We start from the raw sequence: 138,458 nt of genomic DNA, 5'->3' as shown, positions 1-138,458 counted from the left end.
GATCTGGGTTAACTAAGTGAATGACCAACTGGTCTTGGTCTCTAAGCAACTGCCAGTTCCCGGCTAGCTGTCAGGGGAACGCGTGCTGGGATCTGAGGGCAGCCGGGTGGCCTAATGACTCGGGCTGACGGGCGGGCCGCGGAAGAACGCGTTCGCTGTCAATGCGGGACCGATCGGCCAGGACCGGCGCCTCCCGCCGCGCGCCGGCCACATCCCGACTCTACGCGAGCCGTCGGGCAGGACGTGCACGGCGGGCGGCAGCCAGGTGCGGGCGCCGCCGCCTCTTCCTCTCCGCGCGGGGAAGGGCGCCCCCGACCCTGGGCGGCCGCGGCCTGGGAACAATGAGGCGCCGGCTTCTTTAAGGGAGGTACCACCGCGCCGGCGGAGCAGGGGACGGCGTCTTCCCAGATGATCGCACTCAGCCCCGCGCCGCCGCCGCCTCGGCAACTGCAACGCCCGCAAACATGGCTCAGTAACTCGAACAAAAGGTGCAGCTTCCCTCCCGGGGGTGCGGACGCCAGGCCTCCCAGCTCGGGCCGCACCTCCTCGCAGGCCTGCCGAAGAGCTCTGCGTCCCGCACGCACCCCAGGCCCGCGCCGAGGAAGATGCACCAGGCGTCCCACCCCAGCGACCCCTGCACACCCGCCTGCAGCTCGGTAGGTATGCCGGGGGGCGAAGGGCAGGGACGGCCGCGCCGGACGCGCGCAGCCCCCAGGCTGGACCTGCTGCGGCAAACAAACCCCGAGGCCGCGGGCCGTGCGCGCCCGCTGCGGTGGGACCACGACCAAGACCCAGGAGTGGGGTGGCCACTCTGAATCCGGGCCTGGCCACCCCTGCGAGGAGGGACACGAGTGGTGCGCGCCGGAGCGCGCACACCTTCCGCGACTCCCGGCTCCTGGAAGCCAGAGGAGCAGACAGGCGGCCACCACAACGCCAGGCGCGCACCCAATAGCGAGCGACCCGGCCCGCGCTACGGAAAGCCGGAGGGGGCGGGGCCGCGAGGCGTAAGGGGGTGTGTCCGCGCACCACGGGGGCGCGCGCCGGCCTCTGACTGGAGGCCGCGGCGGTGGAGGCGCGAGCTGCCCGATAATGGCGGCCTGCAGAGCCCGTGAGAGGGAGAAGCGGCGGCGGCTACCCTGAGGTAAATCCGGCCCTTCGGCCTGGCAGAGAGGCCCTGCTGCAGAGCCGAGGGCCCTGCATGTGCCTCCGTCACTAGGGGGCCTGTCACAGACCTGTCAGCGGAGTCATCCAGGGGAGGGCCCTGCGCTCCTCAGGCCTCCGGCCCGCACCCCTCAGGCCACCGACCCCAGCTGCGGCCTGCTCTCAAGCCTATGGCCTCATCCCCAGTCCCCGGGCTTCAGCCGCCAGCCCCAGGAATCGGGGCAGCCGCAGGCCTGGCCCCCGGGGGTGAAGGGCCTCGGGAGGATCCCCTCCGGGTTTCGCCTGGTCGCAGCTGAGGAGGGGGAGGGCCTCACACTTGGCCAATGAGCGGGACCCTGAGCCGCTGCGTCGGGCAACACCTCTGCCCAGGACTGGCCCTTCCCGGGCACCAGCAGGTGTGTGGCCTGAGCGCCCCGCAAGGCCCGGGAAACGCCGGCCTCAGTCACGGAGCTTCGCACGGGGTGCGTTCCCGTGCTGTGGTTTGATCCCCGATCCCAAGGATGCCATAGACACCCTCCCTCCCCGTGGTGCAGGTGCTCCGTCGTGTGGGGGCCGTGGCACAGCTTCAGACACGAGGCACTTAGAGAGGGACAGTAATGGGCAATACACGGAGAGCAGGGAAGGTCCCCCGGGGAGGTGGGCAGAGGCTTCTGGGCCAGGAAGCCACACACTAGGAGATACACTAGGGGGGAATGGAAGGGTCTTGTCCAATCCGGGGAAGCAGGCCCGAGGCGCCATCTCAGACGCTTTCGTTTTCTTTATTAAATCAGTCTTGTGGACTCAAAGTAGCTGTTGCCAGGTTTTCAAGCTCAAGGGTCAGTAGCTTTGTGCTCCTCTGAACTCTTCCCCCAAACAGAGAGAGCCCCTTGATTTGTAGGACAGGCTTTGTTGGCAAAAATGACCGAGACCTAAAAAGCTGTTGTTCACCACAGGAAGGTCACCACGTTCGAAGTAGCTGACTTCATTCTCAAAGGAACACTTTTCTCCACAAACTTAATTTTCGTGTGTTTGCAAGAAAGAAGGAAGTAACAAAATTAAAACAGGAACACATGCATTTTGACTGTTTACTTTTAAAGAATAAAAGCGACTGCACCTTTTCAGTTCTATGTGCGACCTGGTTCACTCTCAGTCCCTAAGCATAAGCCAGGTGTTTGTATTTCCAACCGTGAAAGGTTTGGCGTTTTGCTGTTTTACGACGTCTTCTGTGTGTGTGTGTCAGCTTTAAAGAGAAGTCGGAATTTTATTTGTGATCAGTAAATGCTGAATTTTTTTGGTTTATTTTTAACAGTGACATTTTAAAGCAGTTTGTGTAAGAGGCAGTATAGCGGAGCAGTTAAAATTATGGATGTCAGAGACAGATGGCCTGGTTTCCAGTCCCAACTCCCCCAGATACTAACTATTTGACCTTGGGCATGTTGTTTAAACTCTCCATACTTTAGTTTCCTCGTTTATAAAGGGACCACAATAGGATCTACTTCATAACCTTGTTATGAGGATTAAATGGATTTAATATTATAAAGTGCTTGGAACAGTTCCTGATACATGGTAGGTCCTACATAAATGTTAGCTGCTTTCTTGTTCCTATTAAAATATTTAGATTTGCCCAAGGTATAGCAAAAAGCACTACGAACAGTGAGACCGATGATATCTAAATCATACATAAGAAGAAATGCAAGCCAGTAGGCATGCTTAATTTTAACAAAGCACTTTATTGATTTTTCCAGAAACCTTGACCTTGAAGATGGTGAGTAGCCAGCCAAAGTACGATCTAATACGGGAGGTAGGCCGAGGTAGTTACGGTGTTGTGTATGAAGCAGTCATCAGAAAGACCTCTGCACGGGTGGCAGTGAAGAAAATTCGATGTCATGCACCTGAGAATGTTGAACTAGCCCTGCGTGAGTTCTGGGCACTAAGCAGTATCAAGAGCCAACATCCAAATGTGATTCACCTGGAGGAGTGCATCCTACAAAAAGATGGGTTGGTGCAAAAAATGTCCCACGGCTCTAATTCTTCCCTTTATTTACAGGTATGTGTGGTTAAATGGGAAATATAAATGATTTGAACATACCTTTGGTGAGCCAGAAGAGGTAGATGAACTACTTTAAATGCAGATGTTTATATAATTAGGACAATTGGGTAAATGTTTGCTTTAAAACAAGGTTTTATTTAAACCTGTGATGCAAATACCTAAAAATAACATAAGCCATCTGTTAGGTGGTGATACTTGCCAATCTACATAGGAATGGGGCAACATAGGAGCTAGAAAAGTGATCAAGACTAGAGTCTAATACACTTAATTGAAATCAGTTTTTTTTGGAACTGAAGGCAGAAGAAAAGGAAACACCCCACAAGTAATAGCAGCGCCCATAAGTAATTGGGCATTTCTTTGTAAGAAATGAACATAAACCTCTGCTGTTTTAGAGTTATATGGTTTCTTAACCATGCAGTTCCACTTAATTTTCATGATGTGGCTTAGCACTTGAATGTTATTAACAGTGCTAAAAGCTAACATTTGGGTTCCTACTTAGTTCCATGCTCTGTGCAGAATGCTTTAAAGGTAGTTGCTCCGAACAATCCTATGAGGAAAGTACTATTATTATCATTACAAATGAAGAAACTGAGGCTTAGAATAGATAGTGAATTTATCCAAAGTCACGTAGCTAGCAAGTAGCAGAAGTGGAAGCTGAACTTAGGACTGACAGCTAAAACCTGTGCTCTCTTAACCTCCAAATTACTCTTTTGCCTACAACTTACTCTTTTATAGACCTGCGGAAAGCATGGGAAAACAAAAGGTTGGGTGTTGTTGTTTTTATGGTTGCTTCTGCCATAGATCAAAATCTCTAGTAGCTCTATACTTGCTGAAGATAAAGATACTTAAGACATAGCTAGTTAAAGGCCAGAGCAAAATTTCCTAAGTCCAGTCACTCTTGGAAAAGGAAGCAACTTTCCATGAGTGTCTAAATTCAGAATTTACCATCAGGGTACAAAAGTTTGTAAAACAACAAAAGCTTATGGCCTAGAACAACAAAGAAAACAAACACATTAACCTGTGTAGTTAGGAACTTGCAAGCTGCATTGTCTGGTGAACAAATATTAGTTTTGAAAACTTAATTTATATTGCAGTTTGACATGCTATGCCCTGAAGTTTTCTAAGTCTGAATATAAAACACAAGTATTGCTTCTATTCGATATATCATTTTTCTAAAAGTGCTTATTTTGTAAGTTGCACTGATAGAAAATATTGGAAACATTCTTACCACAGCATTCCCTCTTAAAAGTGTGTAGAACCATGCTGAACTTTGCATTAACTTTTGGAGACTAAGCTGCATAATCTTTTTTGGAAAGACCATTAAACATATGACTTTGTGCTGATGTTATCCTTCCGCCCAGATCAAGCGACCTTTATAGTAAGTCGGCATTAGCTGGTCTTTCAAGGCTTGAAGATGTAAGTCCTTCCAGATTTAATTCAGTGATTCTTTTTTTACTCTAAAGCACCGTTTTGTTTAGTAATCTCTTTCTTTGGAAGCCTAATAGACCTGACTTGTGGCACTTTTTGCTAGGTGTAGGACCTTGGATAAATAACCCAATTTTTCCTAGCACCTGTATCTTCCTATGTAAAATAGGAATAATAATTTCTACCTTCCATGAAAGTTGTCAGAATTAGAGGTGATGCAGATACAATACTTGGCACGTAGGAAGTACTCCGTACTAGGTAGCTCTGTTAAAATTGCCTTTTCTATGGATTTCTTTAGTTAACCAGACAGTAATTTAGTTAACCAGGCACATTTAGCAAGTGCCTTCTCTAAATTTACATCTAGTAAAGACAAACAAATCTGTGGTGTGACCACAGAGTCCCTATGCCTGGTCTTCTCCATTCTCTACACAAGTCTTTATTTTCCTTCATATTTTTCCATATATCGTCCTTGTTTTCAGTGGGAATCATTAAATCAGTTCCCGATAGCTAAACATCTCACCTAGAAGAAAATGTAAAACAAATAATTAACAGAGGACACCCTCTCATGCATAGGAACTTAGTAGCCAGTCTGCATACTTGTGATAAGTGCCATGAGTGGGAAGTATAAGATGGTATAGGAGCATATAATAAGGAACGTGCCATAATCCTGGCGTTCAAGAATTACAAACTGTTTCAACTAAAACTTGTAGGGTGAAGAGGAGTTAGCTAGGTAAGTAAGGAAATTTCCCAGGAAGAAAGAACTGTACGTACAAATGTCTTAAAGCAAAAAGCATGAGGAGTTCTAAGAATTGAAAGAAGATGGTGAGATTATAGGGAGGGTGCAGGGAGAGTTGTTTTAGATGAGGCTAGAAAGATCCGCAGGGGTCAGAACACACAAGATCCCTTAGCCCCTGTTAAAGAGCTTATACTAGATCCTAAGAGAACAGGGAAACTATTGAAGGACCTTAGGCAAGTGAACCAATGGCTAACCATCCTCTGCACGTGAAAATAAGCAGATTGAGCTCTACATTGCTATAGCTCTCAACCAGAGGCCCTCAAACTATAGCCCTCTACCAGTTTTTGTGTGGCCTGGATGCTAAAAATAATGTTTACATTTTTAATGAATTTTTTTTAAAAAAGGAAGGAGACTATGGAACAGAGAGACCCTATGTGGCTTGTCAAGCCTGAAATATTTGCTACCTGGCCTTACTCTAAACCATTCTTTTGATTGCTAGGACTCTGCATTGCTCAAAGCTATTTAGGAAGTTTGCTTTTGAGAGTAAAGAGAGGAAATGAAGTAAGCGTGATGGTGCTGGTCTTTAATCTCAGCATATTTAGTAACAGTGCACCTGGTAAATAATTATGTGATCTGTACCTTTCTATTCTTTCATTTTCTGTCTCACTGGCAAACACACGCAACACAGAAAATGCATGCAAAAAAGACATCTGCATCTGCTGTTTGCTATCGGGGAGGGGGCATGGAGAGGTGTTCTTGCTTTTGCCCGCCAAAATGATAAGAGGAAGTACATGTAGATTTTAATGTAAAATTAACAGTTCACTCACTCTTCAACAACTCTTCGCTTTCCTGCTGAGTTTCTATTAAACCCATGAGTCTGAAGAGGACTCCATAGGACAAATGTTTTCAAAGCACTATATGCCTGTATTTTAGAATGAAAGAAATATACAGACTCAGATTTGAATTTTCATATCAAAATGCAAATATGATTTTTGTAAATTGGTTTTTAGAAGCCATCCAGTGATAGAGATAGCCAACATATTTGCATTCTGCCTGTAGAAGTGTATGAAGTAATGTCAGTCTTTTTTTATCTGTGACTACAGGAACACTTTATTTCTGTAATAACTGGTTGTTCTATGATCATTTTTCTCTCAATTTCACAGATTATGTTGATAGTGTATGTGCAATGAGCAAGAAGAATATTTCAGGCCGTTTCATTTAATAGAATTTCCTGATTGATGTTTATATCCCAGCTGGCAATCTCCCAAGTCTAGCGGCTGAAACTTCAATCTATTCACAAAGCTGGTAGCTAAGTAGGTAGAGTTCAGCTCCATTGACATGCAGAAAATATATAGCCACTTGGACACTTTTCAAAATAAAGCTATTTTAAAATAAGTTTTTGTCTCTGAACTTGGGAGACTTGGTGTATACTCTTTAGGGACAAAGTGACAGTTTGAAGTACTGAAGTTTAAAATAAAACACATATGAAAGCACTAACCAAATAAAATATTCATAGGGTTTCCACTTAAAATTGGAGACTAAATTCACCAGTTACTTTTCTTCTGTAGCTGAATTGTATAAACTATGTAGATGATTGTAATCTGATTTTGTTCCTTCCTATAGCTTGTAGAGACTTCATTAAAAGGAGAAATTGCCTTTGATCCCAGAAGCGCCTATTACTTGTGGTTTGTGATGGATTTTTGTGACGGAGGAGATATGAATGAGTATCTGTTGTCCAGAAAACCCAATCGTAAAACTAACACCAGCTTCATGCTTCAGCTGAGCAGTGCCCTAGCTTTCCTGCATAAAAATCAGATCATCCACCGAGATCTTAAACCTGATAACATCTTGATTTCTCAAAGCAGGTTGGATACCAGTGACTTGGAACCCACGTTAAAAGTGGCTGATTTTGGCCTAAGTAAAGTTTGTTCAGCCTCTGGGCAGAACCCAGAAGAACCTGTCAGTGTAAACAAGTGTTTCCTTTCCACAGCCTGTGGAACAGATTTCTACATGGCTCCTGAAGTGTGGGAGGGACATTACACAGCAAAAGCTGACATTTTTGCTCTGGGGATTATCATCTGGGCAATGCTGGAAAGGATCACATTCATAGACACAGAGACAAAGAAGGAACTCCTGGGGAGTTATGTAAAACAAGGAACTGAGATTGTGCCTGTTGGGGAGGCGCTTCTGGAAAATCCCAAAATGGAACTTCTCATTCCTGTGAAGAAAAAGTCTATGAATGGGCGAATGAAGCAACTGATTAAGGAAATGCTGGCTGCAAACCCTCAGGATCGTCCAGATGCTTTTGAACTAGAACTCAGATTAGTACAAATTGCATTTAAAGATAGCAGCTGGGAAACGTGACACATACATTATTTGCAAATATCTTGGATGATATGCTGCTTCTGTTTTAACAGTGATGCAACATAATGTGGCTGAAAAAGGATATAAAAAGCTAAACTCCACCTTCTAAGGGTTTAGATTTTATTGTGGGATTTTCTTTTTCCTCATTTTTTTCCTTAAGTCCAAGCTGGCCATTTTGTTAGTACGTTTTAAATGTGTATTACCAATGTGGGTGTACGTTTTTTTTTAAATCATTGGTAGAAGTTGGGCATAAAAATTCTCTAAGAGCCAAGAAGAAAGGAGAGTCCAGTTTGCTGGAAGTATGTCTCTATGTATTTTAGACATTCCTTGTCAGTATTAGGAATTTCCATGGAAGAAGAGGTTTGCGTGCTGGTAATGCAACCTTCGAAGCTTTGTAAAGGAAACATATATGTATATATTTATGTATATGTAAGTATGTGAATGTGTGCATTTTGCATTCCATATGAAGAAAATGCCACTTCTGTTTAAATTATTTGATGTAGGTTTGGGTTTTGAGATTTGCTGGTGAAATCAGTGATGAGAAATTAAAGAACCTTCCCTCATCTTACTACCCCGCCCCTCTAATGAAATTATGCTAAGTTTTTTTTTATTTTTGTAATATTATACAGCTTTTTTTAAAGGCATAATTTTGGAGAGTCTAAAACAATCTAATTACACATAAATGAAATCAAGTGATCCAAAGCTGCTGACGTATGTTTGAGCTCTCCAGTGCCCTATCGCTGCAGGAGTAGAGCTAGCCATGCAATCGTGGCAGCAGGTTAGCAACGACATTCGTGGTGATTCAGTTATACCTTTTTTAGGTGGCCAAGCAGGCAATTCACCAATAAAACCACTGCGTTGGGACATGTCTGCACTTGAGTATCTGCTCTCTGACATAAATCTGAACACAGGATTTTTCTGTTTCTGAAAGCTTTGCTATGTGTATGTACTATAGTACTTGATATATTAATTTTTTATTTCAAGACTTAGGTCTAAGCCTCAGCATAAAGTTGAAGAAACCAAATGAGCTCTACCCTCACGTTGCCTGCCCTAATAGGGTGTCTTGTTTCATCACTGGGATTTCTTTCATTTTGGCACTAACGCTGTTTTGTCTAATTTGACAGTAATGGTAGTGATATGGTTGTATTAAATGTCCATAACCTTTTTCTAAGGTGGGATATGACACCTATACAGTTTGGCAAATGGATAGTGTGGCATCAACTATATCAAGTAGAAAAGTTACAGATTTTTTACAATCACTTGGTATGGTCTATGTCAAACCTGTAGACCATTATTTTTCTTGAAGTCAGTTTGATTTTAACCCTACGTGGTTTCCAGTTTGTTTTTCTGTAAATGCAGATAGTTAAAATCTAAGGAAAGAAGGTTTTTCTAAAACAACATTAGCCTTTAAGGTCAAGATCATTGTATCTGGGCTAATCTTATAAAGCACTAGAATCTTTGATCAAAAGTGAAAAAGAAAAAAAAATTAGAATATTGAAATAATTGATAGTTTGCATAGTCTCCTCAGCTTTTTTGAACTTCCACAACTTCTGGAATATCGCTATCATTTTTTCTTAAAATGTGTTCAGGGGACAATAGAGGTAAAAAAGCACAAAGAAATTGGAGTACATAAAATTTCTGAACGCTGTATTAATATTACTTGATCTGGAAGTTTAAAACTTGGACTGAAAGGTTTTATTGAAATAACGCCTTTTAAAATGAAAGTAAAATCATGTACTTTAAACATTACTATCAAGATAAATTTGAAGTGCAACAATACACTGGAACCTCATAATTGACCCTCTGTATCACCAAATTAGTGTTAACACAGATCTGGCCAAGGGGATTGAGTTACTGGAAGTAAAAAGCATCATTATAATGTCTAGCAACATAGCAGAGATTCCTAATGATTCAGGGGATGGTATGCCAGTACTTAATTTGCTCTTTGAATGTCTGTTTGGTTTCTTAAGTACATAGTTTTTGATCCTGCCTCATTTAAAAGAGTTAACAATTACCATTTATTCTGAAAGATACCTGTGATGTGGAATTCTTTCTTTCATTGGTGGTAAGGGGTGTGAGGTGATCAGGAAGTTTCTTCTGGAATTTTCTCAAGTCTTTGTATTCTAACATAGCCTATGATCCCAAGCAAAATGATGGTAAATTCTTTGTCTTTATTTGTTCTTTCAGTCAGGAGGTATTTATTAAGTACCTACTGTGTGCTCAGCACTAAAGATCAATTGATAAAATGACAATTTAAAAAGAGCGTATAGCCACAGGTTTTATCCAGCCAGGAGTAAGAAATAAAAAATGATTACTATACTTGAAAAGTCCTGGATATTTTCTAGAGGAAAATGAAAACAAGAAATGTGCACAGTGCCTTGCCCATAATAGGTACTCAATAAACAATATTCTTCATAGAGTCTCTTGCCATGGTGTATAGTATTTTATGAAATTTGTCTTAATTGAAAAAAGACCAAATATTTCAAATAAGCTTATAGGCAGCTGTGGCCAGTTAAAATATGGGATTGTACAGTTAGTTCCTAGAATGTTACTTTGCACTAGGTGTCACTTAGAAAGATGGGGTTCCTGTAGATTTTTTGGTGCTAAGGGATACTTTATCATGATGATAAAGTAAGTGTTCAATGTCAGATATAATAGCACACTGAATAGTTCTTTCTGCTGGTCTGTTTTTTCCTCTTTGTTGTTGTTGTTTTTGTAAAATGTTTATCAAACTATTGTAGCAGCTACAAAATAATTCACCAGCATGACAGAATGGTCAAAATATAAGTCATCAGCACTTCAAAAATGAAAGCAACTTTTGAAATTTTCTTTTAAAATTGTCAAATATATTTTATGAAGAATTTATAAAAGGGGGGAAATAATTGTAATTTATTGTTCATGACTTTTTTTTTTAAATAAAGTGAGTTTCAACAAAAAAACTCTGAAAATTCCACATTACTGCTTTGGTGGCTCTCTTAAGTTCTGTAGTGCTTTACTTCATGAACATGATAGAGGGTATATAATTTGAAACAATGTCATTTTCAGAGGAAAAGATGATTAAATTATAAGAGTTCCTTTCAGCATTTCAAGTTCTCTAAAATTTTAACGCTAACTATCTTGTGGTATTTGTCAGAAAAACCTGTATTGCCTGAAATTATTTTTTTTTCATTTACCCTTCCCCCATTAAGCTGAGGATGCATCCCAGACTCAGAATGAAGTAAAGGATGCGGTTTTGCAGCCTATCACTTAAGACCATGGTTTCTTTTCTATGAAGTCACCTCACCCACGTTTTTCTTTCCTTTATCAGTTTTACTACGCGTTATGCCTTCTCCAGAATAAAGTACCGAGGATACAGTGCACTTATTGGTCCAGTGGAACAGCGAGGGAAAATGGGAGACAAAGCATCCAGTGACAAGTAGGACAGTAGGCATCAGGCATTGTGGCTCCTTGCGACTTTGCCACCTTTTCCTGGTATTTCCTTTGTAGACAGGCGAATGTTGCTTTCTGTTTAGAGATTAATTTTTAATTGAATCTTAAACTATACATTTTTGTGTTTACTAGTCTTTTTGTAATCTTTTTGCAGTTCACGTGGTTTTTGCATATCTTTTCAAAGGGTTTTTCTTCAAATAAGGGCTGATTTCTTGATGAGGAATTTTTTATTAATTACCAGTAAATGAGGTAATGGTTTTCTCTTAACACGGTGTCTCAGTGCCTAATCTCTGACTCCAGTTGGAGTTTTCTCTAACAACAAAGCTTTATCTTTCTCACTGAAGTAATGACCCTTAGTTGTTTTGGTCTTTTCTTTGAATTCAAATGTTGCTCTCTTGGTCGACCAATCATAGATGTCCGCTAAAGTGCAGTGTAATGATACACAGTTGGTTTGTGGTTAGATACTAACTCCTACTTGCGAAAACCTATGGGGCCACACCTCTTGAAGGCAAAGTGCGTCTTTTAAAGGCAGTACTTTCCCTTTTGCAATGATTTTTCATTGGTTAGAAGGGAATTGTTTCAAAAAAAAAAAAAAAGCCTGGGCTTTTGTTTGATTTCACACTTTCATTTCAGGTTCAGCCCTGGTATTTCAAACTTAGTTTGTCCTGAGCAAAAGTTAGGCAACTTGATATTACCAAAGGCATCATGGCTTACGGTGTTTCCCCAAAAATAACACCTAGCCGAACCATCAGCTCTAATGCGTCTTTTGGAGCAAAAATTAATATAAGACCTGGTATTATATTTATTATATTTATTATATTATAAAGACCTGGTCTAATATTAAAATAAGACCGGGTATTATATTAATTTTTGCTCCAAAAGACACATTACAGCTGATGGTCTGGCTAGGTCTTGTTTTCGGGGAAACACGGTAGCAGCAGAAGGACAGGCTTTGGTGCAGCAGATCTCATACTGAATACCAGCTTTTGCAAACACTTATACAATTAATGTGTGGCATTGGGCAAGTCACTTCATTTTGAGCCTCAGTTCCTCTATCTGGAAAATGGAGGTGATATTTACATTTCAGGGTTTTTGTAAGGGTCAGAGATAATACACATGTTGACATGAGAAATATCCTAACCTGTACAAAATTTTAGTAAGAGTTTATTTTAGCCAAACTGATGATATATGCTGGGGAGCAAGATCTCAAATGCTCCAGGGAATAACTGTTTCGCAGCTTCTTTTATGCATTTGAAATTGAGGGGAGGTAAGGAAGATTGGAGAAAGCAAGGCAGGGATTGGATTACAGGATAGTTAAGATTATGTACTCTCTTGAGAGAGAATACCCCCTTCTAGCGGTATTACTTCGGGCATTTTAAAAGTGTGATAACCTAGATTCACAAGAACAACGGACAGGGCTGGCTTAAAAACTTTTTACTAAAGAAGTTACAGGCCTGGGGCAGGACTACCCACCATGACCTGCCCAGTTAGAAGTTTATGATCAGATCACCCTATGAGGTTTATTTCCCACAGAACCCTTTTATTTCACCCACACACATAAAGTGCCTGACCCAGCACATTAAGTTCTCAAGTGGTAGCCATTGTTACTGTTCTGATTTTGACAATATGCTGGATGAAGGAATAGATTCCCAATGAGCCGGTTTTCAGTTGTAGCTCTGATTCTTTTCCCCTTTGAGAGAAGCTGATGAAGGCACTACATCCTCTCCTCAGGAAAATGCTTGTCTATATTTTCAGGGGATTTATGGAAGCCCACATTGACCCCAAGTTAAGGGCTCCTGAACTTTAGGCTCTGCTAAGTACCTCTCTGCTAAAGCTTCAAAGTCCAAAATGGGCCATTCATGAGGAGAACTAGGGTACTTGTATTATTTTGTTTCTTTTTTTTTTTTTTTTAAAGATTTTATTGGGGAAGGGGAACAGGATTTTTTTGGGGAAGAGTGTGTACTTCCAGGACTTTTTTACAAGTCAAGTTGTTGTCCTTTCAGTCTTAGTTGTGGAGGGCGCAGCTCAGCTCCAGGTCCAGTTGCCGTTGCTAGATGCAGGGGGCACAACCCACCATCCCTTGCAGGAGTTGAATTGGCAACTTTGTGGTTGAGAGGACGCGCTCCAACCAACTGAGCCATCCGGGAGCTCAGCGGCAGCTCAGTTCAAGGTGCCGTGTTCAATCTTAGTTGCAGGGGGCGGAGCCCACCATCCCTTGCAGGACTCGAGGAATTGAACTGGCAACCTTGTGGGTGAGAGCCCACTGGCCCTTCGATTCCCGATGTGGGAATCAAACCGGCATCCTTCGGAGTTAGGAGCCTGGAGCTCTAACCGTCTGAGCCACCGGGCCAGCCCTTATTTTGTTTCTTGATCTGGGTGCTGGTTGGACAAATGTATTTATATTGTGAAAATTCATCAAGCTGCACTTTCAATTTGTATACTTTTCTCTAGGTATTTTTACTCCAGTAAAATTTCTTTCTTAAAAAAACGTGCCTTGGGGCTGGAGATTACAGACAGCTGTCGACAGTCAGAGGGAAGGGACACAAACTTTGAAATCAGACACTACCCTCTGTTACTAGCCTTGTGACGTTCCTGAGCTCCCTAATCTCTCAAATCCCTAGTTTCCCACATGTATACAATAGAGATAACACCTGACTCAGAGCACCGTGGAGATGTAATGAGATGATGCGTGTAGAAATGCATGGCATACTTAAATGAATGCTTCCCTTTCTCTTTGGAGGACACATAGGGAATGACTCTCAGCTACCTTTGCTGCTAATTTACAATCCTGATAGATAGCAGGTTTGTTTGTTTATGAATTTAGCTTATATTTTTCCACAATTATTTGAGAAATATATTCCATCGCTATAATGTCCTGCCTGGCTCTTTGCCCTGTAGCTCTCCACAGGTTGGTTCTTCACTAACAGTCTTCTTAGCCCAGTTTTTTCTTTCCTCTTTCTATTGGCTAATAACATGATTGATAATTCAGAATGTCTGCTGTCTTTCTGACATAGACTGCCATGCCTGGAAATTTGGAGAGGGCTAATATGTACCAAATACTAGAATGACACATCATTTCTCCTAACTTCACGTAGAAGGCAGGGAGAGTGTTCATTAACTAGTGTGATTTGAGAGATGACCGTAGAAACGTAGCTATAAGCGGGAGAGAGGTGAGCATGGCAACCATGTTTAAAACTGATAAGAATAGAATTAGACTCCAGTAGTTCTCATCTCTGGCTGCACGTTAGAAACGTTAGAATTTTAACCTGAGAAGTTAAAACAAAAACGAAAAACTGATGTCTTCTGGGCCTGCCTGGTGGCTCAGGCGATTAGAGCTCCATGCTCCTAACTGCAAGGCTGCTGGTTCGATTCCCACATGGGCCAGTGGGCTCCCAACCACAAGGTTGCTGGTTGGACTCCCGCAAGGGATGGTGGGCTGTGCCCCCTGTAACTAGCAATGGCAACTGGACCTGGAGCTGAGCTGCGCCCTCCACAACTAAGATTGAAGGACAACTTGACTTGGAAAAAAGGCCTAGAAGTACACACTGTTCCCCAATAAAGTCCTGTTCCCCTTCCCCAATAAAAAAAAAAAAAAAACTGATGACTTCTGCTTCTGGCCATTATGGAGTAACAGGATCTAGATTTCTCTTCCTGCCTTAAACAACTAAAGTTCCAGACACCGGACAATGAGCAGTGCAGGACAATGCTCCTCCCTGGGAATAGAGAATCAAATGAGGCGAGCCCTGTGATTGCCCCAGCTTACTTCCTGGAGAGAATCTTTAACGCTGCCCCACAGAGAAGGGACACCTAAACTGAGTCTAGCAATCTCCCTGAGTTGAGGAGACAGAATTCAGAATTTAGGGAGGCTCAGCCAGTTAGAATTCATGGGGTAGAATATCAGAAAGAGGGAGAGAGAGAGCGAGAGCAAGAGTGCTAAACAAAGAAAGAGCTCCAGACATTTTCAGAGAGTTTTGTTCAAGACATCAGTTAAACACTGATCGGTACATGCTTGTGAGGAAGGAAACTAGCTGAGCAGGAAAGACCATCTGAAAGGATCAGGCAGGACAACCCTCAGAGCTCACATAGTGCCAGGAATAATTGATATCATTATGGAAATGGAATATCAATTCCAGAATGGAAAGACCTCCTAATACATCACAAATGTACATACACAGTTGTGGCCAAATTAGTCCTAGACTTCTGTGATCCTCAAAGACGTGTTAACCCTTTCTACATTGAAGTGTGACAACACTCATCAATATTATACTGTATGGTTATATTCACACAAAATTCTAGAACTAATATGACAGAAAGCAGATCAGTGGTTGCCTAGGGAATGGAGTGAGGTAGGTGGTAGGAGGATGGACTAACAAGGAGCATGAGGACATTTGGGAGGGTTGATGGGTAAGTGCATGGGTTTCATGCATTGATCAGAATTCACCAAACTCTATCCTTAAACCATGCATTAGGTTTACATCAATTATACCTCAATAAAGCCTTTAACATTAAAAAAAAAAAAAACAGATGCCCAGGGTCCATCTCTAATTAAATGAGAATTTCAGTAGGTAGGACCCTCACATTAATATTTTTTAAGCATTAGTGATTCTAAGGTAAAAATAAGATAAAATATTGTAATTGAAATGGCATTGGTCAGACTGTGGAATAGATAAAAAAGGTCAGAGTGTAGTATCTTTTAGATTTGCTTACCTCCCACCCAGCAGCATTTCAGCATCCCACCCCAACTCAAGGCTCTATCTTCACGCTCCCACTCTACCTCATGTTAGAGCTTAGCTGTTTCTGAGAAACAGAAAGAAGCAGTGCAGAAAGAAATGACTATCAGGTATTTTACTCTAGGGCAGAAGGGCTTCTTCTTAAGCAGGAATTCAACAAAGGAATCCAGGATTGTCAGCGGACCTACTGGAATTATAAGCAAAATTTTGTATATATATATATATATGCATTTTTCCATGGAGACAGTTCATAACTTTTAACAGATTCTTAAGCAGTTCTAAAAGACCTTTGAACTACTCTTTTAAAAACCACTGTTCTATTATAGTTACATAAGGAACCATTACATGAAAACTCTGGGTGCAGGGTAAATGGGGTGGATATTGAAAGGAAAAGAATGGACACCAAAGGGATTGGAAAGCTAAGTCTCAGATTAGCCCAAAGCAGGCTGGAGTTGACTGGTTGTCTCCTGGCTGGTACCCATTCTTGTCTAGGGTCTGTCAGAACAGCTACCTGTGTTGCAAGGGCTCTGGTACTTCTCCAGCTGGCTCACAAACTAACAGGCCTGGTCCAGAGGTTTGACTTGGCCCTGCATCTTCCAGTTTAGCAGACAGGATTTCCTGAAGCTAATGAGAGATCCGGTGGGCCCTCAACCTCTCTGATCATATCAATACCAGTGGGTGGGGGAGGACACTTGGTTCTTCTAGTCTTTCCCCCAAAAATGTCTGTACCTGTGGGCTACAATGGGCTGTGGAGAAGAAATAATTCTTTGGGGTTACATTACATGTTTATCTGGGCCTACCTTTTATCCTAGGCCCAGTTCTTAGAAGAGAAACTTGCTGACTTCAGGATTTCTTTCAAGGATATAAGACCGAAAGGGTTCAATTGAGTGATGTCTTTGGTCTTCACATAATTAATCACTGTCAGCACTAACTAGGTATAATTTCCAAAAGTCCTTGGCATGTAGCAAGTGCTTAATAGACGTCAGTGACAGCAGCAGCAGCAGCAGAACTTACTCTGTGACTTGGTGGAGCCACTTCACCTCTGTGAGCCTCAGTTACCTCTTCTAAAAAGTGGCCATAATAATAAATCATTTTTCCAAGTTGCTTTGCAAACCAAATGAGAATAATTTATGTGAAGATATTTCATGAACTACAGGAAAAAATATAAATGAAGGAATTACTTCTCTACCGGTTAGCTGGTATTACCAAGCACCAAGTGTCAAGGGAAATAACCATCAGAGTGGTCACCAGGTGGAACAGCAGTGCTAAGGAAGCCCAGCACGTGCACAGTGGTGCCAGGCAGTGAAGTAGGACTTGGACTACTGAACTGGGGAAAGAGCCAGCCGGTGAAAGCGGATCAGAAAGGCTTCTTGAAGGGTAAAGCCTGCCCTCTGGTGGATGGGCCTAGAACACTTTGCTCAAACAATCAGACTGGCGCTTTTTGGGTGACCTTGGGTCAACTACTCCCCAATCTGAGTCTCTACCTTCCCTTAGTTCCACGGACTTGCTTTCCATAGACATTGGGATAATTTGGGGAACAAAATGATCACTGCAGCCTGTGCCTCACGGTGCCAAGCTCACCTAATCTCAGAGTCTTGTTAGGGGCAATCTCTAAGGGGTAAGAGATTGACCACAGACAGACCCCACAATGTGTCACTAAACAAGAGTTGGCCTAGGCTCCCATCTTCTGATGACCAATCTCTTCTAGATCACTTAGGGCTAGTAAGGGTGGCCTTTCTGACTACGGTTGGAACCTCAGGAAGCCAAAGGGAGCAGACAACTCAGGGTCTTGGCCCTTTATGGCACAAAGATTTATTCCCAGTTCTCTCCTGAAGGTGTTTAAACATTATGAAGGCTCTGTAACTAGTAGGTGCTTCATATTTGTTTTTAAAACAAAGATTGAAGGGAGGAAGTAAGAAAGGGTATCTAAATTTCAAATAGAATAGAAAGAGATGTGTTGGAGGAGCTGCTCCAAAGCCCCCTTCAGATGACCTTGGGATCTCTGAATGGGATCTCAGAAGAAAAGCTGGAGAAAAGCTGAATTGTTCTTGGGGACCGGGATGTAATCCAGGCAAGAGATGATCATGGTTGGGACCTGGGTGTTAGGAATGGAGTGGGACAGAAATGATCAAAATCTAAATGTATTCTGAAGCTAGAGCCAACAGATGTTGCTGATGGATTAGATGTGGAATGTGAAAGGAGATGTGTCCAAAATTACTCCAAGGTTTTGCTCTGAGCAATTAGAAGGATGCTGAGATGGAGAAGGATCACCTGGGATGAGGAAAGCAATGGTTTGGGGGCAGGGGGACAGGAGACAGATCAGTAGTTTAGTTTTGGACATGTTGAATCTTAAGTTCCCAGATTTTAGCATCAATTCAAACTCAATGTCTAATAATTCCTAAAATGTCTAGACTTTCCCTTTGCCCTTACTTAAAGGAAGATTTATGGTATATGCTTGTGGCAGTGCTGCAATTTCCTTAAGGGACCTGGCCTCCTATTCAATCGGGACTCCAGGTCTATGAACTAGATAGATCTGGAAGTCAGCTGAAAGGCTGGGGTGCGCCACTGTGACAACAATTCAAGTCAGGCCATAAGACATGGAGGTTTTTCTGTAATATAACTCAATAATATTTACTAAGCTGCTTGTCTGTTTCATTCTTAGGGACACTCTGATCAAAGATCCCTGCAAGTCAAACCATTCTAATGTCACTTCGTCCTACTGCCCATTACAGTGAAGGGCCCCGCCTTGACTCTGGCAGTTCAGCCCTGCCACTTGGCCTCTGTTCCTCTAAGACCCCATCACCCCCCCACTCCCCGTGAAATCAGGGAGCCCATCTCAGTGGTGCCTCCTCCAATACTCAAGCTGCAGAGGACAGCCACCATACAATTTTTCAAGGATACTCACGCTGTTCTCACTAATGCTTATCTCAACATCTAGATAAAGAACTACCCTCTGAGCCCTCTTGGGGAATATACTCAGTGGGATTTGGGAGTAAACACAATGTAATGTGATAAATCTCCAGCATTCCTATCTTCTTAGATATTAGACACGTTAACCAGGGAAATGCTGGCACCTCAGCCTCATTGACAATGTACAGGTCACGCTGAGTACTAGTTTTAGTCAACCAAACAAGCAAACTATTAGAACTACTTTCAGCTGCAAAAGGTAACTAAAACACATTAAAATCTAAAATCTCTAGTAAGGTCACTCATGTCACTAAATCAGTCTGACCCCGTGTTATCTTCTTTCCTCCTTGACTCTACCCCAGATCTACTAATTCAGGTTCTCCGAGGGTGGAGTCCTGACATCCGTCTTGTTAATAAGCTCCCCAGGTAAATTTTAGGAAGCCAACTGGAATCCACCCGAGGAGTGGTATTTGGGACCACTGGTCTAATGCATTTTCCTCCTTTGAACAGATCCGAATCGGAGGCTTGAGAGAGAAGGTGACTTGCTCTAGACCAAGAGTGAGTTCATGACAAAGTCAAGACCAGAACTTTGGTATTCTGACTCCTTATGAGAACTTCTAATGCCCTTCCAGGCCAGCTTTACAACAAGCCTCGAGGGACCTGCTCAGCATTCCTGGGAAATTCATGTGGAGATGGATTGGAATGGTGAGCAAACCAAGGTTGTACAGGTTCGGTGCTATGGGCACTGTGATGACGGTGACTCTAGTTTGGGAGAGAATTGTGTGCTTCCTTCTGGTGTAGTTCGGTGTAAGTGACTGAAAAATCTACCCAATAGGGTTAAGCCAAAAGGAAATGTGTTTACCCAATTGTGAGGACCACATATAGATTTGCTGCTTCCCTGACTAGATGCAGAGGCTCCACTCATCAGGGTTGGTTTTCACTGTCACCACTCTGTGGGCTCTCAGTCCTGGGCAGGCTGTCCTCTCAGGGCTCTGTCTTCCCAAGTTCTTGCGCAACAGGGAAGAGAGAGAAGTTTTTTCTTAGAGGTCCCAGCAAAAGATTCATGGGCTATGATTTGAGTTACATGTCCATCTTTAAATGAAGGACTGGGGCCAGAGAAGTGTGATAGGCTTGTTGATCCAGGCCTAGGTCAAGGGCTCCACTCTGAGTCAAGTGACCCTGCGCTGGGGGCACAGGGACTGAGAGCAGGAGAAAGATGGCCAAGCTCAGGGTAAGATTGCCAGAAGAAAGACGAATCATTGCTGAAGGGCAGAACTGCAGGTGTTCATAGTGTAGAATGATCAGGAAGCTGACGATGATCACAGAGAAGGTGACAGTTATAATCCAGGGGTAGAAGCAAGATGTTGGTTATAACGCTATGGTGATATTAGGAATGGCAGTTAGAACACCCACCTTGGGGTGTCTTCCCAGCTCTCAACCTCCACCTTCTGTGGGAATTGCCCTCCTCACATATAAAAGTGTAGGTCCCCAGGGTTAGGTAAGTTCGACGTGACACACCTCCCTGGCTATAGCTCACTGCCACCCTTAGAAATGGCTAGCTAGAAGGACCCCTGCCCTTTAAGGGGTCTTTGATATCAGAAACACCCCAAAAGTCATTTATTGAAGACCACATGGTCATCTGCCACTCAGGACCCAGTGTTCCACGCTTCCCAGTGTAAGACGTACCCCTCAACATCTGCTCCGACCTAGCACCTTTCAGCCCCATAGAAACAAACACTTCACGTCTACTGCCCTGCGTCCTCAACACAAAAGACTATACATCCAAGTGCCACAAGGTTTGCGCTGCTGCCAACATTACAAACACGCTGTGTGGAGGGCGGGGAAAAGGAAGACCGAGTGGTGAAAGCACTTAGGTAAGAGAAACGACACATTAATTGACTTGTCAAATCCTTCCTCTCAGAGAACGAATGCCAGAGATTCGTGTACAACAAAGAATTGTTTCCCAGCAAGTGCTGAGCATCTATTTTCTTGCTACACTTCGTGTTCCAATGTGTGTAGCATGGTATCTGCAATAGTAGCACATGATGGCTAAGGAACATTCTGCAATGTTCAACAATATATTTTACTTTTAAATTTGTAAATGAAGACGAGGCACAATAGGCGAGAAGCATGGTGCCAATTGTTTACTGTTATGATTCTAGACCCAGCTGTATGTGATGGTGAAAACTGTGACATAAGAAATAGGGATTTTATATAATGTTATTACAATACACTGTGATGTTTTCTGTGTTAATGATAATTGATTATATATACCCTATTTAAATGTTCGAACATGTTATGTAACGTTCATAGTTCATCTCTAAATGTAAGTATTGCTTTAAGAATTGTATTTTCAATTCTAGCTGCTACTACCTCAGGAGAGCGAAGTTTCACCAAATTGAAATTTTAAAAAACTAAAAAAAAAACTAAAGAGAGGTTATCTAATTAGGCATTACTATCAATAGAATACAACCTATGTGAAACCTTTCATTATAGCAACACAATTGGTAATTTTGCTGAAATCAAGGCAAGAAAAATAATTTTATAGAATAAAGATATAATTTATTAATTATTCACATTATTTCCTTACTCATCCAACATCGATGGCCCTTTAACAAAACACCATACGTGCTTAATAATAATTAGATTGAGTCATCTTTGATATTTTGATGACTTTCTCTATGTAAAAAAAACATTTTTCAACACGTCATTATGAAGGTATATATTTGTCAAGGTAAGAGGACAGATTTCTTGCCACTGTATTCCATGAGAAACCCGTTTCTTTTCCATGTTTTCCCCTATTTTACTAAGTCTAGATTGGACTTTTTTTGTTCCTTGTACTTATCTAGAGGCACCTTGCTGAAGACAGTGGTGGAAGGTAGAGATGGTGGAGAGGCTGACGAAGGTGTGGTCACAGAAGTTGTAGGTGATGAGAACTAGAGTGAGGACGGTCATTGGGGCTGCCCCCATTTCCATCCTTGCTTCCGTCCAGCAGGCTGAGCCAACAGGGCCAACAAGACAGGGAGGCCAGCGGCTAGTGACAGCAGAATTGCTCCAGCCTGACCTACGGTAGAATCGAGGCAGGCAATACTGCTCAGTGGCCAGGAGCCAGGCTCTGGACTCACAGCTCTTCCATCTGCAAGCTGTGTGACCCTCAGTGAGTCACTTCACCTCTCTCTGCCTGTTTCCTCACCCACTTCACATATGGTTCTGTCAGAAGTGACATACTGAGCACAAAGCACTTAGCGCAGCTCATAGTAAACACTCAGTTCATATAGTTGGTTTTGTTATTTGAACACTGGCTGTAAGCCCTGTGACAGCAGAAATCCTATTTTATTCATATTGTTCATTAGGTGTTCAGGAAAAAAAATGGTTAATGACATCTTCCTCTGCACATCCCACTGCCCTCCCTCTCTCTAGTGGCTCCTGCCCCACCCCCAGCCCCCACCCCCAGTGACTACTGGGCAGTGGGTGCTGGGCACCTGGCTCTGCCCAGGGCCCGCCCCGTCAGAGGCAGAGCGGAGCCAGGCTATTGTTGTGGCTGAGATTCTTTCCGAAACGGAAAGCCCTGAATGAGAGGATAGCTGTTCTAATCTCTCTGGGGACTCACACTTGGCCAGCGGAGGGGGGCTCCTCCTATGGTGCTGGGGCAATACAGACGTCCAGTTCTGAGCCCCTCCCTCTCTGAACTGTCCTCCTCTCACTGAACCCCAGACCCCTGCTTGAGTCCCCTTCTCTCATTCTGAGCCTGTCTTTTCTCAGGGTCCCCATCACCTCACTGAACCCATCTCCTCACAGAACCCCTCCCTTCTCTGTACCGCAAGTTCTCTCTAAACCCTCCTGAGTTCCTCTCTCTCTCTCTCTCTCTCTCCCTCTACCCCCAGCTCCTTTCCTAGCCTCTTGCCCTCACTGACACCCTGGCTCCTGCTGTCCTCTTGGCCTATTGTTCTCACTATCCCTCCCCCACCCCACCCCCCACTACCACCTCCAACCTCCCAATCCCCCCCCCCTCCCATCCCACCCCCAGCAGAAATCCCTTCCAGGTCCAGATACCCTCTCCTCTTTGAAAGCTTCCCACCTCACACCAGGCAGAACAAATGTCCCCACCCCCACCCCCACACCCATGTCCCTGGCTTTGTTCATCTTGAGTTGTGATCAGTTCTCCAAGCCTCTGCCCCACCCCCACCCCCAGGCTGAGCTCCCTGGGAGCAAAAACCATGTCTGACCTATCTGCTGACCCCAGGACACAGAGCAGTGTTCAAAATGATTTGTTGACAGCAGCTGAGAGTGAGACTGTGGGAATAGAAAAAAAAGATTTAGGCCAGAGGTGTCAGGAAGGTGTTGGTGGAGGGCAAGAGCTAAGAGGCAGAGTCATCCAACATTTAAGAGCACCTTGAGGCACCAGGTGCTTTCTCAGCCACTACTTCTTCGGCCACCACTTCTTCCTGCCACCCAAGAGCTGGTCTTACCATTTCCATCTTACACAGAAGGAACTCAGGGAGTTTAAGTTCTTGCTAAAGGCCACTCAGCCAGTAAGTGGTAAACCAGGGTTAGAATCAAAGACAGGCAGAGGTGTGCATGGCGATGGCCAGGCGGCTGTAGCTGGCTGGTGAGGAAGGTGACGTGTTTCTCCTCTGTGACAATGTGGGTCTGGATGTGAAGGGCCCCGCTGATCCTTCTCATTATTCCCGACACTGACCAGAGCTGATTCCCACCCTCTCTTGGAAGGAGCTAATTCTGACTCAGGTCCATTCCCATCGATCCTCAAGGTGATTCAGGAATGAGCTCGGAAATAGGAAGGAAACATCTCTCAGATTTGGCCTCCCCCTTCCCTGAGGTCCTGGCTTTGGGGCGGGAAGGAGCCACGTTAAGGATCTCTCTGGGGAGCCATAACCAGAAAGATACTTCACAGCAAGTATCACGGAGAGACAGGCAGAGGAGGCAGCTGCAGCTCCACCTCAGTGCCCTCCTCCCGCCATCTCCCACAGACCGTTTTAGGGCTCCCTCCCCCAGAAAGCCCATCCAATTCGACCTCTCCTCCATGGCCCTGCTCTGCCAACATGGCGGAGTGTCTCTGTCCACTGGCATCCTGGGATGAGGTACTGTCAGCCCTCAAACTGGGAGCTCCTGAGAGCAAGGCTCCTTGACCACCCCCACCTCAGAATCCTGAGGGCAGAGCTGTGTCACCCCCCTCTGAGAGGGCATCCCCAGGGCGGGGGCTCTGTCTCCCCACTCTGAGCACTTCTGCAAGGAGCCAGGCTCACTTCTAGGCACCATCATCAGACCAGCGGCTGCCCCAGGGCAGCACCTGCATTTCCTTCTGAATCCCCTCTTTCTGTAGCCCAGCATCTGTCTTTGGTCCCTAGAAGACAATTGAAAAGGGGGCCCCCTCTGCCCTTCCACCCAACCCGGATGCTCCTTTAAGACCAAAGAGATGGGGGTTGTATCAGGAGTCAGACACAACAGCCCCCTCCTCCCCCTCCTTCACAGGCCAGGTTTCCTGCCATTGACAGCAGCCCAGCTGGGCCCTGCCCAGCCCCCATGCTTAACTCCTTCACGACCAGATCTCAGTGCTACTGGCCTGCACCCCCAACCTTCACCTATAAAATTAGGAGAATGTAAGTACCCATTTCATTGCATTGTTTCGAGGATTACATTTGTTAATCTTTGCGTAAGGTACTCAGAACTGTGCCTGGCATATATTAATCTCTCAGTAAAAGTTAGCCATTATTCCTCGTCGTGTGAGCTTGGATCAGCCATTTCACCTCTGAGCCTCAGTCTCTTCCGCTGTCAAATGGGGAAAATAAAACCTATCTCCCAAAGATTGTCCTGGGGATGAATTGTGATAATGCACATAAAAGCATTCTGTGAAGTGCTGTAACAACGCAATATGGAACTATCATGGACAAAACAACAATAATAATCCCTTTAAACAGTAATAATAATCCCTTTAACTAGGTAATAAAAATCTCCAAGAGATAGGCCTTCTGGTTTCAGATTCATTACCTTACTTGACAGGCAGAAGGTGCAGTGGGAAAAGTGGATTTGGTCTTGGGCAAGTCTCTTCCCTACTTAATCCTGTTTTCTTACCCATCAGGGTGGTCACCTGGGCCGGCCCCCTGTCTAGGATCTTTGGGAGGGACAGAGGAGATCAGACAGCACAGGTGTGACTGTGCTTTGCCAACGTTAAAAAGTGCTAGAAGGGAGGGAAAGGGATTTGTGAAAAGGTGCAGGCTAGAGAGGAGCAGGGACCCTTTGGCAGGGTCTTTGAGTTCTGAGAGCTGCAGAGCTTACCTGCTGGTGAGAGGGGAGGAGCTCTCTTGGTACCTGCACTGTGGGGACAGGGTCCTCCTTGAGACAGAAGATGCCAGATAAGAAACTGTCAGCTTTAGAAGTCCCCACATTGGGGCAGAGGAGGAAGGAGGCCAAAGGATCCAGGCTTGGCCCCAGTATCATCTCTTCCTCCTCCTCCAGCCAATCCCATGTGCCAGCAGAGGACTTTGGGCAGAGGTACCTCCACTGGGCTCCTCGGTGACCTTCATGCCAAGACTTGCTGAGACAGGCTCACCCTGAACATCTGCGGCACCATCGTCCCCACCCTTAGGCTGCAGATTCCTGGCCTCACCCTCAGGGAGAGCAGCTTGACATCATCCTCACACAGGAACCAGGACAGGTCTAAGCCTGCTATAGAGGCAAAAAGGCACAGTCAACTAGAACCCTGCTCTGTCTTCCCGTTCCAACCAAGAGGAGTTGCCAAGGCCCAGCAGAGGGGGCTGACCCCATGTGAATAGCAGGTCCCCTCCCCAAGCCTCTTGAGGAAGCCTGGGAATCAGGAGACCTCGTTTGGGGTCCTGGCTGTGCCCCAAGCTCACTGCACCTCGTGCAAATCACTTTACCTGTCCGGGCCTGTGTGACCATCTGTAAAAGAAAGGAGCTGGACCTGGTCCATAGGCCCTCTCCAACACTGAGACTGTGACCAGGAAGGAGTTAACAGAGGCCAGGCTCTGGGTCAGGAAGGCAAGGGTTAATCTGGGGTAGGTGGAGGCTCTCTCTGGCTTTTCCTGTGGAGAGTGAGGTTTGGCTGCCACCAAAGTTACTTCTAGTCCCTGCTGTCCCTCCTGCCCTCAGTCTGGCCCTGCCCCGGGACCCCTGCATGTAGCCTCCCCAACCCAGAGGTGAGTACATCCTGAGCCCAGCCAGGGCTGGGGTGGGAGGGCACCCAGGGACCAAGGGCAGGGAGGCTGGCACAAGGCCAGTGAGCACAGTCCCCCAGCCTGTGTCCAGAGCGAAGCCTTTGGCAAAGTTTGGACCACTAACCCCAGGACTGGGAGAAAGGGGACGCAGGGATAGAGGGCACAAGCATGTGTGCCAGGCATCTAGGACGGATCATCTGTGGTTGGGCATCAAGGCCAGCGCAGAGGCAGGGGAGCGACAGTGGACAGCAGACTATTTTGATTCCTATGTTTAGGCTCTTTTTATAGCCTCGCGCTTGGGGCTGGGAAGAGGCGGAGGGGAGGAAGGGATGTGAGGGTACCCATGAGATGAGACAAGCACAGTGCCCTCCTGGGACCTTGGACTCTGACCTATTGCCTGGTATAGGAGCCAGGAAGGAGGGCACTGTCAGGCTCTCCTTGCTGCCTGGGTTCCCAGCCACCACTTACCTATGGGCGGGCTTGCCAGACACTAGATGGGTAGGAGTGTGTGTGTGTGTGTGTGTGTGTGTGTGTGTAAAGTTGAACAGGTTGTGCTGAGGTTGACAGGTCTCTGCCTCATGGCCCCTCACTGGGGCTCCCTTACCTCCATGCCTGATAAGTTCTGCTCCTTCCTGGCCTCCAGACCTGAGGTCCCTTCAGCCCCCAGAACTAACTTATCTCTCTCAGATGAATGGAGGATTTGGGGGTGGGGGTAAGGGGACAGGAGTAGGGTAGGGTGTTGTGAGCCGTGTGGGTGGCCCATTCTGTTACTGCCAAGGGAACTGTCCGCTCTTGATTTACAACCCCTTCTGGCCCCCTGCCCCTGCAGAAGGGAGGTGAAGAAGGGTCATGGGTCTCAGGATAAGAAGGGGGCAGGGACCCTGAGGGCAGATTTTTGGGAGTGTAAGTTTTGGGAAGAATTAGTGGAAGAAACATTTTTAGTAAGGTGAGAGGCCCTTCTCTCATGGAAATTGCTCGGTTTTATAGTGGCAGGAATACAAGCAAAGAAAAAAGAGGGATGTTCTGATAGGCACGTGAGTGATCCAGTCTGAACCAGTTCTGGACTGTAAGGCAGGAAACCTGAGTCCCAGTCCAGGCCCCTAACTCAGTAAGATTTGAGCAAGCCCCCTCCTCTCTGGGCCAATGTCCCCTTCTACAAAATGGAACTGCAGAGGTAGATAAGGTGATGTTTATATTTGGGCATTGTGGAATTCCCTTGGCAGGGCACAGAGCTGTGGTGGCTGACATGACCTGGTGACCACCGCCCTCTCCTTCCCAATGGCCCTGCTGGGCCTGGGCAGGGCAGTTGGCTACAATTACTGGAGGCTCCTACCCTGTGGTTATATCCCTGACCTCGGTGCTTGGGGGCGGGAAGGGTGGGACCCCTGGAGCCAGCCTGTGGCTGGGAAGCCTCCTTGTCTTGGACTTCAAGTTGCTGGGTTGGGAAGAGGTATTTTTTCCGGTTGAGGCCACTTTCGGGAATTGGGCCGGGACCAGCCCAATTTCCTTTTTCAAGTGTCCTTCATATTGATGCCGGCTTGGCATGGCATTCTCAAAGGCGCATATATTTCTGGGTAGCTAGGGAGCCCCTGCCCACTATCTTTGAGAGTGGGGGGGAAGGGATAGTCTGAGCCTCTGCCCCTGGGCATGGCACCAGCTGACTTGGATGGGGGAGGGGTGGATGCTGATCTGCTTCCTAGGAATGACTGCAGGAGAGGAGCAGGGACATCTATTCTCCCCGTGACCATTGCTGTTTCCTTGCAGGCCCTGGAGAGCCTTAGCCAATTGCTCTCAGAAACAACTAGCTGCCTACCTCCAGTGGCTTATGGGGCACTGTCCTGCCCAACTCTGCTAAGATGCTCTTGGCCTCTCCCTCGACCCAGTCCAGGGGACGGACCCCCAGCGCGGTAGAGAGACTGGAGGCCGACAAAGCCAAGTATGTCAAGACGCACCAGGTGATAGCGCGACGCCAGGAGCCAGCTCTGCGCGGGGGTCCTGGGCCGCTTACACCACACCCCTGCAATGAGCTGGGGCCCCCTGCATCGCCCAGGACGCCCAGGCCAGCCCGCCGGGGTAGCGGCAGGCGACTGCCAAGGCCGGACTCCCTCATCTTCTACCGCCAGAAGCGGGACTGCAAGGCTTCGGTGAACAAAGAGAACGCCAAGGGCCAGGGACTGGTGCGGCGCCTCTTCCTGGGCACCCCGCGAGACGCCGCCTCGAGCAGCCCGGGCCCAACGGAGCGACCCACGGCTCCTGGGGGTTGGGTCGCGCCCCAAGATGCCCCGGACGCGGCGGGAAAGCGGGCGCTGTGCCCCACGTGCTCGCTGCCCCTGTCAGAGAAGGAGCGCTTCTTTAACTATTGCGGCCTGGAGCGCGCGCTGGTGGAGGTGCTGGGCGCCGAGCGTTTCTCTCCGCAAAGCTGGGGCGCCGACGTCAGCCCTCAACCCGGAACGTCCCCGCCGCCCGGCTCCGGGGACGCCAGCGACTGGACTTCCAGCGATGGCGGCACAAATCGCTCGGACCGTGCGGGAGGTGGCGGCGGCAGCTCGGAGGCGGGGGGCTCCGCGCGGGACGGGCGCCCCCCGGTGTCGGTGGTGGAACGCAACGCGCGCGTCATCCAGTGGTTGTACGGCTGTCAGCGCGCCCGCGGCCCGCCGCGCGAGTCAGAGGTGTGACCGTGGCCGCTCCGGAGCGGGCTCCCGGGAAGTCTGGGGCCGGGAGAGGGGTAGGGGGTGATCGCGGGGCTGGACCCGGGCAGGGACGCCCTGCCTCGGACGCGATGGGTGCCTGTGGGCGAGCCTACCCTTCTGAATCTCTGCTTACCCAAGTGAACCATGGGGGCATAGGACAAAATTATTCCGAAGGCCCTTTCCCAGCACAGACGGCGGAGAGGGAGGGGATGGCCTCGTGACCGGGTCTGGGGAGTGAAGGATGGGCTGGGAATTCAGAGAACCTGCTGAATAAAGTAAAAACGTTATTTAAACGAGTCGTGAGGTCGATGTTGAGGAAAGCGGCGGGACGGCTTGCGTGGCGAGCTGTGTGGGTTTTGGAGTGAGTTCCAGGATGACTGGGAGAGCACTTAAGCTCTCTGGACTGCAGCTGCACCCCTCAGTGATCAGAATATTTTTTAAATGGTCATCAAGCTCATGGCAATGTACCCAGCACATAGGACGGCTCAATAAACGATAGCTGCTATAAGCAACCACCCCTGAATTAGTAGGTATTCACACTATTACGACCACCAGCCCCCAGGGCGGTCCAAACTGGAGCCGCGAGCAAGCGGGGGATAGTGCCTTTGGGGGAATCTAGGGGGGGGGCCTGCTCTAGAAATCTGGGGCCCACCGGCGCCTAAGAAGGCCCCCATTCCCGGAGCTTTGTTGCCCCCTTTTGGTTACTAGGTGTGAAGGGCTGAGATACGGGGCATCCAAAATTGAGGACAATAAAAGGGATCTTTCAAACAGGGATTTTGCCAACCCGCAGCCTCACATATACCACTGTCCTCCTTTCCCTCAATCACACACCAAGTCACCTGTTTCCCTCACACGTTTGCACCTCTAAGTCTTCGTTCACGGTCCTCCTCCCTTTGCCTGGGTTACCTTCCCTTTCTCTCTACTCGTCCTTTCTTAGATTACACGTTCATTGTCCCTCAGGAATTCCTGAATTCCCCAGTCGGCGTCATCTCCCCTGAGCTCTCAACTGCAGCCCTATTTTTGAGCCTCAGTTGTCACCTTGTGTGGTAGTCTGAGTTCCCTCGTTAGTCTCTGACGTCCTAATACAGGGAAGGTGCACACAGTAGGACCACAAGCAACGTTTGTCGAATTAAAAGAGGCTGGACAGAGCGATGGAGTCCGTCCTGTGGTGTTTTCCAGCTTCCAGGAAAGTGGTACCCTAAATCTCACACAATCTATCCTGATAATCGGCTGTCTCAGGTCGTTTTCTCTCTGCGTTGTTTGTGGGGGAGAGAGGAGGATGCCTGGAGCCCACCCTGAGGTTGCCCACCCCAAAGCAGCCTTCCCCGCTGTCCCGACAAAAGTACGCGGTCACACAGGCTATGCGGCCAGGGTTTTTATGGGGAGGAGCGGGCACCCAGGTCGGCCGTCCGGCTAGTCACTCTTGGGCACGGCCTTCACCCTCATCTCTGCCAGTTTGTGGGTGAGGAAGCCCCACTTGAAGCCAGCCGCCGCATCGGCCTCCGCCGCCGTGGCCTCCTCCGCGGCCTCGTCCCCGGCTTCAGGGTCAGGCTCCGAGGTGGGTTCGGCGCCGCGCAGCATGGACGCCGCCGCCGACTGTGGCTGCTGCCACTTGCTGGCGAACACGTCCCAGAATCCGGCCCCGCGCGGCTCCGCCTCCGCCGTCGCCTGCGAGGAGGGCGGCGCCGCCAGCGGGCTGCGGGAAACAGGCGGGGTCAGGGGCAGGCAGGAGGCCCCAGAGAGGACGAAAAGGAGGCGATGGGGTCAAGGGACCAGGATTGGGGCCAGGGGAGCCCGGGCGATGTCTGGTGACTGGAAAGGCCCGGACAGGGAGCAGGTCAGGACCTAGAGGCAAGAGGAGGGCTCAGAGGCACTGGGAAAGGTGACTGGGGTGGGACAGGGTCAGGGGATTAGGTGAGGGGGTCTGGGAAGAGGGGGCTGGGATCAGGATCCTTGGAGAGAGAGCCAGGGTCTAGGGCTTAGGGCAGGGACTCCGAGAGAGGGGCGAGGCCAGGTGAGGGAAGCCAGAAGCACCAGGTCTGGGAAGCTGGGGGTGGAGACCTGAGAAAGGGGCGGGGCCCAACGATGCATGAAACGGGGGAGGGCCTAGGTCCCAGGGGAGGGGGAAGGGGTCAGATTCCGGAAGTGGTGGTCCAGAAAGCCAAAGGTGGACCCTTAGGAAGGAAGTGGGGTGGGGACGGTCCGGTTCTAGGATGCAAGGAAAGTGAGGGGGGAGGATGGATAGAGCGACCCCAAGGGAAGGAGAAAAGGCTTAGAGGTTTAGGGGAAGGGGGACTCGGAGATGTGGGGTAAGGGCTCGAGGTGGGACCTCAAGTCTGAGGAAGAGCCCCACAAGAGCTGGGGGAGAGAAATGATAAGCTGGGAATAGAGATGGGTGTCAGGAAGCCCTAGGGGAGAAAGGAACAGGGGACTGTCAAAGGGAGAGTTGTGACTAGCCTGGAGGAAGGGGCAGAGATGGAGGGTGTGCCAGAGATAGAGCTAGGAGGAAGACTGAGGCCCTGGGTCCAACCCCTTAACCCCCAGCAGCAAAGACCTGCTAAGACTGGTTCTTCAACTGGTGTGCCTTACGTCCTCAGGGAACTTGCGGAAAATCTAGATTCCAGGCCTCAGCCCACACCTGCTGAAGCAGAATCTTTGAAGGAGAGTCTGGAAATTTGTTTGTCACAAGCTCCCTGGGAGGATGAGGGTTTAGACCAGTATTTGGAAACCACTGATCTGGACAACCTTCTGTTCGAAACGTCTAAAGGTTTTCTCCTGGGTTCCCTGATTCTAGGAAGATAACCCCTACCACATGGATAGGGAGAGAGAGCCCATAATACCTTCTAGCACCTCAGACCCAACAGCTGGTAAATTCCTCCTGAGATCTAACCTAATCTTCCAGAGATACGACTTTGGCCTCTTTCCTGCTGAGAAAAATGGGAACAGCCAAGGGCTGGCCCATCCCAGCCCTCTATGGTCCAAAAGACAGAGAAACAGACCAGATAGAAAGGACATGGAGAAGGGGATCCCAGGCCTATTCCAGAATATGCCCCGCCCCCCCAAACACACACATACTGGTCAGCACAGGGATCCGGTGGCAGCAACTTATCTTCATCTTCTTTGTTAAACAGAGATGACATTGTCAGCCAACCTTTCACCCCGACCCCCTGAACCTAGGAGAGGGGCTGAGAGTCAGGGAGGGACCACGGCACCACCTCCCAGGACCCCACAGCAGTCTCTGCCAATCTCCCCAGGAGTGCTTTGGAAGGAGGGAGAACTCACCCGGCGGGCCAGCTGTGTCATGGGATTGAAGGCTTCAGGAGTCTGTTCTGCCATCTCAGACTCCGCTAATGCTGGGGTCTCCCTCTGGGACACAAGATCCCCACTCTGCATGAGAGAGGCCCCAGAGGAATGGCAACTCCCTCCCCCACGGCCAGCCTGGTACACACAAACCAGGCACCCCAAACTCCACAGAACTAAATACACACCTAGTCCCCTCATGCCCTCCACCAATGCATACAGGTATGCCTCTACACAAAGCTACCAGTCCCACACATTACCTGCACAGAAACCCTTTGCAGACACTGTGTGGACACACACCTGCCCACCCACCGACACTTCCGTACACACCCAAAACCATGTAGACATGGGTATGTACACTAATGTAGACATATGTACATGAGCACGCTCCACATGGCTACATGTCTTCACCTGTATGTAGCTGTACCTGCTGTGAGGCACCTACACAAGGACACATACACAATTCTACCATTCACACCTGTGCACCTAAACAACTGCAGACAGCTGCACAGGGGCCCACATGGAGCACACACAACCTCTCCACCTATCCACAGACACCAAGGCACAGATGTACACACACACCCAAATACTCACACCATACAAACCAAACACTGGCTAATCCTGAACAGAGGCATACGGGCATAGATTTCTGCCCAAATTGTACATACCTGAAAATATTTATACCGAGTTCACACCTGCACATACACCTTCACTGGGAATTCCACATGGATGTCAATCCTAATACTGACCCACAAATATTTCTACACATGTCCAACCCTGGACAACAACCTGTCTAGACATACACACATACACACACGCCACAGAATGCGTTCCTGCCTCTGCCACTTCTGTTTGCGCAACTGCCACTTATCACAGCTTCTAGATGTAAGACTGTTTCAGAGCCTTTTCAGGTTTTTTAATGTCAGGACAAACATGGTCCAAGGGTGGCTCTGATCTGATGCTGTTCCAGTGACCCTCAGAGTACAAGTGTCACTTTACCTACCTCTAGTACCAGAAAGCTCACTTCCCCTCAAGGTAAGCCATCCCATTTCTGCTCAACTCTGCCTATTAGAAAGCCTTGTCGAGCTGAGTGTACCTGTGTGGCCATTGCCCACTGAACCTAGAAGGATCTCTTCCATGTGGCAACCTTGGAGAACTCTGGAGACAGTGACCACTCCTCTAGTGGCCCCCCCAAGTCTTCTCTTCTTTCTCAGTTTTCTTGAACCTCCGGACTTTCTGAGACTGCGCCATGCCATTTGTCGTCCCTGAATGTGCTGATTGCTCTTACAAAATGTGCCTCTCTCTCTTTCTGAGCCTGCGCCTTGCCGTTCTTTGTACCTTTCACTCCTGCTGCCCTTCCCAGGCCCCACCCAGCAAGCATGGATGGTACCCACCTCCTCTGCCAGGTCCTCCTCAGATTCCCCACTCAGGGTCTGTAGCACTTTGGATTTGTAGGTTTTCCAGAAGGCCTGGTTCATGGCGGCAGGGAAAACGGGCCTGGCACCCAGGCACAGGAAGGCAGTGGCTCAGTGGGCACCCAGTGGGTCTAGCTTCAGGAACTTGGTGAGGCCAAGAGCCTGTCCCAGGGATCAGGTGACTGCATTAAAGATGCACCAGCCTCCCCAGCTGGCACAGTGCCCGGCAAGTGAACCGATCCAAAAGAGTCTGGCGTGGGGGTGGGACAGAGCAAGCTTATTCCATCTTAGCCCCTTGGCATGACCCATATTGGCCAAGAATAATGAAGACATCTCTTTCTACGGAGGCCTAGGAGTTCTTGAATTTGATCTCTTGGAATGTTTCCAGAAAAGTCCTCTTCCATTCACAAAGTCCATTTCCAAAGTCCTTGTGCCCAGGACCCACACTGGTGCCTCTGTGACTGTAACCACACCAGCTGTACCCTTAGCAGGGCTCTGCTGTATGTCCCCACTTAGCCTCTGTGAACTGGTGTGGGAAGATCCCAAGACCCTCAGTCAGTGGCTCCAGCTTACATTTCACTGTTTTGTCTGCGCTGGAAACTGATTCCTCTCCCCAGGGATGCACGTGCCTACCTCCCTGTTTCCTGGCAACAGGTTCCAAAGAACTGGAGTCCCTGAATTATTGCTGAGCTCCTCTGGTCCGCTTGGAAGGCAGTGAATGGGAAAAGTCTTCTCTGGTTCTCTCGCCACTCTGAGCACACAACACGTAGGCCGTGTCTCTCTTTGCCTTTGCTGCCGGCCCAGGCCTGGGAGGCTAGGGCTCAGAGAAAGTGGGCCAAGGTGGGGGGTCCTTCTCTGAGTACCTCCTTTTCTTGTGGGAGGAGCTGGTCCCTCTTGAGTCTGCCGCGATGCCTGAGCACTGTGAACTCGGGCGAGGAACACCCTCTCCCTCACAGATTTGGCCGGGGGTGGATGGAGGATAAAGATCCAAGGGAATCAATGGGGAGCAGTGAGAAATGGCGTGGGCTTTGTCCGGGACTGGAGGTACCTCGGGAAGCCCTCTGGGGGCTGGCATCCCTTTTTCATTTAATTTATTCACATCACAGACACTTTCCTCTGCCTCCTGGAGATCCTTAAAACATTCCACCCACACCGCGGAGTCTAAGATGTGGGAACCAAGAAGGAATGATAGGGCCAGAAGATGACGCTGAGATAGGTGGTACAGGGCGGCACAGGCAGGGAGGCAGGGTGCTCCGGGATTCCCCCCAGGACACGAACCACGCGGCCCCTCCCCAGCCACTGTAAGCGGGGCCTCCTCACGCCCACAGGTTGGGACACTTCGTTGGGCCCTGCCCAGAGTTCCGGAACTGACATCGATGGCCGCCTGAGGTCGCTCAAGGTGCGGCCCGCGCAAGTGACGTCATCAGCGGCCGTCGGCCCAAGCCTGCCCCGCCCCCGGGCGTCGTGTGACATCATCGAACAGTCCGGAAGCGCCCACACGTGTGCTCCCAACTCCACGCTGGGTCCCCTGGCCCTGCTGTCACCAGCCATGGGTCGTTCCCGCCGTACTGGCGCACATCGAGCGCATTCCCTCGCCCGCCAGATGAAGGCGAAGCGGCGGCGGCCGGACCTGGATGAGATTCACCGCGAGCTGCGGCCCCAGGGTTCCGTACGGCCCCGGCCAGACCCGGGCGCTGAGCCCGATCCCGATCTCCCAGGGGGCGGCGTGTATCGCTGTCTGGCCTGCGCGTAAGTCCCGGTCCGGCCCGGCCTAGGGAGGAGAAGTTGTCCGTGGTATGGGCCAGGGCTGTGAATTCCGGGCCCCGGAGCGCACGGGGTCTCCTCTTTGGGACGCGGGGGTCTGCCGGCCTCCAGTCCCTTTAGAACCGGAGCTTGACGTCATGAAATGAGCTAGGGTCAGGGAGATAGACGTAACTGAGAGGCATCAATGATCTCCTCCCTCTCCTCCAACCCCCCATCGCTACAGGAGGTACTTCATCGATTCTGCCAACCTGAAGACCCACTTCCGATCCAAAGACCACAAGAAAAGGTATGAGGGAATAAGGAGATGATTGATGGATGGATGCCAGGCGGACAGGGCTCGCATCTGGTCAGCTCACAACTCCTTTTCTTTCTCCCAGGCTAAAGCAGCTGAGCGTGGAGCCCTACAGTCAGGAAGAGGCCGAGAGGGCAGCAGGTATGGGTTCCTACGTGCCCCCCCAGCGGCTGGCAGTGCCCACAGAAGTATCCACTGACGTCCCTGAGATGGACACATCTACCTGACATGGCCTGAGGATGCAAGGCAGAGGAGCTGCCCATGGACAGTGGTGTAGGGCTAGGCTGGGAGAGGCTGTGCCAACCTCTTTTGGCCCTGGGTCTGGGGAGTGGATGGCCTCTTCTGAGTGCCTTCCCCCTTGAATAAAGGAACTGGACAAAGAGGGCTTGCTTCTGACTCCCTAACTTCCAGGCAACCCCCACCCCCAAACTCCTGCCCTGTAAGGGTTTCTTTGCTACTCTTGTGACAGGGCCCAGGGTGTCTCTTCCCCACTTGGTCCAGCTTTGAAACCTTGCCTTCCCACAGGGGTCCTGACATGCGAGTTGGAGCCCCCAGGTGGAGCCCAGGTGCAGTGGGGAGGAGTGGGGAGTAGGATCTGGTTTATACTGTCCTGCTTCCAATGAAGATAGTCCCAAGATTGCAGCCCCTGATGAGTTAGCGACCCCCAAGGGCCCAAGTGAGAGGCTGCCCACTTCCTCATGGGGTCTGTGGTGGCGGCTGTTGCTCCACCATCTTCCAGACAGCATAGCAGGAGCCACCTAGCCCGAGGACAGCCAGCAGTGTAGCCGCAATCCCAGGCAGTGGATTCCTGGGCTCTGCCTTCAGCTCCCCAGCTACCTGCATCTGTGAATGTACAGAGGGTCCGCCTGAGGGGTCAGTTGAGACTTCAAGGAAGGTTGGAGGTGGGGGTGGGAAAGGGCTCAGAAGGTACAGCTGGGTGAAGGAGGTGTGGCTGTCATCGTTGCCCTAGGGAGATTCCACTCCAATCCCTTTCGCTTCACTGCCCATCTGGGCCCTGGCTGCTCAGGCAGCAGGGAACGTGACAGCCTGGCTTGGCTGTGGGAGGCAACAACCCATCCACGGTAGGGGGAGAAAGGGGTCGGTGTCAAAAGCCATTGGTTAGGGGTACTTACCTGTAGCACCCGGAAGTAGCCAGGGGTCAGGTGTCGAAATCGCATGCTGGGTGCCACTAGTCTCCCTGGCATCCTGTGAAGTGGAAGCAGAAATGAGGACCAGTGGTATTCATAGTACCAAGAAGTGAAAATCAGGGCATAGAGGTTTCTGACCGCTCATATGCGTGAGCACCATGACCTTTTAGAAGATGCTCACCAGTGTCTGCCTCACGTCTGGCAAGGGACAGGGCAGCTAGACCTTTAAATCTGGTCCCTTCCCCCACCTGCCTGCCCTGCCAGCCTTTGGAGCAGCTGTCAGGAGAGATCAGCATCAGGCCTGAGCAGCACCTCCCCCACCTACCCAGTCGCCAGGCTGGGTAAGCAAGAGAAGCCTTGCCTCACAGGGCTCAGGAGTCTCAGGCCTGGATCAGGTAATGGGAGGGCCTTTGCAGCCCTGGTCTCAGCCCTATCCCTACCTTTGATGATTGGAAGTCACCAATCAGCTCTCAGCAAAGGATGGGGAGGTTACTTTTATCCGATCCCCATCTTCCAAACAGCTGTATGCCTTTTCACTTGGTTTTGGTTAGATTAACCACCCTTAACCTTAGAGGACACATATCACCCATATTCCCCAAGATGGAGTTCCTGCAGGGACTTTCCTACCCTCAGCTTGGGGTAATAAAAGATTTGGATAATAAAAGTTTAAGGAAGCTATCTATAATGTGCTAAAAAAAAAAAAGTAGTTGACTGTGCTGAGCTCTATTCTAAATACTTTGTGTGTATTATATTATTTCATTTGACATTGATTATCTCATGAAATGAAAAGAAAGGCCTAGTATGCAGAATAGTGTGTAGAGTATCTGAATATAGAGAGAACGGAAGAACACCCAGAAAACTTAATAGTGGCTCCCACTGAGGAACAGGATAAGAACATGCTGGGAAAAGTACACGTCCTCCTTTCACTTAATAGCCTACTGTTATGTAATGACCTTTGAAATTTTTGTAGCAAGTATGTAGAAAACACTTTTGTAAACTCATAAAACTACCTTCAAAAAAGAAGCTGCCATTTACTGTGCCCCTAACTGCCTAGTTCTAGATGCTGGGAACACAGAGTGAAGACACTCTAATGGCTATTAGGCCCCCAGTCCTTCTAGGGGAGTACATGAGTACAAGTGGCTAGTTTTTGTCTGTTTGTCCCCTACAGGATTGTGAGTCCAGGGAGGGCAGAGGCTGGCTGGCTTCTTACCTCTATATCTTGTGCCAGCTCAGAGTAGGTGTGTTGATGACATCGGGATGGTAGAGACACATCTGTGTAGTGCAGGTGTGTCCAAACTGCGGCCTGCGATCCATTTTTTATTGGCCCGCAGCAAATTCCAAAAATATATTTAGTTTACTTAAATAAAACCAGGAGAGGCAATACATCCTTCACCTCGAGTGAGTGGCCGGGCTGTTTGTGTATTTTACCGCATATGGCCCTTGGTGAAAACCGTTGAAAAAAGTTTGGACACCCCTGGTGTAGTGGGTCTTCCCCGACTGGCACAGGGATGCTGTTGAAGGAAGAAAAAGGCAAAAACATTACAGAGGGACTCAGCATGGAGGAGGGTTGGAGAGGACACACACAGTGCAGGGTGTGAGGATATGAGGCAAAGGACGAAGCTAGAGAGGTGAGGGTCATGTTGCAAATCTGGAGCCTGATGGTTCACAAATGAAGGAGCCAGACCTGGTGAGCTGCAGTTCCCTTTGAAGGAAGCAGCCTCTGATCTGTACTTGTGTTTGATGCCACGTGTGAAGGTGCAACGGGGTCAGCAGAGCTGGCCAAGTTCCAGAGAGCTCAATTTGTATGTGAAATTATTAAATGACAACTAACATACACGCAATACATGGGCATCTGTGGGCCAAATTCGGACTTTAGGTCTTCGTTACAGGCAAAATAGTGACAGGCTTTGGAGACCAGGTTTTAGGGCACTGGTAAAGATTTCAAACTAGGTGACACAGGCCCCTCTCCATAGAATTAAAGCAATAACTCAGCTCTCCCCCATGTTACATATTTCAGGATATTTAAAGGGCCTCCTCACAGAACTAAGGTCTAGGTGTCCTCCTTTAGAGAGAAAGAAACAGGTTCAGAGAGGGGTAGGGCTCAGGCTCAGTCACACAGCAAGTGGAACTGATTCTAATTCCAAAGTCCTGGGAGTCCCCGAGCTGGGGCAGCTGCCGCTGCTACTAACTGCAAACAGTATGTTTCAGACGTTCAAAGAGGAAGGCTCTTAACCTGGGCTTCAGCATTCAGGGGGCCCATAAACTCGGATGGGAAAAATATGTATTTTTTCACTAACTTTTATAAACAAAATTTGCCATTCCATATGTATTGAAGTATCAGCAGTTCTGTGGCTTTGTCCCCAATAGAAATCACAGATATTTTTATATCAAATTGTAATTATTGCAAATATCTCAAAATATTATTTATGCTCATAACTATTTAAAAATCATGAGTTATTAACCCACTGTTAAATCGCACTGTTTTAGACACTCCTGCGATATAGCTGCCATTGATTTGGCACCTCTGTGCCCAGTAGAGGGTCTCTGACCAAATGGGGACTCCACCTGTTCTCACACCAGTAAGCCAGGCTCCTCCACTACCCTGCATTCTCTCTTTAGTTGTTTTCTGATCAATACATTCCAGAAGTTGAGTCAAAGACCACCCCTCAGTTTTAGTGTTCTTCTAGCTGAACAACAGCACACTGATGTTGTTAAAAATATATAACTAACCTGCCAGTCTTGTTACTTAATGCTAATAAACATACTACTATATCACAGCTTTGTATTTTTAACATTTTTATACTAATTATCCTCCATGCAATCTTCAGCACTTTGTTCTAAATTTTTAAAAGCATTCTTCTGAGAAACAGCCCAGAGGTTTCAGCAGACTGCCGAAAGCGTCCATGATATAAAAAAAGAGGAGCTAAAAATCCCTGTTCTAAAGGTTTTGAGCTAGTCTTTCCAGCAGCCCATTTTACAGACAGGGAAACTGATGCACGATGGGTAGGTTAGCCCCCAGTCCCACAGCTAGCAAGCTGTAGAGCTGTGATTTGCACCCTTTGCACCCAGGGCTCTGGCTCCCTAACTTCTGTGCTTTGTTGCTGCACTCACTGCTCACCTTTCGGCCCCTTTTTGAGGATCTTGAAGGTCAAAGTCCCGCCCTGTGATTTGAGGCCAGTTTGGGGCGGGATCCCAGGCCGGCCCTGAGGTCACGTGGGTCACACACCAGTGGTACCGCCCCCAGGTCAAGCCTTCTAGCTGCTCGGAGATGCCTGAAGGGCGGGGCAGGAGGCAGGCAGGCAGTACACCAATGGCTGTCTCAGCGCCTCACCTGGTCGGCTACGTGAGCCCAGGTATGCTGGTGGCTCCGCCCAGGGCCCAGCCCGGTCCCTCCCCAGCCCTGGGCTCTGGGAGCGGAAATTCCTGCGCCGGCGGGACGGAGCGGGCGTCAATCCCAGCGGGCGGACTAGGCCATGGAACCTGTAGCGACCTGGACCCCCGGGAAGGTGGCAGCATGGCTGAGAGGTGGGTGGGGCCGGGACAGAATTGGGCTTGAGGGTCATTGGGGCGGTAAGAGGTAAAGGAAAAAGGACCTGCTGAGGCTGTCAGTTGGTTAGTCTGTCAACAAGTATTTATAAATGTCTGCCATGAATCGGGTACTGTGCTAGGCAGAAGGATAGACGAGATGACCCCGAGGACCAAGAAAGTGTCTCCAATCGCCCCAAGAGGCACCCAGGGTGGCGATGGGGAGGCGGTGGGTGTAATGAAAACAGAGGGGGCGGCCCCAGAGCGTCCCACGCCTACTTTATCTCCTTAATCTTCCCTCAGCTTCAGGGCGTAGAGGGCTGTTATTAAACCCATTTTTCAGAAGCGGAAACTGAGGCACTGAGCCAGGAAGTAATTTGCTCAGGCTTTGTAATGGGGCCTGCCCTATTTCCCTTCTTCCTACCCCAAGTCTCCCAGTGTGTGAAGCAGAAGCAGAAGCCAGACTGAAGGGGTTGACACAGACCCCCCACCCCTTTCGGTAGGGCCCTCCAGGGGAGATGCCCCCCAGGTTCAGTGAGCCCAGATGGGTGGGAAAGGTCTAGACAGCTGGCCCGGAGAGACTCAGAGAAGTGAAGACGTCTGACATGCAGGTGGGAGGGAAGAGGTGAGTCAAGACTTCCTCCTAGAGGGAGAGATGGAGTGCAGGGGCAGTGTGAGTACACTGGGGGCACTCTCAGGGTGACCAGCCACCGCAAAAGCAGAGATTCAGAGCTGTATTCAGACTCCCAGAAAGGATTCCAGGCCCTGCCCCCTCATTCATCAGCTCTGTGACCACAGGTCTCAGTTTCCCTACCCATCAAAAGAGAATAGCAACTCTGGTGTCATGAAGTGGACAAAATGAAACAATCATGACAAGTGCCTAGGATGTCTAACTCAATGTCGGGGTCTGAAGGAGGCAGCACAGAACATTCACTGTACATGGAAAAAGTTTCTCGAGGGCCATAGCCATGGAGTAACAGGTTCATGAACTCCTGTCCAGTGCTGTTAATGTCACACAGGGAATGAGAGAGAGCTGTTGATCACACACAGGTTCCCCAGTGATGAAACCTGGCTTGGAATTCCTTCAAAGAGTGAGCAAGCTAACTGTTAACCTCTATTTGTATCAGTTTTCCCATCTGTGAAATGGGATAACAATAGTCTCTACTTTCTAGATTCAGTAAGGATCAAATGTGTACATATGTTTAAAGCCCTTAAAATTTCGCCCAGCTCATAGTACGCATTCACTAGGTAATTTTCTCATTTTGGAGGGTCTACCTGGTGCCAGACATGGGCTGGAATTAGAGATGAGCAGTTATTTAAGGCGTGGTCCTTGAAGAGCTCTTGATAAATTGGGAGAGGTTGATGTTCAAGTTGAGAGGTTTGTGGAGGCACAGGGGACAGTGAGAAGAGGAGAGGCCCCCTACCCAGCCTGGGGTGTTGTGGAACACTTCCTGGAGAGAGTTAGATGAAAAAGGGAGTAAAGGAGCTGGAAGAGTAGTCCAGGCAGAAGGAATAGCACCTGCAACGACCTTGAGGCAAAAGAACATGCCAGGAGCTGCAGGGAATTCGTGCTCTGGATCTGAAGTGTTGAGTTGGAGGAGCTGTGCCAAGAGATGAGACTGGAGAGGCAGGTGGCAGCCTGATCACACCGGGCCTTGTGGGTCATAGTAAAAAGTCTGGCAGTAATAACATGGTGGCTGTTATTGACTGTCAACCATGAACCTGGAAATGGGCCAAGTGTTTGACATGTATCATGTCATTTATACACACATGATTAGAAGGTAGGTGCTTTTATTATTCCCATTTTACAGAAAACTGAGGCACAAAGCAATTAAGGTATGTGCTTAAGTGCTGGATCTCCCTGACCCCAAAGCCCCGTGCTCTGACTCCCTATTCAGAAGTTCTTAGAGAAACGAGCGTCAGAACACCTGGAGGACTTATTAAAATGTGGACTGCTGGGCCCTACCCCTGAAGTATACGGTGGGGCTAAGAATTTGTATTTTTAACCAGCTCTCCAGTAAGGCTGCTGCTGCTGCTGCTCGCGGGACCACCTTTTGAGAGCCACTGCCCTAAACTATCCTATTTCTCAACTCAGTGGCCTCATCTGTGAATGGGCAGAACACAGTATAGGTCTCAGGGTTGTCATTAGGAACAGATGGGAGGGAAAAGGGCTTTGCGGAAGTGAAGAAGGGGCCAGAAACACTATGACACTTCCTGGCTCCCTTCATGCTGACCCCTGCTGTCTTTCCAGGCCTCGATGACTCCTTGCAGGACTATTGCTTTGAGGACTGGGAGCTGCCTGGCAAATACCTGCTCCAGCTCTGCCCCCGCAGCCTTGAGGCTCTGACAGTGTGGCCTCTAGGCCACCAGGAACTCATTCTGGAAGGGGTAGAACAGCTCAAGGCCCTGGTGAGTGAATGGTGGCCACCCTGGAGGTTGCTGATGGGCTGGCCGCTACCAGGGAGTGACCTGCCCCCTCTCTGGCACAGAGCTCCGGGCTACAGACAGAGAACCTGCAGAGCCTGACAGAAGTGCTGCTGAAGGGGACCTGTGCTTTCCAGAGCTTAGTCCACGGCCGCCTGGGAGGCTGTGCCGAGCCCCCTGCCGAGGTCCTCAGCGCTGCTGTGGATCTGGTGCATGATGCCCGTACCCTCCTCTTCTGGCTCAACAGGTACCTCAGGCTCCTCTCAGGCCCAGGCTGGGGTGACTGGTGAGGGGACCCTTCTTATCCTTGGCCTCCTCAGGGCCTGGGAGAGAAAAACAGAGCGTGGCTCTTGTTCAGATATGGTGGAGCAGGGCAGAGGTTAGTTGGTCTGTGCTGGGCACCGGGACGCCCAGGTCCCCACCCACCCTCCCAGCTTGTAATCATAGCAGTCATCACCAACCTGCATAGAGAGCTTCTCTACCTCCTTGACTGGTTGCTGCTTGTCCCACAGGCCCCAACACAAATGTCACCCCCTCCGGGAAGCCTTCCTTGTTATATACTCTCAGAGCTCCCTATACTTCATAGCAGTTGAAGTTAAATCATTATTGATGGAATTGCGTGTTTTATATCTGTCTCCCCAGTGTCTAGAACAGAGCCTGGCATGTATTAGGTGCTTGACAAACAAGTCTTGTGCTAAGTTCTTTGTGGTATCAGTCATCTCCTTTACCCCAAACCAAAACCCATCAGAGCAGATATTATCTCCACATTTCAGATGAGTAGTCAGCTCTGACTTATGTGACTTGACTATTAAGCACAGTCCCCTAACCACTGTTTCATCCTTCCCCCTGCCAGGTACCTCTTCTCCCACTTAAACGACTTCTCGGCCTGCCAGGAGATTGGGGAGTTATGCGGGGAGCTGGGCCAGGCCTTGCAGGAGGTAGGATAACCAGGGGCCAGGCTTGGCCCAGGCTGTAGAGACCAAGTCAGGCGAGAGCTTTTTATAACCTGTGAATCAGCACAGGATCAGGTGTGAGGGCAAGAAGCAGCGAGGGCAGGAAGAGAGGCGTCCAGCCACTGGGTAGGGGGTGATGGTGGCATGGGGTTTCCTATCTGGCAGGGGCAGCTCAGGAAGTCTGACTCTCAGGGGAAGAGGGGAGGGCATGTGTGGTGACTTCTGGGGGCCTGGCGTCAGGGGGGAGACTTTTGGGTCAAAGCTCTGAGGCAATGTAGTTCTGGGAAAGAGGTCAGATTGCAAGAGGCAAGGAGGGACTGTAGGGAACCCACCCTGCCCTCCGGGGAAGGCAGCGCCCCTACTCAGAAAAGGTTCCTGCTCTCTCACTACTTCCAGGACTGTCCAGCGGCTGAGAAGGAGAGCCAAATCCTGAGGATCGTAAGTGTTGGGGCGAAGTGGGGATAGGGTTGGGGGATGGGCTCCGGGGATGGGCTCAGGCTGGACATCCCACTTCCTCTCCCCAGTGCAGCCATGTGGCTGGGATCTGCCGTAACATCCTGAGCTGCAGCCCCCAGGAGCTGCTGGAACAGAGGGCTGTGCTAGAGCAAGTGCATCTGGACCATCCTCTGGTGAGCCCTCACCTCTAACCTCTTGCCTCTGACCTTTCAGTAGCCTGGCCTGGGCCCTGAAACATGGTCCTAGGATCCCACTGAATCCTATACTGTTACAGCTGGAAGGCCTTTGTTGTATAGATGTTAACGGCCCAGAAGACTTTCCTGGGGTCTCACTGTCATTCAGCACTTTCCCCAATCCTGAGGTGCTGTAGCTGGTGTGGTCTCAGGTGACACAGTCCAGCCCTGAGACACAGACCTGGCAGGTTAGGAGAGAGAACATGAACTTTTCTGCTTTCATCTCTGACCAATTGGGAAAACCAGAGCCATGAGCCCCGTCCCTGCCGTGCCCGTGTCCCTGCTTATCCCTTCAGGAGAGTTGCTGAGGATCTCGTACCTCAGAAGTCAGCAACCCCAGCTTCCCTCTAACCTTGATTGGAGGAGAAGGCAGAGGCCCACCAAGGAGTGGCAAGCCCAAAGTCACACAGCATGTTGGGCAGTGCCAGCTCCTTCCCCAGTTCTGCCCACCTAGGAATCATGGTGCCCGGCGGGGATCCTACCCACTAACCCCACACCCTCAATGACTGCAGCCTCTGCCTCTGCAGGGCTTGGAAATCCACACCACCAGCAATTGCCTGCACTTCGTGTCCCGAGTGGGCACCCAGGTGAGCGCCTCACACCCTTCTCAGCCACCCACCCCCAAAACCCCCTTACCTGCCAGCCAACCCAGCTTCAGGCCCCAGGAGGGTATACCCTCTGCCATCCCCCCGCCCCCAATACCAGGTCCCCTCTGACTTTCAGCTGCAGATCCTGCCCGGAGACGAGATCGTCCAGGTCAACGAGCAGGTGGTGGTAAGTGAAGAGGAGAGGGACATGGTGGGCGTGAAGGAGTTACTAAGTAGAACCCAGGCCTGGTGGGTGGGGAAGGACCCTTGGGGAGACCAGGGCTATGGGAGCTGCATTGCACGAGGTGAGCCAGATCATACAGCTCAGAGCCGCCTCGGCAGAGCCAAGGTGAGGGGGCTTGTGAAGCTTCCTGGAAGAAGAGGATATGAGGCAGAGCAGGTGGCTGAGCGAGTGCTCTGAGGGAGAGGGCCTCCAGCTCAGCTTGATCCAGCCCAGTGTCCCTGCCCTGCTCTGTCCCCCAGGTGGGCTGGCCCCATAAGAATGTGGTGAGGGAGCTGCTGCGGGAGCCATCTGGGGTCAGCTTAGTGCTGAAGAAGGTCCCAGTGCCGGAGACCCCCCCACAGGTACCTGCTGCCCGACCCTGCCCCCAGCCTGCTTTCAGACTCCTATAGCCAGTTCCATTACCCTGTTTCTGTTTGTTCCCCAGACACCTCCTCCGGCCCTGGACTTCCCACAGCTAAGGGTACCATCGCTGGCTCTGGCCCCACCATCTCCCAGGTAACAGGCTCTGTCCCAGGTGAATCTTGGTGGGGGAGCCATGGGCTCATCTCATCTCTTCTTGCTCTCTCCAGGGCCCCATCCAAAGATGTCTTTGCCTTTGACCTGACTTCAAACCCAAGTCCTGGACCCAGTTCTGCCCCAACAGTCAGTTTCAAAGCCATAGCAGGTGGCAGGTGCCCTGGGCAAGGTATGTGGGATACCTGGCTTTGACCCCTGACTATGTCTGATACCCCCACCCTATTGCCGGGCCCGGGACTGGCCTCATGGACCCTCCGTCTCCTCCCCCCCGACAGACTGTGCCTCCCTTGACCTCGAGCCCTTGTCCATTGCCCCTGCACCCCCAGCCCCACTCCCAGCAGCAGGAGCAGAGACTCAGGGACCCTCAGAAGACCCTGAGAAGGTAAGCTCAAGGGTTCAACAGGAGGGTGGTGGCTCTGGACCCAGACCCTTCTCTAACTCCCTGTGGTCTTTTCAGAGTCCTGTCCCTGGTCGGAAGAAATCAAAAGGTATGAAATGCACCTGACTGGGTGGGGGATCCCCCCGATATGAGGAGCTCTCAGAAGTCTTTAGTGCTAGGCAAGACCACCCCCCACTTACTTCACACACAGGCTCTCCTGGAAAGAGCTCTGTTTCTGGCCTCAGGCAGACCTGTGCTCCCAGCCTGTTGGCTTTTAGCCAACAGCTTGTCCTCTGATCTTCGGTTTCCTCGTCTCTAAAATGGGAAGAGTCATTATCCCCACCTCAGAGCTGACATGTGTAACATTCCAAGCACAGAGTATGGGTTCAGAACTCTCAACTGGGGATGCTCGGGGGCAGGGGGTAAGGGAGCAGTTTTGGGGGTCTGGGATGCCTTGCCAGCACCTCACTGACCCTGTGCTGTGCTGCTGCAGGCGTGGCGACGCGGCTGAGCCGCCGGCGGGTGTCATGCCGGGAGCTGGGCCGGCCAGACTGTGATGGCTGGCTCCTGCTGCGCAAGGTACCCAGTGGCTTCATGGGCCCGCGCTGGCGCCGCTGCTGGTTTGTGCTCAAGGGACATACGCTCTACTGGTACCGCCAGCCCCAGGTGAGACCTATACACACACACAGGTAAGCAAATGAGTCACCCCAGGGTCACAGATCTTGTCCCTACTCTACCATCCACTCCCATCTGTGGTCACAGGTGGGCCACAGACCCTCGTGAGCCCCCGTATTCCTATCTGTAAAACAGGGTCACTCTTCAGAGAGAAATGAGCTACTATGTGTATAAAAGCAGTCTGGAACAGTGTAGATGGTATAAAGAACCACTTTTATTCTGCCCACCTTTCCTTCCTCTTCTGTTATTCTGTCATCCTAGTGATGGACCATGCGTTCAATTGTTTATTCATTCAACAAACATTCAGGTGCTTACTGTGTATCCAGTTCTGGGCTGGGCACTGGGGACACGGAAACCTTGGACGGGTACTGCTACTCCAGGCTGGTGGGGGAGAGGATGGAGATACACTTGAGGACAGTACGGGGAACACATGCTATGATGAAGGAAACACCCAGAGGACGGGTGGCAGCCCACAGAGGTGGCCAGTCCAGCCTGAGGAGTGACGAAGGCTTCCTGAGAAATCAATGCCTGGGGGTTAGTCAGATGGAAAGGAAAAGGCCAAGAAGGGAGAACAGTGTCTGCAGAGCTCAGTGGTATGAAGCAGTTTTGTCTGTATCTGTTGATAGAGCAAATGCATTAGCAGGCTCCTCTCTGGTGGCTCTTTCTCTGGATCTCTTTGGTTCTCCTTTCCTGGCTCAAAGGCACCCCTTGGTCACACCCTCAACCCCTACCCCAGATTCCTGCCCTGCGCTCCGGACACTGAGAGATTTGTGGTTAGAGAGCCTAGGAGATGCCCCTTGGGGAGGTGTCTTCAGGACCTTGACCAGGCCTCAAGGGCATTGGGGCTTTTTGCTGATCTTCACTGTCTTGCCCCCAGGATGAGAAGGCTGAGGGCCTCATCAATGTCTCCAACTACAGCCTGGAAAGTGGACACGATCCGAAGAAAAAATAGTTAAGTCCTGGCTGTGATGGCTGGGGGTGGTTGTGGGGAGAGAAAGGAAGATGTAAGGTGACAGGAGGTGCAGAGTGGGGGCAGCAAGGGACTGGGATTCCCAGTGCAGGCTCGCTGGGTTCTGGATGGGCACACCCCGGCTGAGTGAGGCCCCTCTGCTCCCTGGCAGTGTGTTCCAGCTCACCCACAATGTGTATAAACCCTTTATCTTCGCTGCTGATACCCTGATGGATCTGAGCATGTGAGTGCCACCCCCCTCACCCCTCAACACCCACATGAGTGCTTCGGAGCCTGGATTCAAATCCCAGCTCTCTGATAGTGGTTGATCAAGGCACTCTTCTAAGCCTCAGTTTTATCATCTATAAAATGTGCTAATAAGAGTTCCTACCTCATGGGCCGGCCCAGTGGCTCAGGCGGTTAGAGCTCCATGCTCCTAACTCCAAAGGCTGCTGGTTTGATTCCCACATGGGCCAGTGGGTTCTCAACCACAAGGTTGCCAGTTCAATTCCTCAAGTCCCTTGCGGGATGGTGAGCAGCACCCCCTGCAACTGAAATTGAACACGGCACCTTGAGCTGAGCTGCTGCTGAGCTCCCAGATGGTTCATTTGGTTGGAGTGCATCCTCTCAACCACAAGGTTGCCGGTTGGACTCCCGCAAGGGATGGTGGGCTGTGCCCTCTGCAGCTAGAAAACGGCAACGGGACCTGGAGCTGAGCTGCGCCCTCCACAACTAAGACTGAAAGGACAACAACTTGACTTGGAAAAAAGTCCTGGAAGTACACACTGTTCCCCAATGAAGTCCCCAATAAAGTCCTGTTCCCCTTCCCCAATAAAAAAAAAAAAAAAAAAAAAAAAGAGTTCCTATGTCAGCATTGCTCTGAGGATTATGTTAGAAGATATCAGGGAAAGGACCCTGGCATACAGTAAATGGAAACTCCCTGAGACCCCTTTGCCCCTCCACAGGTGGGTGCGTCATCTCATTACCTGCATTTCCAAGTACCAGTCTCCAGGCCGGGGCTCCCTACCCCGAGAGGAAGGTGGGTGTTTCACAGGGGTGGTTCTCACTGGGTCGCACCTGAGCCTCTGCCTTTCCTGGGATGGGGGCTGGCAACTCAAATGCCCTAGCTCACTTCCTGGCCTTCCAAAACCCTGTGAAACTTAGTGGGTTCCCCAACTGCTCTTGTCCACCTCAGATTGCTACAGCGAGACGGAAGCAGAAGACCCTGATGATGAGTCTGGGTCCCGCTCGGCCTCGGTGAGGAGGGGACTGGTGGAGGGTAAATAGCAGGGTATGGAACTCAGACTGATACTTTCCTCTCCTTCTCCCCTGCCCACAGCCCAGCCCAGCCCAAGCTCGTGGAGACACATCACCTGCAGCCACCCCCATGCAAGGCAGCCCACAGACCTCCTTTGGCCTTCCAACAGGTACTGTACTGGGATTGGGAGCTGAGATGGAGAGCTGAGGTGAGGACGGGCACACCCTCATCCTGCCCCCCTCTCCCGCAGACAACAGTGAAGGGACACTGGAAGGAATGGTACGAGGGCTGAGGCAAGGTGGTGTGTCCCTCCTGGGCCAGCCACAGCCCTTCACCCATGAGCAATGGCGGAGCTCTTTCATGCGTCGTAACCGTGACCCGCAGCTCAATGAGCGAGTGCACCATGTGCGGGCACTACAGAGCACACTCAAGGTCAGCTGGGAGGCACTGGGCATGGCATTGGGCTGGGCTCTGGGCTTTCAGCTCTGGTTCCTGGCCTGCAGCTCTCGTCTCTGCTGTGGACTGGGCCAAGTTCTAGGTTCCTGGAGCCAGGCCCTCGATTTGAGGATGGGGGCTAGACTGGGCCAGTGCTAGGTTCTAGGCACTGGACTCCAGAGTTAGCTCTGCGCTCAGGCTCTGCCCCCCTCCCTGGTGATCATGGCCCCTTAGCCCCTACTCTCCTCATAGGCAAAATTACAGGAGCTGCAGGCCCTGGAGGAGGTGCTAAGCGACCCTGAATTGACTGGAGAGAAGTTCCGACGGTGGAAGGAGCAGAACCAGGAGCTCTACTCAGAGGGCCTGGGGGCCTGCGTTGGGGTGCAGGCTGAGGGCAGCTCCCTAGTCCTGACCTCTGACTCTGGAGAACAGTCTTTCCACCCACTGCCCTCTGACCCTGAGGAAAACTCCCATCTCTGCCCCCTGGCTCCTGAGAGCAACCTCCAACCTCCTGACCTCTGACCCTGGCCAGTACCATAGCCCCTGACCTCTGGCCCTGAGGACCACCTCCACCCCAGCCTCTAACATGTCTAGAGCATCCTTGGATTCTGTTCAAGGTTGGAAGTAGAGCTGGTCCATGGTTTCACCCCAAGCTGAACCCCTCTGCCCGAGCGTCCACCATTTCTGCTACCCTCTCCCCTCTTGCCAACAAAGACATGGGAGGCTGGGCTAAAAGAAACTCTCTCCCATCCATCCTGCCCCCCCCCCCCACCAAGGTCCCTTGGGACTTCTTCCCTCCCCAAACCAGTCTGTACAGGTGTTCTTCACTTTACACAGAAGACCGTTTTCAACCAAATAAAGTCAATTTCTCTAACATGAATCTGTGTGTGCCTTTGACCTCCATATCAGAGTCAGGAATCTCTTCCCAGGGGGACTGGGATGAAAAGCTGTCAGATGGGTGAACGACTTGGTAATAGCCCACTGGGCAGCCCATAGGCTCTGTACCTGAAGCTCCTGCCTACCAGGATGAGGATTGCTGATTCATGGCTCCTGAGGGCTTCCACTCATGCTCATCTGTCCCCAGCCCTTTGGAGACCAGTGGGTGAGCTCCTGCCCCATCCCCAGGGGGGACAAAGTGAGAAATAGAGACCAGCTTTTCACTCTCTAGATGGGGAACATACCTTGCATGGAGGGACAAGGTGGAGTCCTGAAGACAGGCGTGGTAGGATGGGGTAGCTGGTGATGAGCAGGAGTGCAGGTTGTGCTCTGCTAGGAGGGCCTGGAGATAAAACGTTTTTCTCCTTTCCTTAGGCCAGTCTCACCTCCAGCTCCTGGATCCAGAGCAGAGACATACCCCTGTGTCTCCATCCAGGCTGTACAGGAGACCTGACCTGCTCCCATCAGCCTCTGACCTCTGGCCCCAGTCAAGCTCCTTAGTGTCCCTGGCTTCCTCAGTTTGGTCCCAAGAGAGCAGTGGGAGGAGCTTCCCTCAAGATTGGAATTCTTTGGAATGCAGATGCCTAGAGGTCACAGAGGCCTCTATGATATCACCACAAGGGGGAGCAAGTCCGCTTGGAAAGAAGTTTCTTTGAAAAGTGGGAGGAAACTGAGCAACTATGACCCAAAACTGGTGGCAGCAGTGGGCCAACACCACCAATATCAAAACTTTGAATGTCATGGTAGGTGGTCCCTGTCTGGCTCCACCACCCAAGCTGGGCATCCCAGGGTCTGGTAGGGCATAGGAGGGCCGTACTGGGTCCAGAGGGGATGGGGCTGCACTAATGGGCCCTTTCCTTATCCTTGCAGAGGGCCACTCACGAGCCCTACATCCGGCCAGAGGAGCAAGTGCTCATCAACCGCCGAGACATCACTAGCAAAAAAGTAAGGACGAGGCTTTGCTGCAGCCATCCTCACCCCCACAGTGACACTTCTACAGCTATGCCCGTGGGGTAACAGGCCTCATGATAACTCTGTGCCTTCTGCCTCCTAACCGTCCTCCCAGGGGGCAGTCCCCAGCAGAAATCCCTGCAGTCACACCCCATGATATATTAGTAACTGCCTGTCAGTGCCCCCACAGGAAACCCTATATAATGATGGTCACTCACCAGCAGAGACCCTAAAAGAGTCTCCCTTGCAATGACCCCTGTGAAGATCCCAGCAGTGGCTCATTTGGGTTGTGACCTCTATCCTCCTGATACCCCTGTTCCATCCCCAAGAGCGTCCTCCCCAGGTCCCCCCATTCACTGAGAGCAAACATCTAGGCAGAGGCCTCCTACAGTGACACCTGCCTGAAGGAAGGTCCATCGTCCTTTCCCAGGATGCCTGGGACATGCAGGAGTTCATCACTGGCATGTATATCAGGCAGCTGCTCAGACACCCAGCCTTCCAGTTGCTGGTGGCCACGCTGCTGGTGGTCAATGCCATCACCATCGCGCTCCGCACCAACGCCGTCCTTGACCAGGTGGGACTCCAGCCTGACCTCTGCCCCCACTGACATAATAGGGGCCTGGGCAAGGTACTTCCCTCTCCGGGCCTCAGGATTCTCATGTGTTCAAGATGACTGGATTGGCTGCTGCTCTTCAAGGGCTTGTCAGCTCTGACTTTCCAGGGGTCTAGAGATCAAGGAAGACATTGTGGTGTAGGGGGCCCAGCTTTGAGGAATGCACTGTATTTGTCGAGGAAAGGCAGGGAAAAAATGGGGTGAGCAGAAGCAGGCACATGGGTATCTTGTAGGAAAGAGTATTTCATTTTAACCAATAGTCACTAAGAGTGAATCACTCTATGCTGGGAACTCTATGCTGGGTGCTCAGTGCCAGGGTTCCAGGTATGAGCACAGCAGACCCTGTGTCTGTCTCACACAGACACACACGTCATTATAAATACCCAAGTGCCAAAGGGTGTGAGAGCTCAAAGAAGGTATCAATCAAAGAAGGCCTGATCTGGCAAGGAGGGGGTTGTCAGGGAAGGCTTCCTGGAGAAAGGGACACGTAAGCTGAGAATAAAGAATGAGTAGATGTTGGCCAGACAGAGAAAGGTGAGGACATGTGTTTGGGGCAGAAGAAATAGCGTGTGAGTTCTATGTGTCTGACTTGAAGTCCAGTATGACTTTGGCCTTATCCTTGATATTTTACTTTCTTACAAGGAGTATGCTATATACATGGATTGTGCTATTTAAAATCAACATTTTTCAAATGTCCAGTGTGATGGCTCAGAAAGTGAGTTCAGAAAGGTGGTCAGTGGCCAGATCATGCAGGGTCTTTAAGTTATGTGAAGGAGGATGGCCTTTATCTTATGTCATTGGAAAACCAGGAAACGGTGTAAATCATGGAAGTGACGTGACCAGACACGTGTTTTAGAAAACTTATACTGGCTTCCACAGTGCCGATCACGGAAGGGAGTATGTCAAGAACGGGAAAAGATGGAGCAGGCAGGACCGTGTCGGAGATGTTCAGGTGAAAGATGACGGGGCTTGGACTGGGAAAAGGAAAGTGGGTAAAAAGAGGCCCACATACATCTGAAGCTCCCTAGGCATCAGATCAATGGGTCTTCCAAATTTTTTTATAACATATACCTCGTGAGCTCTTATATATGCTGCCTGTTTAACATCCATCAACATCCTCACGCACATAGAGAAAAAGAGAGCAAGAAGTTACGTGTCTGGCTTGAGGAACTGTGTGGGGATGGTGCCGTTTGTTGGGATGTGGGGACGTTGGTGGGTGAGCATGTTTGGGGAAGACGCTCAGGTCAGTTTGAGTTGTGTAGTGTTTGAGGTACCTGTGCAAGATCCACCTACGGATGTCTAGTGAGGGGTTAGAGGCCAAGTGTGAAACACTGCAGAGAGCACTGGGGTGGAGATGGTGACATGAGATTGCCAGCATCTGGGTGGATGGTTGCCAAAGCTAAAGGAATGGATGGGGTTGCCTGGGGAGAGAGAATTGACTGCGAAGAGGCCAAGACAGAGATCTGAGGAGAGCCTCCAGGTAAAGGGCAGGAAGTGGGGAAGGCTGAGAACAAGAGCCAGAGGAGTGGGAGGAAACCCGGGAGAATGTTCCATCAGAGAAGCCAGCACAATGGCAGATGTGGCTAAGAGACGAGGCCATAAAGCATCCCTTGGAGGCAGCTCTTGTGGCCTTGATGAGAGCTGCCTCTGATGTGGTAGAGGCTCATACCCAATTGGCAAAGTTTGCAGGATGGGTAAACTGGAAGGCAGCTCCCACCCACTGATGGATCATGAAATCAGCTCAGAGAACAGATACCAACATTCTCATATAGAATGAAATAGTAGAATGAAAACGAATGAAATAGAAATTGTCTGTATGGGGGGTGGGGGGATGAGAGAGAGAGTGTGCGTTACGTTGCAAACTGTAAAATATATTTCTTATTACGGGTCCCAGTCAAAAATGCTAAAAGCCCTGGTATAGAATATGTGTCGATGACGTTCCAGCCCTAGAGGCCTGTGAATGCCAGACGGTTTTGAACCTTAGGGAGCCATGGAAGGCTTGTGGGTAGAGAAGGCAACTCTAATTTAACCATGGATGTCCATGACTTGAAGAAGGCAAAAGGACTATTTAGGAAGATCTTTCTATAAACAGTGAGGAGAGCCTATTGACTCCAGTGGCCAGAGCAGTGATGCCAAGAAGACAGATGAAGGGACAGACAGCTCTTCCTTGTTGTAGGCTGACATCCCTGACCTTTGGGAATTTGGAACAGGCAGGGAGCTCATAAACCTTAACTGCCCATCTGGGTTTAAGAAACTCTGTGCAGCCTCGCACTGGCCAGTGGGTGGGGGTGGCAGCAAGATGTGGGTAGCAGGAGGCTTCCATGTGTGGCAGCAAGTCTTGGGGCAGAGTCTGTTAACCATGGAAATGAAGAAAGGGGGGAGTCCAGGTGATTTCAGTAACTGCCAGGGGGGCAGCAAGGGCCTAGGAGCTGTTAATAGGGTCACCAACTATAGTGGAGTCACAGCTTAACGGGAGCGAAGGGAATAGGATCTTGATTGGGTGCAAGTGAGTTGGGGTTTAATCAGAATTCAGTCATCAAGTCCTCCAGCCAACAATCCATCCACCCAGGGAAATGACCTGGATCCATGAATGTGGCCATACCCAGGATTTCTGTGAAGTCTTTCTTGCCTGAGAGATTTGGGGAGCTAAATCAGCAGAAGTGGTTGGAACACCAAAGGACGGAGGATGGGGCTTGGTTTCCTCCATCTCAGGAGCCAGGGCTTTTTCTCCCAGTCCAGGAGCCTCTTCTGCCTCTCCCCTTTTTTCAAGTATCTCCACTCTGGAGGTTAGGAGGAAAGATTTGTTGTTAGACAACAATCATTATTCCTAATGTCTGACCTTGGGCACCTCTCTGATTTCTCGTCTGTAAGATGCGAATAAAACCTGCTTTGTAGGACGATGGTGATGGTAACATGAAATGATGCATGTGTGGTCTTAGCACGGTATCTGACATGTACAAGCAAAGTGTGCGCTAAGGGAGCTACAAAGAGGCTAAGGATGAAAAGCAGCAGGAGTACGGGCCTTCCCTCCCCCACAAACATCCTCTCTCCCGGGCCCCTCCCAGGCCCCGCTCCACTGACCTCTCTGCCCCTCTCTTTTTCTCTATCTTCCATGTAGAAACACTATCAGTTGTTCTCTACCATAGATGACATTGTGCTGACCATACTTATCTGTGAAGTTCTCCTTGGCTGGTTAAACGGCTTCTGGATTTTCTGGAAGGTGAGATCCTGGGCCCTCCTTGCCATCACCCCTACTCCTCCTTAGGGACTTCACCAGACCCAGGCCCCACCCCTGTGCTCCTGGCCCTGCAAACTGAGGTGTGTGTGTGTGTGTGTGTGTGTTTGCAGAGAGACTACTTCTGAGATGTCTGTGAAGCACCAGATAGTAACTTGTACTAGAAGTGCAGCCTCCCTGGGTTCCAATCCCAGCTCCAGCCTTCCCCCATTCTGTGATCTTGGGAAAACCTTGGTTTCCATATCTAAGAAATGAATTGAGACCATCCACCTTAATTTACAGGGTTCAAGAAGAGGAATCAGCAAACTTTTGCTGTAAAGGGCCAGATAAATATTTTAAGTTTTGTGGGCCACCCAGTCTCTGTTGCAAACACTCCCCTCTGCTGTGGGAGCACAGAGTAGCCGTAAACCACACATAGATGAATGACATGGATGTGCCCCCAAGAATCTCGTTCATGGACACTGAAATTTGAACTTTGTATAATTTTCATGTGTCACCAAATATTCTTCTTTTGATTCCCCCCTCAACCATTTAAAAATATGAAGACCATCCTTAGCCTGAGGGTTTTACAATGAACCCTAAGGGCTGCTGGAGTTTGCTGAACCCTGTTCTGGAGAGTATCAAGGAGCTGTCTGGATGGGAATGGGTCTGAAAGTTATATTAAATGAGACAAAGACTCAGATTCTTTGTTTGAATAAGATTTCTGGAATTCAGGGATTTCTGGAGCCAAGGGATTTATTTTGCCTTTGGGCATGTTCAAGAAGAGGCTTCAATTAAAAAAAAAAAAAAAAAAAAAGCTATCCAAAAAAAAAAAAACTTTCATGAAAAGGAAGTATCATTCAAATAGTTACCAGAACAACCAATAGAGTTATAAGCTTTCCTTGGGTTAGAGGTTTCCCTTCATAGAACACAGAATGTAGAACCTAGAACAATTCTGAAACCTGGATGTCTTAAAGGATACTTTGGGCAAACAACACTTGCAAGGATGTTTATTAACACAGGTATGAGACAGTGAGTGCATGAATGTTGGTTGACATGTTTGGGGCGCAGCAGGATGAGTAACAGCAGTGGATGACAGATGACTGGCCCTGCTGTGAGAGGAACATTGAGCCCCCATCCTTGGGGTGTGGGGATGGCAGACCCAGGATGTCCCCATGGGTTGGGCCTGACAGACCCCACTGGGGCTGGCCCCCACTCCCCAGGACGGCTGGAACATCCTCAACTTCCTTATCATCTTTATCTTGCTTCTGGGGTTCTTCATTAGTGAACTCAATGTCATCTCTATCACCTATACCCTCAGGTGAGCTGGAAACTGGAGAAAAGAGGGGAACGTGTCTGGATCCTGGGAAAGAGACAAGGGGGAGGCTGTTACCAGCTGGGATTAGTTCTGCCTGTCTGGGCAGGTGGAAGGGGCAGTGGGGAGGAGGGGCCTGGGAAGGGCCAAGAGACACCCCTGAGAGGTTCTGCCACAGGGTGCTTCGTCTGGTGCATGTGTGCATGGCGGTGGAGCCCCTGGCCCGGATCATCCGTGTCATCCTGCAGTCGGTGCCCGACATGGCCAACATCATGGCCCTCATCCTCTTCTTCATGCTGGTTAGTGCCCTCCCCCCTCCCCAGGTGCTCCCCTTCCCTGAACAGACCCGGGGCCCTTGGGAATGAGCGCCATCTGAGGAAGAGGAGGCCTATGGGCCCAAATCCCCGTGATTCCCTTGGCAGCATTCATTGGTGTGGCATTTGCATGTCCTGTCTCCACCGCTCTTGGGTGAAGGCAGGGCGGGTCTCCGGTCTCTCTGGCAGGTGTTCGCCGTGTTCGGGGTCACTCTCTTTGGCGCGTTTGTGCCTAAGCACTTCCAGAATATGCAGGTCACACTGTACACTCTCTTCATCTGCATCACTCAGGACGGCTGGGTGGACATCTACAATGACTTTCAGTGAGTCCCCGTGCGGCTTCGGGGCCCCCAGCCCAGCCAGGCGAGGCGGGGGCTGGGCCCGCGTGTGCAGCAAAACACTGACTGGGGAGGGAGAGGCTTGGAGGTGCCAATGGAGCTCCGGGCCTGGGGCTGAGGATGGCCCAGCAGGAATGGGGTGCCTGGGGCTTTCAACTGGAGGAAAGGAGACCCCTATGGCTGGGGCCTTTGGGGTTGTGGGCTGCTTGAAGCCTTGTGCCCCTTGGAACTCCACCTAGTCAGTCTCACTGTAGGCCTATTCATGCAGATGTCTCCCCTCAGGCTGAACAGCTGCATAGCCTGGCCTTGGACAAGGGAATAGTCTGTGGTTGCACTAGGACTTCAGGGCACCTTTTCAGGGTTGCACTAGGGCTTCAGGGCACGTTTTGGACACCACCAAACTGCCTGGCCTCCTAGGACCTTAGGGTCTCATCTCATTCATTTTTACACCCACTGCCCAAGTTCACTTTTGGCCACAGATGGCTGCCTGGGTTCTGTTCTTTACTTCTTTCCCATTAAATCTAAATAAACCCTATTTGTTTCCAGTCCACTCCCGGGAGTGGGTCTCCCTAACTGATTTCTTTTTACCCACTCCATGTAAGAGTAGAAGGTAAATGGATTCTGTTATCATTACGCATTATGATGTAGGTAGTGGAGAAACCATAGAGTGCATAGTAAAGGTGGACTGGGCTTTTGAGTCTTTGCTCCACCACATGAGCCTTACAACCTTGGGCAGGATAGTTCATTTCTTTTCCAAGCTTCAGTTTTCTTATCTGTCAATTGGGGATTATCATACACTATTAACTATGTCATAGATTGCTGTGAGTATCAAGAGAGAAATTCTATATAAATCTGTTAGCATGAGCCTGGCACAGTCTACACACACACACGGCAAGAGAGAAAGAGAGAGAGAACTACTATTTGGGAAAATATTTTATGGGAGATTTACAATAGGTATTAATAGTAGGTGGGATTTTTTTCCTTTATATTTTCCTTCTGATCTTTCTATAATGAGATTGAATTACTTTTTATAATAAAACCATGAATAAAGACGATAGCCGATAGATGCAACTTTATAATGCTGATGTACAAATCCCCACCTTGCAGGGCTGGCTTGAGGACCCCACTGGCTGGCAGTACAGCAGGTGCTCAGTGAAGAGCAGCTGCTGTGACAATTAGGAGTAGGCATTAGATCTGCATAGCAACAGTGAGGCAGCAGAAGTCCCAGTAGGCCTTGAGTTAATTTCCCCATTTCATAGATGAGGAAACTGAGGCTCAAAGGTCCAGGGCGGTGATAGGGCCCCTGCCTGCCATCTCCAGGATGGAGACGAGGGAGTATGCAATGGAGATTGGGGGTGCTCTCTACTTTGCCATCTTCATCACCATCGCTGCCTTCATTGGCATCAACCTGTTGGTCGTTGTGGTGACCACCAACCTGGAGCAAATGATGAAAGCAGGAGAGCAGAGGCAGCAGAATCAAATAAACTTCAGTGAGGTGAGTGAGATGGGGAGGGCAGAGGGAGAAGAGGGAGTGTGTGTATGAGTGCTGACTGGAGCACATGTGTACGTGTGTGTGTGCTCACTCACTTAAGAGCCTGAAGAAAGCCACACCTGAGACCTGGAGGCAGCATCTCCCACCTTGAGCGCCAACTCAACAATTGGGGCTTCTGAGGGCTGTGGATAGCCCAGATGTCTTGTTTCTATGGCAACTCAAAACTGAGCAGCTGGGTGACCTTAGGGCATTTAATCAATCTAAGCCTTGATTTCTCCTGTAAAATGGGAATCGTGGTAGTACTTACCTCATAGGGCTCTTATGAGAACTACATGGGTAAATGGACACATACTGAGAACTCACTAAATGTTAGTGACAGTATTATTCATTCAGGGGTAGAACTTCCCAAAGGCTGGGGAGGTGGAGGGTTGAGTGCTTCCCAGAGCCAAGAGGGAAGGGGCTGGGGGAGGGTGTGCTGGCTGAGCTCTCTTTCTGTCCCCTCTCCATTTCTTCTTCCCCAGACAGTCGAGGAGGAGTACAGGAATAACCAGCTGCCACTGGTGCACTGTACGGTGGCCCGCTTGGAGATGTCTGGCCTCCCCCAGGAACCACTTATGGGGGGCCCCCTGTCTAACCTCTCGGAAAACACATGCGACAACTTTTGCTTGGTGCTGGAGGCAATACAGGAGAACTTGATGCAGTACAAAGAGATCCGAGATGAACTCAACACGTAGGGCGGGTACTGGGGTACCCCCAGTCCCGTCAGTTAGGGCTGAGTGGAGCCTCAGATTCTCCTGGCCTCATGTCCTCACCATTTTATAATCTGGACCCTGAGGCCCAGAGAGGTTAAGTGACTTACCCAGGGTCCCCAGCCTGTTGGTGGAGGAGCTGGAATCCAGACCTCCAGGTTCCTCCCATCTCACACGAGCGCACAGCTTGGCCTGGGTCTCCATCAGAGTGAAGGGGGAGGACGCAGGGAGTGGACACCAGGGAAGAGGTGGGAGGACCGCCCCCTCCTTCCTCATCCTGGAACTCACGCACGTCTCTGCCCCCAGGATAGTGGAGGAGGTTCGCTCCATCCGCTTCAATCAGGAGCAGCAGGAGGAGCTGATGCACAGGCATTTATCAACGAGCCTATCAGCGGAGAACAAGTCCTCTGTGGACTTGCGTGACGTGGCTTGCCAGCAAGACTTGATCACTGCGCTTGTCAACAAGGAAAAGGTGCGTCTTCCCTCTCCTACCCAAACGGTGCTCATCCCGCCACCCAGCCCAGCCCGGCCCAGCCCAGCGTCTGCCTCAGTAGTCAAGGTTTCTGTCTCTCCTAAAATCTGGTCCGCACCCTAGACTCCCATGCATCCCAGCAGTCACCGCCCACCCGCCAATCAGGTTAGATTCCACCTTTCCTTCTCTGAGATGCCCCTCCCCCTCTCATGGCCCCGCCCATTAAGACACTTGCGACTGCAGTGCCCTCAAACCTACCCTTTCTTAGTGTGGCTCGAGTCAGCTCAGTTCCTGCTTGGTGGCCTGCTTTAGGCCCACTGCTGGCAAAAGACCCCCGGGTCCTGTCGAGAATGTATAAGATCAGCCTTCTACTGAAGGAGGAAGCTTCTAGGGAGAAAAGGGCACATACTCACATTAGTTTCTGCTTCCCACACCATCTGACTGGGTTAGAGTGATGGGGGGCCTTCCGAACGTCCGCAGCCTCGGCTCCCAAGCTCAGAGAGGATACTAGGCAGGCTAGAGTTAGACATGTGAAGGACTTCCCCGGGAGGCCTGGATGAGGCACTGTTGACGCTGGAGGAGATAAGGGAGCAACTGCCATGTCAGGGTAGGAGGGTACTGACAATAAAACTTCTTGGTTTTGCAGGTTCAGGAATCTAACACAAATATACTCCATAACATGCACAGAAGCAGCCGCTGAGAGAGCAGGATGGGAGCCAAGGGGCCTGCACACACACCCAGCTGCTGTATCTTCTGCATCCCTAGCATGACTTGGTTCAGCCTGGCCTGAACCCACCCTCTCCCTTACACCTGGGCAGATGCCTGGGGCTGTGGAGGTGGCGGCATCTCTAGGGCCTGTGCCTGTGAGCCCCAGGTCCAGAGAGCCAGGGTGGAGAAGGATGCTGCATGAGAGTGGGAGCTCTACAGCAAGGAGAAGCACAGAAGGTGCTTGCCAAGGCAGCCAGGGTTTGGCCTAAGGAGGGGCACCCCTGGCCACTTGCTCTGGGCCAGAGCCAGACGGAGCCTAAGTGGGCCCAAGAACCAAGAGGAGAAAGGTGAGGCCAGTGGGGCCAGGTACCTGTATATGGATAATAAAGTTTTGTGTTGGGATCACTGTGTCTGAGTGGTGGACATCTAACCCCTTGGGGCAACCTTGTCCCACATCTGATGGGCAAGACAGATCTTGCCCCTCAAAAGCCTGTTTGTGTGATGGGAGAGTCGCTAACTACCCTCCAGAATTTCCAGTCTAATCGGAGAGAGAATCTGTACCCTGAACATTTCTGACAATGGTAGAGATATATTCTTTGCCCTTAGGGTCCTAAATTTTGCGAGTGAAAGTCTGGTCTGCATGGTTGGGAGCCCCTGTCTGTTGCAGGAGACAGCTGTACCCTCTTTCTCTGTCTGAAGGTGGAGGAAACTGGTCCTCATTCTGGGGGGGTCAGCCCTGACCAAATCATGCAGGTACAGGAAGCTCCATCCTGGGGCAATGAAGAATGACTGGGCCAAGTGTGGGTCCTGGCAGGCTTCCTGGAGGAGAGGAGCACTGAAGCTCACTGGAAGACAGCAAGAATTTGTGGGTTCGGTTGATGAAGTCTGGTATGGAACTTGCAACTTGTGAGGACTCTTTGGGACCTTCACACCAAACACCATTGATAGCCACAGCAGTTTCTGGACGTAGGCAATGCAGAGTCTGAGAAAGCCAAGGAAGTCATGGGCAATAGGAAGAGCTGCCCTGGATGACAGGAAACCTGTGTTCTGATCCTTGGAGAAATCACTGGGCATCATTTTTCCCGTCTGTGCATTTTGGAGGGGATTAGATTGATCTCCAGCTCAAAAATCAAATGGCCAGCTCTCAGCCAGGAAGTCGGGAGACCGATGAGATCAGCCATGTCACTGAGACTCAGGTTCCCTGGTGTTGGGATGGGGGGAGGCTGGAAGGGCCAGATTCTGCCCAGCTGTTCAGCAAAGACTGACAATTAGGGGCCTTGGTGTTGCCACGCAGCAGCCTCCCCGTCTGTCTCCTCGTACCTGCCCCTAAAGAAAGGAGAGTCTGTGAGATGGATCCTTTCAGGGACTTTGCCTCACCTTTGTGCTTACACCTTATGTCTCTCTCTTTGGCCCCAAAATATGACTGGTCAGCCAATGATGGGTAAGACTCACCACGGGGGTGGGGGCAACCCAAGCCAGGCAGAACCGCATGGGGACCAACAGGAGAACCCACGGGGTTCATAGAGGTGGGCACAGCCCCCCAACTTCCCCGGCTAAGGAGAGCCTCTGCCTCGGTGGCTGCATTCCTTCCCAAAACCTGCAGGGGAAGTGACTCAATGATGTGCTCTCCGTTTATTCATATGCATAAAGGTATTGTCCCGTGGGGAAGTATATACATCCTAAGACTTAGGGTTCTGCTGCCTGCAGGCCAGGGTGATTGGCTTGAATCACCCTTATTGGTGACCCTATTATAATGTATGGGATTCACAGATCTTGAGATTGACAAGCTTTATCTCCTTTACTTCCTCACCTAACTAATAAAACTTATGTGTTGGCCCGATTTGGGGGTCAGTCCTTGAGACTGGAGTCCCTTGGCCCCGCTTACACTCTATTCTTGGCTGCTGTCTTTTCTTAACCCTGCACCGCCCTCCTTGCTCCCCACAACTCTCCTTACAGGGGACGTGACACCTTGGGAATATTCACCAATTGGAATGGGAGTCTCCAGAGGCCCACTGATTGCAGCTGAAGGGAAACTCCACCCTCCATACCCCTCCCATCAGTATAGGTTCCAGCCCTGAGAAGACCCTGGGGCCTGCTGGGAAGGAGTCTGGACAAGTGGGATAGAGTGGTGTACTTGGCAGCTGAGAGATGGCACCAGGCCAGCAGTGCCTCACTGTCTCAGAACCACTGTCATTCTCCTGTCCAGGCTAGGACTGCTTCCCAGTGCCCTCCAGGACCATCAATCAGCAGAGCCCTGGGCAGCCAGTGGCTTCTGCTGCTGCTGCTCTTTGTTGGGGACGGAGCCCTCAGTCTGCCTGGTGAGAATTCACATACACCCTTTCCATCTATCTTTCTCTGGGGGCTCTCACAGCCATTCTTTTGGCTGACCAGGGAGGGGAAGAAAGTGGTGGAAGATCAGGTAGTATCCCCAGGGAGATCCTATAATGTGAGAACAGCCATCCCCCCCACCCCTAAATTGTCTGAAAGCCTGGGGGCACCAATGTGTTTGGAGGCAGGAGCATGATGGGATGACCTCCAAGGGACTTCTGGCTTTGCTCATCCATCCTCTTCCAGGATGCTATCTCCCTCCATTTTGTCTGTCATCTCAGTTGTCTCCCCCTTTTTATCTGTCCTTTCCATCTGGGCAGGGGCAATAGCCTGGGGTTTCTGCAGGCTAGTTCACTCCCCAGCTGGCCTACAACTGACGTTCCAAGGCCTTGGACACCCGCTGTCCTCCCCTGTCCTACTCCAGCAAAGGGCCTCCCTGAGCCTGAGGTCAGAGTGCAGCCCTGGATCCTGAGCTCCTAGGCCAGTATGGGGGAAGATATTGGGAGGTGACAGGAAATTGCATGTCTCATCACTCCCATGAGTCCATGACTTTTTCCTGGGACAGGAGTATCCTTGGCAAAGCACCCAGGAAGCAGATAGCAATTTTGGTGAGAGGAGCAGAGGGGATAATTATTACCAAGAGCAGATTCTACTTATTGAGCACCTACTATATGCTAAACACTGTGCTAAGTACTTCACGTACATTATCTCATTTAATCAGCAAAGTGGGTATTATTATCATCCCATTTTTACAGTTCAGGAAACTGAGGCTCAGAGACATGAAGTGATTTGCCCTCCATCGCAGAGCTGGGATTCTATCCCAGGTCTGACTTCAGAGCTTAGGCCATATTCCATTGCTTCTCAAAGGAGCTCGGGTGAGCAGGAAACCTCAGTATCATAAAGATGTCAATATTCACCAAATCTATAATTGTGGCACACTTCCAATCAAAATCCCAGTAGGATTCTTTGTAGAACAGGATAAGCAGATTGTCATATATGTAAGGAAGAACAAAAGACCAACAATAGTCAAGATAATTTTGAAGATCAAAATGGGAGATTCACTGAGATTTACATTAAAGTAACAGTAAGATAATGTGGTGTTGGTGCAGTGATAGGTGAGTGAACCAATGGAATGAAAGATAGGGCATGGAAATTGGTCTGGATAATGAGGTAGCAAGGCAAATCCGTGGGGAAAGGATGGACTTTTCCATAAGGAAGCCCGTGGAAAAAACATAAAATTAAATCCAGTGTAATCATCTCTCCCTTCAAATAAAAACTTGAGACCTCTGTAGCAAGACCTCTGTTCATTTCAGCTGGGACTTTTGTAGCAAACAGATCCATGGGTCACTAGAGTTTAGAGGGCTCCTCCTATATTAAGCCCAAGTCCCTTACTGTGCTGACAGGACATGAGGCACATATTAATAGCAAGAGGGTGGGATCTCCCTGAAGGTCACTGTGGGGACAAAGCCCCAAAAAGCAGTTTCCAGGCTCTCGGCCTCACATAGAAAGGTGCTGGCTCGGGTAGTAAATGGCCATCAACTGTAATCAGACAGCCATCAGCTGTGGCTAGTTGGCCGTCAGCTGTAACCCGTAAGCCATTGGTCACTAATATAACTGCTGTGGCTACGCTAGCAGAGAGATTGGGGGCTGGCAAGAGCGGATTGCAGAGAGGCGGATGCCGCCGGTGAGAATATAGTGATACGACTCCCCTACCTATGGCTCTGTGGGTGTTCCTTTTTGGCCTCACTATGTCCTGCGTTCTTATGTGGGGAGAGGGACCAGAGACCCCGCAGGCCGCCCCGCATGACAGTCACCCAGCAGGTCACTAAAAGAGCCATGTCTAGAGCCTAGATCCCCCTACTCTTTCTACATCCTGGCCAGCTCTCTTGCACTATTTTGACCCCTTTGCTTTGCACAGGACTAGAAGAAACTGGATGTGGAAGGAGCATGTGCCTGACAGGAGTGGGGGCAAGGTTGGGGACAAGGGTCAGTGCCTCCTCAGGCTAGGTCGTGGGAAGGATGAGCCTGTCACCTGGGCTGGGTCACCTCCAGTTTTCTGAATTAGCCCTTTGACAACTGCCAAGGATACAATGACAGGACATCAGGTGATGCACCTATTTCTGCCCATGCCCAGGGGAAACAGGAGGGTTTTGAAGGGATCCAGCTCAGCACATCTGACCTGAGCCCTTCTCTCTAGAGAGAGTGACTAGTGCAGCTGTGAGAATGAAGCTACGCGTTTGTGAGGCAGTGTGGGCTATTAGGGAAGACACTGGGTTCTGGGGTCTGAGGAACCTGGTTTCAATTACAGTGCCACCACTTCCTGGCTGTGTGACCTTTCACAGGTGTATTCACCTGTCTGAGCCTCAGTTTCTTCATCTGATAAATAGAAACAATAATCTTTACCTCAGGTTGATCACGAGGATTCAATGAGCCAATGCTTTTGCATTGGAGCAACACCTTACTCAGACACGTAAACATTGAATGATGTCAAAACTATCCATGCCTGCTACTTTATTCACAGAAGCTGTTGGCTTGCAATTAGGAGTCACAAGGTACCAAAAAAACTTATATCTTTAAATATTAGTCATAATCAATGCAATAGGAAACTCAAATCAAAAAGGCACCAAGAAATCAAAGACCAAATGCGATAACAGATTTCCGTCTTTTGCTGGTTCTGTCTCTAGAATAGTCATTGAGTGGAAAGAGACATAGTTGCCAGCACTAGTTAAATCTGAGCACCCTGGCGTGCATCAGCTGAGATCTATTAGCACAGAGGTGACACATAAACAAATGTGAGTGGGTCATGTAGTTGGTGTTAATATTATTCTCATTGAATCTTCCAATAGGGATACCTAGTAAGTGAGAACATCTGAGAAGAACTCTGGATTGGTGGAAGGATCAGGTGTATTGATTTCTTTTTGTTTGTTTGTTTGTTTGTTTTTATGGCATTATTACAAGCTGGGAGTTTGAGTCAGGTACAACAGCCTCCATGCCTTCGAGAACAGCAGTCTATTCAGACCTGAAGCACAGCTCTGTCTAACAATGGGAGAGACAATGTCCCTGCAGTTCCACTTACCACCTCACCAACAACCGGGAGAAGAGCAATGGCTGAGTCCCAGAATTATACAGCACCAGATACTTCTCCAGCTTCACCACTAGCCAATAGCTTGGCTGGGTCCGCTAAGCAGACAAGCCCAACACATGACACACAGGAGGAGAGATCACATACAATTATCACCAAGGGCACAAACCTGTCAAATTCCGTGATTTTTATGTTGAAAGACCAAGCAGGGACAGCTGGAAGCACAGCCTCATCCAGCATGGTCACTTCAGCTCAGACCCCAAAACAGAATCAAAGAGATACAACTGCCGGGGTGGCCGGGCCACTGTGATATGCGCCCTCGTTTAAAAAAAAAGAAAAAGGAAGAGAGAGAGAGGTACAACTGCAGCCCCATTAGCTTCAAGCTCTGTAATCAATGGAAACATCAGTCTCCACTGACTGGGAAGTCAGTCACCATCACAGCTCCACCAGCATGAAATACACCACACAATGATGTTACGTCATCAGGGTCCATGACAACCACTATCTCTAAGGAGTCAGCTACAACAACATCCCCAACAACATTGAACAAAATCACTGATGTGAAAGGATCTCTACCCATGACAAGCAGTGCAGTTATCCACACCACTTCCCTAACCCTGACCACTCTAGAGACAACTGCTCTCAGAAACTACAGCTGCACCCCCAATGCCAACAACAGCCCCTACAACGAGCACGCTATCTGAAACACATCATAGCACCACCACACAGACTCCTTTCCATGCAGTGGAATTAGCCCCCAAAAGAGGCACTGCAATAGTCCAGTCACCTGAGACTACAGCTGCTCATTCAACAGCTCTTATTCCCAGCTCCTCAGACAACAAAATCTTCTGCTGTGACTGGGGCTAATCAAGCTTCTCCTAAACGCACCCAGAGCGGTAGTCCTTCAGCAGGAGCATGCACTTCCAATGAGTACCTAGATAGCCAGGGAGTTGTATGTGTAATGACAGCTACTACGCCCACGCAGGTAAGTCTGAAAAACTCATATCAGAACAGCAAAGAAGAAGAGTGGGGACCAGAGTGGTCATCATAACTCTGTGAAGGTGAGTGCGTCCAAAGGCCATGGAGGGCTGGTAAGGTACGGTAAGACATTGGCCTCGAAAGAGTCCACCTGGGTAGAGGTGATTCCTAGTGAGAAGCTAGGTATATGAGTGCTTAGGAAGTTTAGGCTGCTATAACAAAATGTACGCTGGTTGGCTGATAAACAACAGAAATTTATTTCTCACAGTTCTGAAGGCTGAAAGTCCAAGATCAAGGCACCAGCAGATCAGGTGTCTGGTGAGAGCCTGCTTCCTGGTTCATAGACAGCTGTCTTCTCTCTGTGTCCTCACATGGTGGAAGGGGCAAGAGAACTCCCTGGGGTCCCATTTATAAGGCACTAATGCCATTCATGAAGGCTCCACCCTTATGACCTAATCACCTCCTAAAGGCCTCACCTCCTATTGGGTGTTGGGATTTAGCATATGGATTTTGGGAGGACACAAACATTCAGTCTATAGCAGAGGCAGAATGGACAATCTGTCAACCCCCAGCCCCCAGAACTCCAACTACTGGCAGAGATTAAACTTTTCTGAGGGAAGGAGCTGATGATCTAACAAAAACAGAGGCTGTAGCCCCCGCAGAGGCCTGGAGGACTAAGCCAGGAAACGGAGGCAAAAATCTTGTTGGGGCAAGACCAATGTGGCAGATATTATAGAAAGGCTGAGTTCACAGGGCCTCCCCCAGGCGATGCAACTAACTCCCAGGCCCCCGCTCTGGCAGGACGGAAGCTGGGTCCTTGGAACCAAAAAGGTGATGATAGCGCCCAAATATGTGTCCTCCACAACTGAAATAATTCTAACCCCAAAACAATTAAATTTAACACAATTCTGATTTTCTTAAAATGACTACTCTGCTTTTCTAAATATCAAATTCCTTCAAAAAATGTTTCTTTGGCATTCCTGCTCTGGTCTATTGGATAATCCAGTGTTGGGATGAAGCTTCTGTTACCTTCAAAACTAGGCAGTGCTTAACTTATGGGCCAGTATTTTCCAAAATGTATTTTGTGAGATGCCAGTACTACGGGACGGGATTTCAATAGACGTTACACTAACAAATATATTGGGAAAATACTGGATTAACACAAAACCATTTCTTGACTGCAGGACTCATCAGAGCCTTTAGTATTTAATATTCCACAGTCCACTGTGGACTCTCTTAAACATCAGATTTTTTTTTTAAAGATTTTATTGGGGAAGGGGAACAGGACTTTATGGGGGAACAGTGTGAACCTCCAGGACCCTTTTCCAAGTCAAGCTATTGTCCTTTCAGTCCCAGTTGTGGAGGGTGCAGCCCAGCTGCAGGTCTAACTGCCACTGCTGGTTGCAGGGGGCACAGCCCACCATCCCTTGCGGGAGTCGAACCGGGAACCTTGTGGTTGAGAGGACGCGCTCCAACCAACTGAGCCATCCAAGAGCTCAGCAGCAGCTCAGCTCAAGGTGCCGTGTTCAATCTTAGTTGCAGGGGGCGGAGCCCACCATCCCTTGTGGGACTTGAGGAATTGAACTGGCAACCTTGTGGTTGAGAGCCCACTGGCCCATGTGGGAATCGAACTGGCAGCCTTCGGAGTTAGGAGCATGGAGCTCTAACTGCCTGAGCCATTGGGCTGACCCAAACATCAGATTTTTTAAGGCACATTATTTTCCTTAAAAACCTGCATTTTCCAAGAGTGTTTATCCCCAGAATCCTCATGCTGAGGAATGGTTATGCAACACCTGTTGCTGAGGAGGGGGATTCAGATGAGAGCTGAGCAGGGCTGGGCAGGTAGAAGTGACCAGGGTGAGAAGTGCAACCCAGGGGGCATTTAGTCAAACTCTGAATAGGTGCTGGCTCATTAGAGGGCTGTCTCATGTCAACAAAGTCTCCTGGTGAGACCACGGTTACGTGCCCACTTGTACAATGCTATATGTGTCCCTCCACAGAAAACATAAAGTATATCATTGTGTTTTCATGCATTGAGAACGGTACAGCTATTTTCAACGTTAATTTTTTCGAGTAAGAACATGGACTCTGCAAGACAGACTGCCTGGGCTAGTAGCCCCATTTTCTTCTTTGGGGATAATAAGAGCACATTTACTTCCTACTGTTAGTGCTGGAACGTTAGCCTATATTAATATTATTACTTGGCACTCCATATCACAATATACTATTTTTTGTACTATTTACTATTATTTTTTGTACTATTTTTTAAAAATTTTCTTTAAAAAAAACATTTTTTTTTTAAATTGGGGAATGTTGGTGAACAGTGTGTTTTTCCAGGGCCCATCAGCTCCAAGCCAAACCACCGTCCTTCCATCTGGTTGGGGAGGGCACAACCCAGCTCCAAGTCCAGTCGCTGGTTTTAAATCTTTAGTTGCAGGGGGCGCAGCCCACCATCCCATGTAACCAACTGAGCCATCTGGCCACCACTCTGGCTGCTCAGCGGCAGCTGGTTGTCTTCAATTTGGTTGTGGAGAGCGCAGCTCACTGGCCCATGTGGGAATCGAACCAGCAACCCTGTTGTTCAGAGCTCACGCTCTAACTAACTGAGCCATCCAGCTGCCCCCACAATGTACTATTGATTGCAATAGCACAAGCTTATGTGACTGGCTTAAACTCTGCCTCCCCGCCCCCACCAACACACACTGGTACAAAGCACCTGCTCCTTAAATTGCAGTCCATCCCTCTGACCGAACATGCCTGCCAAGATAGAAACAATAAGCTTTTTAAAAAAGGAAAGGAAAAAATATCTTTAAATTCAAAGTGATAAAAGAAGCCAAAAAAGGTCTTACAGTAGTAATTCCATTATTTTTTAATGACTAACTGCTAAGCTTAAGTTGATCCCAAATTCAATAGAAAAAGTGAAAGGAGCCGACACAGAGACCGGGAGGGTTAAGTTTTAACTTTTCAAGCAGCACCCAAAAAGCACCGGTGTTTGACATGGATCAGGATACCTTGTGGTGCCTGTGGCAGAAAACCAACTCTAATTGGCTTGAGCAAAATAAGTATAGTTCAAAAATTGTAGAATATGAAACAAAATTTGTTGGCTTGTGAAACGAAAAAGTCCTGAAGAGGACTTGAAGATTCTGACCCCTCTCCCTCGTGGCTCTCAAAGGAGGTCCCTCTCTCCTCCCTCAGCTCTGTTTCTTCAGTTTAGGTCCCTCAAAATCCCTGCAAGGCCCAGGCTACCTGTTGGAATTGAGAGGAAAATCAAAGAACAAAACAAATGAATATCTCCAAAAATAATCTTGCCAGACACGTAACAGAAACCAACGGGGCTGGCTAAGGGAAAACAGGAAAGTTTATTATAAGGGTGTGTGATGGAGGCTAAGGCTCCAGCCACGTTCTCCAGGGACTAGGACTTGGAACTGTGACAGTGGCAGGAACCAGGGAGTCGCCTTTCTCTCTTCTCAGTCTTGCTTTTCCCATTTGCACTTGCACCTTCTTTGTTCCTCTCTTCACACACTGGCTTTTCCTGTCGACCCACATAGCAGAAAATGGCTTTCTCACAACTTTCAAGCTTTATATCACCTCCTTTTAGGCACAGTTCCTGGGAAAGAGATTGTGAGCAGATCAGCTAAGGCCAGGGACCAGGGCCCCCCAATGCAATCAGGGTCTTACCTCCTGTGAGAGAGACATTGTGGGTTGGGCTGATACCCCCACAATGTCTCCTCTACCCAGATTAAAACTAGTACCCCTTCCCACAGCATCATCCCAGAAGCCTCAAGAGGCCCTTGCCCTAGTTTTTGTCTTGCAGAACTGTCCAGGGAGTTGGTGGCCCTGCACTGCAAGTGCAGAAAATTGAGGTGGGCCTGAGCAGCTGCTTCCTGAAGACTCGCCGCTGGATCCTGAGGGAAGGCACCCTCTCAGTATGCTCCAGTGTCAGCGAGATAGAGGAGGGTCGCTGTGTCCAGGTCTTCATGATGGAGAAGAAGGAGGGTACTTGTGGACTCCGCCTCTCTGTCAGCAAGCTGGGAAGGGCTGCTGGAGAGGAAGGGGGAGGTATGTGTATGTGGTAGGGTGGGACTGGGAAAGGAGTGATTGGGCACCAGCCCTGACTATTTCCATCTCGCTGAGGAATAATTCTCCAGAATGGAGTCAAATCTTAGCCATCAGATCAGTCTTTTGGGGGCAGGCAAGACCATTTCCCCCATCAGATTGGGAATGCCCTTATAGATGGTACCATTTTAATGGATGGGGATATTAGTTTCCAAACTTGTTGGCTACAGAATCCTTTAAAATAACAACAATCATAGCCAATATTTATTAATGTCTTACCATGTGCCATGTGTTGTGGGTCAAAATCTCTCTTTTTTTTTTTTACATGCATTATCTCATTAAATCTTCATAATAATCCTGTGAAGTTCTCATTTTACAGATGAGCAATTTAAGGCTCAGAGAAGTTGAGGGATATTCCCAACTATCACAGCTAGTCATTAACAAAGCTGGCTTGTGCTCCTAACTGCTCACCAGGTCTGCTGCCTCCTTTCTTTGGAAGGGAGCTTACATAAAAACCGGATATAGGGTCAGCCGGTTCGCTCAGTTGGTTAGATAGAGCACGATGCTCATAACCCCAGGGTTGCCCGTTCAATCCCCACATGGGCCACTGTGAGCTGCGCCCTCCACAACTAGATTGAAACAACTACTTAACTTGGAGCTGATGGGTCCTGGAAAAACACACTTAAAATAAATATAAGTAAAAAAAAACAGATATAAAAATAAATATAAAAGCACGGCAGCTCTGATTGAATGGGGGAAGAGGACGAGCTGTCAGCTCTCCCCATCCCACACCCCTTCAAGGAGCCTTTGGGGCTCCCTGGGCTCAGTTTGAAAACTAGTTCATCCTAAAGGAGTAATTTAGTTCTTTCCAGTGTCTACCATTATCTGTAGTTCTGCTACCCAGAGATTCATGGGGTCTCTTGCTTAGGTCATGGATCAGAGTCGGCAGTTTCAACATGGAACGGTTAAGTCCATGGCTAGGCTCCTAGAACTCGCTCAGTGTTCTTTATTTAGGTTGGTGCAAAATTGCGGTTTTTGCAATTATTTTTAACCTTTTAAACCGTATTTACTTTATAGCAACAAAACAAGTCATTTTGACTCTTTTTAAAAATCCTATGGAAACAATAAATATATGAATCTTAGGATGAGGACCAAAACTTGGCAATTTTCACAAGCACCCCAGCGATTCTTTTATTTATTTTTTTCCGAGGGATTCTAAAACTTACACTGAAATTTGAGAACCACCAGCACAGAAGTTAAGAACATGGGCTCTGGAATCAGGCAGATGTTGAATTCTGGCCCTGTTTCTTGCTGTGGGAAGTCTTTTATCTTTCTAAGCCTCAGTTTACTCTTCTGTAAAATGGGTCTGATAACAGAACCCTCCTCAGAAAGTTGTGGTCAGGTCATAGTGCCTGGCATACAGTATACCCATGCACTCAGTAAACTTGGGTCATTACTTTTATTTAAATAAACAACTTGCAGCGAATGAGGATGGGAGAAGTTTCCATCTGGAGCACTGAGAGTAACAGCTGCTTCCCTGTCTTTTTTAGATCAACAGCAGCCACGCCCTTTATTCCCTGGAGGACCAGCATCTTCAGGATCCCTCTGGCTTCACCAGTATTGACTGCACAATGCTCAGCCTCAGCTGCTTCTACCCTCTGGTGGTGAACGCCAGCCAGACCTACCCCTACCCAGTGGTCTCCTTCCCATGAGTCAGCTGCATCTTGGCCTGGGCCCAACACCCTCAGGATGTTGGCCTACCACCCCCACCCCACCCCCATGGCCACCCACCAATCATAGAAACCTGTTAGATACTCAAAGCATTAGTGGAAGAAAAAAGATGCTTCTATGAAGTAATGCATTATGGGTTATTTACGTAAATTACCATGTAGTAGGATGGCTTGATGGCTTCAAGGGTCCTAGATCTGGTGATCTATGAGGTGGTCCTTCACTTTTTAGGAGGTCCAGGAGAAAGGTTAGCAGGTTTGCTCCTCTTCTTCCCTTATTCTCTATGGCTACCAGTGCTCAGTGACCTCAGGTGCAAGGCAGAAGGTAAGTGTCCCTCCCTCTGGAGTCTCACTCCCACCACTCTCCAGATATAGCACCATCCATGTTCTGGGCACTGGGGACACCATCATCATCCTGGGCATATTCACGGACCCTCAGCTCTCATCTCCACTTGAGAATAGACAAGTTCCCCTTGGCAAGCCTCTCTAGGTGGTCCTTAGAGTCACAAACAGTGATCCAGACAGATTTGCCCTGGTGGCCAATGAGGTCTTTGCCAGCACCAACCTCTCCAGGACAGGAGCTGTTAAGGCCTCCCACCGCTTTGTGAAGGAGAGGTAAAGGTCTGTCAGGCCTCGATATCCTTGTGCTGGGTGTATCTACGAGCACAGATCCTCTGTATCTCTCCTCTGTATCCCTAGTACATAAAAATTGGGAGAAAGTAAGTACTGGGTGAATGTTTGTTGAATGAATTTAAGTGTTATTATTGTTATTCCCATTTCGCAGATAAGTAAGTTAAGGCACAGGGAAATTCAGCCCTGTCCAAGATTACAGACAATAAATAACATTCATTCCTTTTATTCTTCCCTCAAACAATCATTGAGGGCGCACAATGATAAAAGTAAAAGACAAAACAAAACTAACATTCAGAATGCTATACACTATGTTATACATTTGACATGCATTACATTTGATAGCTAACAATTGCTAATACTAACACAGCATTTACCCCATGCAAGTCACTGTTCAAATCACTTCCTATGTATTAACTCATTTAAGCCTCACAACACACTGAATGAGATAGTTACATTTTATAGATGGAAGAACTGAGGCTCAGTTCACACAATTGGTAAGTAGCTGATCTTATTAAGTGCTGGGGACACAGAGATAAGTAAGGCTAAGTCCTTATCCTCAATAGCTCATGGTCTAGGGAAGAAGCTGGGTCTCCTGATTTCTAGGTTGTATTTCACTAATATTAACAACAACTCTTCACAGAGCACAGTGAATCACTCATTACCTCATTTATTCTGAACACAGCCCAATGACATACTATTTCCCCCACTTTACAGAGGAGGGGATTAGAGAAGGCTCAGAGAATTAAATTTCCTTCTGCCCATGGACTCTACACCACAGGTCTATTCAAATATTACCAGTTATAGCGAACGGGTTGCATTTAGGTATTGTCACCTCAAAAACAGTCACTATGACAATATTGTGGACAGTTCAGATCACTATTTCTGAGTTCTTTAGCTCAGAATTTTTGATGTCTGTCAGAGTTTGCCACTAATCCCTACGTTGCTACCAGTAACTGAGGTTTCCTTTTTCAATTGGAGTAGTTATTGCTAATAAGTGATCACTGGTAAACTATGCTCAGCCAAGAAACAAACTTTATTGAAAAGAGAGAGCCTTAGGAAAAATAATAATAAAGAAAAATAAAAGGTCATCTCGTCATGAATTACTACCACCACACCATCAAAATAATAACAGCAAGGAGGAAAAAGGGAAGGAGAAGAAATAAAAAGAGGGAGAGAGAAGATGTTTTTTAAAAGGAAGAAAAAGAAAAGAAAGGGGAAGGGGCAAAAATATTGTCTTCCTCTTAGGATTGATGTGAGGATGAAATGAAATAAGGCATGTAAAGTTCTCAGCCAGTGACACAGCATCTACAATCACACAGGATAAGCACAAAAGGGGAAATCAGTGTTTGTCCATCCACACCTCTGACTCCTAACAGAGGGGAGGCTGCCTCTCCCCACACCTGTCCAGTCAGCAACCGGCTGCTCTGGGGTCTTCGGGCCAACGGGGCCTCTCTGGAGGTAACGCTGGCCTTCAACCTGTTCCGATTAACCAGTGATACGCTCTATCTGCACGGCCGAGTGACCGTGTGTGAGTGCCAGCCGGTAAGCAGGCAACCCTGAGGTGGTCCTGGCCGTCGCTGCAGCTCGGGAGTGGTCAGCCTGGGAGCCGGGGAGCCGGACTCTTAGCAAAGAGGTTGTTCTGGGGGCGGGACTAAGGAGGGACTAGAGGATGGAGGTCCGGGGGACTGGCCTATCCTGCCAGGGGCGGTGCTGAGGGTACGTCTTGTGGAGGTGATTGACTTAAAGGCAGATAGTTTGGAGCCCAAGGTCTTGTGGATTGGTGAACTCACTGGGGCAATCAAGGGTCTCCCACAAAGGCCCGCCCTAGTTGCGGTGGGGAGGAGCTTCGCCGCCCATATGCTTGTGTCTCCCGCAGACCTGCAGTTAGAAGAATCCTCCTGGGAAGAATGGAGATCCCAGCGCGGGAGGGCCCGGAAAGCAGCGCTGGCTGGATGGTGTTCGGGCCCATCCGAATAAACGGTAACTGGATCATCCGGGGGCCTCCCTAGCTCCTCTTCCAGAATCTCCCACTGACCTGCTCTGAGACCATGACCCTTCACTGAGCCCCCTTCCACCTTCATGCCCTCGCACTCCTTCCTAAATCCAAGTCTCCTCCTCAAGCCCATATCCTTCTCGGCTTCCTCTCTGCCCTGAAGAGATCCCCTTTCCTCACCCGGTCCTTTTGTGACTCATTAAACTTCTAGTCTGAGTCGTCTCTCCTTCTCTCCCATTCTCACCTGTCCTGCCACATCAGATCACTCTTCTCCTAGTCTGTTTGTCCCGTGTACCAGCCTGCTTTTTGTAAATCCTGCTTGCTGGTCTGGAACAGTCTTTCTCTTTTTTCTATTCCACGAATCCTCCCAAGCTCCCACCCTCAAGGGAAAGCCTATCTCCTTAGTAAGTCCGTTTTTATTAGAGGCAGAAGGTTCATCACATCCCCCTGAGTCCCAGCTTCAACAAGGGTCAGCTCTTTTACTCACTTATGATGAAATGATGGGACCATGCTGGCCTTGCTGTCAGGATGGCTTCTCAAGCTCAATCTTTCTATGTGGTTTCAGAGTCCAGTGCCTCCAGCAGCAGGAATTTGGCAGGTGTGGTACACAGGGATTGCTGTGATGAAGTGCTGATGGTTGCACCAGGGCCGGGGGAGGTACACAATGAGTTCTGGCATGTGCTCGTCTTGGATACTGTTTCTGTTCCACTCTGTGACTTGGGAGAAGTCAGTTTACCCTCTCGGAGTCTCCGTTTCCTTAGCAGTACATGGCAGAGTTGTCATTGTGGGGTTGTTGGTAGTCTTACGGTCGAGGTAAGAACATCCAAACCTGTAGAGAATTTTTACGAGTTTATTTGAGCCAAAACTGATGACAATTGCTGGAAAGCAAGATCTCAAATGCTTCAGAGAATTCCATTTTTGCAGTTTCTTTTATGCATTTGAAATTAAGGAGCGGATTGCATTACAGGATAGTTAATAAGGTTATGTGCTCTTGAGGGTGATTACTACTTATTTCTAAGGTGTGTTAACCTAGATAAGCAAAAACAGGGCTTGCTGAAGGCCAAGAGAAAGCTTTTACTAAAGTTATATGCCTGGGGCCTAACCATCAGGACCTCCCCACTTAGGTATTTATGATCAGACCATCCTGTGAGGTTACTTAGAACCCCCTTTTCATCCATAATAGTTTGAGTTTTATATCTCATCAAAACCTGAGACTATCCAGAAAAGTTTTAGCGTAGGAGTTGAAATTTCAAGATAGGGCCAGACAGGTGACAATTGAGGGCTTTGAGTAGGGTCCACATTGAACTAGAGAGTGCATTTTATTTCTGTATCTCCACCTGCCTCACTCTCAGTCCAATGGAGGGACTGGCACACAGTCCCAGGAAAGCTTTGTTGAAAGAATTCATGAATGGATTACTAAATAATTCCCCCAAATGGAATATCTAAGCATAAAAAGTTCCCAGTCTCTCAAAGCCACCTAATTCTGTTTTATAATAATTTTTTTCTTTCTTGCAGGATCCTGGATGATGGCTATCTTTCTTCCGATGGTGATAAGCTGGATGCTGGGATAAAGTCCTGCTGATACCTCCCCCAACTCTAGCCTTTGGCCTCTAGTTGCCTGAGGCAAGGGTGGGGTGAAGGAAGATTTAGGGAGGGACAACTACTGTCTAGTGCCTTAAGGTGTGTGGCCTTTGAGCCTCAAGCTGTGCTGCCTCAACCCAACTTCCCATCTTTGGAACTCTTCCAAGGGCAGGATTGAGCTGCTCAATATTGTAGGGTAGGGGTAGAGGGTACGGCCAATAAACAGTATGGAATTCTCCTCCTTTGTCTGACTCCTTTTCTGTGTCATCTGACCACAAAGCTTCAGCGCTTTATGAGGCATGGGGTGTGTATGTACGAAAAGTCACTTTATTCTCCATGGGTCTTAGTTCCCCATGTGTAAAATGAGTTTTACCAGATGATCTCTGCTTCAACATTGGAACTCTATGACTCTTGTTCCAAGGAGAGTTCCTGGGCCTTGACCAACTGGTCCTAAATCTTTCTTCTGCAGAGTGGGCAAGAGGTATTCAATTTCAGAATTAGGATTAAATGTATCCATATCATATCCTAACCATTAACTATTTCTAACCACACCTGGTAAACTCCCCCTTTCTAGTAGAGGGTGAATATAGGCAGCAGTGTTTGTGCTCTCATTTATTCATTCAAAAGCAGGTTGGAATCTACTATGTACCAGCTCCTGTGTTAGACCCTGGGAATTCAACAGTACACAGGACAGCCTTTGACCTTAGTGAGAGGACAGCTGAGTGCAGGAATAGGTTGTGTGGACCAAACTTTATTAGTCAGCAGAGCTGGCACTTTCACAAAATCCCAGGAAGTCCCTGTGCCTCTTTTTGTTGTTTGTTTTGCTTTTGAAATATACTTTATTGATATCTATGATCATTTTAGAAATGAATTTCTTGGGAAATAATTTTAATACAACCAACAAAATAAAAATGTAACAGTCTTAACATTTCATTTGCAAAAACTTTTCTTGTCATTTAATGCTTTAATTTAAAGCATTTAATACTCGCAGTGACCCAAACCACATCCTAACTCGTAGTCACAATCTGACCCCCAACTTCAGGTGGCAGTGCTGCCGGGGGTGGGGCAGGTTGAGTGGGATTCTGGAACGATTTGCCTCGGCCGCCAGCTTCTCGATCTGCACATGCCCAGTAAGCTACCCTCGGCTTGGGTGAACTGGGCTCCGCCCAGAGGCCAGATGCAGCCACGGGCCGAGGAGAAGGCTTGGAGGGGCGGTGGGGTCATGCGCAGAGAGATCCGTCCGCTCGAGGCGCTGAGGGCAGAGTGCAGGGGCGGGACACCGGCGCAGTCCGACTCCTGATTGGTCGCAGACGGGCAAAAAGGGGCGGGGCAGGAGCAACGCGCGACCTGGCGGGTGTGCAACGGCCGTTAGGCTAGCTGAGGGACGAAATCTCCGCCTGCGGCCGACGTGGTGGTCGCAGTTGGTACCCCTGAGTGAGGCATTTCGCCATCCGCTATCAGGTCCACGTAAGTCCTCCACGCCTCGGGGCCCCAGTCGGACTGACAGACTCTGCCCCACCTTGGAGAGCCCCGGAGGAGCCTCAGACACACGCGACCTACCTCTGGGGGGGGACCGCGGGAGAGCGAGAGCGCATGCGCAGAGCGGCTGTGCGGTACCCCCTGGGTCTCACTGTGTGGGCTTCCTAAAATAATGCCCCACACCCGCCCCCTCGTGTTTCAGTCTCCTCCCCGCCTCTGTCGTCGTTCACTCCACAGCAGTTGTACCTACGGAAAGGACAGGCCCTGTGCCAGTCGCCAGGGGGACGGCAGTAACCACGGTCCCTGCCCTCATGGAGCGCACCGTCCCGGGAGAAAGTGGATGTGAAGTGGCGGAGTCCTCGCTTAGCACTCAGTCGTGTAGGGTGCAGAAGTACTGAGAGCACAGAACTGAAGGTTCTGATGGAGTCCGAGAGGGCAGGGGGCCCTGGCCGAGGAAGGGAAGTTAGAGCTGAGGTTTGAAGGATGAGGAGAGAGTTAAGGTTGGGGGCGGCCAAGAGCACTTGTGAAGGGCCTAGCCCGGGGTTCTGAGCCGGGGCGGTTTTGCGCCCTGGGGGACGCTGCACAACGTCCGGAGGCTTTGACGGTCACAGCTCAGGGACTGCGCCTGGCATTCGGTGGGTAGAGGTCCGCGATGCCGCCCAGCACGCTGCGGTGTGCAGGGCGGCGCCCACGACGGAGGCCTAAGGCGACCTAAGTCAGTAGTCCTGAGATGGAGGAGCCCTGCGCCAGGCACGGAGGAGCTGGCGCGTTGGATGAACTGAAAGTTGACTGTGCGAAAGCTGATTTGTTGAGTCGAGGGTATTCAGCACTTCATTCAAATAAGCCGGAAGGATCAGAGTCCTGTTCGTCTCTCACGCCCGTGTGTTTCCACCACCTGGCACGAAGCCAGGCATCTAGTAGGCACTCAGTAAACGTTGGTTGGCGCATTGAATGCTGTGTGCCAGATAGGGGAGCAGCGGTGACACCAGGATCAGTACGATAACCGTGCCTCATTACGTGCCCCTAGGCCTTGTCTATTGTATGATGGTCTGCTGGGGGTGTATGCTTCAGGACTTGGTCTTTGCAAAGGCAGTTTCTTGGCAATGATGTGGCTTGGTTTTTTTTTTTTTTTTTTTTTTTTTTGGTCGTTTTTAAAATTTTTGTTATTACCGTAGTTAAAATGTATGGAACGCTTCATGAATGTGCATGTCATCCTTGCGCAGGGGCCCTGCTAATCTTTTTTGTGTCGTTCCAATTTTAGGGTATGTGTTGCCTAAGCGAGCACTGGCTTCTCTTTCTTTAGACCTGGTTTAATGAATGATCAAGGCCGTGAAAATAGTGTAATGGTGTGAGATTCTTAATGTGTCTGTATCAGCTGTCTGCATCCCTTCAAATCCTCTGTGGTTCTCTCAACAGCTGCCAAGTGTGACGTTCCACACCAAGATTATAATTGTTCAAGGGGAGAAATACTTACAACAGTCAAAATTGAATTCTTGGTTAGCAACTTGGGAAATAGAGCCTGGGCGGTGAGCAAGGGCAAAGTGAAAGTATATGAACTGCCCCTGCTCCTATCTGCTCTGGTGCTTGCAGACCTGGCTGTGATTGAGGCAGAGAAACTTGTGATGCCTTAGTAACATTCTTTATTTGTCTTTGTCACACACAGAAAGAATGTCGATTAGACTTCTATAGCATTAGAGCACAATCCTTACTTTGAAGGCTCTTCCTAGCCATATGATCTTCACTTTTTTAAACCTTTATTATTTCATCCGGAAAATGGTAATAATGGTAACTACCTCATACATTTGATGTGAGTGTTAAACATAAGACATGATACCTATAGAGTGTTTAGCACAGTGCTTGATGGGTAGTGAGTACTGAATGCATGTTAAATTTGTTGAACAAATGAATATTTCTATAGTTTAAAGGGCTTAGAAGAGAACCCATTGATGTTGGGTGCTTTCTTTCTGTCTGCCTCCATTCATTCCTACCTTTCTCTTTTTGTTTTAAAGATTTTATTGGGGAAGGGGAACAGGACTTTATTAGGGAACAGTGTGTCCCAGGGATTTTTTCAAATCAAGTTATCCTTTCAATCTTAGTTATGGAGGGCGCAGCTCAGCTCCAGGTCCAGTTGCCGTTGTTAGTTGCAGGGGGTGCAGCCCACCATCCCTTGCGGGAACTGAGGGATTGAACCGGCAACCTTGTGGTTGAGAGCCCACACTCCAACTAACTGAGCCATCCGGGAGCTCAGCCGCAGCTCAGCTCAAGGTGCCGTGTTCAATCTTAGTTGCAGGGGGCGGAGCCCACTATCCCTTGCAGGAGTCAAGGAATCCAACCGGCAACTTTGTGGTTGAGAGCCCACTGGCCCATGTGGGAATCGAACCGGCAGCCTTCGGAGTTAGGAGCATGGAGCTCCAACCAGCTGAGCCACCAGGCCGGCCCTGGGAGTTCTTAATTGAGATAGAATTCACATATCATAAAATTCAATTTTATGTGTGTACAGTTCATTGGTTTTAGTATATTCACAAGGTTGTACAGTCATTACCACTATCTAATCTCAGAATATTTTAATCACCGTGGAAATGGTTTCTTTTGGGGGAATGGAGAGTGACTGCTAATGGCTATGGTTTCTTTCCAGAAGAGGAACCATATCCATTAGCAGTCATTCTCCGTTCCCCCACTACCCTCTTAGTCCCTGGCAATCGCTAATATACTTACTGTCTCTGTGGATTTGCCAGTTCTGGACATTTCACATAAATGGAGTCATACAATATGTAGCCTTTTGTTTGGCTTCTTGAGCATAATGTTTTTAGTGTTCATCCGTGTTGTAGCATGTATCAGTACTTCATTCCTTTTTATAGCCACACTTAATTATCCATTCATCAGTTGATGGACATTTGAGTTCTTTCTACTTTTTGGCTAGTATAAATAATGCTGCTATGAGTATACGTATACAAGATGTTATGTGGACCTATGTTTTTATTTCTCTTGAATATATACCTTGGAGTGGAACTGGTGAATCATATGTTTCAGCAGGTAACTCTCTGTTTAACTGAGAGTTCTTTTGTCATCCTCTTTTTCAATTTATCTGAATTTGGAAAGGTATCAGAATTTAGTGGGCTTATCATTTTGTTCTACTTGAAAGACAGGGATGAAGAAAAAGATTTTTAATATTGACTGTTTGATATTACTAGTAGGTAATCCAATCTTTTTGTGTCACCATTACCACACTGAATGATACTGGCCATAAATTGAAGGTTTATGACTGAAAAAAGCTCCTTTTACCAAGTATACGAAGACCTGAGATTTCTGTTGTAAATGCAGTGAATTAGTGTGGGTTTGGGTTGTTGTTACTAAGATAAAACTATAGATGTCAGTAAAGTACATTAGAGGAATAGTACCATATAGCCCTTTTTTTCCCCTCCAAAGTTTGAGTTTCACCTCTAAGAATTGTTCTGTCGGTAGAGTTGGTCCTGGATCTTAGGAATTCAGAGTTTCTAAATTTATACTTTATCCTCCAGGGACCATATTGTGCCACCTTTATTGACATAAACTGCCAAATATAATAAAAACATTAATAAAGCACTTAATACATGTCAGGCACTGTTGTAAGTTAATTCTAAATGATTTAACATGAATTACTTCCTGTCTTTAGCTCAGTTTTATGTGAAGGAACTAAGGCACAGATATTAAGAAATTTGCCCAAGATTATACAGTGAATAAATTCCTAAGTCAAGTTTTACTCCCAAGCTGTCTGATCAAGAGTCCATACTCTGAACCACTTCTCTGTACTGCCTCTCAAGTACTCTACAAATATGATATTATTATTTGCTATTACTAGTTAGTTAATTAAAGCTTTTGTTTACATAAATAGTCATCAGACTTCTGCTGAATTCTCAGAACTTACCGTTAGATTCAATATAAATGTTTTACGGAGAAGAAATGGGAAGAAAACCTCATGTTCTCAGTTGGAGGAATGGGGTTCTGCTACTGACTGAGAATTCTGTCCATCTTTGTGCATCATGACATCATATCACTGGAGGAATCGGAACTCATTTTATGTTAATCATAATTAAAGCTATAATAGTTAATTGTTGGTTTGGTTACTTAGATCTTTCTCTACCCCACCCCTCCCATCCTGTCCCATGGCTAGAAGATCCATGGCAAAGTTTATTAATTAGAAGTAATGTTATTTTTATTCTTTGCAACAATTGGAGGGGTTCTATGACCATATAGGCTCAGTATTGGGAATCTCTGATTGGTTCTAGAAATCAGAGATTGGAATCTCTGATTTCTCCTTGCTTTAGGAAGAGAAGTAGAGGTGGAGTATTGGGAATTTGTTTGCCTTAAAAAATATCCTTAGGAGTAAAACATATGGAGGTATACTTGAATACTCTGTGGTTTTGACAGTTTCAGTTGAATGGGAATGAGTTACAGGGAATTAAAAGATAGTGGAAAGATCTGACTGGTTATTCCTTCATTCTTCAGTTGGCTGGAATAACTGTTGATGGCCATGCAGGAAAAATATCCAAGTGAGAGGATCTCTCATACCACTTCACCAGGTGAGTAGTCAGTTTTCTGGGTTAAAATCTGATCTTTGCTCTGTTATTTCATAACAGAAATTTCCTTTAAAGGACATACTGAGCAAACAAGTATTCACTGAAATGCTGGTATTAAAGGAACAAAAATAACATGGGGCTATATTGAATAGAAAAACAGGTCTCTCTGAGAGAACCTCTGTTTATCTCTGGTCCTATATGGCTTCCAACAAGACCATGTGATTGAAAGGGGAGGACACATAAAGGATTGGAACAGAATGACTTTGGAAAATAGTCCTATTTGAAATCAGAAAAACACAGCATAAATTACTGTGTTCTATGTTGGCTTTGTAGTCGTGTGGGTGGGTCCGTCATCTGCTAGCCCACAAAGATTGGAATTCTTCTTGAATGTCAACAGTCTCAGTTGTGTTGTCACTAGACTCAGGAATTCATCTTTAGAATGGATTGACAAGATTTTGAAAGCTCAGTAGATATACGAAGTAGATATATTAAATATACATATATAGTAAATAAATATATACACGCACTCAGTAGACAAATAGATATGGTATATACAAATAGGAAGTAGCGTTATAAAAATAACTTTTTGAATTCTGGTATTTATGAAGAAAAGGATATATTTTATTCGACTAAGGGTATGTTTTATTTAACTTTAGAATCCCACAGTGCCTTAAAACACTGTTATATTCTCCTAGGCACACTGCCTTGCATATAGTAGGCACTTTGAAAAGCATTTGTTAAATCAATTTAAGATTCATACAGCAAATATTTATAGAACATCTGTTATGTGCCACACACTGTCTTAGGGCTGGATTATACAATTTCTCATGGCAATTATGTGTACGATGCAAGTTTTTGGAATGTAGCAATTCCTAACAGTTCAACTGCTTTTCTGATAGTCTCTCACTTGATTAATAATGGTTTAATATTTGATAAGGATGCTGCTGGTAGGACATGTGACAAAACAAAAATACTTCAGCTTTCAGCTTGAATTTTAAAATAAGCATAAGCTTTTATAACTACAGCAAAACATACTTTTATTTTAGCAAATGTCTCTTTAGAATTGATGTATGGACTGGATACATGGAAAAAGTGGTAGAGGTGAAGAATGGAAGATTAGTAGTATTAATAATAATGGATTGGTTTCCAGTAGGAGGCCAGGAACATGGTAATAGAGGCCCTTAATCAATTTTCACTGTTTCAAAAGGTCTGGCAAATTGTGCACTGACTAGAGAGATAATACCATATAGACTCACTAAGAGGTCAAATTTCTTTGCTTCTGGCTACAGTTACACTAACAGTATAGTAACACTGGCTAATCTTATGCTGATCATAAGCTCTGGTTATTGGCTATGTCTGTTGTTAAAGGTTATTACAGATTATTGCTTGTATATAGATTCTTTCAAATCAGGCAGTCCACTGTGACCCAGAGAATAAAAGGAGTCATTGGGGAAAATTAGGTTTTCTTCAGTAGAAAGCAGAAGTAAAGGTAGCAAAAAAGAAGCAAAAGTAGGAGGAGTTAGGTTAAAAATACAGGAAAATACCAAATTTGGAAGATGGGAATAAGATGATTTGTGTTCAGATATCATTTGCTTCCTACTAGATGAAAGAGTCTGTAGAACTATATTTTTTTATTTTAACTTAAACAATGATATTTTAAATGAATAAGTAGCTGCCATTACCTTTTTGTTTGTTTGTTTACATTGGCTCATCAGATACAATTTAGAAAAATTATAGTGTTTTTTTATAAAATAATTTGAATTTACTTTGCTAATATGTTAGTAAATCAGTATTTATTGAATACTTCCTACCTACCAGCCCTTAACATAATGAAGTCAAATAAATTTCATCAGAGTCTTGTATCTTACCTACTAAGAAATTTTAGTGTTTGTTTGTTTGTTTCTTTTTTGTGTGCATTGCCCTCAAAAGCTCTTCGGGTTGACTTCACTTTGATCTGAATTCACCCTGCCCATGAGGGTACCGTAGTTCAATCAAGCAGTGGTTTTCAACGGGACTGGACTGCCTTTACCCTAGGGAGCATTTGGAAAAATACGGAGCATTTTCAGGTTTCACAGTCATGGTGGGATGGAGTAAGGGCTGCTACTGGCATTTATGGATGGGGACCAGGGAAGCAAAACCACCTTGAAATGTATAGACTACACATTGAAGAATTGTCTTGTCCAGAATGCTAACAACACCTGCTGAGAAACCTTGTAAGAGGAAAGAAGGTGGGTATTGGAATCAGAACAACCTGGGTTCAAATCTCAGCTTTATCCTCTGTAAAATAGGGATGATAATACTTTTCAGTAAGTAGGTAGATGAGATCATGTATGTAAAGTGCTGTGGCCTCTAGGTTTCAAAAAATGGTAGTAGCCATTAAATATTACTGTTTTCCATCCCAGTTCTCCTGGATTCTTAGTAGGTCTTATTTCTGTCTTTGAACATTCTCACCTCTCATGCTATTTCCATTTTAAATTAACAAACTCAGAGTTGCTGAAATAGGCTCAGGAGAGAGAAAGGGTTGGGGTGCTGCTATTCCTTCATAGGTTTAAGCGATTTTTAAAAAAACAGTTTTGTGGGGTTACATTAGCTGGTTCACACTAAAGGTGAGGAATGCCACTTGTTTCAGGTTCCAGTGTGATTCAGAAGGGCAGTTCCCTGGGGACTGAATGGCAGACCCCGGTAATCTCGGAGGCCTTTCGGAGCCGCTTCAGCCGCTGTTCAAGTGTAACTGACAGTGCGGACACAGCCATAGGCACGTCGTGCTCAGACATTGCAGAGGGTAAGTTTGGGTTAATGATTGGATTGCCAATATGTGTTGTCTTTCAGATTGTGTTCCATGTGTATTGTCATTTCCAGAATATTCCTAAGTCAGTCCATTCAGGAAGGAGTCTGCTTGGTTCTTCCTACCCCATGCTTCTCATAGCTGTCCCTTCCTCTCAGTTTCTACTGTTTGTGTCCTATCTCAAACAACTTTCTAATAGATTTCTTGGCCTCAAATCGTTCCCTCTACTGCCAGATTAATCTTTCTAAAAGCCTAATTTCACGGTTTCCCTTTCCTGCAAATCCTCAATTGTTTCCATTATTTGGAGGATAAAATTTAGAGGCCCTGTTCCACCTATTCAAACATATTTCTTACTTTTGTGTCTTACTGTGCTATGAAAGTGGAGAACTTTTTGACACTTGAGCTCTTTCCTTCTTTATTCTGGGCTTATTTGTACTGTTCTCCTCTTGCCCCTCCCAGCTATGTTCTAATTTTTCAGGATCTAGTGAAGTGTTTAATAGGACTTTTCCCATCCATTCTACCATTGCTGATCTTCCTCTCTACAATCTTACATCTTTATTGTTCCTGCCACTTGTTTTTGCACTTAAATTAAGTAATAACTGCCAGGTAGTACTTTACAAGAGTATTTTGTTTTTCATTTAGATGGTGAGTTCTTAGAGGGCAGAGGACCTAATGATAATAATTAATTACTATTTATTAAATACCTTGTGATGGATACTGTACTGAATTTTAAAAACATTTTTCATTAATGCCTTTAAGAACTCTAGGCAATATTTTATTATTTTCATTTTACAGATGAGAACACTGAATTTCAAAGTGATTAAATTAGTTGATTAAAGTCACAAAACTAGTCACTTTGGTATTTTATCAGATATGACACCTACTAGATAGCTATAAACAAAAACATAATAACAAGTGTTGGTGAGAACATAGAAAAAGTGGGACCTTTATACATTGCTGGTGGGAATGTAAAATGTTACAGCTGCTTTGGAAAGCAATTTGGCAGTTCCTCAAAAGGTTAAACATGGAGTTACCTTGTGACTCAACAATTCTACTCCTACGTTTTGACCCAAGAGAAAGGAAACCATACATCCACACAAAAACTTGTATATGAATGTTCATAACAGCATTATTCATAGTAGCCAAAAAATGGAAACAACCTAGATGTCTATTAACTGACCAGTGGATGAATGAAATGTAGTATATCCATACAATAAAACTCTATTCAGCAGTAAAAATAAATGAAGTACTGATGCATGTAGCAAAATGGATGCGCTTTGAAAACATTTATGCTTAGTAAAAAAAGCCAGACACAAAAGATCATATATTGTATGATTCCATTTTTATGAAATGTCCGAAGAGGCAAGTCTATATAGACAGTAGATTAGCGATTGCTTAAAGGGAAATGAAGCGTGACTGTTTAAGAGTTTTCTTTTTGGGGTGACGAAAATGTTCTAAAATTGATTGTAGTGATGATTCCACAACTCCGATGATGTACTAAAAATCATTGAATCGTACACTTCAAGTAGGTGAATTGTATACTCTGAATTATATCTCAGTAAAGCTGTTTATTTAGAAAAAGAATATAAATGTTTGGATAAAATGAAAGAGGAATGAAAACGAAAAAACAAACACATCTACTGCTAGTACTGACTCCTAGATACCTGTCATATCATTTTAATCGTTTGACAGCTGTGTGGGCACAGTGCTCAGTAAATATGAGTAGAGTTGAATCATACATTTTCAGGTAGGCAGGACTTTAAAAATCACTTACTCCAGTTCCTTTTGGTTTGAATAACAAAAATTCCTCAAGGGGTGTCCCATTAGGGAGACCACCTCAGGGATGATGTAGATGCCTGATCACTGCACAGTACACCTGAAGCTGAACAATAATGAATGCCAACTATAATTTTATATCTATATGTATATATATGTATGTATATGCTTACAAGAAGCGGAGTACAGCATTAGGAATAGAGACAGTGGAAATGTAATGGCTCTGTGCGATGTCAGAGGGATAGTGGATGGGGGGAGAGGGGTCCACACAGTGTGAGGGATATAAATGATAAACATCTAAGTATTACTTTGTCTTGTGCACCTGAAACTAATAAAAAGAAATTCCTAAATTAAAAAAAAAAAAGGGGTTAAGTAATTACCTTGCCTAATGTCACACAACTAGTTATCAGATTTGGGTCTCCCAACTGTAGTAGTGTTTCCATCACTTGTGTAATCAAGTGTTTGTTACCGTATTTTAGTTATGACTTGTTAAAGTTTTGTTTACATGTGCAATCATGGATCCTTTTTCATTTTGACTATAGGACAGGTTTTTCAGAATCAGACAATGGTCTAGATTTTCCCCCCAATTGAATTGACTAGCTGTATTTAATTCAGCCAAATTGCTAACTTCGATTGTATGTGTGAGTGTGTGCTTTTTATTCCTTTGGGGAACGTTACATTACATATATATATATATATATATATATATATATATATATATATATATATATATATTTGTAGTGCACTCTTTTTAAATTTTAGTAGCCTTGATGTAGTGGCCAAAGCCATTGTTCTAGAAGCTTTTTTTTAAAGGATCCAAGATGTCTTTTTTGCCATGTTTGTTCTATACCACGGTCTTTATCTTGCCCTTCAGTCTTGCTCTTTTTGTTCATGAATTACCGTGGTTTATTTGGAGCTCAGCTGACAAGGACCCTTATGACTGGTATAAAATATAGTTCTTTGTTGCTTCTGTAAATTGATCAGGCTTGCTTTTGATTCCACTCTCCACTAAGGATTTTACCTGGAAGATTCTCAAGGGACAGGGTAACGGTGGCTACTGGAGAGCTCAGGAGGCTTTCAGCTCTTTGCTAAAGACTGAAGTAGTTCTGATTTAGTTCAGACTACCATACATCATAAACCAGTAAGGGACATAGACACAGTGGTCAAGATTTAGCAATAACTAACTTTATCCCTTACCAAGAAGGGAAGATTGCTAAAAATAATGTGTTGTGGGGGTTTTTTTGTTTTTGTTTTTTGAGGGGGGTGAGGAGAGAGGATGCAGTACAGGAGAGGAGGGATTTAGAGAGAGATCAGGCAGTTAAGTTCGCGAACTCATCCTGGAGGAAGTGCTCCATGCCCCATTGCTGAATATCACTACGGTCACCTTCGAAGTGCTCCCTTTGGGAAGCTGTGCACCAACGCCAGCCTCTAGTCCACCCTTCAAAGCAATTTGGGAACTCTTTTTCTGGAATGGCCATCAGAGCTGTCGTCGTATTACCCTTGATGTCCTGAATGTCATCAAAATGCCTTCCTTTCAATATTTCCTTTATCTTCGGGTAAAGAAAGAAGTCACTGGGGGCCAGATCGGGTGAGTAGGGAGTGTATTCCAATACAGTTATTTGTTTACTGGCTAAAAACTCCCTCACAGACAGTGCTGTGTGAGCTGGTGCATTGTTGTGATGCAAGAGCCATGAATTTTTGGCAAAAAGTTCAAGTCATCTAACTTTTTCACGCAGCCTTTTCAGCACTTCCAAATAGTACACTTGGTTAACTGTTTGTCCAATTGGTACAAATTCATAATGAACAATCCCTCTGATATCAAAAAAGGTTAGCCACATCATTGCAACAAGTTCACGAACTCTATTGTCCTTAAAGTATATCTTTAAAGTGGCAAAAACCCAGTGATTTTGGGAACTGTAGACTTCTGTAAATAAAAAACCCTTATCGTATACACGACATTTTGACAGCCTTTGAAAATGGTGCAAGATAGTGACCCCTTTGAAAATAAGTGTTGCTATTTTGATTCAAAATGTTCTAAAATGCAAACCAGACTTAAGGTGTAACTTGACGTTTTATAGCAGTTTGTCAGAATCAGGTAGTTTTCTTAATATAAATAAACCTAAAAGACAAATGTTAACAAAGACCTCTCTTTATTCTATCATCCATAGATGGACCACCCTCACTAGAAAATTAGAAAAACGATATTTTCCTGGGTCAGTTGGTACCTTTCTTCTTGGCTTTGGTTTTTGCATATGTACTACTTTGGGGGTTATGAGCTCAAAATTGCATTTGGTGATTCTTGAGAGAGAGAGTTGCTATGGATGGAGCTGGAAGGAGGTGATACTAAGTTCAGTGTAGTCGCAGCCTTTCATATGCCACAATCTCACCGTCTCCTGGTCCATATTTATGCTTTGGGAGCAGGGACTGTTGGTGAGAGCGGATATTATGGTACCTTTATGGAGGATTTCAAGTAGAGAGCTTACTAGTCTCGGAAGTCTTCGTCACCATCAGTCTACCTTAACTTGTTGCCTAGTCCTAAAATTAAGTTGTGGGACATCAAAAACTGTGTCCTTTGACTCTGAAATGTCCTTCTCTTTTGGTCCTGAGAGACTGATACGTGTTATCAGAAATTACTGTGTTGTTTTGTTTTGTTTGCTTATTTTGTATGGCTTTTTATATATCCCCAAGATCATTTGAGTATAGGAAATTAGATACTCTGCATACGTTATAAGGGATAATTTGGCTTGCCTCTGTTTTTAAAGAGCTGAAAAGATGGTAGCTCATCTATACTCATATAATTCTGGAAAAGGTTATAGATCTGTCTTCATTAGCTGAGTGTGTTCTGTGTTGGTTGATGGAAAGGAAAAAGAGAAACAAATTGGTAGTCCACTCTTCATGGTAGATGTGCTTGGTTTGGAAAAGAGTGCTGGACATAATTGCAAAGGGAAGACATTTATATTCCTTGTCCCTTACTCACTTTTCTGCCTGTTGAAGGTAACAGGTATGCTTTCTTGTTTGCTTGCAGCCCATTACCCTGGCACATTAGTTCTGTGACCTTGTAGTCTTCTTCAGAATAGCACTTGGAAGTTGGAAATTTGTAGAAATGTGAACCTTCTGCAGCAGAGCTCATCAGAGTTGTCTCCTAACACTAGGAAAGAGCTAAAGGAAACATAAGTCCTTTATGTTTCCTTATGAAGGAAAAGGGAAAATCACAGTTGGATACAAATAAGGGGGTTAATAAAAGGCAAAATATAAAATAGAGGATTTCACTGTGTAGCCACTTGAGAGTGCTCACTGTGCTAGAGCGAAACCTGAGAGCTACTAAGAATAACTTCACATATCCAGGCAGTCGGTTCTGGTGAGTGGGAGAGAGAGCAGAATCCCGATTCCGATGCTGTCCTCCCTGCCTCGGATACAGAGCTGCAGCACAGTCCACTTCGCCTATTCTTCAGATCGTTTAGATTCATTGCTCGCCTTCACTGGGGCTTTTTGGAGGTCACACAGGATTCTTGTAGCCCTTGGAAAGGATTTTTTTATTAGATTGGATGATAGTTTAGAGGTTCCCAGCTCCCAGGAGACTAGGACCTAATCCGTTTCCCTTAAGTAAGTGATTTTGTTTTGAAGTTCAGTTTTCAACTTTGTTTGTTGATTAGCAAGATTTTTTATTCAAATACAAGGGACAGAGTGTAAGTTAAAAATGAAGCCAGTGTTGCTTTTTGTTGGCTTACCTTGTGAATGGCACTTGAGACCCTAAACACACCTCTCCCAGTTAAGCTGTTGTCTTTCTGCCTGATACTTGTGATCACAGTGCCCTCTCTCCCTGGTCTCAGAACAGGCAGAGAACTTGTGACATAGTAGCCAAACTCAGGACAGTTTCAATTTTGACTCACAGAAGACTATTCTCTCCACAGATTTTTGCAGCTCAAGTAGCAGCCCTTCTTTCCAGCCCATCAAAAGCCACGTAACCATTCCAACAGCCCATGTGATGCCTTCTACTTTGGGGATCTCTCCTGCCAAGCCAAATTCTACACCTGCCGGACCCTCTTCCTCCAAATTCCCTTTGCCAGGGTTGGCTGAAAATGTGGGGATGACAAGACATGGAGACCTCGGTGCAATGAAACGTTCTCCAGGCCTGTCTAGAGATCTCATGTATCTTTGTGGTGCTGCTGGAGAAAATGGAATTGAGCAGTCCTGGTTTCCAGCAGTGGGCCATGAAAGAGAAGAGATGAGAAAGTTTGATATTCCCAGTATGGAGTCTACCCTCAATCAGTCGGCAGTGGTGGATACACTTTATTCAGATCCGCACTACCGAGTCCACTTCCACAACCTAAGAACCGACCCAAACAAGGAGTTATACAAAGTGTTGCCTGAGACCAAGAAGGCACCAGGCAGTGGGGCGGTATGTGAGCGGAACGGACCACACCCTAGCAGCAGTGGGCACGTGCTTCCTCTGGGACTCCAGCCTGCTCCTGGACTCTCCAAGCCTCTACCCGCTCAGGTGTGGCAGCCAAATTCTGACCCGTGGCACCCCGTCGAGCGATCTTGTGAGCTCAGCACTTGTCGGCAGCAGCTGGAATTGATTCGTTTACAGATGGAGCAGATGCAGGTAGAGGCCCTTTCCTTAGATTTTGCAGGTTCTGTGCAGATCTTAGAACTATATAGGTTTTGTCCTATAAGTTTGACTCTAAAGAAAACATTTGTAAGAAAGAGTGAAGATGTTTGTAGATAGGAAATGAAGGCTTGTGAATGCTGTCGAATCTGTTGGGTGTCCAGTTAAACACCAGATAGGTTCTCCAAAGTAGAGGGTTACAATGGAAAACCCAAAAAGTCAACAGGCTAGGTACTTTTATATATAGAATCTTATTTAATCCTTATAGCACCCTGCTGAGGTATATGTAGAAATTTACTAGTTTCTTAGAATAAGTAATCTGTCCAGGGTCATAACTGGTAAGTGGCAGAGCTAGAATTTAAAAGCTGTCTGTGAATCCCTGTGTTTTTTCCACTATAACACTTTTGTGTTTAAAAAAGAAAAAGTCCTTGTGCTGCCTAAGAGTGGGAAGGAAAGACACTGGACATATTCTTCTTTTCTGGTTGGTGAGGACATCTTAACTGTTGACTTGTCTCTGTTGCCAGATAATGAAAGATAACTGACCTTTTCTTAGAAACTAGAGCCTTTCTGTGCAGCGTCCAGTTGGCAGAAATCTTCCTGGCAGGTTCTTTCCAGTCATGCATCAGAGCTAAAATTATTTCATAAACACTGGCCTTCTCAGGCTGAGCTAAAGTGAGCCTTGACTACAGACCCAGCTGGGTGCTGCTCAGGTGTTTTCAGGTGTCTGTGGGTCAAGATCAAGTCCCTCTGGACCTGCTTGTCTTTTCAGTTTCAGAATGGAGCCACCTGCCACCATCCCGCTGCTTTTGCTCCTTCACTGCCCACGTTAGAACCAGCACAGTGGATCAGCATCTTGAACAGTAATGAACAACTTCTGAAAGAAAAGGAGCTCCTCATTGACAAGTAAGAGGGCAAGGGGTGCCATAGGGCAGCTTCTGTCCTCCCAGCCCCCACTGAGGCCAACTAAGGAGGTCTCCTCAAGCGCAGCCCATGCCCCTCTGTTTAGGCCCATTCCTTGCCTCATGGCAGGGCTAGGTTGATAAGCAGCCTACTCCTTATCTGATTAACTTGATAGGCCAGCTGTATATCTCTGCAGGGGCTCTGGGGAGTGCCTAAAAGGGGCAGCTGGTTCTTTGCAGCTGATATTGCTCATTTCCCCTCATTCAGCTTTCTGATTTGCTCTCCTTCAGCAAAACAGCCCTGCCCAGAACCCAAGGTTCTTGCTTACATAGTATGGATTGTACCTATGTGAGGAAGTGGGGCCTCATACTGCAAGTGGCTTAGTGTCAGAACCCCAGACCATTCTACTGGCTTTTGCAGGCAGAGGAAACACATCTCTCAGCTGGAGCAGAAAGTGCGAGAGAGTGAACTACAAGTCCACAGTGCCTTTTTGGGTCGCCCTGCCGCCTTTGGGGATGTCTGCTTGCTGAGGCTACAGGTAAGCATTGGCAGCCAGGTTAGCCCTCTGCATGTCGTAACTCGGTATCTTCCCTATACTTCTCACTGTTCGGTATCCAGGAGATAGAAAAGGGACCAAGTGATGTAAGGTGTCCATCCTCAGAGTAGGCATCCTAATTATAAAGCATCCTTATTCTGCCCTTATGGGAGCAGAAAAGGCTTGAGGGAAGAATCAGGTGAAGTTCAAATGCCTTAGTGTCAAGACATAACTTGGAAGAAAAGAAAGAGCAAGGTACGTTGTAAGGTCCTAGGTTTGGGTGATGTTCTGAGAAGTCTTAATCTGCCAGCCCTGGCCAAATGGAAGGGAGGCAGAGGTAATGGGGGATTTAGAGCCATTTTCATTTTTATCTTCCATATCTAGGAGCAACTAAAGGAAACCATATTCTCACTGAGGTCAGTGGCTCAGAAGAAGCCTGCTTTGTTGACCAAGCTTCTCTGCAATTTGGGTTTTTCAGTGATGGGTATTAAGACAGATTATAGTACAGGCCTTGTGGGCCTATTAAGACAGTATTTCATCTTGTAGAATCAGAGTGTTAGAGAAGGGCCCTTAGATAAAATGTAGTTCACGTCTCTGATTTACTGATAAAAAAGAGGAAGAAGAATTTGCCTAAGGTCATGCAAAGAATGAGTGCAGGAGACCCAGGCCTTGAGCCCAGGTCTTCTGACGTCTTGTCCTGTGTTCCTTTAATTATACCAGGTATTGCTTTAAAGCAGTGGTTCTGAAATGTTAGTGGCCATCAGAATCACCTGGAGGGCTTTTAAAAACAGATTATTGAGACCTGACCCCAGAGTTTCTTTCTGAGTTAGTGGGCTTGGGATGGGAGTTGGGCTCAAGAATTTGCATTTCTAACAAATTCCCAGGTGATAGAGATGCTGTTAGTCCTAGGACTGCATTTTGAGAAGTACTGCTTGGAGGAATTCTTAGTGAATGATGGTATTTGACCACGAAGTCTGCTGGGATAAGTAAGTACAAGGGATTATAAGGGTAGGGAACAGTTACATATTGAGAATCTTTGCAGGAATTGCAGCGAGAGAACACTTTCTTACGTGCGCAGTTTGCGCAGAAGACAGAAGCCTTGAGCAAAGAAAAGATCGAGCTTGAAAGGAAACTCTCTGCTTCGGAAGTTGAAATCCAGCTCATCAGAGAGTCACTCAAAATGGCGTTGCAGAAGAATTCAGAGGAGGGCAAGAAACAGGAAGAAAGGGTGAGCTAAGGAGCTGATAGCTCTCTAATTCACAGAGGAGTTGGGGGTCAGCCCTCTCCTGCCAAACCCTAAGCTGTTTCTGGCCCCCATTCTTGGAACCAGGAGGAGCCAATTGGCTCAGACCCTACACTGACTTCTCATGCAGGACCTGTCTAATAGATACGGAGCCCTTCCTTTCGGTTTCATCTCCACAAAACTACTACACTTAAAACCCCTCACTGCTCCCAGTTGTAATGGGCCACCAGCTGGCCTACATAGAAAACCAGCCTGGGCAGTCATACCAGACGGTACTGTTGAAAGATGTTTAAATACCTGTGATAAATTTACATCATTCAGCATGGTTTCTCTTCATTCTAACTAAAAAGGAAAGAAGAATTCCATGTATGCAGCCAGTTTTGGAGTTTTTACATTTTTGCCAGTGCTCTTAGAATTGCCTTAGGGTGAGACTGGTCATCATAAAAGGAGCTAATTTAAAACCATTTGGTTCTGTTCACAGCTCGCAGATGTTCTTGGGGGGGGTCAGTTTAGTAATGTTTGGTTCTGGACCACTTGCATCAAAATAAACAAGAGCAGTGCTTCTTAAACTTTAACATGCTTAAGAATCACTTGGAAATCTTATTAAAAGTGTAGATCCAGCTTCGGTAGCTCTGGGAAGGGAAGGGGCCTGAGATCCTGCTTTTCTAACAAGCTCCCAGGTGATGTTGGTACCATGGCATGGCAAGGACTTTCAGGCTTGTGAAAAACTAAACTTTTAATCAAAGTAATACATGTATCTAAGTTAAATAATTAAATACCAACATGTTTATAATAAGACTTAGTGGTTCTGTGCCTGGCCCACTCCACAAAGATATCCATCCTCAACTCTTTCTCTTGATATACGAGTATATACCTCTATATTTGAATAGTATTCTTGATTTGGTTTTTTTTCTTCTTTTTACTGTTTTTGTTTCATGGAGGCAATATCTTATCTCTCTGACTATATTGATGATACTTTTTGGGATGTCTACATCTACTTGTGTTTTTTTTGTTTCCTTCAGGGACTTTTAATTTTGTTTTAGTGTCTTTTATATTAGAGGCTTGGTGATCCTTGAATGAATGGACACTTCAGAATGTCCATTTAAAAGTGAAGTAGTTAAAAGCTGGGTGGAAGCTCTGGGTTCCTGGTAGTTGCTGGTGGACTTCACTGTAGGATGAACAGACTAAAGTGTCATTTCAGTTTCACTGGGAACCCTCAGATATCGGTATCTGAATGTCTTATCTCACTCTCTGTAGAAGAGAATCCTCAGCCTGCTGCCTGGTGGGGAGGCTGGGAGCAGGAATGCTTTTGGCCTTTAGGTTCTAGACACTGAGAAGGAAACTAGGTTTAGAGTCCTGCGGTTCCGTACATAGATTTTTGTTTACACTTATTTTCAAGCCAGTGACTGGGTCCTCTGCTATGCCTGATGTCCCTGAGTCTGGAATCTCTCATGTGATTTCTCCAGAGAGCAGATCTCCAGTCTGCTGTTGGAGAATCCTGGCTGAGAATGTAGCCAGCTAACCTATACATAGACTTTCAGTAAGTCCCCCTGTTTTTCAGGTCTGTGCCTGGTAACCTACCTCAGAGGTTCCTGGCGCCTTGAGTACAGAGGTTCTAGGGGGTTGTAAAAGGCACATCGTTTACCAGATTTGAACTCCCACTGCGGATTAGCACTCTGCTCCGAGGTGCTTAGCCCCCCACCCCGCCTACTTTCATCTTCTGAAAACACGTTGAAGTGTCTCATATACTTTTGTCTCCTTCTCTGGTGACTTTTTAAAGTTATTGCTTTATTTCCTTCCTGTCATTTTAGAGATGTTTTGGGGAGAAAAGATCAATATCTGTGGTCAGTACACCATTTTTTTAAATTCAAATTTCGTTATCAGCATTTTCATTAAGCTTCTCAGGTGATTCTAATACATATTAAAACGTGAGAATCACTGATTCGGAGCTTGAAGAGTGCAGATTGTATCTGGTATAAAATGTTGGGCTTGATATTCAGGGATTTCTTTTAGTGCTGTCTTACCTTTCATTAAATTAGTAGATTAAGCCTGTGCCTCTTCGGCATCAGCAGATATGCCTTTTTTTCTGCTTTCTCTTGTGTCCCCCAGCTTCCTTTTTCAGAAGCCAAAGAAAAAGACATAATAGTGAAGAAAAAAGTCTCCGTTCAACAAAATCTTGATTGAGTGCTTGCTTTCTGCCAAGTATTGTGCTGTATATTGGGGGTATGATGAAAAAAAAATGGACACAGCCCCTCCTATCAAGGAGTTTGTAGTCTCAGCCCTTCTAAATGATTGCATAGCTTTACATCGTGTGGTATTTAGGGAGGAGTGTGTTACCTACCTAGTAACCAGAACAGACCAGACTTGTACGTCTACAGGGAAGTTGTTTATACTTCTGCAATTCAGTTCTGATACAGACCACCTAGAGTTAGTATCGGACTTCACAGTTTTAAGGACATAGTCCCCAATAAGACTGGGCTTATTTCAGATACAGACTGCAAGTTCTGGGTTCCCCGAGCCACCCATACTTCTAAGCAACTGGCTACAAATCTAGGGGTTCCCATGAACACTTCAGGTTCAGTAGTTTGCCAGAACAACTCATAATTCAAGAAAGTGCTATGCTTAGGATTGCAGTTTTATTATAAAGGATACAAATCAGGACCATCCGAATGAAGAGACAAATTCTGGAAAGGTCCTGAAAGCGGGGCTTCTGTTCCGTCTCCCTGTGGCACCAGGGCATGTCACCCTCCTAGCACATCCATGTGTTTACTAACCTGGAAGTGCTCCACTGAGCTTCAGTGTCCAGAGTTTTTATTGGGATTTCATTATATGGGCATGATTGAACTCAATCTCTTGCCCTCCTCACAGAGGTTGGGCTCAACTCCATTGATCTTTCTAGTACCAGCCCCCATTCTGAGTTATCTCATTAGCATAATGCATTCATGTTGGGCTCTGGCCCACTATGAATAACAAAGACACTCTTGTTTTTGGGAAATTCTAAGAGCTTAGAAGTTACCTTCCAGGAACCTGAGACAAAGACCAGACAAATGTTTTATTATACAGAAGTGCTTGGGCAATTTTTAAAAACTGCCTAGGGAGCCCTTCTTCCTTGCCCTACGTTGGAAAGTCCAGAAGTGCTAACTCCGCAATTTATGCCCTAATCTTAAATGGCAAAATTTGGTCAGCTTCCTGTCTTCATTGCAGTGGAAAACATTTATAGCCCTAAGGACAGAGACAATGGTAATTCGAAAAAAGTTGATGTTCAGTGTCCTAGAAGAGTCAACTGAGACAAAGTTTTGACATTTCTTTCCTTAGGTCAAGGGTCGTGATAAACATATCAATAATTTGAAAAAGAAATGTCAGAAGGAATCAGAGCAGAACCGGGAAAAGCAGCAGCGTATTGAGACCTTGGAGCGCTACCTGGCTGACCTGCCCACCCTGGAAGACCATCAGAAGCAGAGCCAGCAGGTAGCGGCAATGTCTGGGCATAGCCAGGGCAAGCCGGGAGTGGCCAAGCCAGGGAGACTTTCTCAGCCCCTGCTGCATGCAGTCACCCCGTGGTTTCCTGAAAGGAAAATCCTAAAAGAGTCATGTCCAGACTCACGTCAGTCAAATTCACCACTAGACTACAAATTTTTTTAGATACCCAGACAGAGTCTTCCTTTGCTTGTTGACCTAAGCACGGGGTCCTGTCTCTCAGCTTAAGGATTCTGAGTTGAAGAGCACAGAGCTGCAGGAGAGAGTGACTGAGCTGGAGAGTTTGCTGGAGAAGATCCAGGCAGCCTGCAGAGAGAAGGAGATTCAACTGGAAAGTCTGAGACAGAGAGAAGCCGAAGTCTCCTCCACTAGACATAGGTAAATATCCCCGTGGGGTTGGGGAAAGGAGTTGAGAGCTAGGTGCTGGTCCTGGCTACCCTACTCCCTACCTGTATGACTTTGAGCAAATCACTTTACTTCTCTGAGCTTCGTTTTGTTTGGATTGTAAAAGGAAAGCTGTCTTTGAGATGGAGTGGGGGGGTGTGGTGGTGCAGTGGAGGGCCTGTCGTATCCTTTGGAAGGCTCCAACGCAGTATCTGGCATAATAATAATACTGGGTAATAATCCCTTGAGTATGTATGTGTTGAATGGAAGCACTTTATAAACTGAGAAAAAATGAGTTACTGTATATTTGCTGAGAACTGGGGGTTATCCACATTTCGAACCTTGTAAGCTAAAGGCTACCAGGGGCATCTGTTTTTCCTCGCCTAGGGATTGCTCCTGATTGCCACAACAGCTCCTAAGAACAAAACAGGAAGCCGTAATGTACTCTCAGGGTGTCTTGGGAGCCTCCTCCATATTAATAGCAGTTTCTGAAAATGGGATGGCTGTGTTTCAACAGCCTCTTGGACCAAATCCAGTTTCTAATGGGATGGATTGGATTTCTCATCCCCTATTCAACCACAGTGACCTGTTGTTTATCTTAGCAGATGGGCCATGATGAAAGTGATTGTGGGGATCCGTTAGAAGAGACCATTGGTTGGAGTCAGAAGTGAGGGGACAAAGTTGACTCTGCCCCAGACTGTGTGCCAGGAAAAAGGAGGGTTTTTTTTTTTTTTTTAGTATTTCCCAAATTTCTACAGCATACATGTATGACTTTTATAATTTAAATACATGTGGTGAATGTTTATTTTTTAGATATCCAAACAAAGAATAAAAGAAAGAGTCTTGGGCAGGTGGCCATCGTATAGATGTTGGCCTCTAGGGAAGCGAACTAATACAGACCGAGTAACTTCTGTGTGGCCCACCCTGCGTTACAACACATTGTCCTTGGCTGTGGCTCAGAAGGGCCAAAGTGGCCCCCAAACCTACAGTACATAGTGGAATCAGGAGTCAGAGCCACATCTCTGACTTCAGAGTTCTCGAAGAAGCCACTGTCTTTCAGCCTGCAAGATAAGCATTGTGTGGAGGCCAGTGGAGAAAGTCCAGCCCAACAGGAAGAAGGTCCAAAAGTGGAAATGGAGTCCTGGCAGAAGGAATGTGATTCCCTCCGAAAGGTGACTGAGGGTACCATGGTTGTAACGGGTGGGCTGAGAGGAAAGAGAAGATTGTGTATTGGGAAGGAATCATGAATTTCTGGCCCTGAGCCACCCAGGATCTGTTACCCAGAGCTTTTCTCTTCTTTTTTGAGAAGTCAACACCCGCATAATGAGTTTCCGTTTTAGACACTCATCCTTAGGACAGACAGGCAAAGTGGGAGGAGGACATGCCTCTGACCAGCCAGACTAGATGCTCCCAAACGTTGCACTGAAGCTTGATACACTTCGTGTCTCAGGCCCCATACAGAACCTCTTGCACTGGGCTGTGAGGTGGCCCTAATTCAATAGAGAAGGAGGAAACCAAGGCCTGAACAGGTCAGCAAAAAGGAAGACTCAGAAACAGTTCAGAGAATACCGGAGGTCTCAGAGGACAGAAAACGGGGCCTCTTCAGGTTCTCTCCTCGGACAGTCAGTGTGATGAAAGCTCTGAGTAACAACCATCACAGCCCTGGATAGAGCAGTCTTCGTTAAACTGAATTTTTAGTCATGTCTTTCACCAAAGAACCAGAATGTCTGCTGGCTATATAGAAAGTTAATTCCACTGACCTACAGTCATCAACGGTGGGGGAATCTTCCGCCGCCCCCCCCCCCAGTAGTGGTCATAAGTCCACACTACATTGCTTTTTGTGACTGGAGCACAGGGGTGTGAAGCTGGTTAGCCAGGATAGGGAATCTGGGGTATGTTTCTATAGATAGAGCTACTTGTCTTCACCCTCGTCTCACCGTTGACTGGCCAGTGGGGCGAATAGCCAGACCACACATCTTAGTGTAGCGTCTTGCCTCCTGCTGCACTATCCTCCTGTACTTACAGCCTTCCTTAATAACTTTGTCTTTTAGATCGTGGAGAAGCAACAGCAGAAGATGGATCAGTTGCGTTCACAAGTACAGGTGAGCTGGAGTCCTTGGGACATGGTTGGTAAGACTTAATGATGGAATCTCAAATTCAGCCAACACTGTTCTGTTCTCTGCCATGCAGTTTGCTCGGTGTTAAGAATACAACAAGAATGAGACCCAATCAGTGCTTTTAGCCTACAGTCTTGTTGGGAAGGGATTTCAGCACAGTGCTGTGAGAGCAGTGTCCATGTTACCCTGGGGGAGCATAGACGCGGGGGAGGGGAAAGTCAAAAGAGGGTCTCTGGAGGTCATGGCCCTTGAAGGAGGAGGAAGAGTTAGGCCTGCAAAGAAGTGGAGCTGGATAAGATGGTGTTGGAATTCCAAACAGAAGAAATAGCGCAGTTAGGAACGTAGAGGCATGAAACAGCAGGGTTTGCACATGGAGCTGCAAGCAGGTTGATGTGTTGAAGTAAGGTGGTGAATGGAGAATTGGGCTATGGGAGAGCTTTGTCCAGTTAAATTAGCTTTTATTCTTCAGGTAGGTGATAGCATTTAATTGGGGTGTGAGGTGATCAGGTTTGCAGCTCTGGCTTGAGTGGGGAAGATGATTGGCACTTGGAGGGAGCCAAGGCTGGAGGCCAGTGGATTGTTGCAAAAATCCCAGTGAGAGATAATGAAGGAACCTGGCATAAGGCAGCATAGAAAGGAGGGGATGTGAGGGAACAGATTTAAGGGAATTTAGGGAGGTAAAATTGAGAGGAATCAGTGACTGACAGAATGTAGGGATTGAAGAATAAAGAAAAATCAAAGATGACTCCTGGTTTCTATTTTGGGCCAGAGTGGGAGTATCCTTAATTGGGTTCTCCAAGAAATCCTAGGTAAAGCAGGTTCACTTGGGTTCTCTGGACTCTAAAAGAGATTCACACCAAAATGAGTAAAATGCTGTCACTGTGAAGAGCAGCGACAGCTGCAACCCTGCCTTTCCCATTGTGTGGGTTGGGCGATGTCTATTTAGTGCACCCATTTCAAGTCCTGTTAGAATATAGTCAAGCCTAGTGAGCGGTTATACCCTTTTAAAATCCTGGGTTTTTAGTAGAGATTTTAATGGATCTCAAAGTATGTTTCCTGGATCCCTGAGGTTCCATAAAGATTGAAAAAGCCCAACATTTTAAATGGTACATTTGGCCATGATCAGGCAAATTCTCAGGTGAAATCGTTGGAATTAGGTGGATTCATAATGGTTGCCTTGGGTATTTCATGGTGATGAGACATTCTCCTTGGCAGTTACATTTTTTAATGCAAAATGGGAAAATTCAGAAAATTTTTCAATTATAGAAGTATTTTTTTATACTTTATTTGTTCAAATCAATTACAAAATTCAGGGGAAATTGGAATGAATAGAATGAGAGGCAAAAGATAACAAAATATAAATACTTCCCTCCCCCTGACTATTCCTATGCACACATATCACCCCCACCACCCCAACCTAGATTTGGTGCCTGTGGGTGTGCTCTCGCACCCCTTCTCATCTCTGTCAGAGCATTTAAAACAGTATTGTCAAGGGCTTGTGCTGTGAGCTCCTTAAAGACTGGTGTTGTTTTCAGTAGCCTTAGTGCCTGTCACAGTAAGTGCTCAATAAATATTGAACTCAACAAATGGATGTTCCCTGAGGAAAGTTATGGTCTAGTGGAGGGAGGAATCATGCACAACCAGCAAATGTACTCCTGGGCTCTGATGGAGGTGTGTAGTAGGGCAAGAGTAGGATTCATTGAATCTGATTTGCAGATTGAGGAAAGCTTGGGGCGGGCCTTGGAGGTTTCCTGGGTGACAGGTGGAGCAGAAGAGAAGTCTGGGCAAAGGGGAAGGGGTCTGAGCAACAGTATCAGAGCTGGAGACTTTGAGGGTAAAGGCCAGTCAGTCAGTCATTCGGTGTGGCTGGAGTGAAGGCTGTGTGGAGGTTGAAAAGCGAGATGGCTGGAAAAGTAAGAACGGGTCAGACTGGCCTGGATTGCGCTGCTGAGGAGCTGGCCTCTATTTAATACATGGTCAGGGGCTATTCTAAGATAATCTCTTTGCATCGGTGTGTGGGCAGGGTGGGGCTTTACTGTATAGTCCAGGCCAGAGGTGGTAAGGTCTGTGCCAGACTTGTTACCCCTACTGTGTTCTCCCAACATTCCTTGCCATGACTTCAGAGCCTAGAACAGGAAGTGGCTGAAGAAGAAGGAACTAGCCAGGCCCTGAAAGAGGAGGCCCAGAGGAGGGAGACAGCCCTGCAGCAACTTCGCACGGCTGTGAAAGAGGTGAGCAGCGTCAGCTAGGCCTCTTGGTGCTCTGATTTCTCTGTGTACCCTCCCCATTCCTACTCCCACAAGAGCCCCCATGTTTGAGAGGTCCCTGCTGAGCTTTTTTGGCAACGGAATAGGAAGGGACATTGTATCATCCTTTATATGAAAGGGCCTAAGCCTGTCTTGGAGTGACCATAATTACCCAGGAAAGCTTTTTGGATGAGAAAGTCCTTCTCTCTCCCTTTGTCTTGCTGCAGCCACAGATTTGTGGGGTTGTGGAGGGAAGGGTTCAAGAAGACTGAGGGTTTGGTGATCCTCATGGAGTAAACAGAGATGTCAGCAGGGGGCGACCAAGTTCCCTGGCCAAGTGCCTAGGAAGGAGCCGCCCAGAGCCAGGACTGTCACATGGCCCAGTGTGGGTGAAGGGCTGGGACTAGAGGACTCGATTCGGTGTCTTTAAAACAGAGCCGAGGTAGGGAGAGGAGAAGGAAAGAGACACAGATATACATGAATAACTGGTTTCTGTAGTGAAGCCTGACTCCGCCCAGGTGAAGGTTTGAAAAGGAAAGACACAAGCCAGCACTGTGTCTTCCAGGTCCCCAGCTTCTCCAGCCCCCCACCCAGTGGCCACTAGCTGTCATGCTTTTATTGCTCTGTGTATTCCTCTGAGACTCTGATCAGGCTGGCTGGTGGCCACTTTTGTCAGGGTGGCAGGGAGAGATTGAAACCAGTGTCTCCTCAGATTTCACGGCTCCCGTTAAGCCTTCTCTAATAGCCTGGCTAACAGACTTGGCTGAGGGACTGGCTTCAGATAGAGTTCCGCGGGCGGGCGTATCTTCTCTGGTTCCTATACAGAAACCTGGAGGCTCATGACTCAGAGTCTGCTGGGGAGCAGTTTCCTCTCCCAAGTGGGAGCCCTGTGGGCCCAGCCTACCTGGCGGCGGAAGTAGGCCTGATACTGGGAGGCGGGGTGGGCAGTGCTAGGCCTGGAAGGGGTGGGGAGGAAGGGACATCACCTGTGACTCATAGCCTCCCCTCCACACACATGTATACATACATCTACACTCAGGTTCAGGTAACTCTGCCTGTCCCTGGGCCTGGGGTAATGTGCTTGCCCACCTGTCTGCTCAGCTTTCAGCACAGAACCAGGACCTGATTGAGAAGAATCTGACGCTCCAGGAACACCTGCGCCAGGCTCAACCTGTGTCCCCATCTTCACTAGACACAGCCCAGCTGGCATTTGAGCTGCACCAGGAGTTGGCCAGTTGTCTTCAAGATCTGCAGGCTGTCTGTAGCATTGTGACCCAGAGGGCCCAGGGCCATGACCCCAATCTCTCACTGCTACTTGGCATTCACTGTGAGTCCTCAGACCAGGCTAGGACCCAGGCGTGTGGCTTTTATTCTCCTCTCACCCCCCTCCAACTTTCCCATACTTCTGGTAACGTGTGAACAGGGCTCCAGAGGCCTGGTCACTGCCCTCTGGGAGTTCCATGTTTCATAAAGTAGATGGATGTTCAGTAAATCTTTTGGGAACAGTTGTCCTTATGGGGTACCTTGGTGCCGGACAAACCAGAAGTGGCCCTTAGGCAGCAGGTTTTCAGCCCTCTATCCTCAACTGCTTTTTTAAAAGTGGCCTCAGGTCCCTCACTGCCCGAGCGTCCTGCCCCTCCACGTGAAGGCGTCTCCTGACTCACATTCTTCCGAAATGCTCTCTTCCGCAGCTGCACAGCACCCGGGGACTCCGCTGGATTTGCAGAAGCCGGATGTGATAAGGAGGAAACTAGAAGAGGTTCAACAGCTGCGCCGTGACATCGAGGATTTGAGGACCGCCATGTCAGACAGATACGCCCAGGACATGGGAGAAAACTGTGTCACACAGTGAGGAATGCGAAGCATGGGACTCTATTGCCCCAGGGACGATCTGAGCCCAGTCCAGCAGGTCCTGCCCCGACAATCTCTTGCCTCCTGTTTGCTGCTATTCTCAGAGAAGGGGTGGAAGGGAGGTAAGAGCCTGCACCTGGGGCCGAGGGCTGACCCGGGAACTGTGCCTCCCCCGCCCCACACATGGCTTTGCCTTGTTGGGTTGCATTTGTCCTGTCATCTTGATTCACCCTTTGAGGGTGAGTTACTAATTAACTTCTGCGGGTCACCTGGTTAAGTCCTCACAGACTGTTCCCAGCCCCAGGCTGACATCAAAAAACAGGCTGCTCACCTCCCTTCTCCTTCCTTTGGGATGGATCCACATTCATTCCCACTCCATACCTTGGTCCTGCTGATGCCCAGAGTTTGTTAAAGGGGCCTGGAAAGGCTGAGTGCCAGTCACAGTGGCCATTGGAGAATTCTCAGGCCCCACGTGCCAGCCTTCTGGGGAGCTGAGCTGGCTTTCTGCATTTACTTAGGCCCAGTCCCACTGCTTCCTCAGGGCTCTTGTTCACACAGACACCTCAGGGTGACCTATTCATTAGCAAAGTACCCACTAGCATCGGGGGCCTAGGGATGATAGCCAGGGCTCTTTCATCTGTGCTACCATGCAGTTTTACAGGAGACCCCACTCTCCTGCTGCCCTGTGCCCTTGGAGCCCTGGCCTTGTGGTCTGCATAGCCCCCTTCTCCTTTGTCCTCAGGCCGTCCAGTTATCCCCCTTCTTGGACTTGGAGTGCAAACTCCTCTGGTTCTGGGTTTGGGCAGGATTTTCCTCCCAGAATACCACAGGGCAGCTGCCAATCTGCTCACCCCTCCGCCTGGGGCTGGAGCTGGTGCCCAGCCCTCTTTGTGCCTCTTTTGTGTTTGGGGTGGGGTGGGGGTCCTTGTCCTTTCCTGCTCTGGGTTCCTTGAGGGTTCAGAGTACCCAGTACAGGGCAGCTTTACGGTATAGCTTTCAGTGTTTTATGGGGTTTTTTGTTTCTCTGGGGACTTGGGACCCTTTGCTTTCTGATTTCTTTTGCCTCCTTTGTTTAGGGTGCATCTCACAGTTGTTTGTATCTGGTTGCTGGGCTGGCCCCAGGCCGCTGCTAGATGTGGAGCCAGGCCAAGCTGGGGGGCTATGTGTGGGGATGGGGTGGCACTTGAGCAGTTAAGGAGCCCAGAATCAGCCACCACGAGATTCTTGCTAAGCTTTGGGCTGTCAGGGCAACCTCCTGGGCCTGAATGGAACTCTAAGTGTTTTTACAAGTTGTGTTTTATTTATGGAGTGACTCGTCCCTTCCATTCAGAGCAGCCCCACCCAGCCATCCCCTCAGCCTCTGGGCTCCTGCCTCCTAAAAGCAGAGCCGCCTGGTTGGTCTCCACCCTGTGTTTGGGAGCCCAGCCACCATGCTCACGGGTATTTTTCCTCATAAAGTTTATAAGCAGTTATTTATATGAATTCTTGTTATGTCAACTGGTTTGTATTGCCTATTTTGATTACAAAATAAAAATTTAACAGACTCCTCAGTTTTCCATTGCCTTCCATCACCACCAGCCCCTACTCCACCCCTCCTTTTGGCTTGTTAAATAGCCAAAGTCTGGGTGTTGAGCCAAGTTCCCCAGCAGCAAGGAGGGACCTTTGGCAGGTCTAGCCTCATGTCTGTCTCTACCACTTCTGCTCCTCTGTTCTGTGGGGACAAATAAGATCTCTTCCTACACAGCTTTGTGGTGGGCGAAGCTGCAAAGTCATAGAGCAAGTTTGTCATTGGAAAGAGTTGCAGTCACCTTCTGAGGAAGTCAGCTGCCCCTGGGTTGCTGTGAGGAAGTGGCTTCCCCAGAGCAAGGCAGGGTACTGTTTGCTTCAGGGAGCTAGAGCTGTCTTCCTGGGCCACTCTACAAGCACTGGATCTGGGGGGACTTCTGAGGGGTGTCTGGTCCAACCCCAGAAAGCGCAGTCTCCAAAGGGGCTGGTTGCTGGAGTCTGCTCCCTCCAAACCCCTCGAACTTTTGCTGAGAGTAGGAGTGATTTTGGAGTGCCGTCCGTGACCTGGAGTTGGGGTTGAGCTGAGACCCCCCCCAAACCAGCTATGTATCTGTAACATGGAGCCCTAACACCAACCTCTGCCCCCACCTTTTCCCGAGTTAGCAGCCTCTTACTGTGGCCTCCATCTGGCTCCTTGAGGGTGTGGCCCTGTCTCCTGCCACCACCCTTCCTTGTCTAAAACTGCCTTATTGGACAGGACTTTGGGGGGAAATCTCAAGTAGGGGCTGTCCCTGCATTGGTGTGCCTCCTGTCCTGACGTGCTAGCCAAGTGTGGGTATCCCCTGGGGGGCTGTGGGGAAGTGTCCCTTGGAGTGAGGTTCCTTAGCTTGGGACCTTTATGTTTGAAAACAGCCTTTAAAACCCGGAGCTGAGTTGAGCTGTCGTGGCACTGGGGGTTGGTGCCGCAGACCCGGGCAAGGCTGAGGAGGCGGCCTTTGCCAAACGCTCGCCCCTGCCCTCATGGCCTTTCCTGCCATCGGGTCCCTTCCCAGCCTTATACTGAACCCAGTTGAAAGAAGGGCCGACGGGGGTGGCCCTGCGTGGCACAGGGGTCCGGGCGCGCCCGCCCCCGAGGGGGAAGGGAGGGGAGGGGATCTGCGGCGTGCAGGGAGGGAGAGCGCAGGCCCCGCCCCTGCCCGCGCCGCCCATTGGTCCTGAGAGCGGTGACTCGCGGGCTGAGCAGGAAGGAAACCGCTCCCGAGCGCGGCGGCGTCTTCTCCAGGCCGTGCCGCTGCCTCTACTGCCGCCCGTCCGCCCGCGTGCCCGTCAGTCCGTCCACCCGCAGCATGAGCGGCCTGCGCGTCTACAGTACGTCGGTCACCGGCTCCCGCGAAGTGAGTGCGTGCCGGGGGCCCTCGCTGGGGGGAACGCGGGGTGCCTGGACCCGCCCCGAGGGCGGGGCAGGGGGGCTAGGCGCGGGGTACGGCCTCCCTGCTCGGGTCCCAGGGTGGGCCCTGCGGCCCCATCCTGAACGCCTTCAGCTGGCATCCTGGGGCCTCCGCAGCCCTAGCGTGAACTGCCCACGCCCATCTCCCGTCACTCGGACATGCATTCTCTGCACCCCCACTACCTGTACGACCCTGACCGCGTCCTTAACTTGCCCTTCTCCACCGTGTGTGTACCTGGGGCTGGGTGGCCCCTCACCAGCCTCGCTCAGTCCTGCCCTGCCTTCCCCGGGCTGAGCTCCTGACTCTCCCCACGCTGAACTTTATCCCATGTCTTTCATTCTGACCGCCCTCCATGTTTGGTGGTCGCTCTCGTTCTGCACCAATACAAGCCTGACTCACCCGTCACAGTCCTAGTGGCCAGAATCCTCCTCCAGAGCCTGGTGGGGGCAGGGGGACAAAAGCTCTTGGCCGCAGCCCCTCTTCTGCCCAGGGTTCCCCTCATAATTCCCTCAGCCCGCTCACTAACCCCTGCCCGCCCTCTTCCCCCAGATCAAGGCCCAGCAGAGCGAGGTGACCCGCATCCTGGATGGCAAGCGCATCCAGTACCAGCTAGTGGACATCTCCCAGGACAACGCCCTGCGGGATGAGATGCGAGCCTTGGCTGGCAACCCCAAGGCCACCCCACCCCAGATTGTCAACGGGGACCAGTACTGTGGGGTATGGGCCCTGGGGTTGGGGATGGAGGGAGTGTTGTAGGAGGACTCAGGCCAGAGTCAGACCTGAGACAAAGCACCAACACTAAGGTGACCCCTCTCCTGTCCCCTCCCCCAGGACTATGAGCTCTTCGTGGAGGCCGTGGAACAGAACACGCTGCAAGAGTTCCTGAAACTGGCGTGAGCCAAGCCCAAGCCAGCCCACTGGACTTCGCCATCACATTCCCCCAGCCACTGCTGGCCATGAAGGACCTTGTGACCAACTCCCTGTTGTTCCTAACCTTCTGACCTTGGAGCCCCTCCCCCCAACCCAAGCCTCTCCTCTTCCTCCCTCTTCCTCCATTCAGAGGCAACATTCCTTACCCAGTAGTCTCAGAAATTGTCTTAAGCAACAGCCCAAGTGCTGGCTGTCCTCAGCCCGGCCCTGGGACTGCCACCCTGCCTGGCACTGTCTGATGGGCACCTTCGTTGGTTCCATTAGCCAGGGCTCTGCCAAAGGCCCCGCAATCCCCAACCCGGGAGCACCCTAGAGACAATTAAATGTCCCATTCCATTGGCGCTGTGTCTGTTTGGTGTGGCCTGGACATCCTGGGTCTCTGCTCTGAGCAAGGCTGGTTGTTCCTGTGCTGAGGCTGCTCCTGTGGGCAGGTGGGTTGAGCTGTCTCCTGTGGCACCTGTGTGTGGGATAGTGCATGTGTTTGGCTGTACGTCCGGTACACACATACCTGTGTGGACCAACACTTTCTGAACAATGTTCACGTGCATGTGATGGTGTCCATGACGCCTCTGTATCTTGGTGTGTACTGCACGTTTGCGTGTCTGTCAGTAATGGGGCGGTGCCATGTGGCTGGCTGCTTGTGCTCCAGCAGATTGGCTAAGTGTGGGTGTGTCACAGCAGTGAGTACAAGCCACAGTTGTGCCAGTTTGGGGGCAGTGGCTTTTGTGCATAGTGTTGAGGAAATGTCCCCACCGGCTGTGGTTCTGGGCGTATCTGCACAGGGACCTGCAGGCTGCACATTTGCAGCTGAGCCTGTGCTGGGCCGGCCTTCCCTTCATTGGATGGGCTTAGCCCTTCAGAGAAAGGAACCTAGAGGACAAAGACCCAGCGGCCAGGCCCGGCAGCTGGGGCTCAAGTTACAGAGAGGGCGGTCGGCACCGCCCCCTCCCCAAGCCCAGCTGGGCCCCCGGCTTATTCTGGCGCCCAGCTGGGCTGTCCCCTGCCTCCCCACCCTGCACCATAAGAGCCTCTTGGAGCAGCTAGTGTCTGGGGGCGGGTGCTTTATTCGCACTGGGGGCTGGGTCAGGGCGCTGGTGGTGGAGCTTGGCACGCCCGCAGCAGCAGCGCTGCATTGGGCACCAGGCCTGCGGCCTGCAGCGTGAGTGCGTCGTCGTGGTAGACCGTGGGCGGGAACGGACTGAAGATCTCGAAGGTGTTGGCGTCCACGGCCCTGGAGACCAGGCAGAATGAATCAGGCCGGGTCGTGGGACCAGAGCGCCCCCTGCAGCCGCCAGCCCCGCTCAGCGCCCACCTGGCCTGTGCGAGCAGGCTGCGCACATCACCGATGGTGTCCTCGGGCCGCATCATCAGCAGGAAAGCCTGCTCGCCGTTCTCCGACTTGATGCGCAGCGTGGAGAGCCGGGGCGCCGGCGACTCGGGTGACTCCTGGCTCCTGCCAGCCCAGAAACCATCAGTGTCCCCCACGGCCCAACCTCCAGGTTCTCATCTCTCCACTTTGCCCTCACCTCTGATGCTCAGCGGCCAAGGCGGGCGTCTCCACCACGATCTCCTGGATCCGGTCAGGCCATGGGCAGCAATTCTGGAAGGCATAGATGGAGAGTGGACAGAGCCCTGGGCCCTGGCAGTCATACCCCATCCCCAACCCCTAGAGGGGCCTATCCCTGACCAGAGATGGATGAGAGCAATGAGGTTACGGGGAAAAGGGGGTTCTGTGTAAAGGGAGGGGGCCCAAGGAGAGGAAATGGAAAGCTTGGGAAGTCAGCCCCATTACCCCCTGCCCCCAAGAAACCTTGAGGTCCTGAAGTCTAGTAGGGGAGACAGAACCCCACAGAGGATCAGGCTGGATGCCCAGCCCAGCATGAGTCAGGGAAGGCTTCCCTGGGGAAATAACACCTGAGCTGTGACTGAAGGAAGAGCAGGAGTCCTTAGGAATGAAATGGGGGGCAGGGATATTCCAGACAGCGTGGGTAAAGGTCCCAGGTCAGGGAAGGCTTCTGAGAAGAAGTGAAACATTTGGGAGAGTGTCGGTAGGTTGTAGAACTGAAGCTGAGAATCAGGTTGGACTGGAAGAAAAGGTTAGAGGTGGGAAGAGGATAGGAATTGAGAGCTGGGCTAAGAGCTTAGCCTTACCAGGGAATCACTAGGGTGTTTCAACAAAGAAGAGCCAGGATCCAATTTACATTTTAAAGAGCGCAGAGGCTGCTGGGGAAGAATGGTTGGCAGGGCAGGAGTGGACATGGGAGGCCAGTGAGGCCACTGAAGTTGTCTGAAGAGACACTCTGGAGCCTAGACTAGAATGGTGGGTGGCGGGAATGGAGAGAATCGATGGATTTGGGAGAAGTCCTGGGGCTCAACCAATCAGATAGGACTTGGCAATGTAGGGAGAAGGAGGTAGAGAGTCCTGGGAAACAGGTTCCATACCTTTCACAGGAAGAGGTGTGGGAGGAGCAGCAGGATGAGGAGGAGAGAGGATGAATTCTGTGAGGACCAGGAAGGGGTCTCCAGGGCCTTGGGCTCACCCCTGGCCTAGACTCTGATTTTTCCCACTCTTACAGCCACACCCCTGCCAACCCAGCTGTTCTCTGGGTCCCAGCCCAGAGCCCTCACCAGCTCCACAGTTTCTAGGAGACAGTGGACCGCTCTGAGGGACCCATCTCTCCTCAAAGTCCTACTCGCGGGACCCCAACCCTGAGCTTTTACACAAAGCCACTGCTCTGGTAGGCTGTGCCAGGGTTGATGGCAAAGCCCCCCTTCACCCCCCTCCCCAAAGGCTGGGGAGCTAGGGCTGGCCTCACCTGCAAGGTGTCCCGGATGGGGCCCCGGATGTCAATCACCTCGCCTTGACGGATCACACACTTGGGGAGCCTCTTCAGAAACTTCTCAGCGGTGATCCTGGAGCCTGCGGGGAGGCATTGGGAGCCTTGGCCCAGGGAGGGACTATGAGTGATGGTGAAGGAGGCCACCTAGAGCTTGTCCTGGACAGCGCCCCCGCCACCTGGCTCAGCCTCAGGGCTGAGCTCACCTGGGTACTCCATCCTGACTGAGAGCTTGTGAATCCTCTGCTGGCCCACCACGCGGCCCTCGCCTGGGAATGGGTTCAGCCCATTCTCTGGGTAGACCTGATTGCGCAGGTCACTCACCTAGCAAGAAGAGGGAGACAGCGGCGGGGCCCAGCTCTTCAGCCCTGGGCTCCACCCCCACCCCTGCTTGCCCAGGCAGGCCCCGGGAATAGGCCCAGGGGATGGTCTGATACAATCCCCACTTTACAGATGAGGAAACTGAGGCCTTGGGACAGAGCAGGAGAGCTGCAGTTCATGTTGCTATCACACACGTGGGCCCTGCTCTTCCTGCCAGCACCCCTCAACATGCCACCTGGAGCCATTATACTGACATCAGCCTCAGAAAGCCCACAGGGAGGAGAGGGATGAGGGTGTTAGCAGGGGGCAAAGCCCGAGTCTAGGATGCAGTGCAGACCCCATCACTGCACATATCATTCACACTGTTTTCCAAGCCGTGGTGACACACGCTTCCTCACATGTGCTCACTGTGGAACTACCACCACCGTCTGGGACACTGCCTCATGGGCTCCCATCACAGCACCCATCATCCTAAACACACCCTCAGCAGGGGACCGGCTCCATCTCATGCCGCCATGGCACTACCTTCCACCCCAACCAGATGGCCGGAGCCTCGGGGGAAGCTGGGCCACTTTTACATAGACTCCTCAGGGACCTTAGGCTGTGGGGGTCCTGATGCTGGAGGAGGGGCAGGGGCTGAAGGCCATGATTTCATGGTGCCAGCAGGGGGCGCTGCCTGTCGCTCAGCCACAGGCTGTCGCTGCTGCTGCTGCTGCTGCTGCTGAGGTGGCAACTGTGGCCATCGCTGCGTCCCTAGACCCTTCCTAGCCCTGCTTCAGGCTCACCCTCCTCCTGGAGGTCATCAGATTGGGGTACCCTGAGGTGCCTTCGCGCCTCAGACTGGGTGATGCCTGAGGAAGTTGTTTATCCTCACCCTCCAAAATCCCCACAGAGGGAGTGGCTGGTTTGAGGAGGAGCCCATCACCTTAAAGGGGACCCCATCAGGGTACAGGCGCTGGAGCTCCGATGGGAAAAAGCCATCTAGTATGTCTCGGAGGCAGCGCTGCAGGGGGGAGAGGAAGGGTGAGAAGCGGCTGGACCCGTGTGGTGGTCCACATCCTATTTTCTGTCTGGATGGCACGCCCTGGACTACTGGGTTCCTTAGCCAGTGGATCACTCTGGCTCAGGACTTGGCAAGAGTGGGCGTGGGGGGCTCTGCAAGTTCTGCATGGGTCTGGGTGCCTGTGGAGGGCAGGCTGCACAGGAGGTGAACTGGGTGCCACCATCTCCAACTGTTGGTTGAGCAGAGGGGTAGCAGCAGAGGGGCCTGAGTGTGCACAGACCTGTCTCCCCTCCGCCCGCCCCCTACTCCTACCTGTGTGGAGGGATCATGGAAGGGCCGGAAGGGCCCATCAAACATCATGATGCCATTCCGGTAGAGCTTCAGTGGGATGGGCTCAAGGACATGGAACCGCGTTCCGCTGGGCTTGACCTGGGCTTCACTGTCCACCACCAGCTCACTGAGATCCTTCAGGCTGGCCAGCAGCCTGTCAAAGTCCACCTCAGGGGGCACCAAGGAATCCCCTGGCAAAGAGGATAGACACCCATGAGCCTCTCATTATAGCTGCCGTGTGCCCTGGCTTCCATGTCCCCTCCCATGATGGGCAGTAGCCTTCAGTGACCACCGAGAGCGGAGGAAGGACAATTAACACTTAATAATAATAACAATACCATGTTTCCCCGAAAATAAGACCTAGCCAGACCATGAGTTGTAATGCGTCTTTTGGAGCAAAAATTAATATGTCCCGGTATATTATATATTATATTATAAATTATATTATATTATACTAATCTTTGCTCCAAAAGACAGCTGATGGTCCAGCTAGGTCTTATTTTCAGGGAAACAAGGTAATAGCTGTTTTATTGAGCAAGTACTTTGTGCTAGGGGTTTAATATCTATTATTCCATTCTCTTTTCCTTTCAACCCTATGCTGTAGGGACTTATCTATAATCAGCCCCATTTTTCCGATGGAGAAACTGAGGGTTAGAGAAGGCTAATGGCTTGTCTACAGATGCACAGAGTAAGTGGCAGGAGCAGGATCTGATCCCAGGTCTGTGTCAAGCACAGGGTTAGCAGCTGGGGTCCGAGAAGATGACCACGTAGGGTCAGCCAGGAATGAGCACTCTGTCCATATTAGTTATTGTTACCAGCTCTACCTTATACAAATGGACCTCAGGCCAACCCAGAGGCTACGAGGCAAGGGTTATTTATCTCCATTTTACACATGAGAAAACAGGCCAGAGGAGATGAAAAATGACTTATCCCAGGCCCCCTGGCAAGTTAGAGGAGGGGCTGACTTTTGAGTGTGTTTCTCCCACCCATCTGCACCATGAGGAGTGAGGTCGGGGTAAGGACAGAAGGCTATTGAGGATGTCGGGACAGCTGCTTGACAAAACAGATGTGGGGCAGACCTTGGATTGTGCAACTTTTTCTGGGTCACAGGCCCCTTTGAGAAGCTGACAGAAGTTCTGGCCTCCTTTTCAGAAAAATGTGTTGCATATACAGCTGTGCATAAGCTTCAAGGGGTGCAGATGGTGTTGCTGGGACAGCCATGACAGGAGCCTGTTCTTGGTCCTTGAAGGGGCCTGGCTCCCAAGTTATCTACTAGGGTGTAATCCCACCAAACACATGACTTTCTGGGCCTCCTTGGAAGCTGTTTTCACCAGGACAGCCAAGCTGCACAGGATGTGGGTCAGGGTTCTGGGGACCCAATTCCTTTCCCCACAGTAGTACAGTGGCTGTACCGGGGAAGTATAGATGTGGGTGGCCCTGTTTCCTGTTGCCTTTGCACTGTTGAAACGGTAGGCCCCAGCTGGCCTTTCCTCACCCCACTACATTTCCTACTGTTGTAGGGCCTACACTTGCCCTCCACGTCCTCCTGGGGTCCCCTGGAGTCCCTGCGATTCCCAAGAAAAACAGAACACAGCATCCCTGGTATGAGTCGGAACAACGTCAAGACACTTTAACTGCTTTCGGAACACATTGGTAAACCTACAAATAACAGAAAAGTTCATGTCCTTTAATGCCTGCCCTGGCCCTCATGGGGAAGTGAGGTCTAGAAAGGTCAGATGACTTGGCCCAAGCAGGCCACACAGAGCACAACCAGGAGGACCATCGGATACCCGACTGCTAATCCAGCTGCCTCCTAGGCCCAGGGCTTTTTCAGGGAGCTGATGAGTATGGCGTGGTTGCCAAGGGAAGGGGCAGGCAGAAGCCCAGGGGAGGATGCCAAGAAGAAATGAAAGGGAACAGAGATGTTTGCTGAGGAAGTCAGCCTGAAGGCTCTCAGCCGGTTGACTACGGCATGGAGAAGTGAGAGCAGGTGGGCAGGGCAGGTACCGGAAGCAGCAGAGTGGAGGTGAGACAAGGGGCCCAGGAGAAGAAACCACCGCTCTGGGCAAAGCAGAGGTGAGAGAATAAGGCAGGAAGAGCCCAGTATGGCCACCACACAGCAGGGAGTGTGGCCCAGAAGCCTGGCCCAGGGCAGCTGGTCACACAGGTTACAGCAGGTCAGAGGTCAAGTGAGGCATTTCCTCTCTGAGCGGCAGCTTTCTTTTCCACAGAATAGGTAAATAATAGAAAGCCTCATCCTGCCGACAAGACCCAGCTGTGAACAGGCTGTAACAATGACTCTGAGCGTTTATCTCATGCCAAGCACCAAAGGCAGGGATTGTCACTCCCATTTTACAGAGGAGGAAACTGGGCCTTGTAAAGCACCCTGCCCTGGGTCATGCTGCTTGCAGGGTCCACATGACTCTACGCCTCTGTTCTCAGTGACCACACAGGCTGCCTCTCGCTGCTCCCTGGGATCCCTTTCCAAGGAGGAGCGCAGTGTAGCGAGATCATCTCGGAGGCCTCAGTCAACTTTGGGAGGCCATGATTTTATTTAAAAGGGGAGTAGGTAGGCATGGAGTTCAAGTCCAAGCTCCTTGGCCCAATTCTCGAGATGCTCAGAGCCTGGGCTCCCCGGGCTGTCCTCATCATGGTCTCCCTTCACACTCTGGAGCCACACTGCCAGGGCTACTGCTTCCAAGCGGTGTGACCCCCGGCAAGTGGGCCCATCTTTTGGGGCCTCAGCTGCCTCTTCTATAAAATAAGAACAACCCCCTTCACAGGGTTGCTGTGAGGCTTGGAGGAAATGCCTGGCAGATGGTGGCTGTTGTCACTAACCCCACCCTCATGTTCCGCTGGGCTCAGGGTGTTTTCTAACCACCTCCTCTGAGAGGCCTTGCCAGGAACCCCTCCCCGAGGCAGGGCCCCTGTTGCTCCTGGGTTCCTGGAGCCCTTGAGTTACTCCCTTGGCCCTTGTCACAGGCTGTTGTCATTTTCTGTTCACTTGTTTGACTTACCAATCACACCAAGCACTGCTTGAACCCAGGCAAGAGCACCCAGCCCCAGGCCTGGACCAGAGCAGGTGGGTTGGGTGCTCAAGCCTGTACTGGATCCATCCCCCCCTGCCATCCAGCAAACATGCCTGCAGTGCCCAGGCTCTGCGAGGCCCAGAGAGCCATAGCTCTGCTCACGCCCAGAGTCCTGCCCTTGTCAGGCTCATAACTGAGTGAAGGAGACAAGGTGACAAGAAATGACAATGGTGTGCGGTAACTGCCACTGTGGGGACTGCAGAGCCCAGATGGCCAGACCCTGTCACTATGAGAAGGGGAGTGGAGGGCCTGCACCAGGCTGGCTCCCCACACCTTCGCTGGGCCATCTGCTGCTGTGAAACACTAAGGGAGAGCCCAAGGTGTCCCAGCCTGCCCATCACCACCACTTCTGGCAAAGGCTACTGAACAGGAAATGGACCCACGATTTCCACACACCTGCAAGTCCCGCCCTGCTCTGGGGACTTTACCTACATTCGCTCTGTTCTGCCAGGGCCACAGGCAACTCTGGCCCCTCCTGCTGAGGATCACCACCTGCTCCCACCTCATCCTGTGCAGAGGACTGTCCCCATGTCCCAATGTGCTCTGATCGTCCAGGCCTGGGCACCACCCACCAATTGCGTGCACGTGGGCACAGCACTGTGCTGGGCACCCTGGGGCATCGCAGGGCTAAGCAACAATGGTTCAGCACGCATCAGCCTGAGAGAACACTCCACGGTGCTCTCAGTGGCCTGGGGGTCAATCATACACCTCCTCATCCCACAGATGACGCAGAACCCTTCCCCATGCGCCCAGGGGCAGATGCAGGTAGCACAGTACCTGGCACAGAGCAGGCACACCATGCGCATTTGCTGGAACAGGTCAGGTTGGAGCTGAGTTTGAAAGGAAGGGAGCAAAGGGGGCAAGGTATTTCAAGGGACACAGCACAGGCCTGAGTCTCAGGGACTCCAGTGAATGGGAAGTGAGAGTGGGGAGGAGCCTAGCCTGCCTGGGGTCTAGTTCAGGCCATTTCCAGGGGCTCAAGGGTGGCCCAAGGACGAGTGAAGCTGCTATAGCTCATGAAGTCAGTGTGGCTTCCTGAGCAGGGCGGGAAAAGGCTCCCACCCAAAGGCAAGAGCCTGGCACTTGGAAGAAGGATGGTAGGGGGCAGGTGGTGGCTGGCAGGGGGAGGGGGAGATGTAGAAGGGCAGCACCTTGATGAGGGGCGGAGGAAGTGAGGAGCTCAGTTTACATAAGGGGAGGGGGTGGGGAGGGGGTGAGGAGCTCAGAGTTGCCTGGAGCTCTCAGCCCAGGGGCTCAACACCTGGTATGAGCAGAGCAAGAATGTCCCTTTCATGTCTCCGCATACCTTGAAGCACCTGGCACCTAGCTCTTCCCATGTGAGGTTCAGTATACTAGTGGCAAGGGTGGCAAGGGGTGAACATCCAGCCCTAGGCCAAGCCCTTGCAGGGCTTCCCCCTGCTGGGCTCTCTCATGGGTCCAACAGACGCCCTTCCCTAAGGCATGAGTCGCAGGCTCTAGAATGTTTGAATCAGCCCCAGTCCAGCCCAATACAGATGTTGCAGCTCTTACCATCCACTGGCAGGCTGCTCCAGAGCCTGGGGGTGTGGTATCCCATAGAGGGAGAACCAGAGCCTCAGGGCTGGCAAGAGGCCAGCTTTGTGGATCCCAGGGGCATGTGGGGCAGCAGCAGGCTGGCATCTGGGGACAAGGCAGTGGAGGAGAGGAAGGGGAGAAGCCAGGAGAGAGGGAGGGTCCCAGGAGGAACAGCCGCTAGAAACGAAAACCATGTTGTTCATCTGACAGAAGAGCTCAATGGAGGCGCCTCCAGGCTGAAGAATCAAACAGCAACAGAAGGAAGAGAACGCAGAGAGGGAGGGAGGATGTGGCTGGGCAGCTTTCACAAATTGCTGTAGCTGTAAAGCAGTCAGCTTCAGAGCCAATTACTCTGGGCATAAACAGACATAGAGCACAGTGGGGGCTCCTCTCTTTTGGGTGGGGGGCAGAGGGTAGGAATCTACAGAGCCAGGTATGGAAACCAGCTTTCGAGTCTGACCCCCACCAAAGGAGCAGGGAGGCTCCCACCAGCCAGAAGGAAGGCTGCCCTCCAACAAGTCAGCAGGGTCATGTGAGGCCTGAGCCCAGCTCACCACGGCGGGAGCCCAAAGAGGGACTGAGTCCTGGAATTGAGGGTCAGCTTCCAAAGCAAAAGGATAGCTTTTAAAGGCAATGGCTTTGGGATGGATGCCATTTTGTAAAGGTGCCTGAGACAAATGAGGTCGTGTCTGGGTATGTGAAAGATGAGCAAGCAGAGTCTAAGACCAGAAGAAGAAAGTGGCTGCAGGTTAGGTGGTCAGTGATGGAGGCCGAGGCCTTTCCTTCTTGGCCTGTCAGTGGCAAGGTGGAGAATGTCTCAGGGCACCTCGTGCTTGGCGGCAGGGGCACGAATGACATGGCTTCTGGACAGCTGCTGGCCAAAAGGAAGCTGTTGGAGAATTCCCTTTGTAGGAGGGGCTGGGGATCAACCTACCTGGCTTCCAGAACTTCTTGGCTGTCATCCAGTCCCTCCTGCCATCTTTGGAGTCTGTCCTGTCCACTGGGTCTTCCTGGTCCACAGGCTCGCCCACCCACTGCAGGCCATAGTCACCGAGGAACCGCTGGAGGGAGAGAAGGGGACGACGCGGGGTCACCATCAGCTCAGCCCTTTCCCAGGGAAGAGGTGGCATCTGCCCAGACCCCAGCCTCAGGCCTCCGCTCCCAGAGCTGGCTGGGCAGAGGGTAGGGGTCCGGGGGTCTTGGCCATATCCTGGCTGTGAACTTGGGAAACGTCAGGCTCCTTACAAATTGGAGATGACAGCCCCTGCCCATAAGCTTGTGAGGAGCACTCAGCAAGATAATTCGTGTCAAGGACTTAGCACAGTGCCTGGCCCAAGTACAAACTCACTGAAGGCAGCCATGACGACGGTGGGGAACCGCGTGGGTCTGGCTGAATGGGAGGAGGGGCAGGGGCACCCCGCTCTGCAGGACGGGGTCACCCACACACAACCTTCCTAGGGCTGGATCTCACATCTCTCCCACAGGAAAACTTCTGAGCTGTTTACACTTTCTGTTGCTGGTTCCTCGTCTCCCTTTCCCTCCTCAACCCACTCCAACCGGCCTCCATTTCTACAACACATGGAAACTGCTTATGTGCAGCCACCAACAACCTGCCCAGTGTCAAACCCAGGGGGCACACATCTGTCTTTATCTCTTGCAACACATGTTCCTTTTCAGTTTCACATTTCCAACCATCTACGCTTAAGATATTAACAGGTATCTCCAAATGAATTCGACTCAAATAGTAATGATTCCCTGCCCCCCACCCCAACCTGTTCCCCTCCAGGTCTTCCGCTTTCAGGCAACGGCACCCCTCCCACCTAGGCCTCATCCATGAGCCATTCCTCTACCTCCCTATGCCCTTCAAGGCCTGTGCGTACCACCTCCAAGGCAGGCTCCAATCCACCCACTATATGCCATCTCCTCAGCTGCCCCTTGTTCCAGACACCGCCATCTGCCTCCTGGACAATTCAAACTGAGCTTCCCCGTCCGTCCACCCCTCTGAAACCTTTGAAAACCTTCTCCCAGAACGGAATCCAAGCCCACACACTGTGGGTGAGCCCCCCGGCCACATCTGGTTCTCCCTCTTGCTCCCACAAGCCAGGTTCCCATGGGGGAAGGTCCTTTTTCTCTTCAGCCCTTCCCTGGCCCCCTCACATCCTTCAGATCTCTTGCTCAATGTCACCCCACAGAGTGGCCCAAACCCCAGCTGGTTTCTATTGTGTCACCCACTGAAATATTTCATCCTACTCTCTGTACTTGTGTATCTTGCTGTATACTTCTGTCTCTGTCCCCTCTGGACTGTCAGCCTTATGAGGGCAAGGACCACGTCTACATCCCAGTGCCTGGGACACAGGAGATACTTTGTACAACTTTGGTAAATTAATGAAGCAGTAACTGTGTGAGAGCTGTGAATCAGGGGGCCGTGATGCCCTCTGCCTGAAGCTCTGGGGTGCAGCCCTCACCCCCTGTGGAAGCTGCTCAGAGAAGCCCCACAGGCCCGCTGCGGGCATTCCTGGTAGGCTGTACAGGAAGCAGCTGTGTTTCCCCATAGCACCCCCCCATGAATAGGCCTGGGGGTGGAGGGAGGACCCTCAGCTGTGGCTCCAAGGTTTGCTGCTGTGGTCTTAAGTTAGGCTGGGGCTTTGAAAACCAGCTGTGTGTGGAGAGGGAGAGGTTAAACCCCAGGAAGAGCTTTTGGTGGGGCCAGCGAGGAAGCATGTGTGTCCAGGACCCTCCCATAAACATAGGGTCCCTCCAGTTTGAGACTTGCTGTATGAATGGGGGCAAGGAAGGTGACACTGGGTGTTTGAGATGTCATGTTCAGAGGCAGGGGATAGCTGTGACCAATTCAGTAAACACACATGGCCAGGCACCATGCTCGGTCCCGGTCATGCAGCAATGAACAGGAGGAAGGTGGTCCCGTCCCCCTCCCCCTCCCCTGCCACCAGCACCCTGTGGAGTTCCCAGTCCCCCAGGGGAAGAGACATGAGGCACTACGGATGGAGAGCCTGCCCTGCTTATAGTCAGGGAGGGGCGCACACCTTGATTTGAGACAATGAGTGAAAACCTTGTCAGGGGGACGTGGGGAAACATTTCAGGCAAAGGGATCAGCATGGGCCAAGGTCCTGAGGTGAGAAAGAGCTCAATGTGGTCAAAGAACCAGAGGCAGGGCCCACGGCTAGAGGGGAGAGTGTTTCAAGGTGAGACCGAAGAGGAAGCCCAGGCAGAAAGGAGGGGTGTGCCCTGCCCCGGAAGCCTTTCTGGCTCTTTCACCTCCTGTAGGGAGACAGGGCAGAGGCTGGTGTGGGATATGCGGTGGGGGCCCCGGAGAGGCGGTCTGTGACCCCGCTCCTGACCAACCTGGCCACCACCTCTCACCTCCATCTCCCCGACCTGCTGCTGCAGCTCCATGCACATCAGCTCCAGCTCCTCCTGCCGCTGCAGGGACGGCTGGCCTTCAGAGAGATGGGGAGGGCTGCTGCTGCCCCAGCACAGGGGCTACCAGGGCCCCTCTGGGCATGACCAGAGCTCTGCCCTGGGGGTCATCTGGAGAAGCTACCCCCTTGAGAACTCGAGGATCCCCGAGAACTGCCTCTTGGCCTCTCCCCCTGCCTAAGAGGGAATGCCCCGATTGACTCTGAGGGGGGCTTCCAAGGGGGCTGTGTTTCCCCCATGCTTTCGGTGGAGTGCCCTGTGCTTAGGACTGGGCTACGTCTTCACTCAGGGAACTCAATCCCACATAGGAAGGCACTGTCCAGGGTGTGTCACTGCCTCTCTCTGGGCTCAGCTGTCCAGACCCCACCCCAGGACTCAGCCTGATGCTCTTGGTTGCCTTGATGCCCAGGGGTCACCGGCTCAGGGGAGGTGCAACAGAAGGGCCGACCAGCCTACTGAGAAAGCCTCTTACCCTCTTGTTCCTGGAGGCTGTCCACTAATTCCTCCAGGGCCTGTATCTTCCGATCCTGCAGCAACAAGACGGGAAGGAGTAGGGGTTGGGGGGCAGGCCTGGTGGTTCCCAGAGACCAATGGAGCCTCTTCCAGAAGGAAAGATCCCAAATTTTTGTCTTTGTGGGCGCACTGGGGAGCTTAAAGCCCCTGCCCCCCCTTTGGCACAGCCACCGCTCCTGTACCTCAGATGACCCTTGTGGTTCCACTGAGGGGAGGGAAAGGTGTGGAGCTTCTGAGTGCCTCAGCACTCAGCAGCCACTGGTGCCGCCCTGTTGGAGGTCTAGGAGCCTTGCTCGGCTGTGAAGACCTCTAGCTTCTCTACTCAGGCCACAAGGACCCAGAGCAGTCCCAGGCCACCCCTGGGCAGTTCAGTGTGGGAGATGGTTCTAGAACCCATCTACCCTAGTCTATTGCAGCAGTCTCACTGGCCACCCCAGCTCGGGCCCCTCCCACCCCCGACTGGACCCTGGCCCTCTCCCCGCTGGGGTCCCACCTTGGACAGTATCTCGTCAGTCTGGGTTTTCACCTGCTGTTCCAGATCCCGCACCTTTTTTGTCATGGTGGCCATCAGCTCCGAGTCTTGGAATACAGGGACTGCCAACCAGACAAAGTACTAGAGTCCAGGCCTAGAGAAGAGGCTGAAGTATGGGGGTCCAGGGGTGGGGGGAGAGGGATCCCCAGAAGTGGAAATAAATAACAACAGCTACGACCTAGATAACAGGGACCAAAACACTTTTCCCATATCAATTCATGTTGTCCTCACAACACGCCTCTGAAGAAATGAACCGCTTTAGAAAACTGATCCACAGAGAGTCGGTGATTTGTCCAACGTGTATGAGCAAGTGGTGTAACACATGGGTCACACTGCCTTGAAGCATGTCAGAAAGTTCACCCTCAATCAAATCAATCCTCTAAACCTCACCCCCAGTTTCTTGAATCTAGATGGAGGGCTTATAGGTGTTCGCTGTACTGTCAGTTCAACTTTTCCGTATGCTGGAAGTTTTTCAAATGAAAAAGTCTGAGAAAAGAAACCAAGAGAGACACATGGGAAGAAACAGGCGTTCTTCCTGTGTGTGAAGCAGGAACCACAGCTGCCATTGTGCAACTACCTGGGGCCGACAGGCCAAGGATGGCTCCGTGGAAAGACGGAGAAACCTGAACTTTTGATGATGACTTTGAGTGGTTGAATCAACCACCCTTGAGCTGCCTCCTTAGGTCTTCCTGTGTATGGGACAATAAGTCCTCTTTAATGTTCATGCCAGTTGCGCTAAGGGTGCTCTCTGACTTGGAGTTGAAAGCTTCTTAACTGATGTAGACATTTGGGAAGTGCCAGCACATAGATGTCAGCCTGTGTTTGAGCTCACAGGCAGCGTGGAGCGAGAGAACCCAGGCAGAAGGCACAGCACACTGAAAAGATGGAGGGATAAGGAGCCAACAAAGAGAGCGGAGAGGAAAAACCTAGGAGACAGGAAGATATCGGGGAGAGTGGTGTCATGGTGACCAAGAGCCTGGGGTGTTCTGAGGAGGAAAGCGTGAACCGTGTGGAATGCTGCTGTGCAGAGAAGAGATAGGACAGGCAAGTCCTTATGTATGACCTTGGGGGAGGGACACTGTCTGAGAGTGGGGTGAGGGGTGGATGGCAGTGGTGAGGTCCAGAGAGCGTGCACACGGCTAAGGGCAGGAACTGCTTGTTGTGGTTACTATTGAAAGTGTCCCCAAGCTGGGTTGACGGAGATCCTGGTTTTGTGACTGAATGGTTGTGGCGCCAGGCTCTTTCTGCCTCCTTTTCCGTTTCAATTTCTCTCCCTACCCGGTACACGGATGGGTGTTTGGTGGAGGATGGATTGCCTCATCGAACCGTTAGTTCAACCTGCTGACCTAGGTGTTCCCACTCCCACTTCACAGAGGAGGAAATGAAGATGGAGAGACAGGAAGTTGCTTGCCTAAGATATCCCAGCTAGTGGAGAATTCTCACCTCATCTCTAGCTCCCCAGACTCCCAGCTCAGACACCCTCCCCAGTCTCCACGCAGCTCATCCTGCCTGCCCACGTTCAATCCTGCCTCCTCCGGAATTCACCCTGCTAAGCCCCATCCCACGTTATGCACCCCCATGATCGCAGTGGGGATGGTGTGGGCCAGGCGAGGAGAGCCATCTAGGGGCCTTTGGGTCTTGCCCAGAGCCCTGCAAAGCAGGAAGCAGGTGGCTGACAGCTTTCATTCCTGTCAGACCCTGAATCCTGGACCCACTGGACATCACACTTGATGGTGACTCCAGCCAGGTCCACTCCAGAGGCACTAGCCACAGCCTGGCCAGACCACGTGAGCTAAGGGCAGGGCTCACATACCTTTATGCTAAACCAGGCCCTGGACAGCTTTGGGGGCTACAGGCACATGGCCAGTCAGCCAGAAGTGGGAGCGGCGGCCTCAGACCCAGGAGATGGGAATAGGTGCCATGCCTCCCTGGGAGCTCCATCTCTGGGAGCCCAGACCCCTTTAGGCCTCTGCTCTCACCTTGCCTACTCACAGGGGCACCTATGCCGCCATAGCAGGAAGGGACAGAGATCCTTTCTTCTGAGCCATGTCGGTCATTCAGCATGTCCACTTCATCTTCTGCAGGCAGGGATATCAGGTCACTGCTCTGGGGCTAAGGCCCAGAGGAAACTGTGGCCCTGGGCCCTGGCTGAGATGAAACAGCCTGCACTCTGTACCCACAGCATGAGGAGAGAAAACTTGGGAGGTTAGCAAACAAGGATCCGACCAGAATGGGCTTAAGAGTTTCCCAGGCTGGCTCCTGGTGGGGGGACATGAGTGACCAATGCCAGCACCACGGTGGGGGCAAGAGCGGGGTAGGATGCAAAGACCTGAGCCTGTAGGGGTCAGCGTAGCAATGTGACAACAGGGCTTCAGGGAGAAAAGGCCATTATGGGCTGGAGGAGGCTGGCAAGGGGAGCAGGGCTGGGATTTGGCCCCCTCACGGAGTCTCGGCACTCACCAGCCAACCCCACAGTGGGTGGAGGGGTGCAAATCTTAGCGATGGCATATCTGCTAAGGGTGTGGGGACTCCTAATCTGAGAGCTGCCAGGAGGAAGCCCTGTCCTCAGGGAGGGGTGAGAGAGCTGCTGATAACACTGGCTTGGGCCAGCTGACAGAGGTGTTTGTCGTGTTCTTTCTCTCCATCTACCCAACCACAAGGAGACGCAGCAGATGGCAAGTGAGGAGGACACAAGGGCAGAGCCCATACTTACCATCTCCATAGAGTTTTACCCCTCGCCTCCTGGGAACCCGGGCAGGAAGGAGAAGAAAGACAGACAAGTTAGGACCCCCTGGAATGTCACCAGGGGAGAGGCTCTGGGCAGCAAACCCGCAGCTGAGCCTTAAGGAGATGGAGGTTGAACTTCTGCCTCCTGAGGACATCCACCCCCAAATCCCATCCTGGCACCGGGATGAGCCAACGGGCAAGCTTTAGGATGTCCAACTCCTCCCAACAGAGAAGGGTAGGGAAGAGCTGGAGGGCAGAATCTTGGGTGGAAGACGACAAGAGCCCCGAGTCCAGGAGCCCAACCCCAGCTCTGCTTTGAAATGGCTGTGGGAACCCAGGCCTGTCACTTAGCCTCTTTGTATCCCCTTGTCCTTCACATGACTCAAGTGGTATTCAGAAGAGCAAGAAGAGAGGTAAAAACCTAATGCTTTGAAAAGATGAAAGTGCTAGACAGATATAAAGGATTCCTTTTACTGAGAGCCCAGCATGTGGCCCGGCTCAGAACCGGCACACCGCCAGTGTTTGCAGAATTAGTGCAAACAAATAATTAGTGCAAACAAATAAGGAGCTGGGTGCTGAACGGGGCCCACACCTTATAGAGGACACAACCCAGTGTGTGCCTGACACAACATAGAGCCTGCCAGAAGGTACAGATAGAAAGATAAGGTGGTCAGGGAAAGCTACGTGACTCCTAATTGTTCTCCCCAAGACCCTGGGAGTCATTCTCCTAGTCCACAGGAGTGGCAAGGAGGAGGCCGGAGCAGGCACAAAGGCCCTGGAGGCCGGCCCCTTACCCTGAATTCACAGGCTCTGACTGCAGAGGCACTCTCCGGGTCTTGCCAAGGGAAGCCAAAGGTGAGCTCATCGTTCTTCTTTGAGATTCTAGCTATCAGGAACTCCCTGAATAGAAAGAACAAAGTCAGTCCTTGGGATCACTCCCTCAGGACCAGGAAATGGCCTGAAACTTTCTTTTCCCTGGTTACTTCCCCAGAAGGGAGCACTGTCCAAGGAGCAGCACTCTCACTTCTCCCATTGCCCCTGCTGAGGTTTCTGGAGGGAGTGGGGCTTCAGGATTCCCGTACTTAACATCCGCCTGCTCCTCTCGGTATCCTGCTTTCTGCTGACCCTGGGGCCCTCTGTCCATAGTACTTGGGTACCGGCGATGGGGGTGGGCTGGGGTGCAGAGATGGGCCAGAAGCCTGGGACTTTCCCCAACTTAGAGCCCAGGCATGAGGCTACCCAGGAGGCCTGGGGCTTTTGTCCATCCGTCAAGGAGTGGGTCAACACAAAGCCCAGGGGTCCCCTCCCCTCTGCTCCGAACCCAGGTGCCACCCCAACATCTCAGAGCCAGAGACGGGTAACCCAAAGGCAGGATTTCACCAACACACAGTCTGTGTGGCAGGGAGGTCAAGAGTTCAGGCTCTGAACAGGTTCTGCCATCCACCATTGTAACCAGTGCCTCGATTTCCTCTGTTGTACGGTTGGGATGGTAATAGTATCAAGGTAGGTAGGGTTACCCAGGGGATTCAGAGATAACATACATAACGCACCTAGCTCAGTGCCATGCTCAAAGGAAGCACTTACAAGTGTGAATTATGGCTGTTGTGGGTTTTGTTATTGCCACATGAGGGCATTAAAAAACGTTGGTTTCCCTTCCTTCCCTCTTCCTTCCAGATAGATGAATGCACATCAGAGACGTAATTGAAGGGTACTACACTATTCAATGAATTAAGTAGTATATTATGTGGCTAATATCTAGAAATTCTAGAACCAACGGACCTCCATCAGGGCCTGAATCAAGTCTTTTGTTCCACTTTAGAAATGTGTAACGCTGGCCTCTACCCTACCCCTGAAACAGCCCAGCAAGATGACCTGTGCTGCTTGGAGGCAGCCTCTTCTGTCTTCATTCTGGAGTTTGGGACTCATGCCTGGCTCCTTCCTCAAAGAAGCTCTCCAAAGACCAGATCCAGAGTTTCCTCACCCCCACGATCCAGACTCCCAAATCTGCCCCCATCCTGTCTCAGCTCCTGACTGTCTTTTCCGGGCATTCTCATGGTTTGTGAGGCAGTGAGCCCCTCGTGGTTCCCTTCACCAATCTCCACATGCTGCCAGAGGAATCTTCTTAAACACAAAGTTGACATGTCATTTTCCTGCTAAAAGCTCCCAATGGCTCTTTCTCACCCACAGAAAAAAATTCAAAATTCCTTCACTTGGATGACCTGGTCCCTACCTGTGTCTCCTGACCATACCCTCCCTCCCCCGCTCCTACATGTGAGTCATTCTGTGCTGCCTGCCTGGCCTCAAAAACGCCATGCCTTTGTGCACATGGCTGCCGGCCTGGAATCCCCTCCTGGTATGGTCTCCCCACTCCTAACCGCACCCTTCCCTTGGTTGGGCTAATTCCTTTTCATTTTTTTCAGTTTGTTTTTGTTTGCTCTTTAGTTGTACTTTAATTTTTAAACTTTAAAATTATAATAGATTCACAGGAAATTAGAGAGGTCTTGCACATCCTTCTCCCAGTTTCCCCCAATAGTTTTTACATAACTATATGTATGTACGTTCCATGCCATGCAATCCCATGTGTAGATTCATGTAACCACCATTGCAATCACCATACAGATCTGTTCTGTCACCATAAAGATCTCCCTTATGCTACTTCTTTATAGTCACACCCATCCTCCTCTCTCCACCATCTCTAACCCCTGGCAACTACTCCATTTTCCATCTGTACTATTTTCTTAAGGTTATATAAATGGAATCATACAGTATGTGAACTTAAATTTAAAAAAGCTTTATTGAGATACTACAGTTCACATACTTAACAATTTTAAAGCATACTATTCAGTGGTTTTTAATGAATTTCACAGAGTTGTGAAAACATCACCACCATCAATTTTAGAAGATTTTCCTCATGGTAAAAAGCCCCACGCACTGTGTCTTTAGTGGCTAAAACTGCCATGGATGAACTCCCACCAAACCTGATTATCCCTTCCTTCTCCAAACTCTCATCCCCATAATGACCCCGCAAAAGAAACTGGTCAAAAAGATAGAAATTAACAAGTGTTGGTGAGAATGTGGGGAAATTGGAACCTTTGTCGGACTGTAAAATAGTGCTGTGGAAAACGGTCTGGCAGTTCAACAAAAGATTAAACATGTTACCTTATGGCCTAGCAATTCCACTCCTAGGTGTATACAAGAGAAATGAAATCTTATGTCCACACAAAAACTTGTATACACATTCATAGCAGCATTATTCATAGCAGCCAAAAAGTGGAAACACAAATGTCAATCAACCAATGAGTAGATAAACAAATGTGGTATATCCTTATAATGGAATATTATTTGGCAATAAAATATAAATGAAATATATGCTACCATGAGAATGAAGCTTGAAAACATGCTGAGGGAAAGAAATCACAAAAGACCATATATTGTTATGATTCCATTTATATGAAATGTCCAGAATGGGCAAATTTATACAGACAAAAAAGCTTACTAGTTGGCTAGGGGTGGGGGCAGCTGGGGCATAAATGGGGGGGGGGGTAATTGCTAAGGTGTCTTTTTAGGCTGATGAAAATATTCTAAAATTGATTGTGGTGATGGTTGCACAACTCTGTGAATATACTAAAAACTATTGAAACTTACATTTTAAAGGGGTGAAGTATATAGTATAAGTATGTGAATTATGTCTCAATAAAACTGTAGAAAAGGAAAAGGACCTGGTCCCCAAACCCAACTCAACATCTTCCCTCAAAATAAGCTCATCCTACTTCTCCCTTCTTAATAGGACCCCAACATCCTACCACATTTTTTCTCCTTCTTTCCTTCTTAATCCCATCAGCTACCAAACCTTGCAGGTTAAATTCTGTGTTCTCTCTCACACATAGCTTCTCCTTTCTATGCCCACTCTTGGCTATCCTACAGGGGCTCTCAAGGCCCTTCTTTGGGGCTGTCACAACGTCCCACCATTGACTTCCCTTCTTTCAGTCTCACTCCCGGCTAGGGCAACACACTGTCTCCAGGTCAATTTCCCTATGTATCATAGGAGACCCCTGAGGGCGACGACTCTATCTTCCCATCAGTCTGGGGACTCCTAAGCACGGGGCTGTGTCTTGTATTCCCTCAGATCCCGGTTTCTTAGGACAGAACCATGTCAATCCCCTTCACTTTGGGGGCTTCTAGGGGCAAACTGTGTCTTCCCCTTCAGACCAGAGGGGCCTACAGGTTGCACTGTCCCCCCTTCAGACTCGGCTTTGAGGGGTAAGCTGTGTCCTGTGCCTCTACATCTTTGGGACCCAAGTCAGGACTGTGCCTGAAGACAACATCCTTCGTTACACCGACTCGGTCTATTCGCTCCCCCTCGGCCCGGGTGCTCTCCAATGCCTACAGAGCCCAGCAGGCTTCACGCCTTCACTCCCTAGATCCCCAGCTGGAAGCGCTCACCGCGCGACTTCTTTCACCACCAAACCCCGCCCTGGGAGCCGTGTCGCCTCCTCCCGCCTCCACGCGTAACCATGGTAGGCAGAAACCGAAATCCGCTCCCAGGACGCGGGGGGCCTGTTGGGGAGTAGGGCCGCGGGTCCTCGGGGCTCCGGGCGAGGCCCCAGCCTGCGTGGAGTACTCCGTGGGCAGAAAGGCCTTGGATCGGGACTCACCACGTAGGACCACGGAGCCGTCCCGCGGAGCCGCCATCTTGTTGTCACGCGGTTTCCTAGGCGACCAGGACCCGTGCGCTTCTCATTGGCTCCCTGAGCAACCAGCAGGCAGCGGGAGCAGGTACAGCCGTCTGTGCTCGAATTCTATTGGCCTGCAGAGTCTAAACTCTTCCAGGGGTACTGTTAAGTCCCAGAATCCACCGCTCTGAGCGGACTCAGGGTCTGGGGAGGTGGAGCGTTCGTTGATACCACCCGGTGGGGCAGACAGTGGAGAACCTGGGATTACATTTTTGAAACTGTTGGAAGCCTCTGGACCTGAATGTATAATCCCGATAATGCCTCTGTTTTGCTAATTTGCTTTTGGCGGAAATTATCTCTCTGAGCTGTTTTCCCATCTGATCAGTACAATACTTCGGGGGCTGTTTGGAGCATGAGTTGAAATGATGCAAGTACTTAATAAATGGTTCTTAAATGTGAATTTCTCTGCTAACCTCTGTACCAGTTGGCGCCCTGAAGGGACACTCAAATTCTAGTTCCTTTGTGTACAATTTCCAGTGAGGTGCATTGCAGTTTTATTTACGGTGGCCAAGACATGGAAACAACCAAAATGTCCTTCAATAGATGAATGGATAAAGACATTGTGCTATATACACACAATGGAATACTATTCGGTGGTAAGAAAAGACGAAATAGGACCATTTGTGACAACATGGATGGATCCTGAGATTATAATGCTAAGCAAAATAAGTCAGAAAAAGTAGAGAACCATATGATTTCACTGATATGTGGTATATAAACCAAAAACAACGAGAACAAGACAAACAAATGAGAAACAAAAACTCATAGACACAGACAATAGTTTAGTGGTTACCAGAGGGTACGAGGGGAGAGGGGGGTGGGAAATGAGGGTAAAGGGGATCAAATATATGGTGATGGAAGGAGAACTGACTGGGTGGTGAACACACAACATGATTTATAGATGATGTAGTGCAGAATTATACACCTGAAACCTATGTAACTTTACTAACAATTGTCACCCTAATAAACTTTTTTTAAAAAGGGCAAATATCTACTGTACCAAGGAATCTGGAAGAAATGTGAACATGTTAATGTTATGTATTTCTAAATACCTATTTTACCTGTAAAATAAATAGGTATTAGTTCAAAATGAAAAATACAAAAACATTCCAGTGAGACACCTCCCTGAGCCTCATGTGTAAAATTACGGTGTTAGATTATATGAGAGCAACCAGGCAGTTTAATTAAGAGCATGGACTTTGGCCTCAGGAATCCTGGCTCCTGACTTGTGTGTCCTTGGGCAAGTTATTCACCTTCATTCCTTCATCTGTAAAATAGGGATAATACCCACCCCACAGGGTTGCTGTGAGGATTAAACGAGACGGTGCATACAAAGTACCTGTCCCAACACCCATATGGAGTAAGTTTTCAGAAACATTTTTTGTTTTTAACTGTCATCTTCATTCCTCAAACTTCCAGGTGTGATACTTTGGGAGTTGTTAACTTCTGATCTCAGGCACCCCCTTCTTTATGCCTGGGTTCAAACACCAAAGCCCTTTTCTTTCTTTTTTTTTTTTAAGTGGTGAAAGAGTAGTTTGTTAGAAGAGATAGTACACTTCAAACAAATGGAAGCGGACCCGAGCAGTAAGAATGGCTCAAGGGCCCTCAAAGCCCTTTTTCTGCGTGTCTCAGACTGCACTTTTTAATATATTCCATTTGCCTTTCTAATCTACTGCATTCAGGGGAGGGCAGGTTCTTTGAGGCATTCTTTACACACCAATTGGAGGCCAAAGGGAGATACCAATTAATGAATGCCTTCCAAGTGCCAGATGCCAACATGACGTTTACAGATGAGAAAACTGAAGCTCAGAGAAGTGAAGTGACTTGCTGTGCAGATGGAGCCAGGAGTGCAGTTTCCAGGCTCTCGGCCTCACGGGTTAAGGTGCTGGCTTGGGTAGTAGATGGCCATCAGCTGTGACTCGTTGGCCATCAGCTGTTACCAGTTAGCCATTAGCCACCGATATAACCGCCGTGGCTAAGCTAGCAAGTGCGGATTGCAGTTAGCAAGTGAGGTTGGTTGGCGGAGAAGCAGACAGTAGGCTGCGGATCGTGTGGCTCCTGCTTCTTGTGTCTCCAACCCAGCCGCTAGCGAGAATATAGTGGTATGACTCCCCTTTCTATGGCTCCGTGGGTGTTTCTTTTTGGCCTCACCATATCCTGCGTTCTTATGTGGGGAGCAGGACCAGAGACCCCGCGTGACACCCTGCATGACAAATGGCGCAGCGAGCAGGGTACGGTGCCAACCAAAGCTCTCCAAAGGGCGGTGGAGTAGTTTGTGTGTATGAACACTCAGTCTCAGGAAGACCAGAAGGAGCAGCTGCCGGAGAGCTGGATGGTTCCCCAACCAGCACAGGCCAGAGAAAGCAAAGGTCATTGCGGCCCTGTGGACTGGGAAGTGCTTGCTGAGGCCCTCAACCCCAGGTTGGGGAGGACTTGGAGCCCTCGCTCTGCGGAGAGGGCACACATTGTGGGGCCGGTGCACAGCCCTGGCGAATGACTGTGGACTATGGGGAATTGCCTTTCATCCCTAATTTAATGGACCGCTTGACTGTTTGCTTGGGAACGTACCACCATGTGGTGGAACTGGCAGATGTTTGCTTTTGTGTCTCGACCAGCCTATGTCAAGAATATGTGAGAACCCTGGCTGTGCCCAGAAAGTCTGGCTATGCCCAGAAAGACTGGCTGTGCCCAGAAAGACTGGTGATACCCTGAGAAACCCTGGTTGTGCCCAGGAAGACTGTGCCCAGAAAGACTGGCTGTGTCCAGAAAGACTGGTGGTACCCTGAGAGGCCCTGGTTGAATCCAGGAAGTCTGGCTGCGCCCAGAGAGAGTGGCAGTGCCCTGAGAGGCCCTGGCTGTGCTTGGGGAGACTGGTGGTACCCTAAGAAGCCCAGGACGTCTGGCTATGCCCAGAAGGACTGGTGGTGCCCTGAGCAACACTGGCTGTGCCCAGAGAGACTGGCTGTGTCTAGGATACTGCATTCACCTCCAGGCTCCTCGCACAGGGCCCCTCGCGGAAGATCCTTGTCGCGTAGATTGTGAGGCGAGATCCTGTAGGGGTGGAGTGTGGGGACAGAGCCAGGAGTGCAGTTTCCAGGCTCTCACCCTCACATGGAAAAGTGCTCACCTGGGTAGTAAATGGCCATCAACTGTGATCGGATGGCCATCAGCTGTGGCTAGTTGGCCATGAGCTGTAACCAGTGAGCCATTGGCCACTAATATAACTGCCGTGGTTACGCTAGCAGGAAATGGGGGCTAGCGAGCAAATGATGGCTGGCAAGTGATTGCCGTTAGCACGGCGGATTACAGTTAGCAAGTGAGGTGGGTTGGCAGAGAAGCAGACAGCAGGTTGCAGATCGTGTGGCTCCTGCTTCCTGTGTCTCCAACCCAGCCTCCAGTGAGAATATAGTGGTGTGACTCCCCTATTTATGGCTCCATGGGTGTTCCTTTTTGGCCTCACCATGTCCTGCGTTCTTGTGCAGGAAGCGGGAGCTGAGCCTGCATGACACCCTGCATGACAGCATAACTTATCGAGTCTGTGAGGCTGGGCTCTGTCACTCACTAGCTGGCTATTCCTGCTCAAGCTACGTCACTTAACTTCAGTTTCCATATCTATAAAATAGAGATACTAATAGAACCTACCTCACAGGATTATTATGCAAATTAAGTTCTCATAGCATTGTCACGTTATTTTTTAAAGGTGTTTTCCAAAAACAAAGTTATGAAAACAAAACAAGAGTCTAAGCTCATCTAATATTTGTATTTCTGACCTATAGTTCTCCATCCTCCATTTTAGAGGGTTCTGGAAATCTTTCCTAAGTCTCTGGGCTCACGTAAGATTTGACTGTTGGGAGGACAGTGGAGGCTAATCTGTCCGGCTTCCAAGCTCACCCAGGATTCCCTCTAGACCTGTGGGATGGGGCCATAGTCCTTTTCCTAATTGCATCCCGTGGGGAATTCCATCCCACTGCCTGACAGTGGTGGAAAGGTGCTGGACTAGGGGGAGCGAAGTCCTGAACAAGGCTCTTTCTGGGCCTGTTTTCCCACCTGTAGGCTGTGCAAGGAGAGACACCTCAGCCCTGGAATTAAAGGACTCTGGAAGTCTCTAGTCTTGAGAATGTACATAGCCCACTTTTCTTTTAGATCATTTCCTAAAAGACGCTTATCAATTCTGACACCGTTAGGACTAAAGAGTTTATTGGGTCCTAGCAGCTCATGGGGGAAAGGTAAATAATAAAGGAGAGAGAGGTCCTCTAAGCCCATGCATTCCCTCAGAACAAACACGTAGCTCTCTCCCACCTTCCTCCTCTTCTCCACCCACATCACCATGACCTTGGATCAAGCCCTCATTTAGCATGACGTTTAGGGCCTTCCTATTATGAGTCCTTCCCCCTACCCTTCTCAATGTTCCAGAAACTATCATGCTCTTTCCTATGTCCAGGCCTCTCTCTCCAATGGGAACATCTTCCTTTGGCTTTTCCCCTTGGGGAAATCTCCCTTGATTCTTCAGAACTAGTTCAAATGTCCCCTCCTCCATGAAGACCCTCACTCCCCCAAGCAGAATTACACTCTACATTCTAATAGCCCTGCTGCCATTATAGCATTTCTCACTCAGTTTTGTGATTATTTCAGTATGCATCTCCCTTCTTTCTTGGATTATGAACTCCTCAGGGAAGGGACCCTCACTCATTCATCTTGCCAGACACAGGATAGTTATCGAGAAATTGCCTGAAATGTATGGATGGATAGATGAATGCATAGATGAAGATTTACCTTGGAGAGCTCTCTGGTGCTATTAGATCACAGCCCTCTCTCAATGGAGATGAAAGATGTAGGGCAGATCACTGTAATATGTACTGCAACCACCATCCCCTCCTCCATCCCTACTGTATTCCATTCCATCATTGAGCTCAAGTATACACCATGTTTCCCTGAAAATAAGACATAGCCAGACAATCAGCTCTAATGTGTCTTTTGGAGCAAAAATTAATATCCGGGTAGGTCTTATTTTGGGGGAAACACGGTATTGAGTACCTGCTCTATGTGGGACTGATAGGCCCTGGGGACAGTCATCAAAGAACATTGAAACTGAAACAGGGAGTGTGGTCTGAAGTGTTTTGCATAACTAGGTCCCTCTTGTTCTGCAGCTCTCAACACAAACATTTCCTCTGTTGGTCTCCTCCAAACATTTACCTAGAATATATTCTCCTTCCATTTCTCTTTTCTCACATTGCCCTCCTGACTTCTTCATACCATTTATTGAAATCTGAAAATACCATTATTATTTTTCTGTCTGTCTTCCCCCATTCAAATGTTAGCTCCATAAGAGCAGGAACTCTACCTTTTGGTTTACTTCTGTGATCCCAGTTTCTAGAACAGTACCTGGCACACACCTGGCACTTAATAAATATACGAGCATTATGCTATGATAATATTATGAGCTATTTTCCATGTCACTAATTCTCTCTTCACTTGTGTCTAATCTGGTATTAGACCTAGCCACTGAATTCTTAATTTCTATTATTGTATTTTTAAGTTCACAAATTTCCATTTGGATCTTCTCTATAATTTCCAGTTCTCAATCTTGTCTTTTAGGTCTTTTTAAAAATTTTTTATTGGGGAAGGGGAACAGGACTTTATTGGGGAAGAGTGTGTACTTCTAGGACTTTTTTCCAAGTCGTTGTCCTTTCAATCTTAGTTGTGGAGGGTGCCGAACCGGCAACCTTATGGTTGAGAGGACACATTCCAACCAACTGAGCCATCTGGGAGCTCAGCGGCAGCTCAGCTCAAGGTGCTGTGTTCAATCTTAGTTACAGGGGGCGCAGCCCACCATCCCTTGAGGAGTTGAACCGGCAACCTTATGGTTGAGAGGACACATTCCAACCAACTGAGCCATCCGGGAGCTCAGCGGCAGCTCAGCTCAAGGTGCTGTGTTCAATCTTAGTTGCAGGGGGCGGAGCCCACCATCCCTTGAGGGAGTCGAGGAATTGAACTGGCAACCTTGTGGGTGAGAGCCCACTGGTCCATGTGGGAATCTAACCGGCAGCCTTTGGAGTTAGGAGCACGGAGCTCTAATCCTCTGAGCCACCAGGCTGGCCCAGCCTTTTATGTCTTTAAATATACTAAGCATTATTATTTGAAAGTTTCGTTGTTAATTCGATGATCTAGATCTTCTGTGTAACTTTCTATTATTTGTTGCTTCTCTTGTTTGTTTGTTTGTCATGTTGTCTTTCATTTCTGTGAGGGCCGGGCTGTTGTTTCCTGTTTCCTGTTACTCCTCAAGTCCCCACTCAAGGCAGGGGTGGAGATGGGGCAGTTTACCAGTGCCCTTCTTTCTTAGCGAGTCTTGAACTATAGGTTTTTCTTTATAGAAAGCTCTGCTAATTCTCAGCTGTCTCTTCTGAAAGCAGCAAATACTTTTAGGGGAAAAGCATCCCCAAATGAAGGGCTCATCTCTCTCTTCCCCTATTCTGCATTGGGAGCTCTCCAACACTTAGTCTGCAGTTGCCCCATAATAAGTATTTACTAACTGAATGAACACAGGCATGCAAGATTTGGAGGTGGGAGTAGTTGCCTTATATTCACCCATTCATTCAGCTGTCCCTACTCTATGCCATGTTCTGTACTATGCTGGGTTATAGAAGGGATGATGAGACCTAGTATTCTCTCAAGGGACCAGACCATATTCTCAGCAGACACAATCTTTACAGCAGAGGCCAACAGAAGAGGCTCTTGGAACACTAAAGAACTTTCTTTTTTTGAAGGAGTTTCTTGGAGGAAGTGAAAAGTTTATCAGGGGAAGAGGTTTCTGAGCTAAGTCTTGAAGAACAAATAAGAGTTTGCCACATAAAATAATTGGAAAGGGCTTTCCTTACAAAGAAAACACAGGGGTGGGGTAGAAGAACGTGGAGCAGCTGGGCAGATGCAAGTTGGGTGTGGGTGAGGGCTAGGGTGTAGGGCAGCATGTTATAGAACCCAAAACATGAGCTGGGAGCCTTGAATGTCACACTAAAGAGGTTGGTCTTGATCCCTGGAGAAAGTTAAAGGGGGTGTGGACTGAGATTTACCATCTTACTAGTTCAGGCTCAGAATTCAGGTTTGGAGAAGGTGTACAGTAAGATACTGAAGTTAGGAGACAGACTAAATTCTCTGGGCTCTTGAAGCTTTGTGACCAGAGCTCTGTTCATCCAGATGTTGTCCAGACAGAATAAAACTGCTCAGAGGGCAGGAGAGAAAAAAGTGTGAAACCTGTGTTCTCTCAGGTACTGACAGACTCCAGATGCCCCTCTGTTCCCCAAGTCCTGATGACTCTTAAAAACCCCTCCAGCACCCACAAGGCCCCACCACCACGAGCAGCTCAGGCTCACACCACAGCAGAGGCTCAGATGTGAAAATGAAATGTCTGGGATGTGTAAGAAAAGTTTTACAAATATGAACCTGGCATGTAAATATCCTCACGGGCATCCCCAGCAGGAGAAAGTACAACCCAGCTGGCCCCAGGGCTTAGCCTGTCCAGCTGCTTCTTCATAAGAGGGGAGAAGAGTGCCCAGTATGACAGAGTCGATTTTCAGCAGAGCGATCTTGGACTTCAACATGGGCTTCCTGTCTCCTGGGCCAGTGCCCTTTTAAAGCACCTGCTATTTCCCCAGCTCTCATGAGCCCCCAGAATCACCCACCACCCCGGGTGCACTAAAGGCAGCTGAGACTTGAGTCAGGGTCAGGAAAGAGGTCTGGCGAAGGAGCTGATGGGTGTGGGCAGTGGTGGGTAGTTGGGAGCTCTTCCCATTTCCCTCCCCACTCCACGCTTAGGAACCTGAAGACTCCTGACCCCTCTCTCTGCACTTCCTAGTTTACTCTCACCAGTGGACTCAGTTCTTTTTAGCCAGGGCTGGAGGCCCCTAAGGGCCCAACCTTGTTTTTCTGAGGCATGCAACAGGAAGCTTGCCACAAGACGCCCAAAACCGTAGAAGGGAAGTGAGTGCTTCCTTTTACTAGCTGGCATGTACGAAACACAAAACAGATTAGGAAAATGGGTGAGGCTGGAGCTGGGCTACAGAACCAACCCCTGGGTCCTCCAAGAGGAAGAGGGACAGGGAATTGAGACTTCATCAGTGACTTCTAGAGCAGCCCCAGAGGTTACACACATGGCAGTGACTTCAGACAGACCTGGGTTCAACTTCAGATGAGATTGATTCCACCATTTATTACCTTGGAAAAGCCATTTAACATCTAAACCTCAGTTTCTTCATCAGGAAAATGGGAATAGTTATAAAACATGCAGAGCCCCACTGAGACAATAAAGTGAGAATGTACAAAGAATGGAGAACAGAGCACCGTCCAAGCAGCTTTGTGATTCACCTCAGCCCCTACCCCTTGCTGGGACTTCACAACCATCCTCCACCCCAAATGCTTTCTACTGCAGTTTACTTACCTGATTGCCCCTCCACTAGCACCCCTCCCATCCATCCTAGATTGACACAAACAGCCCATCTTTATCCAAATCACAAAATGCTATGTCTTAAGAAACTTCAGAAATAATTCACTTGTGTTCTCAGTTGAAATGAGAAATATGAGGCCTGAAGGGAATGGGCCTACCCAGAAGCTAGGTTTCCGGATTCCCACTGCAGTGCCCCTTCATTTTCATGGAAATCTACCATCCCATCCCAAATCTTAATGTCCTGAACCCATGGAGCTATCTACATCTTTACCCTGAATACCTAAATCTATCCCAACCTTTTCTCTTTCAGCTCCTATACCCTGCCCCAATCTTCATTAAAAAACATTTATATACTATTTACTATCTGTTGGCACATTCAAATGGGTTATATTGCATTTAATGCTC

At 49.0% G+C, this 138,458-nt stretch overlaps 10 protein-coding genes across 25 annotated transcripts; 7 read left to right on the top strand and 3 right to left on the bottom strand.

Moving 5' to 3' along the window:
* The first annotated feature begins 423 nt into the window (after window positions 1-423).
* Window positions 424-10,660, top strand: PDIK1L (PDLIM1 interacting kinase 1 like). 2 transcript variants are annotated; one of them, XM_081055762.1, is made up of 3 exons: window positions 424-656; window positions 2,886-3,187; window positions 6,975-10,660. In XM_081055762.1, exons 2-3 carry the CDS (start codon window positions 2,903-2,905, stop codon window positions 7,713-7,715), a joined length of 1,026 nt encoding a protein of 341 aa, XP_080911888.1. In that variant the 5' UTR covers window positions 424-656; window positions 2,886-2,902; the 3' UTR covers window positions 7,716-10,660. The 2 variants fall into 2 exon arrangements, with proteins under 2 accessions (XP_080911888.1, XP_080911887.1); XM_081055761.1 differs by lacking the exon at window positions 424-656 and adding an exon at window positions 1,054-1,141.
* Window positions 10,661-19,291: 8,631 nt separating this feature from the next.
* Window positions 19,292-28,954, top strand: FAM110D (family with sequence similarity 110 member D). Of its 3 annotated transcripts, none has more exons than XM_081055764.1 (2): window positions 19,292-19,486; window positions 27,739-28,954. In XM_081055764.1, exon 2 carries the CDS (start codon window positions 27,831-27,833, stop codon window positions 28,647-28,649), a length of 819 nt encoding a protein of 272 aa, XP_080911890.1. In that variant the 5' UTR covers window positions 19,292-19,486; window positions 27,739-27,830; the 3' UTR covers window positions 28,650-28,954. The 3 variants fall into 3 exon arrangements, with proteins under 3 accessions (XP_080911890.1, XP_080911889.1, XP_080911891.1); XM_081055763.1 differs by lacking the exon at window positions 19,292-19,486 and adding an exon at window positions 25,847-25,956; XM_081055765.1 differs by lacking the exon at window positions 19,292-19,486 and adding an exon at window positions 27,353-27,424.
* A 1,071-nt stretch (window positions 28,955-30,025) lies between these two features.
* On the bottom strand, window positions 30,026-35,290 carry LOC308500656 (uncharacterized protein C1orf232). The gene is made up of 4 exons (XM_081055853.1): window positions 33,359-35,290; window positions 31,947-32,051; window positions 31,740-31,837; window positions 30,026-30,360 (listed from the first exon to the last, which is right to left on the bottom strand). Exons 1-4 carry the CDS (start codon window positions 33,440-33,442, stop codon window positions 30,078-30,080), a joined length of 570 nt encoding a protein of 189 aa, XP_080911979.1. The 5' UTR covers window positions 33,443-35,290; the 3' UTR covers window positions 30,026-30,077.
* ZNF593 (zinc finger protein 593) lies at window positions 34,929-35,812 on the top strand (the record flags this gene model as incomplete). The annotated part of the gene is made up of 3 exons (XM_081055854.1): window positions 34,929-35,128; window positions 35,367-35,429; window positions 35,521-35,812. The coding sequence occupies 3 exons, from the start codon at window positions 34,929-34,931 to the stop codon at window positions 35,660-35,662; spliced, it is 405 nt and encodes a 134-aa protein (XP_080911980.1). The 3' UTR covers window positions 35,663-35,812.
* A 319-nt stretch (window positions 35,813-36,131) lies between these two features.
* ZNF593OS (ZNF593 opposite strand) lies at window positions 36,132-36,633 on the bottom strand (the record flags this gene model as incomplete). Its single annotated transcript, XM_081055852.1, has 2 exons — window positions 36,569-36,633; window positions 36,132-36,278 (listed from the first exon to the last, which is right to left on the bottom strand). Exons 1-2 carry the CDS (start codon window positions 36,611-36,613, stop codon window positions 36,132-36,134), a joined length of 192 nt encoding a protein of 63 aa, XP_080911978.1. The 5' UTR covers window positions 36,614-36,633.
* A 3,218-nt stretch (window positions 36,634-39,851) lies between these two features.
* Window positions 39,852-50,095, top strand: CNKSR1 (connector enhancer of kinase suppressor of Ras 1; the record flags this gene model as incomplete). Of its 5 annotated transcripts, none has more annotated exons than XM_081056380.1 (21): window positions 39,852-39,936; window positions 42,360-42,517; window positions 42,598-42,779; window positions 43,386-43,470; window positions 43,882-43,923; window positions 44,010-44,114; window positions 44,702-44,761; window positions 44,898-44,948; window positions 45,245-45,346; window positions 45,430-45,500; window positions 45,575-45,690; window positions 45,797-45,903; window positions 45,979-46,009; window positions 46,394-46,566; window positions 47,453-47,526; window positions 47,697-47,768; window positions 48,490-48,563; window positions 48,720-48,781; window positions 48,864-48,951; window positions 49,033-49,214; window positions 49,470-50,095. In XM_081056380.1, 21 exons carry the CDS (start codon window positions 39,852-39,854, stop codon window positions 49,737-49,739), a joined length of 2,190 nt encoding a protein of 729 aa, XP_080912506.1. In that variant the 3' UTR covers window positions 49,740-50,095. The 5 variants fall into 5 exon arrangements, with proteins under 5 accessions (XP_080912506.1, XP_080912508.1, XP_080912505.1 ...); XM_081056382.1 differs by having other exon boundaries at window positions 39,865-40,108; XM_081056379.1 differs by having other exon boundaries at window positions 39,894-40,089.
* Window positions 50,096-50,833: 738 nt separating this feature from the next.
* CATSPER4 (cation channel sperm associated 4) lies at window positions 50,834-60,612 on the top strand (the record flags this gene model as incomplete). The annotated part of the gene is made up of 11 exons (XM_081058065.1): window positions 50,834-50,896; window positions 51,024-51,098; window positions 51,535-51,678; window positions 54,836-54,937; window positions 56,155-56,252; window positions 56,425-56,545; window positions 56,750-56,883; window positions 58,219-58,393; window positions 58,912-59,120; window positions 59,446-59,611; window positions 60,258-60,612. The coding sequence occupies 11 exons, from the start codon at window positions 50,834-50,836 to the stop codon at window positions 60,309-60,311; spliced, it is 1,341 nt and encodes a 446-aa protein (XP_080914191.1). The 3' UTR covers window positions 60,312-60,612.
* A 17,401-nt stretch (window positions 60,613-78,013) lies between these two features.
* Window positions 78,014-106,199, top strand: CEP85 (centrosomal protein 85). 4 transcript variants are annotated; one of them, XM_081057688.1, is made up of 14 exons: window positions 78,024-78,164; window positions 82,662-82,735; window positions 85,362-85,514; window positions 91,205-91,899; window positions 92,672-92,805; window positions 93,223-93,340; window positions 94,380-94,565; window positions 97,896-98,048; window positions 98,281-98,435; window positions 99,502-99,613; window positions 100,493-100,543; window positions 102,682-102,789; window positions 103,906-104,131; window positions 104,496-106,199. In XM_081057688.1, exons 2-14 carry the CDS (start codon window positions 82,681-82,683, stop codon window positions 104,654-104,656), a joined length of 2,307 nt encoding a protein of 768 aa, XP_080913814.1. In that variant the 5' UTR covers window positions 78,024-78,164; window positions 82,662-82,680; the 3' UTR covers window positions 104,657-106,199. The 4 variants fall into 4 exon arrangements, with proteins under 4 accessions (XP_080913816.1, XP_080913814.1, XP_080913815.1 ...); XM_081057689.1 differs by lacking the exon at window positions 78,024-78,164 and adding an exon at window positions 78,405-78,590; XM_081057690.1 differs by lacking the exon at window positions 102,682-102,789 and having other exon boundaries at window positions 78,014-78,164.
* Window positions 106,200-107,376: 1,177 nt separating this feature from the next.
* SH3BGRL3 (SH3 domain binding glutamate rich protein like 3) lies at window positions 107,377-108,880 on the top strand. The gene is made up of 3 exons (XM_081056714.1): window positions 107,377-107,555; window positions 108,159-108,326; window positions 108,441-108,880. The coding sequence occupies exons 1-3, from the start codon at window positions 107,508-107,510 to the stop codon at window positions 108,504-108,506; spliced, it is 282 nt and encodes a 93-aa protein (XP_080912840.1). The 5' UTR covers window positions 107,377-107,507; the 3' UTR covers window positions 108,507-108,880.
* Window positions 108,881-109,585: 705 nt separating this feature from the next.
* On the bottom strand, window positions 109,586-129,600 carry UBXN11 (UBX domain protein 11). 6 transcript variants are annotated; one of them, XM_081057354.1, is made up of 15 exons: window positions 129,539-129,600; window positions 125,678-125,783; window positions 124,870-124,898; window positions 124,136-124,234; window positions 122,118-122,218; window positions 121,584-121,638; window positions 121,055-121,131; window positions 118,608-118,734; window positions 113,013-113,221; window positions 112,572-112,700; window positions 111,583-111,700; window positions 111,356-111,459; window positions 110,066-110,139; window positions 109,852-109,992; window positions 109,586-109,770 (listed from the first exon to the last, which is right to left on the bottom strand). In XM_081057354.1, the coding sequence occupies exons 2-15, from the start codon at window positions 125,746-125,748 to the stop codon at window positions 109,623-109,625; spliced, it is 1,482 nt and encodes a 493-aa protein (XP_080913480.1). In that variant the 5' UTR covers window positions 125,749-125,783; window positions 129,539-129,600; the 3' UTR covers window positions 109,586-109,622. The 6 variants fall into 6 exon arrangements, with proteins under 6 accessions (XP_080913480.1, XP_080913481.1, XP_080913482.1 ...); XM_081057355.1 differs by having other exon boundaries at window positions 112,623-112,700; XM_081057356.1 differs by having other exon boundaries at window positions 112,623-112,700; window positions 122,172-122,218; window positions 129,539-129,588.
* Between the last annotated feature and the right edge of the window lie 8,858 nt (window positions 129,601-138,458).

This window comes from Rhinolophus hipposideros, assembly GCF_964194185.1.
Source record: "Rhinolophus hipposideros genome assembly, chromosome: 8".
Classification (NCBI taxonomy): domain Eukaryota; kingdom Metazoa; phylum Chordata; class Mammalia; order Chiroptera; family Rhinolophidae; genus Rhinolophus; species Rhinolophus hipposideros.
Note: the sequence above shows the minus strand (reverse complement) of the source record. Positions and strands in the feature narration are given on the sequence as shown.

Bases quoted from the DNA above. Each gene is read 5' to 3' on its own strand.
- PDIK1L (XM_081055762.1), top strand. From the start codon at position 2,903: ATGGTGAGTAGCCAGCCAAAGTACGATCTAATACGGGAGGTAGGCCGA. The intron at 3,188-6,974 runs GTATGTGTGGTT...TCCTTCCTATAG, and splicing joins ATTCTTCCCTTTATTTACAG to CTTGTAGAGACTTCATTAAA.
- LOC308500656 (XM_081055853.1), bottom strand. From the start codon at position 33,442: ATGAACCAGGCCTTCTGGAAAACCTACAAATCCAAAGTGCTACAGACC. The intron at 31,838-31,946 runs GTGAGTTCTCCC...CCCCTCTCCTAG, and splicing joins TGACACAGCTGGCCCGCCGG to GTTCAGGGGGTCGGGGTGAA. The intron at 30,361-31,739 runs GTATGTGTGTGT...TGTTTCCCGCAG, and splicing joins CCGGATCCCTGTGCTGACCA to CCCGCTGGCGGCGCCGCCCT.
- FAM110D (XM_081055764.1), top strand. From the start codon at position 27,831: ATGCTCTTGGCCTCTCCCTCGACCCAGTCCAGGGGACGGACCCCCAGC.
- CEP85 (XM_081057688.1), top strand. From the start codon at position 82,681: ATGGCCATGCAGGAAAAATATCCAAGTGAGAGGATCTCTCATACCACT. The intron at 91,900-92,671 runs GTAGAGGCCCTT...TTGTCTTTTCAG, and splicing joins TACAGATGGAGCAGATGCAG to TTTCAGAATGGAGCCACCTG. The intron at 104,132-104,495 runs GTGAGTCCTCAG...TCTCTTCCGCAG, and splicing joins ACTGCTACTTGGCATTCACT to CTGCACAGCACCCGGGGACT.
- SH3BGRL3 (XM_081056714.1), top strand. From the start codon at position 107,508: ATGAGCGGCCTGCGCGTCTACAGTACGTCGGTCACCGGCTCCCGCGAA. The intron at 107,556-108,158 runs GTGAGTGCGTGC...CTCTTCCCCCAG, and splicing joins CGGTCACCGGCTCCCGCGAA to ATCAAGGCCCAGCAGAGCGA. The intron at 108,327-108,440 runs GTATGGGCCCTG...CCCCTCCCCCAG, and splicing joins ACGGGGACCAGTACTGTGGG to GACTATGAGCTCTTCGTGGA.
- UBXN11 (XM_081057354.1), bottom strand. From the start codon at position 125,748: ATGAGCTCACCTTTGGCTTCCCTTGGCAAGACCCGGAGAGTGCCTCTG. The intron at 121,639-122,117 runs GTGGGACCCCAG...TTGTTGCTGCAG, and splicing joins CTGACGAGATACTGTCCAAG to GATCGGAAGATACAGGCCCT. The intron at 109,993-110,065 runs GTGAGGGCAAAG...CTGGGCTGGCAG, and splicing joins TTGGCCGCTGAGCATCAGAG to GAGCCAGGAGTCACCCGAGT.